The sequence below is a fragment of the Pelobates fuscus genome, chromosome 4, assembly GCF_036172605.1.
Source record: "Pelobates fuscus isolate aPelFus1 chromosome 4, aPelFus1.pri, whole genome shotgun sequence".
Classification (NCBI taxonomy): domain Eukaryota; kingdom Metazoa; phylum Chordata; class Amphibia; order Anura; family Pelobatidae; genus Pelobates; species Pelobates fuscus.
This window is the reverse complement of record NC_086320.1, coordinates 326,027,500-326,171,678: the sequence shown is the minus strand read 5'-3', so window position 1 is coordinate 326,171,678 and position 144,179 is coordinate 326,027,500. Positions and strand designations below refer to the sequence as shown.

Genomic DNA, 144,179 nt, shown 5'->3' with positions numbered 1-144,179 from the left:
TGTGTGTGTTTGTATGTGTGCATGTGTGTGTAGTGTGTGTATCTTATATGTGTAGTGTGTGTATCTGTATGTTTGTAGTGTGTGTAATATGTGTATCTTATGTGTATGTGTGTTAGTGTGTATGTCTATATCTGCAGGTGTATCAGTGTGTGTACATCTGTATGTATGTCAATATCTGCGTGTGTGTCAGTGTTTGATACATATACTGACACACATGCAGATGCACAGACACACATGCAGATGCATAGCACACATACAGTTGCACAGACACACTGGTACATGTGCAGATATACAGACACATACAGTTGCACAGATACATAGACAAACAGATACAATCACTGACAGATACAGACACACAGATACAAACATCCATTTAGACAGACACAGTGTATAGGCAAGTGTATTGACTGCAGTGCACACACAGACACACGCTACATCCCCAGCACACACACTGTCATGGAGTAACACTTCCGGGTTCGGCACTCAGCTGTGAGGAGCCGGACCCCGCCCCCCTCTGACACAGCTCTGATGGTATTTAGGGAGACTGGGCCAGAAGGAGGGTGCTTGGTGATTGATTGTGTGAGCTAACGTGTGAGCTGCCTCCGCGAGACCACAGGCTCAGCTACTGGGATCTACTTCCACCGGACTTGCATCTCCACAAGCTCAGACAAGCCGTTCCAGCCTTTGAGCAAATGCAAGGATTGCTGCATGCCATAAAGGATTACTAGAGAACGGATACTTTGCTACTTTACAAGTGGACCATATCTCTGAACTATTGGAGGACTACCCATATTAACCTTAAGTATATCTTTCAGCTACTTGTCTACAAAATCATTTATTAATGAACTAATACTTGCTTACTCAAACCTTCATTGATACAAGTTACTAATCTCATGAAGGACAACTCCCATCATGCTTAATCACTATGAACTGTTTCTTGCTTTGCAAATACATTCAGTGCTTCAAGTTACTAATCTCATGAAGGACAACTCCCATCATACTTATTCACTATGAACTGTTCTTGCTTTGCAAATATTCTTAGCTACTTGATTATTGTTCCTATTGAAGATTATTCTCATGAACTTAAAGAATGTTACTTAATGGATCTCTGAAGAAATACTTAATAATGAACTTTGTGTTCTTGATTACTTGCACTTCTTCTTATTGGATTATTGTCTAAATGCAATTCATTTAAGTTATCACTTATTAAAACTTCGGTTGAATCAAGTTACCAGAGATTCTCTCTTTTCTTAAAGCTACATTATTGATACTTAAGGATTCTCCATTTCTTCACTATTGTAATTAGAGAGTTTACAAGCTGCAGTTGAGTTCCAATCCAAATCACCCCTAGTAGCGTAACACACACAGACACACACTACATCACCAGCACATACAGACACATACTACATCCCCAGCACACACACAGACACATACTACATCCCCAGCACTCATACAGACACACACTTCATCCCCAGTAGTGATGTACCAAACTGTCCGCCGGCGAACAGTTCCCGGCGAACTTAGCGTGTTCGCGTTCGCCGCAGCGGGCGGACACATGCGCAGTTCGATCCGCCCCCTATTCGTCATCATTGGGCAAACTTTGACCCTGTGCCTCTCGGTCAGCAGACACATTCCAGCCAATCAGCAGCACTCCCTCCCTTCCACACCCTCCAACCTTCCTCCCAGCATCCATTTTCGATTCATTCTGAAGCTGCATGCTTAGTGAGAGGAGGGAAAGTTTAGCTGCTGCTGATTAGATAGGGAAATTGATAGCTAGGCTAGGGTATTCAGTGTCCACTACAATCCTGAAGGACTCATCTGATCTCTGCTGTAAGGACAGCACCCCAAAAAGCCCTTTTTAGGGCTAGAACATCAGGCTGCTTTTTTTTTTCTGTGTAATGTAATTGCAGGTGCCTGCCTGCCAGCTTCTGTGTGAGGTTCACATTGGATACTGTGCCCACTTGCCCAGTGCCACCACTCATATCTGAGGTCACAATAGGTTAAGCTTTAGATTTAAAAGAATTTTTTTTTTTTTTACTGTAATAGAAGAGCAGTTGCCTGCCTGCCAGCTTCTGTGTCAGGTTGGATGCCTTGCCCATTTGCACAGTCAGTGCCACCACTCATATCTGTTTTTACAATAGGTTAAGCTTTAGATTTAAAATAAATAATTTTTTTTCACTGTAATAGAAGAGCAGTTGCCTGCCTGCCAGCTTCTGTGTCAGGTTGGATGCCTTGCCCATTTGCACAGTCAGTGCCACCACTCATATCTGTTTTTACAATAGGTTAAGCTTTAGATTTAAAAGAAATATTTTTTTTTCACTGTAATAGAAGAGCAGTTGCCTGCCTGCCAGCTTCTGTGTCAGGTTGGATGCCTTGCCCATTTGCACAGTCAGTGCCACCACTCATATCTGTTTTTACAATAGGTTAAGCTTTAGATTTAAAAGAAATAATTTTTTTTCACTGTAATAGAAGAGCAGTTGCCTGCCTGCCAGCTTCTGTGTGAGGTTCACAGTGGATACTGTGCCCTCTTGCCCAGTGCCACCACTCATATCTGTTTTTACAATAGCTTAAGCTTTAGATTTAAAATAAATAATTTTTTTTCACTGTAATAGAAGAGCAGTTAGTTGTCTGCAAGCGTCTGGGTGTCAGGCCTACTTCAGCGTGTGCTCTGCAGACCTGTGCCAGCGTGCTTTGACAGTTGCCAATCATATCTGGTGTCTCTTTAGCGTGCTTTTACAAAGAAAAAAGGTTTCCAGTGTAAGCTAATAGCAGCCAGTCAGTGTCCTTCAAGCGGCTCTGTCAGGCCTTCCTTCAGCGTGTGCCCTGCACAACCCTGCCAGCGTACTTTGACAGTTGCCACTCATATCTGGTGTCTCTATAGCGTGCTTTTACAAAGAATAAAGGTTTCCAGTGTAAGCTAATAGCAGCCAGTCAGTGTCCTTCAAGCGGCTCTGTCAGGCCTTCCTTCAGCGTGTGCCCTGCACAACCCTGCCAGCGTACTTTGACAGTTGCCAATCATATCTGGTGTCTCTATAGCGTGCTTTTAAAACCAAAATTTTGTTTCCACTGTAATAGAAGAGCAGTTTCCTGCCTGCCAGCTTCTGTGTGAGGTTCACAGTGGATACTGTGCCCTCTTGCCCAGTGCCACCACTCATATCTGTTTTTACAATAGCTTAAGCTTTAGATTTAAAATAAATAATTTTTTTTCACTGTAATAGAAGAGCAGTTAGTTGTCTGCAAGAGTCTGGGTGTCAGGCCTACTTCAGCGTGTGCTCTGCAGACCTGTGCCAGTGTGCTTTGATAGTTGCCAATCATATCTGGTGTCTCTTTAGCGTGCTTTTACAAAGAAAAAAGGTTTCCAGTGTAAGCTAATAGCAGCCAGTCAGTGTCCTTCAAGCGGCTCTGTCAGGCCTTCCTTCAGCGTGTGCCCTGCACAACACTGCCAGCGTGCTTTGACAGTTGCCAATCATATCTGGTGTCTCTTTAGCGTGCTTTTACAAAGAAAAAATGTTTCCAGTGTAAGCTAATAGCAGCCAGTCAGTGTCCTTCAAGCGACTCTGTCAGGCCTTCCTTCAGCGTGTGCCCTGCACAACCCTGCCAGCGTACTTTGACAGTTGCCAATCATATCTGGTGTCTCTATAGCGTGCTTTTAAAACCAAAATTTGTTTTTCACTGTTATAGATTGAATAGCAGTTACTTGTCTTCAAGCGGGTGTGTCAGGCCTACAGTGTGTGCTCTGCAGAACTGTTCAAGTGCACATCGCCAATCATATCTGGTGTCTCTATAGCGTGCTTTTACAAAGAAAAAAGGTTTCCAGTGTAAGCTAATAGCAGCCAGTCAGTGTCCTTCAAGCGGCTCTGTCAGTCCTTCCTTCAGCGTGTGCTCTCCAGAACTGTTCCAGTGCACATTGCCAATCATATCTGGTGTCTCTATAGCGTGCTTTTAAAACCAAAATTAGTTTTTCACTGTTATAGATTGAATAGCAGTTACTTGTCTTCAAGCGGGTGTGTCAGGCCTACAGTGTGTGCTCTGCAGGACTGTTCAAGTGCACATTGCCAATCATATCTGGTGTCTCTATAGCGTGCTTTTACAAAGAAAAAAGGTTTCCAGTGTAAGCTAATAGCAGCCAGTCAGTGTCCTTCAAGCGGCTCTGTCAGTCCTTCCTTCAGCGTGTGCTCTCCAGAACTGTTCCAGTGCACATTGCCAATCATATCTGGTGTCTCTATAGCGTGCTTTTAAAACCAAAATTTGTTTTTCACTGTTATAGATTGAATAGCAGTTACTTGTCTTCAAGCGGGTGTGTCAGGCCTACAGTGTGTGCTCTGCAGAACTGTTACAGTTCACATTGCCAATCATATCTGGTCTCACAGTAGCTTGCACGCATAGTACCACTAATCCCCCAAAAAATGACAGGCAGAGGCAGGCCACCCCGCAGGGGCCATCGTGGTCGTGGTGCTGTGATTCCCTTTTGCCCTAGAATAATGCCCAGTTTTCAGAAGCCACGTACCCTAAACTTGAAAAGTTCTGCGGACATAGTTGACTGGCTAACACAGGACACCCAATCTTGTACAGCCTCCGCTCGGAACCTTGACGCACCATCCTCCTCCAGCTTAGCTTCAGGCACCTCTGAAGATACCACTCACCCGCCTGCCGCCACCACCAAAACTAGCACCACAGCCGCTTTACTTGGTATGTCAGAGGAGTTATTCACACACCCGTTTGAAGAAATGAGTGATGCGCAACCATTATTGCTAGAGGATGTAGATAACAGGGATATGTCTCAGGCAGGCAGCATTAAACACATGGAGGTACGGTGTGATGATGATGATGTTGTACCCGCCGCTGCTTCCTTTTCTGAGTTGTCAGATACAAGCGAAGCGGTTGATGATGACTATGCGTCCATGGATGTCACGTGGGTGCCCGCTCGGCAAGAAGAAGAACAGGGCGAAAGTTCAGATGGGGAGACAGAGAGGAGGAGGAGACGAGTTGGAAGCAGGGGGGTGTCGTCGCAAGGAGCTAGTGGCACAGTCAGACAGCATGCATCGGCACCCGGGGTCAGCTCGACACCACGCCAATCAACGCATGCTGTGTCCACCACCAGAATGCCGTCATTGCAGAGCTCAGCAGTGTGGCATTTTTTTTGTGTGTCTGCCTCTGACAACAGCAATGCCATTTGCAACCTGTGCCAAAGGAAACTGAGTCGTGGGAGGTCCAACACCCACCTAGGTACAACTGCTTTGCGTAGGCACATGATCTCACACCACAAACGCCTATGGGATCAACACATGAGTACAAGCAGCACGCCTACTCTAAGCCGCCATCCTCCTCCTGGTCTAGCATCTTCAGCCACGTCAACCACTGCTGTCCTTCTTGCCCCCTCTCAACCATCCGCCACTCCGTCTCCCGCCTTGAGCAGTTCCCGCTCATCTGCCCACAGTCATGTGTCTGTCAAGGACATGTTTGAGCGTAAGAAGCCAATGTCACCAAGTCACCCCCTTGCCCAGAGTCTGACAGCTGGCTTGTCCGAACTATTAGCCCGCCAGCTTTTACCATACAATCTGGTTGAGTCTGAGGCGTTCAAAAAATTTGTAGCTATTGGGACACCGCAGTGGAAGGTACCCGGCCGGAATTTCTTTTCACAAAAGGCAATCCCCAACTTGTACTCGATTGTGCAAAAGGAAGTCATGGCATGTCTGGCACACAGTGTTGGGGCAAGGGTCCATCTGACCACTGATACCTGGTCTGCAAAGCATGGTCAGGGCAGGTATATCACCTACACTGCGCATTGGGTAAACCTGCTGACGGCTGACAAGCAAGGAATGCGTGGCATTGCAGAGGAGTTGGTGACACCGCCACGACTTGCAGGCAGTCCTGCTGCCACCTCCTCTACTCCTCCTACTCCATCCTCTTCCATAACCTCCTCCGCTGAGTCCTCTTGTGCTGCTGCGTCTTGCTCCACATCAACGGCACCCCCCCCAGCTCCCCAGGTACTATTCCACATCCCGGATATGGCAGTGTCACGCCGTCTTGGGTTTGACTTGCTTGAAAGCAGAGAGTCACACCGGACAAGCACTCCTGTCCGCCCTGAACGCACAGGTGGAAAAGTGGCTGACTCCGCAGCAACTGGATATCGGCAAAGTGGTGTGTGACAACGGAAAAAATTTGATAGCGGCATTGAAGTTGGGCAAGTTGACACATGTGCCGTGCATGGCACATGTGTGTAATCTGATCGTACAACGCTTTGTGCATAAGTACACAGGCTTACAGGACGTCCTGAAGCAGGCCAGGAAGGTGTGTGGCCATTTCAGGCGTTCCTACACGGCCATGGCTCACTTTGCCGATATCCAGCGGCGAAACAACATGCCAGTGAGGCGCTTGATTTGCGACAGCCCTACACGTTGGAATTCAACACTCCTAATGTTCGACCGCCTGCTCCAACAAGAAAAAGCTGTTAATGAATATTTGTATTACCGGGGTGCTAGGACAGCCTCTGGGGAGCTGGGAATTGTTGTGCCACGTTACTGGACGCTCATGCGCAATGCCTGTAGGCTCATGCGTCCTTTTGAGGAGGTGACAAACCTAGTCAGTCGCAACGAAGGCACCATCAGCGACATCATACCATTTGTTTTCTTCCTGGAGCGTGCCCTGCGAAGAGTGCTGGATCAGACTGTAGATGAGCGTGAAGAGGAAGAGGAAGAGTTGTGGTCACCATCACCACCAGAAACAGCCTTATCAGCATCGCTTGCTGGACCTGCGGCAACGCTGGAAGAGGATTGTGAGGAAGAGGAGTCAGAGGAGGATTGTAGCTTTGAGGAGGAGGAGGAGGAGCAAGACCAAACACAACAGGCATCCCAGGGTGCTCGTTGTCACCTATCTGGTACCCGTGGTGTTGTACGTGGCTGGGGAGAAGAACATACCTTCAATGACATCAGTGAGGAGGAGGAACGGGAAATGAGTAGCTCGGCATCCAACCTTGTGCAAATGGGGTCTTTCATGCTGTCCTGCCTGTTGAGGGACCCTCGTATAAAAAGGCTGAAGGAGAACGACCTGTACTGGGTGTCCACGCTACTAGACCCCCGGTATAAGCAGAAAGTGGCGGAAATGTTACCGAATTACAAAAAGTCGGAAAGGATGCAGCATTTTCAAAATAAATTAAAAAGTATGCTTTACACAGCGTATAAGGGTGATGTCACAGCACAACGGGAATCTAACAGGGGTGAGGTGGAAGTCATCCTCCTCCCACGACCACGCCGGCAAGGACAGGATGCTTTAAAGACGTGTTGTTGATGGAGGACATGCGGACCTTTTTAAGTCCTACACATCGCCACAGCCCTTCGGGATCCACCCTCAGAGAGTGACTCGACTGACAGGTAGCAGACTACCTCGCCTTAACTGCAGATATCGACACTCTGAGGAGCGATGAACCCCTTGACTACTGGGTGGGCAGGCTTGACCTGTGACCTGAGCTATCCCAATTTGCGATAGAACTTCTGGCCTGCCCCGCTTCAAGTGTCCTGTCAGGAAGGACCTTCAGTGCAGCAGGAGGTATTGTCACTGAGAAGAGAAGTCGCATAGGTCAAAAAAGTCTAGATTACCTCACCTTTATTAAGATGAATGAGGGATGGATCCCGAAGGGACTGACACTGGGCGATACATTCGATTAAAAAAGGCCTCATGAGATGAGCTGCCTTGGGCTAAAAATGGTCCACACGCTGCTGTATTTTAGCTCTGAATGACGTTTGACTTGCGTGACTTATCCGCCACCAACTAGGGTTCAAGCCGCCATGTTTTAGGGCACTTTCTGCCAGTGAAACAAACATCAATTTTTCTGGCCGCTGCTACAGCAGCGGCTGCAACAATACCACATTTTTCAGGCATGTGTACATGCCTAATTTTTAGGCCCACTGGTGCAGCACTGTGGCTTCAAAACCCAAACCAAAAAAAAAATCCTCCAAGATGGCACCAATATTCCGGTGGTCTAAGCATCTTCCCACCTTGGCCTAAAAAGGGGAGGTGATTCAACAATTAAAAATCTCTGCCATTTACACGTCCACTGATAGGAGACGCGGAAGGTATTAAACTGATATGAACAATACTAAACTCACCACTCCTATCTGGTGGCACCTTAGCTTGCCCGCGCAGTGCCCCAAATTTCAAGTAAGAGGACCGACCAAGCATCTTCTTCCATCTCCCTGTTACATAAATCAATGCCATATCCATAGAAATTGTAGAGAATATCCAGGATAGTTTTACAGGGCCAAATCATGTCGCCTATTGAAAGAGGTGACCTTGCTCGGGTCCCAGGTGTGCGGTTCCTAAAATGGCTGCCATATACATGTCCACTGATAGGAGACGCGGAAGGTATTAAACTGATATGAACATTTACTAAACTCACCACTCCGAGTGCTGTTATTTATTTAATTTTTTTGTGGTGAGGCTTTACAGGACAGAGTGCTTCTCCACGGGACATGTTAACTCACGGGCAGGGCCGGCCTTAGGCATTTAGACGCCCTGTGCGAAAAATCTTCACAGCGCCCCCCCCCCCCCCCGTCATCCATGTATGCTGTAATGTTTGTGTTGTCTGTGTATGTGATGACTGTGTGTGATATGTGTGCTATGTGTGATATTTGTAATGGGTGTATTAACAGTGTGTGATATGCGTGTATTGGTTGTATGTGACACACACACACACACACACACAGAGTCAGACGGCCACACACACACACACAGGAAGACATCCACACACACACACACACAGGCAGACAGTCATACACATACACACAGACACACAAAGGCAGACAGTCTCACACACACACTCACAGACAGACAGTCAGTCATACACACAGACACAGACAGTAATACACACAGACACACACAGAGGCAGACAGTAATACACACAGACACACACAGTCATACACACAGACACACACAGAGGCAGACAGTAATACACACAGACACACACAGTCATACACACAGACACACACAGAGGCAGACAGTCATACACACAGACACACACGCAGACAGTCATACACACAGACACACACGCAGACAGTCATACACACAGACACACACAGGCAGTCATACACACAGAAGCAGTCATACACACAATCACACACACAGAGGCAGACAGTAATACACACAGACACACACACAGAGGCAGACAGTAATACACACAGACACACAGTGGCAGACAGTCATACACACACACACACACACAGACACACACATGCAGATAGTCATACACACAGACACACAGAGGCAGACAGTCATACACACAGAGGCAGACAGTCATACACACAGACACACACACAGAGGCAGACAGTAATACACACAGTGGCAGACAGTCATATGGACACACACAGAGGCAGACAGTCTCACACACACACACAGACACACACATGCAGACAGTCATACACACAGACACATACAGTAATACACACAGACACACACAGAGGCAGACAGTAATACACACAGACACACACAGTCATACACACAGACACACAGAGGCAGACAGTCATACACACACAGACAGTAATACACACAGGCAGAGAGTCACACTCACCTGACAATCCCTGTGGAGTTCATTGTGGAGGCAGTGCAGCTCCTGGTGACTGTTTGGTGGGGAAGCAGGGACTCCTTCCTGCTTCCCCTGCAGCAGTTTTCCGGCGCTTTTAGCTCCGCCCCCGCCGCACGGTAAGCTCCGCCCCCGCTGCAAATTTAAAAAAAAAAAAAAATTTTTATTTTTTTTTTTAAATCCCGGACGGCGCCCCCTGATACATGGCGCTCGCACACCCCTAAGGCCGGCCCTGCTCACGGGCAGCTGGCTCATCAAGGAACCAGAGCAGCTTGAACGAGGTGACCTTGCTCGGGTCCCAGGTGTGCGGTTCCTAAAATGGCTGCCATATACACGTCCACTGATAGGAGACGCGGAAGGTATTAAACTGATATGAACAATACTCCACTCCTATCAGTAGGTCCGTCCCATTGTGATTTATGCCCCCCACCCACTGCGCAGGGATGGGGGCCGGGGGGGAGGAAAGTAGGCCCCCCCATTGTGATTTATGACCCCCACCCACCGCGCAGGGGTGGGGGCCGAGGGGGGGAGGACAGTAGGTCCCCCCATTGTGATTTATGGCCCCCACCCACCGCGCAGGGGTTGGGGAGGACAGTAGCTCCCCCCAGTGTGTATCATGGGCTTTGAGGACAGGTGTCAATCCATACCTGCCAAGTGACCCTATGTAGGGGGAACAGTCCCTATTCTGCTCTGTGTCAGTGTGTATCATGGTCTCTGTGGACGGGGAACAGTCTCTATTCTGCTCTGTGTGAGTGTGTATCATGGTCTCTGTGGACGGTGAACAGTCTCTATTCTGCTCTGTGTCAGTATGTATCATGGTCTCTGTGGACAGGGAACAGTCTCTATTCTGCTCTGTGTCAGTGTGTATCAGGGGCTTTGAGGACAGGTGTCAATCCATATCTGCCAAGTGACCCTATGTAGGGGGAACAGTCCCTATTCTGCTCTGTGTCAGTGTGTATCAGGGATTTGACTATCTTTATTCAGATTGAAAAATTACAATTCCAGGAAAAATTTAACAAACATTTACAAGAACATGTTATGCACATCATAGAAACAACGTGAACCTCTTTAAAGCCACAAACTTAAGACAAAAAATACGTACACACAATGTGTAAGGGTTTGAAAGAATATTCTGAATCCTTACATGTTTACTTTATCGTTTGTTTGATTTTTGTGAACCATATATAAACTACAAGCAGCGTGAAAACTATAAAAACTCAAGTGGCCATGCTGATCAAATTAAATAGTATGCTTTACACAGAGTATAAGGGTGATGTCACAGCCCAACGGGAATCTAACAGGTGAAGAGGTGAAAGTCATCCTCCCCCTCCCAAGACCCCGCCATATCTGCCAAGTGACCCTATGTAGGGGTAACAGTCTCTATTCTGCTCTGTGTCAGTGTGTATCATGATCTCTGAGGACGGGGAACAGTCTCTATTCTGCTCTGTGTCAGTGTGTATCAGGGGCTTTGAGGACAGGTGTCAATGTTAGGTGATTTCTGCTCTTTATGGATTAAAAGCAGACTCTGCATCAACTGTGTAATTTTCCATGGGAGTTTTGCCATGGATCCCCCTCCGGCATGCCACAGTCCAGGTGTTAGTCCCCTTGAAACAACTTTTCCATCACTTTTGTGGCCAGAAAGAGTCCCTGTTGGTTTTAAAATTCGCCTGCCCATTGAAGTCAATGGCGGTTCGCGCGGTTCGCCGGTTCGCGAACATTTGCGGAAGTTCGCGTTCGCCGTTCGCGAACCAAAAATTTCGGGTTCGTGACAACAGTAATCCCCAGCACTCATACAGACATACACTTCATCCCCAGTACACACACAAACACAATCTTCATCCACAGCAAACACACAGACATATATTATCTCCAGCACACACACACTTCATTCCCAGTACGCACACAGACACACGTTTTATCCCCAGCACACACACATAGAGACACTACCATTGCAGGCTCTCCCAGATTATTCTCAATGCAATGTCTTAAGTCTTATTTTTTTTATTTGTTATAATTTTGTTTTTCCTATGTCTGTTCATAATTCATAATGTCAAGAGGCAACTATCTTTGGACTGGGCATGACCATGTCCTGTAATCTGTGAACTAGAAGATTTATAGTATATTTGTAACCCCACAGACCAACCATAGTCACATAGAATGTGACGGCAGATAAGAACCATTCGGCCCATCTAGTCTGCCCAATTTTCTAAATACTTCCATTAGTCCCTGGCCTTATCTTACAGTTAGGATAGCCTTATGCCTATCCCACGAATGCTTAAACTCCTTTACTGTGTTAACCTCTACCACTTCAGCTGGAAGGCTATTCCATGCATCTACTACCCTCTCAGTAAAGTAATACTTCCTGATATTATTTTTAAACCTTTGTCCCTCTAATTTAAGACTATGTCCTCTTGTTGTGGTAGTTTTTCTTCTTTTAAATATAGTCTCCCCCTTTTTTTATTTTATTTTTTTTGGACACATTTTTCCCATTGTGATCTATTGAATTGAAGTGAACATTTTTTGCAACATCATTTAAACTTTGTTTTTACAAACCGAGGCATTGTTATAAAAGTGATTTAGAATCATGGGTCCCAACCCCGGTGTTAAAGGACCACTATAGGCACCCAGACCACTTCATCTTAATTAAGTGGTCTGGGTGCCAGGTCCAGTTAGGCTTAACCCTTTTTTCTATAAACATAGCAGTTTCAGAGAAACTGCTATGTTTATCAAAGGGTTAATCCAGCCTCTAGTGACTGTCTCATTGACAGCCGCTAGAGGCGCTTCAGCGCTTCTCACTGTGATTTTCAAAGTGAGAAGACGCCAGCATCCATAGAAAAGCATTGAGAATGCTTTCCTCTGAGACTGGCATTCAGTTGATGACATCAGAAGAGGGAGGAGAGTCCCAGCGCCGAGGGAGCCCGGCGCTGGAAAAAAGGTAAGGGATTAACCCCTTCCTCACCCTAGAGCCCGGCGGGAGTGGGACCCTGAGGGTGGGACACCTTCAGGGCACTATAGTGCCAGGAAAACGAGTATGTTTTCCTGGCACTATAGTGGTCCTTTAAGAGTCATTGATATACAAAATACAATTTTTAGATTTTGTTCCCCTTGTTATTGGCACTACCTGACAAACAAAATGACAATGTGCAAGAAGGTGAGCACTGTGTCCTTAATTGAACTATTGGATACATTTTAATAGTTACTTTGTTTTGTATCTTAATGATGGGATTTTACTTCCAGCAATCTATTGGCAGTCTTGTGCAACAACTTAACAACTACATTAATATAATGAGTAACCGTGTGTTTTGGTATGTATCAATTTAATGCATCAATTTGTATTCATTTTTAGTACTTGATTTCTATTTATTTCTTCTGCATATGCAGAGGGCATTGCATTGGAGATGTTCACTTAAAGAAACAAATCACATATAAAAGGAAAACATGTTATAGATGATGTTTCATGTTTTATTTAATTATGTAAATTCCCTAAATGTGACAGTTCTGTTTAAACACTGAGGACTGTGCCACGGCCATCATCTTTACCTAGTAGTCAGCAACATAAAAAAATTGATGTACCCTGTCTGTACATCTTCTAACTTAAAGGGAAACTGTAGTCACAAAAAAACATTTCATCTCTTTTAATTAATTATAATGCCTGGAGTCCCCTGACACTCTCCCTCCATTCAGTGTTAAACCACTTTAGATCAGTTTAATACTAAATGAGGATTTCTGTACACCCACAGTCCGGCCCTTTCTGGAGGTGTTGCTAAGGCAGAGATTACACACTTCTTTGTTGTCGTACCCATTGATACCGTCAGTTGGAGCTCTGATAGGCTAGAAGTAGTCAGCTGAGACCCTCAGCCAATCACCGCTGCCTATTGCTGCTCAAGCTAATACTTTCTCATTTGCCAAAGCAGCACAGAGGGATGGGATGCTGGGGACTCTTATTCAGCATAAAACCATACAATTATTAAAAACTGTTTAATGCTGAATGAAAAGACGGTACCAGGGGCTCCAGACGCTATAACCAGTTTAATGAGCTAAAGCAGACACAGTGTCCCATTAATTATGCAAATTTGTTAGTAATTGCTGGAATCCTTGTAGGCACTTTTCACAGGTGGAAAGTCATTTCCTATGACCACAATCAGGAAAACAGCAATCTGCTTACTAAAGGTTTACAGGAACTTACTTTGGAAAAAATTGAGCACTTGCAGATGATGAAATTCCCCCCCTCTCCTTAACATAAATAAAGAGGAAATGTATGCGATTTGGCTCTATAATTAACTGTAACTTATTGGAAGCAAATGAAGTACAAAGCTTAGTTTATACCGCATCATCATTGTTTAGTTTTAGTTTTGAATATGGTGGAATGAATCTATCTATTGTGTAATGTTTGAAGGTTAGTAGATCATTACGTTTTTATTAGACATACTTAGCTTACAGATGTGCATAACTATATGAGGTACCTAATGAGCAGCGCACACACAAGTTGAAACCAAGTTTAGCCCTAGCGAATTTGTGACCTATGTCAAAAGGCAAAATTGTGCCTCACTTAGCCCACATTTCCTAAAACAATGTCTACACAAAGCTACTAATATATATGGCTGGAACAAGTTGACCATTGCCATATAATCCCATTCGGTTTCCCAATTTTTTATTTTAATACATTTTTTATTTTTTACCATTCTCCCCATGCCTCCACCTTATTCACAGGGCAATATGTCAGGCACAGAAGGTTAAACCCCCCCCCCCCCCTTCCCTGGTTTTACATCCAGCCCACCCCAAATTAAAGGCAGAAAGAGTCTGCTAAATCTATTTGAAAGGACATTGCAGGCTTAAAACTAAAATAATGTATTTCAATTTGACAACTGCAAATGTTTATTATGTATGGATTTCCATATTCCTACTTGTAATGTATTGTGCTTGAAAATGTGAGTAAAGTGAGTGTACTGAGTTGTGTAAATGCATGCAGTGTTAAAAATAATATTAGTAGTGGCCAGATTAATGAGGGAGAGGTAAGACTATATAGGGGTTAATGTCAGAGTTAGATTTAATAGGGTGTTTAGTGTTAAAAGGATAGAAAGTTTTCAAAGGTTTACAGTAGGGCTAGATTTTGTACTGGAGTACATGGTATATTTAATTTTTTAAGAGAAGTTAAACCTATTATTGAGGTTAAGGTCTTTTTCTTCCGTTTCAGTCTTTCAAATTTAAATTTTGGATTTAGGAATGAGTTTATTTAGGTTGTGGAAAAGGTTACAGGCAAGTGCAGTTTAAAGCGTTATTTGCAAAGTACAATGGTTGATAGTAGAACTGCAGGAGCCATATATACAGTGTGCATCACTCCATGCTCTCCCTCCTCTATCCTGAAAAGTATTTCCTGTGTGAGAGGCTGTTAATGAGCAAATGGGAAGTGATCTATTCCACATCCTATATAAATTTGAACTATGCATATCAGCATCCTCTAATGTCTATGATTATACAGCACCAGTCCAGTGATGGCCAAGTGTTGTGGGTTGCCCAAAGACTGCAGTACTACCTTTGTACTAATGGCTAGTTTTGTCACTCCTGCTATCCTTACTTACTCACTTATGCCCTCCACCCCTCCCAGGGTATGGGCCGCCAAAGGTAGATCTCCAAAGACTTTTGTCCTGGGCCATTCTTTCTAGTTGACTTCCGGTGTAGCCCATCCTTGTGATGTCTGCCTCAAGGTCGCATCACCAGGTGTTTCTTGGACAGCCTCTCTTCCTCTTTCCCTGGGGATTCTACCTGAGAGCCTGCCTGGTGATGTTGGTTGGCGGTTTGCGTAGGGTATGCCCTATCCAGCCCCATCTTCTCTTCCAAATTTCTGCCTCCGGTGAAAGTTGGCAGGTCCTGTTCCATATGTTGGTGTTACTGATGGTGTTTGGCCAGCGAATGTGGAGGATCCTTCTGAGACAGCTGTTGATGAATGCCTGGATTCTTCTGTTGGTGATTTTGGTTGTCTTTCAGGTTTGAGCCCCGTACAGCAGTACTGACTTCACATTGGAGTTGAACAGTCGGATCTTGGTGGTCAAAGTTAGCTCTCTGGAAGCCCAGGTGTTCTTGAGCTGGATGAAGACAACTCTTGTTTTGCCAATCCTTGCCTTGACATCTGCATCTGTTCCACCTTGCTGGTCGATGATGCTGCCAAGGCAGGTAAAGAACTGTACTTCCTCCAGGGAACTTCCATTTAGGGTGATTAGGTTGATGTTGCTGAAGTTAGTCTTAAGGATCTTAAGGATCTTGCTCTTCTTCACTGCTCTGTGAGTTTATGCATATTCCCCTTAGGCCTTGTTTTTTTCTGCCCTAGTCCTGCTGTTTATTGCCATCTTCTTCTGTTTTCTCTCTTCTATCTTGCCCAAGGTCTCAGCTGCGATCCACTCTTTGTGGGGATGTTTCTTTGCTCCAACAACTTCTTGGCAGGCTGTTCTAAGTGTCTCTTTTATTGTCTGCCAGCTGGCCTGTACACCGCTTCTTTCCTCTTTCTCGTGCAGCTCATGTAGCACCTGAAACTTGTTCTTCAACTGAAGTCCAAACTCGTCCCTGATGCTGGTGATCCTTAGGCGACATCATACTTCACTCTACACTGCGTTGTTTCCCTCCAGTTATTCTTTTTTACTTCAGCTTAATGCTGGCTTCTAGTATGTGGTGGTCGGACTCTACATCTGCTCCTCTTCTAACTCTACCGTCCTGCGGTGATCTTCTAAACTTCTTGCTAAGGCAGATGTGATCAATCTGGTTCTCTGTCACACTATCCGGTGATACCCAGGTGTTTTTGTGGATCCGCTTGTGAGGAAATATGGTACCTCCAATTACTAGGTTGTTGAGCGCACACAATTCCGCAAATCTCTCCCCATTATCGTTCATCACTCCCAGCCCAAATATCATCATGACTTGTTCATATCCTGTGTTGTCGGGTCCAATCTTGGGGTCGAAGTCTCCCATAAGGATGACAATGTCTCTGGCTTGGAATGTCTTAATGATTTTCTGCAGTCTATTGTAAAACTCGCCCTTGTCTTCCTCATCGGAATCATTGGTTGGAGCGTAACTCTGGATGGCATTGAGCTTAACCTTCTTCTGTTTGGTTCTGAAGGATGCTGTGATTATTCTGGTGCTGTGCGTCTCCCATCCAATAAGTGCACTTTGTGCTTTCTTGGACAACATAAAGTCTACTCTCTGCGTGTGAGGTGCATCACTCTCTTCCTGCCTGGAGTACAGCAACAGCTGTCCTGTCATCAGTCTCCTTTTGGCTTTCGACAACTATCGTCATGCATCTCCAAATTGTCAGAGGTCCTCCATCTTCCAGGAAATTAGTCTGTTTCTCTTTTTGGTGTTTCTGTAGTGGTTGAGGTTTTTCCAGGGTGAGGTTGCTAGCCCCACACCCAACCCTCCTCCTTTTTCATCCGGGCTTGGGACAGGCAATGGCAGAGTTACTCCAGCTATCCACCTGAGCTAAAAGAAAACATGAATCATGAGACAGGGCAACCTTCTTCCATTGCTCCATGGTAATGATGCTCACGTCCCCACTGAAGGCACTTTTGGCAGTGGACAGGGGTCATCCTGCTTCCAACACATGAAATTCAAAAACTGACTGCTCACTTGCTGCCTAATAGAGCAGACACATTGACAGATGTCATTGTAATTATTTCATTAATGTTATTCGTTTCAATGTCAGTGGTTTTAATGTTGTGTCTAATCAGTGTGTTTGTGTGGGAGGGGAGATTGGGGGGGGGGGAGGCAGTATGTGTGTGACAGTGTAGGTGTATATGTGCATACATCCATGCATTCAAACACCAATAGAACATACAAGTACAAGACATGTATTATGTCACTTTCCGTGATGTTACGTCTGATGCGAATTAGCATGTCTGGTATTTTTTTTTACAAGAAAGGTGGCAATCTTACTTGTCTCCCGTCACCAGCCCACCTCAGCTCCAAAAAAAAAGTCTATTATAATTGCTGAAAACAGGTGATCCCTAGATGACAGGTTCTTGTAGGCATGTGCCTACTCTTCCTAATGGGATATACAGTCTTGCCTATTCACCACCTAACACCTCATCACCCTGTTTCTGTATTCCAGATTAGAGCAATTTCTCTCCCCAAAGGAAAGGACTTTTATCACAATTTCTATCACAATTTTAGTTCTTTCTTTACTTCATTCTTTCACATAAATTATTTCTGATCCTATTACCTCACCTCTCATTCTTGTCTCTCCATATACTCGACTCTTTATATCACGTCTACTGTGTCTCCCCATTCCCTTCTTTTCTCCCATAATTGTTTCTATTTCTTACATCTCCCTTTACATCCCTATGGTTCTTCTCACCCCTGCACCCCTGTCATATACATTGCTCTCTACCTATGGCTCTCCCTATGTCATTTCATGCTCCTATACCCTTTAACAAATGTAATACTTCCTATGTGCCTCCCATTCAAATAGTTTGTAATGCCCAAGAAGAGAAATATTGTCAAATTCTGCACTTGACAATCCATTCATTTTTTTATTTTTTTTATTTTTTTTTAAAACACACAAAAACAAACACATAGTGCTTCTTAAAATGTCCCTATTCATTTTATAACTAGGGCTAGTTTTAGAAAATGAAAACAAATTAAAACCAGCAGTATAAGTATATACGTGTATTCACCTTGACCTTTTGGCTTAGTTTGACAATCATTTCACTGTGATTTTATGGGACTGTGAGTCATACAGACTTCTTGTAATTCTCCTGCAGTCACTTTCAGATAAAAAAAATGCAGATAGTTCATCTGGAAGTAAACTCATGATTCTCAATACAGGAAATTAACTGAATGAAGTCAAAGTATTAACTAAAATGATTAGATTTACAAAGAACGTGTTTCTTCATCCATTATAATTGTTGTATTGTTTAGCATTCACTCATCCCACAGACCACATTTTTCCTTTCCGAAGAAACAAAAACACACACAGTATATTTTGCCTTCTCTTACAGTATGTTCCAGGAAAATAAAAGTGAATTTATTTTCATTTCTATTAAATCAGCAACATTTCTTTTATTTCATTTTCTTTGAAGCTTTATTTTTGTAAGAGTAAAGCAAGGGTTATTTTGATTTGATCAGATTCCACACACGAACAGTAAGAATAACATAGACAAATACCAAAAACTGTCAGATATTTTACTATATAACAACTGAGACCATTTGCTGAGTAAGCATTAGCAGTAACCCTTTAAGGAAATCCTTTTTAGAAACTGTAATGTTTACATTGCACGGTCTACCTCTACTGGCTGTCAATATGGTCTTGACCAAGTAAAACTGATTCATGTGACATGGAAGCCCAAAAGGAAAGCATTGAATCAATCCTTTCCTATGGGAAAGTTGGAATTGCGTGTGGTACTTTATGTGCATTCACATTAGGTCCCAAATGCTCCTCTATGAGGAGCATTGGTTTGGACGCCAGTATCACAGGAGGCGGAGAGGTGAATAGTGCAGACAGAGCATTGGCTCTAGAAAAAGGTAAGTAAAGAAATGGGGACCTGAAAAAGAGTAGAGATAAGGGATATTATAGTGTTAGGAATACAGATTTGTGTTCCTAAGGCTATAGTGTTCCTGTAAATATCTTGAGACCAGTTTCATAGAAAACTCAAAGTAATAGATATAAGGATGGTATACAAAATGGTAGATATAAACATTTTGATAACAGAAAAGAAAGGCAAAGTACAAAAATGGAATTAATCAGTGAGAACAATCCATCAGTGTCCGTGGTGATTGCTCCGCTCGTTAACAAGAATATACACTCTATAGCTCCACTCCACTCTATTAACAACATTTATTTAAAGAATACTATAGGGTCAAGAACACAAACATATATTCCTAACCCTATAGTGTTAAAACCACCATTTAGTTGGCAGAGCGTGGAGATGCTGAACAGCAGTGCTGCCTACTGTGCAGCTCTGCCCCAGGAAGCACTTCTAGTGCCCACAGGAAGTATCACTAGGGAGTAATGTAAACACTTTCTTTTCTCTAAAAAGGCAGTGTTTGCATGAAAATGCCTGAAGGGAATGATTATAATTATCAGAACAAATACATTAAGCTGTAGATGTTCTGGTGACTATAGTGTCCCTTTAATCTCGCTTTTACAGGGTTATTCACTAAATTGACAATTCAGAGTATTCAAAGGGAATTTAAAATTCAAGGTAAAACTAGCTGAATTGAAAAAAATCTGTCAGCTATGCTGGTCTGGCCTTAAATTAGGGTTTCACTTCAAATTCACTTTGAATTCTTACTTTATTTTTTTTTTAAAGTGTCTAGCTTTTGTATGCCACATAACTAGTCAATGGTGATCACGAACAAAGTAAAGAGCTATATACCTGCTCACCTATCACACCACTGAACACCTATAAATAGTGGTAAGATTTCAAAGAAAATAAATATAAATGGCGGCAAATAAAGCATATTTGTTGGACAAATATCTATAATTGGAAAAATCATCACTTTACACAGTAAATGTTCCACTTTTAGAACAATGCTTTTTATACATAACCAACAAAGACTTACAAATAGACTTCTTACTGGTGAATATTTAGTTAAATATGTGTGCTGTGAAACAATGTCTTGACTGGTGATGAAGATTATCACTGTGGTTCAACCACCAGCCTCATTTTACATTCTCTGTAATTCTTTGCTGCTGAGCTGACAGGAATATGAAATGCAGTAATATTCTGGCCATCTTAGTTTGTTTACCATCTCCTTATCTTTTAAAATCTGCAGAATTCTGGGAGTGCTGATCTCCTAAAAAAACACAAACATCCAAAGAAAATATGAACCTTCATACCTTCATATTTCCATTACAGGAAAAATTAAATAACATAAATGCTACATATTATGCATGATTTATTTTCTGTCTTGACATTTGTTCACCTAGGCCTGGCATGAGCAATTGTTGGCAAAGTATGTGCATCATTGTTATTACGGCATATTCCTATACTACCCCATAACCCCTCATAAAAACACAGGTACAGATTATTTTTGGTTTAAAATTATCACAGCTTCTATTCATTTTTTAAAATATATTAAAGCCAGAAATTAAATAAAGGTCATTGTCACACAAACACTTAACATAACATATTAAAACCCATCAATTACATTTATACAACTATACCCACAGACAATGACCAAATCACAAATAATATCAATGCAGCGATAAAACCATATAAGGTATAACATTAATATAAATAACATACAAACACTTTACACAACCATGAAGTGCACCGCTTTTACCGAGATTCCCCTACACCTCCAGGTTCAGTGTCACTGACGAGCTCAAACCTCCCAATACCAACTCCAAGCATACCTATTCCTCCTGAATTCAAACTATCTGACATCTCAATCCGACCCATCACCAATTTTTCTATCCCTCCCACACCACAGCACAGAGCTTGACGTCCTCAAGCTACCTGACCGCCCCCAACCCCGCAGAAACAAATCCTGCCGTAAAGCCTTCCTGAAAACCCAAATTTAGGAAATCTAATCCTACACTGGAGAGATGTACCCCATCACATCTGAAATACACTGGAAGCACAGCATCCAGCAACCTGTGTTGGACCACTACTCCCCCCAACTGCCTAATATAGACCACCAACAACTTTTTATTTTTACTTCTACATTTAGATACCGCATTAGGGTTCCTAGCACACCGACCAAATACCTTATGAACCAACCCCCTCAACCTGTCTAAATCTTTTTTCAAATAAAACTAAATATTTGTGTTCACAAACCAAAGTGCAATTAGTGCAAATAAAATATTAGCAGACAGAAACTTCCCTGTGTGAGGTATAGCTTCCAAGGGTACCCCAAAGACTTCATACTGTCTTCCACTAAATATATATACAGAAAATAGGGGAGTGTCTGCTAAACCAATAGAAAACAAGAAGACATAACATATAGCTATGTGGATAATGTGCCACAAATGTTGTAATCCCAAATGGTCACTCACACTTTTTTAATGAGGTAATAAAGCCTTGTGCATAAATCTCCTCCAAGTGTTCAGTTTTCACAATATGTTCAGATCACCATGTGTTGGCTGGAGCTCATATACTCAAAATCTCTTTTCATACATCTCACCAAATCCGTTTAGGGCACATACCCAGATTGTTCCCCCCCTACATGGAACCTGTCCTAAACCTATCCTAAACCTCTGAGCAAACATCCCTCCAACCAAACTCCTGAAAACCAAACCATAACAAGCTAACCAAGTTGCAAAGAAAGCCCAGCTGTATTTCTTGCTGCCGAACTACGGCTCTTCGTTCTGCCCAGTAGATGTATGAGTGGCCCACTACCAATGCAACGCATCCTAAGGAAAGAAAAGAAAAACAGCTTAGAACCAACATACATAACAACACCCCATCAGTACCTGAACTACACCAAGTGATTGGGGAGCACGTATGTTCGAAACCTTACTAATTTCTACCTTCCTATTTTATCAAATCATCACCCAAACTTAACTGTGCCGACTCCATCGCTGCCCCGATATTAAACGAATGAATGTGTACCAGACTGAGAAGGATCCAGCTCTAAACGCACCAAACCCAACTGAAAAAATCAAGTGAATTGGTAAAGAGCCAAAAGAACCTGTGTCTCCCGATCGAGCCCACGGGACAGATTGTCAACCCTGATAAAGCAAACAATTTAACCAAACATCCGTTACCAAAGATGTCTGTTTTTTAATGGCAAAGACTAATAGCCACACGGTCTCACCACAGCTCCACATCTAATGCCTGAAGACCCCCACCCCCAGATCAACTCCTACTGACTTATTTACGAACACAAAAAGCCCTATGCGAAGGCAACCGAAAACAGCAGTACTTTACCGCACCCACCGCGCAGGGGTATTTTTATTCCCCTATATAACAAGACGTCAAATGGTAAGTTGAATTTTTCTTTACAGGTTAGTTATTTTATTCCCCCCTCACTATTGTTTAGGGTGGGTGGGTAGGTAGGGGGCAACTTTTTGGGGGGTGGGTGGGTGGGTGACTAGGGGCTTGGGGACCCCAAGTCACCTTTGATTGGGGGGGATTTTTATTTAGGGCCCCCACCCACCACTCAGGGGTGGGGGCAGAGGGGGGACAGTAGGTCCCCCCTTATTGTTTTTCTTAGGGCCCCCACCCACCGCTCAGGGGTAGGGTCCAGGGGGAGGACAGTAGGTCCCCCCCTCATTATTTTTATAGCCCCCACACACCGCGCAGGGGTGGGGGGGAGGACAGTAGGTCCCCCCTCATTATGTTTATGGCCTCCACCCAACGCTCATGGGTGGGGGCTGGGGTAGGACAGTAGGTCCCCCCCATTGTGATTTATGGCCCCCACCCACCGTGCAGCAGGGGTGGGGGCATTTACACAGCGCAAAACTATTTTGTGGTGCTATCACATCAACATGATAAATTATATTTTTTCAGAAACGTGTCCAACGCATTCCACCAAGCATTAGGTTATACATATAGACATACAGCTGAGTTAAAGGGACAGTCTAAGAAGTAACTTCAGTGAGCCCTGGATGACCCAATGGAATCTGGGCATTGGAGATGAAGATGAAAATGATTAAAATAGTGAGCTAGCACTGAAATGTAGGGCTTAACTCAGGAGACCTAATGAAAGTTCTTAAGCAGGAGTTTCCAGCTCTCCTTCCAGCAAAAAAAAAGTGATATGGAACGGCGCCCAGCATACACCAGGTAAGATGACAAATAGTTAGTAAAGGGTTTGACTATTTACACTGGGGGAACGCCAAGGCCCTCCTGGTACCATAAATACTACAGCACACTTTGGCGCTTTGTTCCTTTAATTGGAACAATCCTTGCTCCAGGATGTAATAATGTTAGGAGTGCAGTTTTCTTTCTCTTAGTATATGTGCAAAATAAACAAAAGTGGTAATAGTGCAAAATGCATATAAAGCAAAGAAAAAAATAAAAGCATATTGGTTACTTACACGTGCTCGAACATAGATGGTATCCTCCTCACCAAACAACCAGGGAGCATATTTCCAGGATAAAACCAAATTGAATTATTGCAATAGATAACAATACACAGTTTGTGGCTGTCCACTATGGCCACTCCTTATCTCAGGCAGAACCAGGACATACATGTCCCTCTCTAGCTGAGGTTGGTAGAAGTTGCACTCCTGAGGGGCACCCACCACCTGCTTTCTTCAATATCACCTGACTTTAATAGACAGTAATATGGTAACTGGTTCACTAAAAGTCACAACTTTGATGAAAGACCACCAAATGATGTTAAAGTAGAAATGGAGTTGAAATTATTTGCATGAATATGCATACTCAACATGAAGAAAGGTGTGGAAGCATGCATTGTTGGATTGGAAATATTATGGAGTATGTTAAACCAACCGAAATATAGATACATTTACAATTTAGATATTGATTGGAGAACATTTAAAAACAATACAAAAGTTTCCCGTTTTGTTTCTACCAGAAAATAATTAGATCCATTGCAATCATCACATTTTCACAATAGTTGATCAGATCTGGGAGCATGTAAAATAACAATTTATAATAATAGGTCAGGGCTTGAGAAATTAACAAAAGGAGCCTGAATATGTGTATATTTATGGAAATAGTAATATGCTCACATGTTTAGAAAGTGGATGAGCTTTGGCAGCAGAAGACTGTACCAGGTTACAGTGGGCACAGTTACACCAAAACTGGACAGTAGGAGCTAAGTAAAGGCACTGTATACTCTACACAAACACACTGCATTCACTACAAACACACACACACACAGCATACTCTACACACAAACTGCATCAACTACAAATACACACTATATACACTATACACACTGCATACACGATACACACACACACACAGCATACACTATACACACACATGCACATTGCATATACTACACACTCTGCATGCACTATATACACACACATTGCATATACTACACACACTGCATACACTATACACACACTAAATCCCCTACACACACTGGGTTCCCTACTTACATACACTACATTTCCTAAACACACACATTACATCCCTTACAAACACACACTACACACCTACCATCGACAATCACAGCTCTAAGTACCTGCAAGACGGTGGCAGAATGGGTGGCAGACCCTGTAGGTGGACTCGTGACTAACTTGGGGTGTTGACCTGTGGTCTGACTTGGGGCAGGCTCCAGGGGCCCAGAACCTGAGCCGTTTAAGGTGCCCCAAAATTTCTGATGGCAGTCCTGGTGACGTGCAGATGTGCAGAATATTTTCTAGGTACAATTTAGGCCCCTTAAAATCAGCTGAGTGAGTAAGTTTAAATGCTGTAGCCTACTTGAGAAATATTGCTGACCATGTGCATCACATTGCCACAGATGCAACTCTATGGTTAATTTTTCTATGACTATTATTCCCTGGTTTGGGAAATTATTTCCTGGTTTGCTATTATTTCCTGGTTAGCTTCCTGTTCATATCTGATCTTATCTTATCATGACTTCTGTTCACTTATAGCTTGTCATTTACACAGCGTAAAACTATTTTGTGGTGCTATCACATCAACATGATAAATTATATTTTTTCAGATACGTGTCCAACGCATTCCACCAAGCATTAGGTTATACATATAGACATACAGCTGAGTTAAAGGGACACTCGAAGAAGTAACTTCAGTGAGTCCTGGATGACCCAATGGAATCTGGGCATTGGAGATGAAGATGAAAATGATTAAAATAGTGAGGAGTTAAAAGGTATATAAAATATATTTAAAATATATCTTCCTAGCATCATAATCAATACAAAAAGCCATTTTACCTATTTTTTTTGTGTCCCTACCATATTTGCATGTTATTCAACGCTAGACTATTATTTCCTAAGTTATTTATTTATTGTCAAGATAATGTTACCCTACAGTTTCGATTAATTGAAATAAGCACAGTGTGATGACAACCTCATGTATGTAACTGTCATTTTATCTACGTCGTTATTAATACAAAACAGGGGCGCTTTGTTCCCGTACAAACCTGACGTGATACAGATTGACTCATAGTCGTGTTTGCAGAATCTTACAAACACAACACAAAGCCAGCTTGATGATTTGTGCTAATACTAGCGAAAATCTACTCACCATGTGTTATCACTTACAGACAATACAAAGTCAGCAGCCTTGCAAAAAAGGGGCTTTCTTTTCAAATCAGTCATTTGACTCATTATTTGCCTGTGCGAACCAGTTGTTGTTACTGCCTGTCATACCATTGACAGTAACTGTCTGCTTTTTCATATATTGTGAACAGTGAACATACGACAGGAAGAGGCACAGTGAGATGAATAGAAAACAAGAAGAAAGTGGTCAAGCATGAATAAAATGAGTTAATAAAACGGAGAAATCCATAGAATCATCACTTACTGTATTTCTTTAATAGGGTGTAAAGAATCTATAGAGAAACCACCATTCAGCATATTAGATTAACCCCTTAAGGACACATGACATGTGTGACATGTCATGATTCCCTTTTATTCCAGAAGTTTGGTCCTTAAGGGGTTAAATAAAAAAAATTATAGTTAAAATAGCCATAAATCAACATAGTCAAGGAATATATTGTCATTACTGGAACAACATTTGATGTATTACATAAAAAAAAAAAAAAAAACAGCAGAGCAGGTAGTCCATGTTTACAGAATAGGTTTACCCGGCTTCTTTTTATTCTGTGAAATTATAAGCATAAATTGTTGATAGACTGGAGGTTGTGCAACATGTGGAGAGCGCAGTACCTAAACTAGGGAGCAATCAGTTCAGGCTCCTCCTCTGCTCCTCCTCTGCTCCTCCTCTGCTCCTCCTCCGCCTACATCAGCCGGCGGAGGTGGCCGCACTTGCATTAGGACTTCCCCCATAGCAATGCATTGTATACTACTTTCTAATGGGGTTTTGGGTGACACTGGATGTCCTCATACATAGTGTTACCAAAATTCATTCATAGTGTTACCAATGGGCTGAAGTGGCTTGGGTGCCTATAGTGTCCCTTTAATAACCAAATATAAGAGGAAAGTGCCTTGGACAGGTTACAATAAATACAATTTACATATGACAGGGGAGTACTTTTAAATGTTTTCAATAATTAAGTATAAGTGTTATTTGTCCAAAAATCATAATGGACCTGGCAATGATATCCGTATACAACCTGAAACCACCATGTACATAAGAGGAAAGCCTATGATCACAGTAAATAACGGCAAAGAAACATACACTTAGAGTCAAGAATTTGGTTTCTCTGTCTGTGTTCTAGCTTGCTGTTTAGACTTTCCATAATCAGTACTAATGATTCATGTACGTGAATGCCAAATGTACAGTGACAAGGCTCACCATGACCCCAATGGAATTAGAGGAAAATTAATTTTCCCCTCAAGAAAGGAAACTACATGATTTACATAACAAATGAAAACAATGACCTCCATAAACATTTTTTCCGACATGAAGTTGATTTCTTTTTCTACATACAAATTTATGTTCTTAATATTTTTTCATCAGACACAAGCCAAAGACATAAACTGCTGTGTTTTATTTGGATTTACAATATATTTAGCATTAGGGTTTTGCATAAACCTGATGTTTGACAACAATCCTACAATTCCGAAGACAGTTCTAACACACTGCTCTCCTCTAGCAGTGCAGGTCCATTTACATGCTTGTTGTTAAAAAGCAGCCAAAGGGTTTCTCAAACTCTATGACCACTTGTGCTTTTAGATGTGGTCATGGTGCAATCAATTGGTATGTGCATAATTTCAGCTTCAATAATTTGTATGTGCATGTCTATACAGAGAAATTTACACTTTTGTGCCAGGGTCTAGTTGTACCCCTGGCTCATTCAGGCAACCATGAACTCAGTTCGGGACTGGCTAATGTGAGTCCTGTGCAAAAATTACATTTGTCATAAGCATGCAATATGCATAATCAGCTTTTTGCTTTGTATGTAGCACTGTGAGCATGACTGTAAGTAGAAGCCTTGCCTTGTGCCTTTGCAGAGCTCTCTGTACATGTGCCCGAGGTCTAACAATGCTTCTCTATGAGAAGCATTTGATTGGACTTAGGTTATGGGAACAGTGATGCAGAGTGACGACGGACGGCGAGTGAAAAGGACCGGGAGGAACTTGGGCTGGAGCTGGATTCAAAGTAAGACTATACAGAGAGAGAACCCACTTGCACCCACTACACAGCACCAGACTGTCTAAAGATGCACTTGCACCATTCTGCCTGAAGACAGTTTCATAATGTACTTGGATGTGGTGCACCAAAAAAATCGGAATAGACCCTAAAATAGGGATTGTTTCGTTGACTGTCGGACAGTTGGGATGTTTGAATATATGCTTTGTTGCTTATCTCCTTAGATCTGAACAGTGGCGGATCCAGGGGGGGGGGGCAACGGGGCAATTGCCCCCCCCGAAATTCTCCCCTGCCGGCTAATGCAGGGCTGACATTGCCCAAGTGCCAGCCCTGCATTGTGCCTGCAGACCGGGGAGGGAGATCAGTGATCTCCCTCCCCGGTCTGCAGGCACATTACTGACAACCGACCGTCAGGGGAGGGAGAGAGGACCCGGGAGCTGTTACCAGCAGCTCCTCCGGGTCCTCCTCTCGCGAGATTTGGAGCGTTGCCGCGGTTACCACGGCAACACTCCAAATCTCGCGAGAGTGAACTCTAGCCCTGGAGCGCGGGCTAGAGTTCAGTTCTACCACTGGGACCACCAATGAACCCCACTGGGACCACCAGGGAAAGAAAGATGTCCCCCCTCCTCCCAGTAAAGGTAAGAAGGGGGACATAACATTTATTTAATTAAATAAATAAATAAAAAAAACCACACACACATGAAAAAAAATCCTTCTTATCACACACACATCCACATTGCCCCTGCCCCCCATACACACACATTGCCCCCCATACACACACACATTGCCCCTGCCCCCCATACACACTCATTGCCCCTGCCCCCCATATAAACACACATTGCCCCTGCCCCCCGTACACACACACATTGCCCCTGCCCCCCATACACACACATTGCCCCCCATACACACACACATTGCCCCTGCCCCCCATACACACACACATTGCCCCTGCCCCCCATACACACACACACATTGCCCCTGCCCCCATACACACACACACATTGCCCCTGCCCCCCATACACACATTGCCCCTGCCCCCCATACACACACACACTGCCCCTGCCCCCCATACACACACACATTGCCCCGGCCCCCCATACGCACACACATTGCCCCTGCCCCCCATACGCACACACATTGCCCCTGCCCCCCATACGCACACACATTGCCCCTGCCCCCCATACGCACACACATTGCCCCTGCCCCCCATACGCACACACATTGCCCCTGCCCCCCATACGCACACACATTGCCCCTGCCCCCCATATGCACACACATTGTCCCTGCCCCCATACACACACACACATTGCCCCTGCCCCCCATACACACACACATTGCCCCTGCCCTCCATACACACACACACATTGCCCCTGCCCCCCATACACACACACACACATTGCCCCTGCCCCCCATATCCACACACATTGCCCCTGCCCCCATATACACACATTGCCCCTGCCCCCCATAAACACATTGCCCCCATATACACATACACTGCCCCCCATAAACACACATTGCCCCTACAAACACACACTGCCCCCATAAACACATTGCCCCCACACACATACATTGCCCCACAAATACACTGCAATACACACACACACTGTAACTGTCACACACACATACTGCACCCCTGACATATACTGCCGCCCTCACGTACACACTGCAACCTTCACACACACACTGCTAATACACTGTCCCCCTCACACACACACACACTGCACCCCTCACACATTGCACCACTCACACATACCACTGCTCCTCTGCCCTACAACAGCCCCATTTCCCAGAGGACCTAAGGTAAGTTGTCAAACAGTTCTTAAACAGTTTGACTACTTACTCTGGGAGGGGGTCTTGGCATTATTGGCACTATAACCACTACACTGAGCTGTAGTGGTTATTGTGTCTGGATTATTTATTTAAATAATCTACAAGTGCCCCTCCCGAGATCAGGCTCTGGATCCGCCACTGGATCTGAATATATGAGTTTCCTTTAATGCAGATTGTACAGGTTCCATAACAAATAGGTTAGATTTCTTATGGCATGAAAACTAGAGTATGCCATCCAATTATGCGGAAAGGAGAAATTAACAAACGGTAAAAGAACTCCTTGGCCATGAAAAAATAAGATCTGTAGAATCAAGTAAAAGTTATTACAGTCAAGAGCACCTGGAGACAAAAGTACAGACATCTGCGTTGAGACATATGCTTGTTTTAGAAAGTCCATATTCAGAAGGCTCTTTAAAATTGCAATAGAATGTGCTTGATAAATATTGCACAAGGGAAATTCAGTGAGACATAGGTTAATATGGTTTAAGAAGATTCCAGAGGTTAATTGTGAAGACACTGAATGAGCATCTTGAGATCGGTAAAGGAACAAAGAAATAAGAAATGGTCCGAAAATATTCCATTCCAAAAGGCTCTGTCTTTAATAATACTGTTATGAGCAAACTAGACTGGCATCACAACCTTGACAATCTTAAATGTTAATGAAAGTCTAAGAACAATTACTCTGCAGTTCTCTTTGTATGATTCTCAGGATCTCTGCTCCAGGCCCACAAAACATGCCTAAAACAATAATAAAGATGCAACACCAACGTTTTTTTGTGTAATTAAGTGCTCCTAGCATGAAACACAACAAGAGACTTTGTGGCATTTTGTCTTTTTAATTTTTGCCTTTTTGTATTGGTATTGGCTCGCACAATAAAATAAACACTGTATTTGGACATTACACTTTGTTACACTTTAAGTGGCCGGTTTGGCCACAGATAGGAATAGCAATGCAGTAATAGCAAGATATATACAAGTACATTCTGTAAGTGGCGAGGTTTGCCACAATGATAAATGCCAAGATCCGTACGTTGATGAATAGTGTGAACAATGTCTTGATTTTGATGTCCAAATGTCCCGAGATAGGACATTTTTTGATCATTTTGACCGGGGTCTTTTAGAGTTTAGAAAATAACACTAAGTGTCTTCCAAGCCTGAGAGCTTTACTGTGTTAATTGAAATGTTTCCATCCTTCTGTTCACATCGGCACACTAAATAAAGACAGTGCTGAACCATCATTTTCTTACCCGTATCTGATGTCTGATTTCATTATTCAGTGAATATAGGCAGTGTAGAGTCCGGAGGTTACATAATTACAGAGTTGAGTAAATTCCTCTGTGAACAAATAATGGTTAATGTTTGCAGCAAGATTGTGAGGTCATGGAGTTTGAAGGTTGACTTAGGGTTTTTATACATTACATCTAGCCTTCAGTTGCTACAATTACACCTAGCTACCGTATCCCTGATCATTTTTGTATAATGCTTACATAAACAAAATACAGTAATATAAATATAGAGCACAAACAGTGGATTTGGAGTTTAATTCTAACAAGTATGTTAATGTGTATTTCTACAGCTTTTCAAACAAACCAAATTGAAATTTAATTAAATGTTGAAGGATATTACACAAACAAGTGATGGACTGAGTCAAGAGAAGAAATATTAGTTTTACCCCTTGAATAACAAAATTGTGTATAGATGCTTTTTACTTTTGTTTCCTTTGCAAAAAATCATTAAGTGCATAAAGCTTCACTTACCGCCATTTATACTCAAGGAATGATTAGAGATTTTTCTACGACATGGTAGCCATTTAACCAACTTAATGTTTGAAAATGTACCGGAAATAACAGCCTCCTCCCCTTTCTTCCAAACAGTAAAGAAAACCTCACAGATCATATCATTCCTACAGTCAGGAAGGGGGACGGAATGGTAGCTCTCATATGCCTCTTAGCTTTATATTAGCATAGTAGAGATTGCTATAGAACTTTTTAAAATACCTTTATTTCAGAAATATTTGATTGTACCGTACTTGCTGTACTTGGGCATTATGCTCAAGTGCAAATTCTGGTGCCATTTTTAGTAAGTCATATTGCTAGTAATCATTTGGTTCCTTTCAAATATCTACTAGCAGGGTATTTGACCAGTTTTTTTAAAATCTATTTTTTTACAACTACTCTAAGTGTGGACAATTGTACTTTAACTATATAATATTTTATACCCTGTACGAAATATATCAGGATACTGTACACTATCTAAAATGTTTGATTCCTCTAATATCTCTATAAAGGTTCAATGAGTAAATGAAAAGAAAATGTGTGTAAATGTGCCTAATTACATTTTTATGTTTGAACTGAATTCTATTTAAAAATGTGTTTTCTGCATTCTTTGATATGCTAATATGCATCATATGTTTTAAATAAATGTTATGCTACTATTTCTTCAAGTAGAAAGTGCATGATAATGAGTGGTTTAAAGTTAAGCTTTTTCTAAGCTTGCTCTAGCCATTCTTGGCAGAGTGGTGGCAGTGTTAGGCTGATAACCAAAAGCACAGTTACAGTTTTGGATCTTCAAGTTATTGTGAATGTTTCTGATTTAAAAGCTGCATGGCAAGAAACCATTGTGACATGAGGGAAATAACCAAGTCAAATACACACAGATTATTATAGGGATGTTTTTTTTTAAAGGGACAGTATAGTCTCCAAAACAACTACAGCTTAATGTATATAGCCTGTCCCTGCAGGCATTTTTATGTAAACACTGTCTTTTCAGAGAACATTGCTTCATAGGAATACCTGTTGTGGCAGTCACTAAGAGGTCAACTAGAGGTTCTTCCTGGGTCAGTGCTGCACAGTATGCAGCACTGACGTTCAGAGTCTCTATGATCTGCATGGAGACACTGAACTTTTCCTATAGAGATGCATTGATTCAATGTATCTCTATGAGGAGATGGTGATTGGGCTAGAGAGGCATTTTTCCACCCATGCACGATAGATTCCCAATACATTCCTTGGGAAAAGCATTGGATTGGTGGAGATCATCAAGTTTGATGATCTCAGCCAAGGGAGCGAACCTGCGTTGTACTGGAAAATGTGAGTTAATCATCGTTTTAACCGGAGATAAGAGTGGGGAGGGGGGCTAAACATATATTTAGACTTATAGTGTCAGGAATACTTGTTTGTGTAGTCTTCCTTTAAGTACCTATTAGTCTTGTTTCTGAATAATTGTGTACCAGATTTCACTTTCATTAAATGACAATGGGAAACAAAATATGAAGTAATTAATTATTAATGCAGTTAGCAATTAATTACTTTGACAAATGAGTCAATATCAAATATAGTAACATTAGTTCTATTGGTACAAAAAGGTGGACTTAAATATAACACGCCAAGTATATTATAACTATGATTAATTATTTGTTGACTGTAATTCCTATCACTATATCCATAATAAACCTAAACCGGCTTAACCTGACCTATCCCAAATGCTAACCCCCCCACCCTTAGATTGGACATGGGTTAGAAGTTAGCAAGAGTCTGTGGGCTGTATCTCTTATCAGTATATACAGTATCTCACAAAAGTTAGTACACCACTCACATTTTTGTAAATATTTTATTATATCTTTTCATGTGACAACACTGAAGAAATGACACTATGCTACAATGTAAAGTAGTAAGTGTGAAGCCTGTATAACAGTGTGAGTTTACTGTCCCCTCAAAAAAAACAACTCACAGCCATTAATGTCTAAACCATGGGTCGTCAACCTGGTCCCTACCGCCCACTAGTGGGCGTTTCAGGATTCCAGGTGGGCGGTAGGGATTTTCAATTTTTTTATAAATTGGGCAGGCGGGCGGGCGCGAGCCGGCGGTACCACTGTGACTGGGTACCGCCATCACCACTTGCGGCCCCGGCGGCAAACCGCCGGGGCCGCATATGGAGGGGTCCATCGGGTGGCCCATGCTGTCAGGGCCACCCGATGGATGTGGACTGTGAGGGGGCCCGGTCAGCGCTGGGCGCTTTAACAGCGCGACCGGGCCCCCTGTGATGACATCAAATCTGCTGGGAGGAAGTGATTCCCCGGTCACTCCTCCCAGCATACAGAGAGCCGCGCGGGAGGAAGGAGGAGGAGGGAGTCAGAGTGGGAACTCTGACTCCCATGCACCTGAGCCACCACTGGACCCCAGGGAAAGTCACCCTCCTGCACCTTAAAGGTAGGAAACAGGAGGGTGACTTAAATATAATGTGTGTTTGTTTGTGTATGTGTCTTTGTATGTATGTCTTGTGTGTGTCTGTATGTATGTCTTGTGTGTGTCTTATGTAAGTGTCTTGTGTGTGTATGTCTGTATACATGTGTCTTGTCTTTGTATGTATGTCTTGTGTGTGTATTATGTGTGTGTGTGTGTGTGTGTATGTCTGTATATATGTGTGTCTTGTCTTTGTATGTATGTCTTGTGTGTGTCTTATGTATGTGTCTTGTGTGTATGTCTGTATACATGTGTCTTGTGTTTGTATGTATGTCTTGTATGTGTCTTGTGTGTATGTCTGTATACATGTGTCTTGTGTTTGTATGTATGTCTTGTGTGTGTGTCTGTATGTGTGTCTTATGTATGTGTCTTGTGTGTGTGTGTATGTCTGTATATATGTGTGTCTTGTCTTTGTATGTATGTCCTGTGTGTGTCTTATGTATGTGTCTTGTGTGTGTGTATGTCTGTATACATGTGTCTTGTCTTTGTATGTATGTCTTGTTTGTGTCTGTGTGTATGTCTGTATATATGTGTGTCTTGTCTTTGTATGTATGTTGTGTGTGTGTCTTTGTATGCATGTCTTGTGTGTGTGTTTGTATGTATGTTTTGTGTGTGTGTGTGTCTTTGTATGTATGTCTGTGTCTTTGTATGTATGTCTTGTGTGTGTGTGTCTTTGTATGTATGTCTTGTGTGTGTGTGTCTTTGTATGTATATCTTGTGTGTGTATGTCTTTGTATGTGTCGTGTGTGTGTGTCTGTCTGTATATATGTGTGTATGTATGTGTCGTGTGTGTGTGTCTGTCTGTATATATGTGTGTATGTATGTGTCGTGTGTGTGTCTGTCTGTATATATGTGTGTATGTATGTGTCGTGTGTGTGTCTGTCTGTATATATGTGTGTATGTATGTGTGTCTGTTTCTTGTGTCTGTCTGTATGTGTCTTTGTATGTATGTCTTGTGTGTGTGTGTCTTTGTATGTATGTCTTGTGTGTGTGTGTCTTTGTATGTATGTATGTCTTGTGTGTGTGTGTGTGTCTTTGTATGTATGTCTTGTGTGTGTGTGTGTTTGTATGTATGTCTTGTGTGTGTGTGTCTTTGTATGTATGTATTGTGTGTGTGTGTCTTTGTATGTATGTCTTTGTATGTGTCGTGTGTGTGTGTCTGTCTGTATATATGTGTGTATGTATGTGTCGTGTGTGTGTCTGTCTGTATATATGTGTGTATGTATGTGTGTCTGTTTCTTGTGTCTGTCTGTATGTGTCTTTGTATGTATGTCTTTGTGTGTGTGTGTCTGTCTGTCTGTGTGTCTGTATGTATGTGTGCCAGTCTGTTATAGTGGGATACCTAGCTCAGCCTTCCTACTGGGCATTGCTATAAGGAAGGTAAAAAAAGGGGGAAAAAAGGTGGGGAGGGGAATTGAGGAGGGAGAAGAGGGGAGCTGACGCACAGATGAGAAATCATATTATGCGCAAACAGAGAAGTCGTCTGAATATCACCGAAAGAGGAGACCTTCGTTTGTTCCTTACAACCTCAAGGATCTCATTAATCACTAGTAAAGGTAATTTCAATTTACTTTATTGTTTTCTCATTAAACTTTTTATAAAGTTAAAAACATTATAAACATGCATTAATTGCAAATAAAAAGATAAATGTACGTACATTTATTTTTTTTAAAACACCCTCCTTTCGAAAAAAATATTCCGCACTTGCGCGAAAACTGGTGGGCGGTAAGGAAATTTTTTCAACCAAAAAGATGCATTAGTGGGCGGTAGTTAGAAAAAGGTTGACTACCACTGGTCTAAACCATTGGCAACAAAAGTGAGTACACCCCTAATTAGAAATGCCCAAATTGGGCCCAATTAGCAATTTTCCCTTTCCGGTGTCATGTGACTTAGTGTTACAAATACTGAATATTTATTACAATGCTACAACTAAGCCCCCCGGAACCTACTACAGATTCCCATTATCCTAATTCCCACCCTAACTTTGCTCTAACTCCCTTAGCAGAATAGATACTAAGGTTCTTCTGAGTTGTTAAGAACACATCAATATTTTTGCTATACATGATATGGACATTTAAAAATTGGTGTGCGGGCAAAATACATAAGTGCCCCAGTCACACATTCTAAGTCAAAACTCTAATTTCCCCATAAAAAAAAATATTATTGAATAAATAACCTTGATAAACTTACTGCCTTACATTTAGTAATTCATTAGAAATTATCATACATAACATTTAGAAAACAAATTATAGACCCTGCAAAAAAAAAAAGGAGAAAATACTTTCTCTGCTACAGAATTGTCAAATCTATCTACCTACTTTGAAAATAAAAATACAAATTCGGCTTATTGTTTTTTGTTTTTTTTATAGTTTTTTTTTTTTTTTTTTAAATGCTTTTGCGTTACTATCAGAGCATTATCTACATTGGGAAGTGAAACATTTGGAATCACCCACATCCAGAAGTGTCCATTTAATCTTGAATGTTTAAAGTATAGTATAAAGATAATAAAATTTGCTTTGCATTTTAATGCTATAAAAGTAAAGGTTTTGTGATGAGAATCAAGGTCCTCTGAGATTCTTTTGAAAATTATTTTAAAAGCAGGAAAATATCCACAAAGAATGTTAAAAATACGTTTTGCAAACCACAAATGTCTCTTGTGTACAGTTGTCTGGCATGCTTACAAAATTGCAATTGCTGTTATAGACTCTGTAATCCTACTTCAAATCTAACTATTTTAATGTACATATATTTACATATTTTAAAGTACATTATATTCACTTCCTGATGTGCAATGAATGCTACAAATAATTAGAGCTTCAAATAATTATAATTGTCTAATTAAGATTTTGCTTTTCACTACCTCAAAAATGACTACCAGATTAACATTAGAATCTAAGAACAAGCCACGTCAAGAGGACTGACGTGCTGCTATCAACTGAGGGCATCTATAAGTGACTGACATTATTGCCACCTTTGATAAATCCAAAAAATGAATTGTGTGATTATTATGTTGTTCCTATTTAAAGGAACATACCAAATAAGCTGGCACCATCAAATGGTAAGATGTCAAACTGTTTTAGCTGTTTTAAAGGGACACTATAGTTGCCAGAACAACTACAGCTTATTGCATTTGTTCTGGAGAGTATAATCATCATTACCTTCAGGCTTTTTGCTGTAAACACTGTCTTTTCAGAGAAAATGCAGTGTTTACGTTACAGCCTAGGGATAACTCCACTGGCCACTCTTCAGATGGCTGTTAGAGGTGCTTCCTAGGGCAGTGCTACACACTGTGCAGTACTGCCATTCAGTGTCTCCACTAGGGATGTGCATGGGCAAAAAATTTGGTTCGGTTCGGCACTTCTAAAATTTGGGACTTCGGCAATTTGGGATTTCGGCACTTCGGCACTTTGGCTTGGCACTTTTGAAATTCGGGCTTTGGCAATTCGGCACTTCGGTTCGGTTCGGCACTTCCAAAATTCGGGACTTCGGCAATTCGGTACTTTGGCGGTTCCCTAACCCTACCCCTAACTAGGGGTAGGGTTAAGGGTAGGGGTTGGGTTAGGATTAGGGGTAGGGTTAGGATAAGGGAAAGGTTAAGGGTAGGGTTAGGGTTAGGGTTAGAGGAAGGTTGGGGTAAGGGTTAGGGTAAGGGGTACGGTAAGGGGTATGGTTAGGGGTAGGGTTAGAAGAAGGTTGGGGTAAGGTTTAGGGTTATGGGGTAGGGGTATGGGTAAGGTTAGGGTTAGGAGTAGGATTAGGGGAGGGTTAGAAGAAGGTTGGGGTAAGGTTTAGGGTTATGGGGTAGGGTTATGGGTACGGTTAGGGTTAGGAGTAGGATTAGGGGTAGGGTTAGGGTTAGATTCTTGTCATCATTCCCTTAATTTTCTCTCCCTCTCCTGTTTTGCCACTTTCCACTTCCGAAATTCGGAAATTTGGATTTGTTCGGCACTTCCGAAATTGGCACTTCGGCAATTCGGGATTTTGGCAATTCAGCACTTCGGTTTTGTTCTGCACTTCAGAAATTCGGCACTTTGGCACTTCAGAAATTCGGTAATTCGGGACTTCGGACGAATTTAAATTCAGACCGAAACGAATTGCAAATGTCTAGTCTCCACCCTCTGCATGCAGACACTGAATTTTCTTCATAGAGATGCATTGATTCAATTAATCTCGCTGATTGGCCAGGGCTGTGTTTGACTTTAGCTGGCTCTGCCCTGATCTGCCTCATTAATAGTCTCAATCAATGCTATGTGAAAGCATTGTGATTGGCTCACAGAATCACTTCTGAAGAGAAAAAAAAAGGAGGGGGTGGAGAGAGTGTGGGGGAGTAATGGCCTTACATGCAAACTGTAATAGGTATGGAGTTGGTCGGACAGTGGACAGGAAATTAGTGCTAGTAAGTGTCAAGTTAGCATATCTCCTTCCTTAGGCTATACCCACTGCTTAAGTTGAATCTATCGCAGATACGGCAACCTCCAAAGTCTACATGAATATCGTGCCAGTGCATCTGTAAGAATATGGGATTAAGGGATTAAAGAGTGAAATATTAAATCAACATGAGGTGGAATATAACATTATATGACATAAGATAAAATATAAAATATGATTATTGAATAAAAGATGGTGCATGAGACAGCAATTAAATGCACAGTAATATTGATTGTTAAATCTTCCAGTGTTCCTTCCAAATTTAGGTTTCATTCATTCTAAGGGAGGGTGCATAGTTCTAATGTCTAAAATCAGGAAATTGTATAGTGGTTTGCTATAGTTGAGGATTTGATGATTTTTGGTGTCATGTCTTGAGATAAAGTAGCACTATCATATCCTTATAATGTTATATGCTGACATGGTTACATACAAAACATGGAAGTGGTCTAGTGGTCTAGAAATGACCAGTAAATATATGATGTTTTGTGTTCAATAGATGTATTATATGGAATATATCTCATACTTTTTTACCTGTTGAGGAGCTGATGGGTAAAAGATGGGTGTGACAAACTCCCCTTTCCAAGTAAGTTTGCCACGAGCTCCTGGAGGAGCCTGTTTGCCAGCCTTCTGCCCACAGACTATGGACCCTGTAAAATGTAATGTAAAAGTCTCAGTTCGTATATTTGGACTATATGGTTCGGGAACGAACAGGCGCATGAACCGGAGACCACCCTGGAGCTTGTTAAGCCTAATGGATATGTTCGTCTGGCTGGCCGCATTTCCTATGGACGACCATAAGGTGGTGGCAATCTTGTTCGCATGAACACAGGCAGCGGTGTTTGGTCATTGTGTTCATGGAACTATTTTCGGACACAAACTCCTGAACACCGCTGGACTGGATTTCCTGTGTTCGGTTCTACAACACTTAGAAAGAAACTGTTCAGTGAAACAAGTGAAACAAGCTCCAGGGTAAAAACATTGACTATGTTTAGTAGTTTGTTCGGTTTTTAAACTACTGAACTAGACTGACCGCAAGTCCTGATTCTCTGGAACTGTTTTGGGCATGGGACCATGTGTGCGGTCGGTCAAATTATGACTTCCAGGAAATTCCTGAACTCCTAAACTGATCTAGTTGATTTTTGGATATGTTGGTCACCCAGATCAGGGCTATCAGGGGATGTAACTTTAAGGGGGGTTATGTATTTTTAAAGTACTTTTGGAGTGTTTGAGAAATGTGTGTTTTTTTGTGCCTGGAGATAATTGAGTTTTGTACAGTCCTTGACTCAATTATCTCCCAGGGCACAGGGGAGGGATTATCTTGTTTTGAGTGTCCTAGACCTGAGAGCCAATGTAATCGTGTGTATGTTTTTACTGTAGTCTACTCTCAGGTCCAGGGGGGAGTGCCCCCTGCATATAAGGCCAGTTGTGGCTGCCAATAAGGGTTTCCAGCTTCTACTCCTAGAACTATGTGCCGTCTGGTTCCTGGGGGGGAAAGGGCTATTCTTTAATCACTGTTTCAGTGTGGAGGATTCAACGGGGAAAGTCCTTGTAAGGACTAGAGCTCCCAGGACTGAGTGACGTCCAGTGCCTGGGGGTGTCTAGAGTGAATTCCCCATTCGACTCCAGGAGTAAACGGTTCCAGGACTCCAGTCAAGCCACAGCGACTGTGGGCAGAAGTGCTGCGATTTGTCCCCTGTTCCAGCTAGGAAGCGGTCCTTGGCGGAGGTACCCAGCCAGGGATACAGGGAGCTCTGTTACAATGGGATTAAAGCGTTTACCCAATGCCGTATAAACCTCTGAAATAGACAAGATACTAGTCTATTTCAGAGGTTTATGCGAAGAGCAAATGTTGAGATAGCTCAATCACACGAGGCCAGAAAAACATAAAATAGATGCATTTTCTTCATGCAATTCTGCCATTTGTAGATTCAGAATGCTGGAAGATCAAAATTAAGAAAAGCTCATTTCTGAATTGAATCGTTTAGCTGTTTAGTAGACAGCTGCCTAATTTGGCACTCTTATGGGGAATAGCCATATTTAAAAAAACAAAAAAACAATTTAGAAAGCTTTTTAGTAGATAGCACTTTTATTTCGTATCCTTATATATGGAAATCCCACATAAGGGTAACAACTTAGGGAGCTATCTATTAAACAGCTGAATGATCAAAATTAAGAAAAACCTGTTGCTCTTCCTGGATTTGAATGCCTCATGACATCATTACAAACAGTTCTATGACAGGGGTTGCCAAAATGTCTGCAATGATTGGGTGTAATACAGTTCAGTTGTATTGCATTAAATGTTTATCTTTGTTTCCTAAAAATTGTTTAATCTTCAATATCTTTTTAATTATTTTTTTATTTTTCTATCTGTCTTCTCAAGTAGAACTATTTCTTACAGATACATCATATAACTCAACAACAGGGTATATCACAAAGAAAGCTTTATTCCATCAATGCAGTCAAGCTGGATCAATAAATCTGTGTTTAATTGCTGGAGGTAACTTAGGGTACACTGTGTTACCACATTGAGAGTTTCATATTGCTCCCTCTCTTGTTATGACAGTTTCTCCCCAATTTCAGCTTTGATTGGTATTGAATAGCGCAGTGGAGGTAAGCAAAAAACCCTGCTACACTTAATATTGCGGCATCATCCCATTTATAATGCCAAAAAAAAATATTTAAAAACTTTTAGCACAGTCAACAGCATATTGTTATTTGTTAAGGCAATGTCATGGGGCACTTTAATAACATCTAATATTATTACAAATTTTGCTTCATTATATATTTATTCTGGTTTACATGCAAAATTACAATGATTTTGAAGCAGACAAGTAAGGAATTAGAAAGTGGACTAGTCAGAAGAAATCTGCCGAACATTATTTTTGTCTTGCAAAAACTATTCAAAATTGAACATGCAAAAACACAGCTTTTTACTTAAGCCAGGGCTTCCCAAACTTTTATGGGCCGAAACCCACTTTTGAAAACGCACATTTTTCGAGACCCACTTGCTTTTAATGTATATTTTAAAAATGAACACCATAGCAATCCGCTTTAGAAGCATATCATTGACACACCATGGCAATCAGCTTTAGATGCATATAATTGCCACACCATGGCAATGAGCTTTACAGGCAGACAATTGGAACATCATGGCAGCTTTAGATACAGAAACTTGGCACATCATGGCAATCCGTTTTAGATGCATAAACTTGGCACATCATGGCAACTTTAGATGCATAAAATGGGCACACCATGGAAATTAGTTTTAGAGGCATACAATTGGCACACCATGGCAATAAGCTTTAGAGGCATAACATGCATAACATGGCAGTCAAGAAAGGGTTACAGTGTGGGGAGGGGGTAGGGAGAGAAAGGGTTACAGTGTAGGAAGGGGGTTACAGTGTGGGAGGGGGTAGGGGGAGGACTGTGTCCTACCTTTACTTTTAATATAGTAAATTCCCTGGTGGTCCGATGGATTACCTCTCCGGTCTGCAGCTCCGCCAGGTGCAGAGCTGCAGACCATGTGATTTTATCCTCAGCAGCACCTGTGATTTTTCCTTCAAATTTAATTCTGTGAAATGAAATAAATGACACTGACAAAAGTTCTAATTTCTGTCAAAAACACAGTATATTTTGCATTTCTAAATCTAAAACACTATAATAAATTAAATATGCTACAAAAGATTGAACAGAGAGAAATTTGTCTACGCAGATTCTGCAAGGAATTAGACAATAGACACCTTCAAAATGGAAATAATTTCATTACAAAACTATATGTTAACAAATAATTATTGGATGTGGAGATTTATTTAATGAAGAACTGCAATTTGTCCGAATTTGGGCCGATCGGGTGGTTGTAGGAATTCCCAAACTCCAAAAGGTAGCATGTTCATTTTGATTTGTGAGTCAGAATTCTGCCCATGGGATGCTCTCAGCCAATTCATGATGATGGCCCGACTTCTGTTGCTCTGCAGAAGCTGGGTCATTGGACAACCAGGGAGCACTGGAGTCAAACAGTGACCCAGCTAAGTGGGCAAACAATTACTAAATGGTTTGCCCCCATTACCAGTAAACCAGCCAGGGTACTCCTGGTATCATAACCACTACAGTGGGCATTGTGCTTCAGATTTCACCCTGCATTTCTGCAGGTACCCTTGCCAAAGAATGCTGTATTTTCAAACCGTAGCATTTGCTATGATCGAAAAGCGCCAGTGACCAGAAACTAGGCATGATCTGTTCAGTTATAACCTTGTGAGTCTCATCAGCATGGCACAGGTCCTAATCTGGATAAGGCTCAAGCATTTCAGGTCCTATGCTACTACACAGGTCTTAAAGATGCAAGCCACTGCCAGCCTGGAGGATCCAGTGCACACTGATTATGGGTGTATTTCTACTTAACCCCTTAAGGACCAAACTTTTGGAATAAAAGGGAATCATGACATGTCAGACATGTCATGTGTCCTTAAGGGGTTAAAAGGGCAGAATTTTTGAATCCTGCATGTAGAAAAGACAAGCTGCACTCATCTGAACATGTATGCATGAGAAAGGGTGCAGCTGGGACCAATTAATTCAACATACACAATCCGGGGTGCACAACTTCCAAAAAAGCTTCAAAGCCCACGAGGTTCTTTAAAATTTTTAAAGTATCAATCAATTTACGCAAGTCAAACACGTTTACAGAAACTGTACATTTGGATAAGTGACATGCTTACTAATGTATTACTATAGAAATGTATTATACGTGGTCATTCTATATTCAATAGCTCCATGAACCTATCAGCCTGTCTAGTAAAAAAAAAAAAAAACCTCACCCACTTTGTTGGATGTTATTTTTTGGAGCCTATTCCCTTGGTCAAAAGATGAATACTTTGGTGCATTGTCGATAACCCTGCATAATACAAACATCAAATACTGCTTTATTTTATTTAAAAGTTAATGAAGATCTTTCCTTCTACTATAAAGAAAATTAACTGGCACACAGCAGTACGTGTAATACATGCCAAATGTATTAAAGTCCTCAGAGCAAAGAGAACAATGTTTTGACCTAGTGATATGTCTTTCTCTAGCCCTATCAGCAATCATTAATACTAACTAGCCACAGTATTTAGGTTACAGGCCTAGGGGCAGAAGGACAGTCTTAGTAAAGCTGAAAGACGTGATTAAAAAGCAGTCTTGGCGAACATGTCTGCCCAGCATGGATTGACTGGGAAAAGATAAACAGGGGGAAATTATGTTTATTTTAATATCTTATCATTTTTTTATTAAGACTTATATGTGTCACATACATTTTTCAATCAAGCTATTGATCTCCAATTCCGATACACATTTAAAACTACTTCACTCAAAAAACTACTTATGTAGATTTGTATAACAATGTGGTAGAAGCATGTGTGCAGATATGAATTGCCAAATGATTTTGCTTAAACGGACACTCCACTGCCCAAATACAAAGTAAATACAAATCACTGTTTGTTAGATATAGCCTAAATGAAAAGATGCATGAATTTAATTATGCATTTTGCATAAAAAACAGTTTGCAAAACCTGCAGATCTTTTGTCTGTAGCCTTTGCAAGCCCTCCCCTTCAAACCACCCAGACAGTCTGTGGCTGACCAATCACAGACTTCCCAATGTAGCTCAATGAGAAGTTTTTCTAAGGCAGGTGCTCCGGTAATTGCTGCCTCTTGATTTTAGCTAGACTAAGCTAAACAACCAGGAAGTAACAGGACCTGTAGTCTGCTGTATCTATAGAAATCTGCACTTTTTGCAAACTAAAAAACACATGTCACACTCTTCACATATAAAGCTTTTCAGCAAGCTAAAGTGCTTTAGGGGTGTGGGGTGTCCATTTAAATGGCAAGAACAGTGGTACCTCGGTTTACAAACGCCTCGGTTAACATAATTTTTGGTTTACAAATGAAAATCCATTGAAAATATTGCCTCTGTTTACAAATTTCTTTCGCAGTACAAAGCAAGTTTTCCCAGGTTTATAGTGCCACCCCGTGCATGCTGGAGTCTATGGGTAGAACGTGATGTCGAGTGTGGAGGTGTATGAGCAGCTTTTGCATCGAGTTTTGGAGACATTCTGAAAATTATTTGCAGAGGATTTGGAACTTTTTGGGTGCATTTCTCAAGCCGTGGAAAGGTAGGGAGCTGAGCTTTGTCGTTTGCATGCCTTTTACTGTGTGTTCTGCATTCTGGGTTGGTTTCCATGCTAGCTAATTTTTACTTTTTATGACCTCCAGAACGGATTCATTGGTTTTTAATGAATTCCTATGGGAAACCGTGTTTCGGTTTACAAATTTTTCACAATAAGAAACGTCCCGGAGAACGCATTAAATTCGTAAACCCAGGTACCACTGTAGGTGTAAACTGCCATTATGTCTAATAGTGACTTGGCTATAATAGAAGTGTCAGAAAAGGATCATGCATAGTACCAGATGTTGGTTTTAAGGAGGGGACTTTAAAGATATGTTTTCAATGTGATACGTGAGGCATTTCCAATGTGTATTGAATAAACAAAGATTCACTATATAACACATAACTGATATTTAAAACGCAGTTTTATTGTATTTCCATAAATTGCAATCTCTTCTAAATATTGCTTTAACAAAATGATGCATCAATCAGAGCAAGAAATATAAGTGATCTATAACATCATTTTATTTTACAAAATGTACAATATCCCATTCACAAATTGTAGATATATACAGTATTGTGTCATTATTAACTTATTTACCTCTCAAAGTATCCGTAATACATAACGTCTTTAGAATGAAAGACATAACCATTGTAATGTTCCAATTATAGCACATTAGTATTCATATAAAATATGAAACTCTCTTTGATCTGCTTCACTTGTTTTTCAAATAACATTTTGTGCAGTATTCTAAGTTCTTTACCTGATACGAGAAGAATTAATGATTTTTTTGTATATTTATTTTTATATATTTAATATAGTATTTTATTTCTAAATTGCAACTATGCCTGCCTGAAATCTCAATTACATAAATGCCAAGAATAAAAAAAAAAGAGAAATATTGGGATTTTACAGAATTATTTAATGATAAATATCAGAGCTGCTTAAACGGCTGTGCATAAAATATTAACATTTTAATTAATAATATTTTAGAAATGTCTAAACTCTTCCATTAAAAACCAATTGCGCTCCTCCATTTTCTGCTGTTTCCTGTTAAGACAATTTGGAAGAAAAAAAAAAGATAAGTAATGTAAATCATGTGACTGATAATGATTAATACAGAGAAAAACATAATAGAAAGGCAAATATTTAAAGCAAACTGTTCTCCTGGAGTTACAATGTATCTTACTGATGACTTAATTTATGACAAATGGGACTCCCTTTAACTCCATTCACTACCAAAACTGTTATACACATTTTCTTTATGGATTGCATTACAGGCCTATTCAAACCCAAACATAGTTTAGTTTAGTTTCTGAAGCACTATTTACCATTTTTTATACTGCAAGCAATAATTTTCACACTTAAGTACAATTTGTTTCTCTGCTACTGTTCCATTTTGTTCCTCTGGGTTTATGTAAATGTGTTGAAAATTACAGCATCCTTTGTCCCACATGATGAAGAAAGTTTCAAAGAACAAAAAACACATTATAATACCAGAAGGGGGATGGAAGGAGGCCTCTGATTTAACTCAGAGCAACACAGAGATCAAATTAAACACTCCAAGCACCATAACTACTTCTGCATGAGGTGTGTTAAAGGGGGGCCCTCTGCTGGTGGTGCAGCCAGGGCCTGCAAGCTTGGGGTGCCAATTGGTTGGCCCTTATGGCCGCCCAATAGGTATGTCTTATCAGGGGCCCGGCACTGCAGCCCTTTAACAGTAAGACTGGGACCATGTGAGATCACCAATTCAGCTGGAGTTGCTGGGAGGAAAAGAGTAATGATTGCTTTATTCTAAGTTTCAAAGTGCCATGACATGTGAGAAGAGAAAAAGAAGAGGAAACAGAGGAGGGAGAAGAGAGCCAGCCACAAGCTTCCATCAGCCTCAGCCAGGACACCTGCAGCAAGATCCCTCGAGACTCAAAGGAAAATGGAGGGTGGCTAAAAAGTTATGACTTGCGTGTTTATCTGTGTTTATATCAATGCATGTTTGTGTGTGTATCCATCTGTGTCTCAGTGTGTATCTGTTTCAGTATGTATGTGTGTGTGTCAGTATGTGTGTATAACAGTGTATGTGTATATGTGCATACATCCAAAAATTCAGATGCTAGCACTATACAAATACACCCCTTCATTCAAACACCAACCCTAAATACAAAGCTACCCATGTGCTGAAATTCCAACTGCATGCAAACAAACCCCTGCATTCAAACACCAACAATGAATACAAACACATCCTGCGTTCAAACACAAACACTGCAATCAAAATACACCACTGCAATCAAATGGCAAAAGTTTGTATAAACACACAACTGCAGTCACTACAAATGGGCAAATGGTAGATCCTCATCTGGCAAAGAATCATCGGGAGATGTACGAAAGTTAAGGATCAACCTTTTGGTCATGTTTGCACTGGAGGGGTTCCTAAAACCTTTTTTGCTTAACCCCTTAAGGACCAAACTTCTGGAATAAAAGGGAATCATGACATGTCACACATGTCATGTGTCCTTAAGGGGTTAAGGGCCTTCTCTACATTAGTTTTGCCACGGACCCAGGTAAGAAGTAGATTGTTCAATAAGGTTTGACTTCTCACAAGGGGGGAGAGTTCTGGCAATTCTTGCAACATAACCACTATAGCGTACTGTAGTAGTTATGGTGCTTGGAGTGTTGATTTAATGCTTGTCCATGTGTTTTAGAAAGAGATGGTTTAATTTCACTTACAAGATGTGGGTATATACCCACTTTTACATTCTATTGTCAGTTTTAGGAAGCTATACTGATGAAAACCTATGAAGATCCTTCCAAATATATATAAGCAAATACCTGTTTTTTATTTCTACATATTTATACTACTGTATTTCTCAAAATTGTATTGCTTCTATACTTATATTTCAGACTTTGTGTGATAACTGATATGGTATGGTATCTAATACATTTCAGACCCTGAGGAGTCAGGCAAGGCCTAGACAGAACAGGGACATGTGAGTGTGAGGGGGAGTGTATAGATAGAATGGTAGGAGGTCATTAGGGTATCAAGGGTGGGAGGAGGATTAGGGGCAAAGGGTGTGACAGTAAGCATAGGTGGGCATTTTACAGGCTAAGCAGCAATCTTAATTATCAGTTGGTAACAGCTTGGTGGTTGCGTTGGTATTTGCTTCCCTCGTGTACCTGCTTGCCAAGTTCTGTTTTCAGGCCAGGGTCTGAGTATGGATGTCGAGGCTGTCCTTTCTGCCCTCAGGGCTGAGGCCTTACAAGATGGGGGGTCTGCATCTGGTGCTCCTTGGTTCGCCTCCCCCGCAGGCTCCCGTTGCTGCCCGGGTGGCGGGGCGGTCCACTGCAGCCCGTGCTCATTTCCAGTCATCTCCAACCCCTCACAGCAGGAGCCACATTCACACCTGCTGGGCCGGCTGGTATGTGGCTATGCGGGCAAATGCCGCTCCTGCACAGGCTGGATCTCCTTCCAGTGCCGCCGAGGGTTTTCTGGTGGTCCAATCATCTCATGTGGACCTGCCACGTGTGCCCAAGGCGGACAGAGTGGTGGACTCCAGGCAGGTGATTAGGCCACAGGGTACTTTCCGGGGGGCAGACGTTTCCCCTCCCGATGTGTGGGGCCTTTCCATAGTGGCTCTGCTAGTCCACTTCCTTCCCTGGGTGTTTTGTTTAGGCCTACTGGGCATCCCCTGCCTTCCCCATTCCCCTGGGGTGGGACTCCCATTCTGGGTCTGGGGGTGGGAGGGATATGGATTTACCTGTTCCAAGTAAATCCAGGTGGCTCTGGACCGGGCTATGTTTCAAGCATCATTGGGTTATACTCTGGTTTTCTTTCTGCTGGTTGCTGCAACTCCGGCCCAGCCTCCTAGTGGCATGACTCTGTTGCTCCAGTCAACTCTTGCACCATCTTGTGAGTCTGGATTTGTGGTGGGGGGCGGTCGGGCCGGGCTTGGGGATGGCGCTGGTGGGACGTTTCAGCCTGATTGGGGTTCTCTGGTGGGTTCTCTATGGGGATTTTTAGATCAGTGGGAGTGTAGCTCGGTGGCGTGGTCTCTGCGCCCCCCTTCTCTGGATGCGCAGGTTCATGCGGGCTGGGATGCTTCCTTTTGTTTTTTTGGGGGGGGAATGTGGTGTCCGTGCCGGGGGGGACGTCTATGGCCCCAGCCCCTGTGGTGTCCACATCTACCTCCTCCAGTAGCAGGCGTTGCCTGCGGCTGCGTCAAATGCGGCAGTTGTGCCGGCTGCCTATGGAGCGGCCTACATGTTTTAGTCGAGCCCTCTCGGGTTACATTTGCATTAGGAAGTATGGGAAAAGATTTGTAGGCTATGGCGGATGTCAAAGCAGCCTTTTGGCTGCTTTCGGTGTACCCGGAATGCCACCATTTGCTTGGCTGTTTTTCCGGGACGGTTATTATGTGGACCTGTGCCTGCCCATAGATTGCTCAATCTCCTGTTTCTATTTTGAATGTTACGGGAGGAAGCGGCTTGTGATTCTCTTTTACACTACTTGGATGATTTTTGGGGGTTCCTCTGGCCCCTATTAAGACAGTGGGTGCTCCAACTTGCTTGAGTTTTTTGGAGATTGAGATTGATTCAGTTGTTAGGGAGCATTGCTTGCCTGGGGATAAAGTTTTGGATTTTTGCAGCCTGGTTTTGGCCAGCTGGGTTGCTCAAGAAGATTCAATTGTGGCAGCTGTTGTCGCTCTTGGGCAAGCTGCAATTCACATGCCGGGTTATTCCCATGGGTAGGCTGTTTTACTCGTCGCTTGGCAGCGGCAACCTCCTCATCATTATGTGCGGATCACTCGTCCCCTGCACGAGGACTTGGCAGTTTGGTCCGTCTTCTTGGAAGGTTTTAATGGGCGTTCCTATTGGCAAGCTACTGAGGTGTCCAATGCCTAGCTCCATCTCTTTACTGACGTGGCCGGGCAGTGGGTTTTTAGGGTCATCCTTGGGGCCCATTGGTGTGCAGACTCCTGGCCGGAGTCTTGGCATGCCGCGGGCTTAACAAGGAATTTGGCCTTCTTGGAATTTTTCCCTATAGTGGTTGAGATGGAGCTCTGGGGGGATGTTCTACACGATCGGAGGGTGGTCTTCCACAGTGATAATATGCTGGCCATTAACAATTTGTCGGCTGCTGCAGCACCTGGTTCTTTGCTGCTTGATGTTGAATGTGTACTGTCGGGCTGTGCATGACCCGGGGGTTAATATTACAACGGATGCTCTCTCGAGTTCAGGGCAGCAGCACCGGGGGCGGATGAGGTGGTCTTTCTGAGCCTGATGGATCTCTGGGGACTTGGGCTGACCGATTAATGTCCTGGATCCAGGGTTCGGTCTTGGAGTCCACATGGCAGAGTTTCCGGTCTGATTGAGAACAATTGCACGCTCTGTTATGATTAATCTGGTTATGGGAGGCATCAGGCTGTGCTTACTCTTGTGTTTCAGGTAAAATGTCAGGCCTCAGTTTTTAGTTCAAACTCACCAGGACCCTGTATGTCATGAAGGATGTTTTAGTCTCATTGGTGATGAGGGATAGGTGTAGGGGGCCCAGGGTTTCGGATTTACAGAGGCCGGTTTCGGGTGCTCTGATGGTGGGCCTCTTTAGAGTTCTGCCACAGGTCTGTTCTTCTCCGTTTGAAGTGGCGCTGTTTCGTTTGGCATTCATGTTCGCCTTTTTCTGGGCCACATGGGTGGGGAAGCTCGTTAACCCATCCAAGGCGGTCACTGAGGGAATGTTGTTTGGCAAAGTTTAGAGTGAGATGGGGCGGTGCATTTTTTGCTGCATAAGTCCAAGACGGATGTTCTTGGCTGGGGTACTTTGGTCACATTACAGCAGATCCTTGGTTTGTCCTGTGGCCTGTTTTTGTGCATTCTGCGAGGTTCGCCCAGTGTGCGCGGGCCCCTTTTCGTTCACGGGAACACCAGTTTCTCATCTCAATTCCAATTTATTAGGGTTTTCCGCATGGTGTTGGTGGCTTTGGGGTTACCTAGTGCAGAGTTTAGGGGGCACTCCTTTCAGATAGGGACTGCCACTGGGGTTTTCTTAGGATATCCAATGGATTGGGAGGTGTGAATCTAGGAGGTTCCGTTCTTACGTTCATCCAGCTGGACTGATTCCGTTTCCCCTTTTGTCTCCGTAGGTGCTGGAAGGCGAGTGTGGGTCATCGGCTATTCCTACGTTTATTGGGCACAACAGCGAAGTTTGTTCGGGGGAATGCAGCTTGGTCTGTCTCCAGCGGTGACGGATGTCTGTTAGTTCGGTTCCCGGGGCATGCGCTGGGCGTACCTGTTGCCTGAAATGGTCCGGTTGGCTCGCTTACTCAGCGTTCTTGATGTGCTCATAATTCATATGGGGGGGGAACAATCTTGGCACTATTCCAGTGTGGGATCTGGGTGAAATGATCCAGAAGGATTTGGCCAAGTTACGGCTCAAGTACCCGAAATTCTGTATTGTCTGGTCTGAGGTCCCGGAATTATTGGACGGGTGCAAGGGACCCCAGGGCGCTTGAGAGGAGCAGGATTAAGCTGAACAAGCGGGTGTCTAAATTTAGGAAGGGAATGAGGGGGCTCACGGTGCATCACTGCATCTTCAAGCAAAATGCAGCTATGTATTTTAGGGGTGATGGGGTCCACCTTACAGAGTTGGGACTTGACTTGTTCAATTTGGCGTTACAGGATGCTTTGGAGGAGGCCATAGCTTTGGTGCTGGGGTGGCCCCGCTGATTTAGGGGGTAAACCAGTGGGGCTTATGGCCCTTGTCAACCTGGGGGTTTGACCAGTGGTCCGTGGAAAGTGACCCTAACTTCAGGTACAGTTATGAATAACAGACCTTCCAACTGAACCAATGATCAGCTAGTGGTTAGCATTAGCATAGAATGGAAGGCCCAGAAAGGCCTTGTGCTGGTTGGGATGAGAGGGGAGGGCAGTTGCCCAAGTGATTGTTTTTGGTTGGCAAGGTGGTACTCAGTGATGTATATATTTATATTTACTGAGTAAGTTATGTATATAGGATTTTTTATGTTTTAAAGTTGAAGTTTAAAGATTTATACGTATTTTAGATTTAATAAAGCTGTGGCCTATTTTCACCAAGTAAGTCTGTGGTTTGATTATTTCGGGCAAGCAAAGTGGTTGGTTCACCGGTATATGCCCATACACAATACCCTCTACCTACACACATGCTACCTAAAATATTTTCATGTAAAGCTAATAGCAACTTAATTTAGAGTCGTACAAGCAATCAGAATCCATGAGAACCTTGCAGCAGACTGAATCAAGGAGAGAAAGAAATATAATGCTAGATGGTATTACTGTCTGGAGTTTAATGTGCCTCCGAAGGCAGGACAACTTATATTCATATATGACCACAATAGCTCACTACAATGCAGAATTCTCCAAACTCACCAAACTATTACATTCAGTTCTCCTTATAGATAGAGCCCACCATACTGATACAGTTTTCTTCCAACAGGTTTTTCTCCTTTTTGTTTTTTTACCAACAGCCCTCCATTTTTCACATGGTTTTGAACATATATTCCTGACCCTATAGTTTTAAAAACACTATTTGTGGCATCCCCCCTTTCCCACCTGAAATAGTGTTAAAACTCACCTTATTTCCAGTGCTGACCGGGTCAGCTGGCGCTGGCCCTGCCCTGACTCCTTGGCTGAGATCATCAGAAATGACAATCTCAGCCAATGCAATGCTTTCTGAGTGACTGCCACTGGAGGTGTCCAAAGACTGCAATGTAAACACTGCCTTTTTCTATGTTAAGCTGTAGTTGTTCTGGTGGCTTTAGTGTCCCTTTAAGGGAAAAGTAGCTAAAACTGAAAAATTGTCTAAGTCAGCTATTCTTTCAGTTTAGCTACTCTGGCCTTAAATTCACTTTGAGTTCTCACTTTAGTAAATAGCCTGTGAATTTCATTTGTTTTATAATTGCGACAATTCATTCATAGTTTTTGGACAATTAAATCACATGCCTCCCAACGGTCCTGATTTTGGCAGGTCAGTCATGATGTTTTGGTCCTCTCCTGCTTTCCCTCCTCAGTCCCCAGGTGTCCTATTTTAGGGACACCAGGGATTTTCCCAACAAGCATTGCACACGCGCATAATTAGAAGTGCTCATTCCATGTTTAGGGCACTAGAACCATGTAAAGAGCATTGAAACACTGCTCCCTGCAGAGTCTAAAACGACTGGTGTGTATTCACTGCCCCTACCCCTCTGTAGTACCCTCCCACCAGATTCCCGATTCAGGTACTACAGTTGTTGGGAGGTATGATATCACAGACTACTGTCTTCACTGTTTCAACTTGTGATGCTTATACTTTTTCATTTTAATTTATGCATATTTTTTTGTCACGACTCTTATCTTTCTATAAAAACCTATTGACTACAAATGATATGTTAATAATTTTAAACAAAACAAATTTGGTAGTGAAAATGTGAAAGCATATAACTTTTAATTATTCTCCAATAAGTTTAAATATTCTCAAATTATTTTTTTTTTTTTTCTTCACTAGAATTCTCCAGTGAAATTCTCCAGTGTCATAATGAGGTAGTTTCAAATACATAGCTCATCATGGGATATATTGGATAATTTATTTATTTATCACTGGTTTTAATTAGTATTCTGGCCGGGCAGTAACCGGCTTATATCATTGCTTCAGGCAATAGTCATGAAATAATGGGATAGATCAAGAAAATCTCTTTCTTTTTCATACATCACTTCCTTTTTCTCATCTGTAGAGCTACAATGTTTTAGAGGATGTAACCTTGCTAAAGTCATTAAGGACATTATATTGCAAATTACCAATAAGGCTTTTTACTTAAATAAGAATTTAAAATTAATTTGAAACTTAAGGCAAAAGTAGCAGAAATGGACAAATTCTGTAACTCAGATAAGCTTCTTTGGTCTCAAATGTGAAGTTCAATTTGAATTAACTTTGAATTCACATTTACTGAGTAATTCTGTATGTGTTAACAAATGTCAGACTGATGACATATTTCTGTCTCTTTCAGCCTAAAATAACATACTAGTGGTGGGATGATTTTTGACAAGGAACATTTTCTCATGAATGGTTTGTTTCAAAGTTTTAAATTCAAAAAGCTAAGATACATCCATATATTAGCATTTACCTAAGTTGTTGCCATGGCAACCACAATGGACATTAGAAAAATGCACATCCTGCGCACTTTCATTTGGCCTATGATCAACCTTAAGCATAAATAGGCATTATTTGTTTTATTTTATTTCTATTTTATTGGTGATGTACTTACTCAAAATATCCAAAAACATTTTATTAGGTTATTAAACTGTGATTTTGACATATGACATGTATATACATATCTGTGTGATAGCCCTCTGGGTGCTAGTTGTTACATTTACATTTTTAGATTAAGGGAAGACTTTCATCACATGTTCACTTCTCATTTTTTTAGTTTGTTACATTTAATGAAACTTACTGATTATTTTAATGATCACCCAACTTGATGATCTCAGCAAATCCAATCCTTCTTATATGAAAGCATTTGCCTTAAAATACCATGCTACGCCAATCAGCATCTCCACATAGAGATGCATTAAATACATACACACAGATGCACACCCTGACACATACATACACACATACACACACACTGACACGCACCCTGACACACACACACTGACATGTAAATACATATACAGATGCACACCCTGACACACAGATACACGCACCCTGACACACACACTGACATGTATATACATACACAGATGCACACCCTGACACACAGATATGTGCACCCTGGCACACTGACATGTATAGACATACACAGATGCACACCCTGACACACAGATATGTGCACCCTGGCACACTGAGATGTATAGACATACACAGATGCACACCCTGACACAGACATACACACTGACTTACATACTTACACAGACATACATACACATTAACACAGATACACACACACACACACATATATATATATATATATATATATACACACACACTAGGCATGTGCATGGGGAACATTTTCGGTTCGGTTCGGCATTCCGAAATTCGGGATTTTCGCAATTCGTGACTTCGGCAATTCGGCACTTCAAGACTTCGTAACTTCGGCACTTCCGAACTTCGGCAACTTCCGAACTTCGGCAACTTCCGAACTTCGGCAACTTCCGAACTTCGGCAACTTCCGAACTTCGGCACTTCAGCTCTTCGGAACTTTGGCACTTCGACACTTCGGAACTTCGGAATTTCGGGACTTTGGCACCTTGGGACTTCTCTTGCAGCCACTTGGTAGATAACTCCCTAATTCCCACGGTATTAGGGAGTTATCTACCAAAAGGCTGAAAGACCTAAATTGGTCTTTCAGACAAATTTACTAATACTTAGTAAAAATTACTTGGTATTAGTAAATTTTGCCCCTACTCACTATACCGCGAGTAGGGGCATGTCTATTAAACAGTGAGCAGCCTGTGCCCCCCCCCCGGCCCACACCCCTGAGCGCTGGGTGGGGGCCCTAAAGTAAAATTATGGGGGGGGCCTAGGTCCTCCCCCCTGGCCCCCACCCCTGAGCGGCGGGTGGGGGCCCTAAATACTAATAAGGGGGGGACCTAATGTCCTCCCCCCTGGCCCCCACCCCTGAGCGGTGGGTGGGGCCCTAAACAAGAATAAGGGGGGGGACCTAGTGTCCTCCCCCTGGCCCCCATCCCTGAGCGGTGGGTGGGGGCCCTAAACAAGAATAAGGAGGGGACCTAGTGTCCTCCCCCTGGCCCCCACCCCTGAGTGGTGGGTGGGGGCCCTAAACAAGAATAAGGGGGAGACCTAGAGTCCTCCCCCCTGGCTCCCACCCCTCAGTGGCGGGTGGGGGCCCTAAATACTAATAAAGGGGGACCTAAGGTCCTCCCCCTGGCCCCCACCCCTCAGCCGTGGGTGGGGGCCCTAAATACTAATAGGGGGGACCTAATGTCCTCCCCCCGGCCCCCACCCCTGAGCGGCGGGTGGGGGCCCTAAATTGTAATTTGGGGGGGACCTAGCGTCCTCCCCCTGGCCCCCACCCCTCAGCGGCGGGTGGGGGCCCTAAATACTAATAAGGGGGGGGACCTAAGGTCCTCCCCCCTGGCCCCCACCCCTGAGCGGCGGGTGGGGGCCCTAAAGAAAAATGTCCCCCCCAGGGGTCCCCAAACCCTTAGTCACCCCCTCCCCCTCAATAAAAATTATCCCCCTACCTACCCCCCTCACCCTAAAAACTAATGAGGGGGGACCTTTAACTAAGTACGATGTTTTCTTTCTCCTAAAATATTCTTTTTTCAGCCCCAAAAAAGGCCAAATAAAAAAACCATAATAACCGACGCAATTATAAAAAAAAATTAAAAAATGAGCGCAAAAAAAAATAATTCTTCTTCACCCATGGAGGGCTCTGTGCAGACTGAGCTCTGCAGGGCAGGGGAAGGCTTATAAAGTCTTGCAATTAGGCTCAGAGCACTCTGATTGGTGGGTTTAAGCCATCCAATCAGAGTGCTCTGACAGGTAAATGAAGAGACTGACAGGTAAGTCTCTACATTTACCTGTCACAGCACTCTGATTGGTTGGTTTGAAATCCACCAATCAGAGTGCTCTGTGCATTTTACACAGCGCGGGAAAGTTCTTTGGAATTTTCCCACGCTGTGTAATTTGACTCATAACTCTCTGATTGGTGGATTAAGTAACCAACTTTCCCACGCTGTGTAAAATGACACACAGCACTCTGATTGGTGGATTTCAAACCAACCAATCAGAGTGCTGTGACAGGTAAATGTAGAGACTTACCTGTCAGTCTCTTCATTTACCTGTCAGAGCACTCTGATTGGATGACTTAAACCCACCAATCAGAGTGCTCTGAGCCTAATTGCAGGGTGGGGCAAGGCTTTATAAGCCTTCCCCCACCCTGCAGAGCTCAGTCTGCGCGGAGCCCTGCATGGGTGAAGAAGGATTTTTTTTTTTGCGCTCATTTTTTTTTTTTAATATAATTGCGTCGGTTATTATGGATTTTTATTTGGCCTTTTTTGGGGCTGAAAAAAGAATATTTTAGAAGAAAGAAAACATTGAATGGTAAGTTGTTTTTTTTTACAGGTACATAGTTAAAGGTCCCCCCTCATTATTTTTAGGGTGAAGGGGGTAAGTAGGGGGGTAATTTTTATTGGGGGGGAGAGGTGACTAGGGGTTTGGGGAACCCTAGTCACCTGGGGGGACATTGTTTTTAGGGCCCCCACATGCCGCTCAGGGGTGGGGGCCCGGGGGGAGGACCTTAGGTTCCCCCCTTATTAGTATTTAGGGCCCTCACCCACCGCTGAGGGGTGGAGGCCAGGGGGAGGACATTAGGTCCCCCCCATTATTTTACATTAAGGCCCCCACCCGCCGCTCAGGGGTGGGGGCCGGGGGGGGCAGTAGGTCCCCCATTTAGTTTGACTGTTGTTTAGTTTGACCCCCTGCTCACTGTTTAATAGACATGCCCCTACTCGCGGTATAGCGAGTAGGGGCATAATTTACTTATACTAAGTAATCTTTACTTAATGTTAGTAAATTTGGCTGAAAGACCAATTTAGGTCTTTCAGCCTTTTAGTAGATAGCTCCCTAATACCGTGGGAATTAGGGAGTTATCTACTTATTCATTCCTGTCATTACACTGACTGGCCAAGTAGCTTACATTTTATATGAATGTGTGTTACTTGATTGTTGTAAGTGTTGCAAATGCTTACAGCGAATCCTGGCTATGTTTGTATACTTTTTATTTTAGATTGTTTAAAATGTAACATTCTTCTTTCACTGGGTAAGTATATTAGTACTTAGGCAATACTGTGCTTCGGAACTTTAGCACTTCAGCACTTCGGAACTTCGGCACTTCGGATATTCGGTAATTTCTGAACTTCTGGACCTCGGCAATTCGGCACTTCGGACATTCGGAAGTAGCCGAATGTCCAAATTGTCCGAAATTCGTCCGAATTCATATTCGGACCGAAACAAATTGCACATGTCTAATATACACTGACACATACAAACACAGACACAAAGATACACACACTGACACATGCACACCTTGACACACACACAGACAAACACATACACTGACACAATCTTACATAAACACATAAAAGTAAATGTTTATACTTGCAGTCACCCTCCTGTTAACATACCTTTCATTTACAGGAGGATGGCTGCTTGGAGTTCTGCTTCTGCTGGCTGCAAGGAGCAGCTGAAGCTCCTTTTTCCTGAAAGCTGCCTGTGTACCGCCTTTGCCGCCTCCTGCCTCCCACCCCACAATGCTCAGTAAGGTGCAGTGAGGAAGTGGCAGGCTGTCAATTCCTCCCAGCTGGCAGATATCACAGGAGCCCGGTCAGGCTCTTAAAGGGCCCTGGCACCCGACCAGGCCACTGTTAAGCAAAAAAGCAAAATTACCCATCGGGTCACCCTTAGTGTATGGGCCACCCAAATGGCCAAATGAGCCGGCAGGCCCGGCTGTAATGGAGGTAGTTCTGCCACTGGCTCTTTTACTCATTTAAAGTATTTTCATGTCCTGTAAATTAATTATTGTAAACTTAGAATTACTGTCATGACTTACCTTTTCTGTCATTTCATGAGAATGATGAAGTGAATGTTCTCTTTCTAGAAACATTCTCCTTTGCTCGTAGCTAGCTAGTCGACAGGTTAGCCACGTAGATATCGTGCAGCCACTGATTCCTATACATGCAAGCGATATGGACGCAAGGTGCAAAGAATAAAGTGATGATGATCTCTTGGTCAGGGCACGCAGGAACTGAATGTTTAATATTCCTCCAATTAATCCACAAATACAGCAGGCTGAGAATAGAATCATCTATACAATAAAGAAAAGGTGCAATGGTTCAGTATTCAATATTATTCCATCATCATCTATCAAAATGTATTCTACAAGACTTAACGTATCTGGCTGCAAATACTGATTAGAATTACGTTGAAAAACTCACTTTTTATGCTGGATCTGTTTTCTGTATCATTAACAGAAAATTCTAATACATTTTTTTTTTTAAACTCATGTAGAAAGATTAGTCTATAAATAAAAAAAAAAAATGAATGCTATAACCATCATTTTGGAATTTAATAAATTGTGAGTCACGGTGTGTTGATAAGTGAGTTACAAAAATGACCAATTTGGATAATAAAAACTACAGTTCACTAATTTTTCAAACTTTGCAAATGTTACCAAATTTTAAAACTTTGTTATCAGTGTACCAAACAAATTGTTTAGTTAACTAACCTCAAAAGCATATGATTATAAAGGATTCTTTATTAGTATCTGAATGTGCCTCCTAATTTCAAAATTCAGTAATAAAATCCACATTTGACCTAAAATTGTGATTTGGATAGAAGATTTTGTCAATGCCAAGGCCAATATTTTACATTTTAACCTTAGAGTGTTCTTTTAATTAAAATAAAACAATACTTGGAATAATATATTGGAGTCAATAGAAGAACTAAGGAAAAAAAGTATTTTGAATATTAAATGTAATTTTTTCACTACTTTATTGTGATTGGCTAGCTGTGGGAGTGCCTTAATTAGGGAGCTATCTACTAAACAACAGACAGTGCAACAATAAGAACAGATAACTTTGTATTCATGGATGTTAAAAACACCAACTAGCCCTTCTACCGCCTACCTTACTGCCCTAAATATAATAAACATCTTACCTTTATTCCAGTCTGCTGGTGCTGGCTCTGCCCCTGATTTGCCTCTTTGGCTGACATCATCAGAACTAAGGATCTTAGCCAATCCCAATTATTTCCCATAGGAAAGCATTGGATTGGCTAAGACTGTCAAGGCGGCAGATCAGGGCAGAGCCAACACAAGCCAAACACAGCCCGGTCAATCAGCATCTCCTCTATGAAGAAAGTCCAGTGTCTCCATGTAGAGGGTGGAGACACTGAATGGCAGTTCTGCACAGTGTACAGCTCTACCACAGGAAGCATCTCTAGTATCCCTAAGCTGTAATGTAAACACTGGCATTTCTCTGAAAATACAGTTTTACTGCAAAAAGCCTGAAGGTGCTGATTATACTCATCAGAAAAAATACAATAAGCTGTATGTCTTCTGGTGCCTATAGTGTACCTTTAAATTTGTACCTATTGCTATATTTAAGGATATCAAATTAGGCCATTGTTTAGGAGATATCTCCCTTATTTGGTAATTGGTATCCTTATGGCAATCCCACGTAAGTAATCTGCTAAATAGTTTAAAGATCAAAATTAAGAAAAGGGCTTCTCTTAATGTTGACCTTTCAGCAGTTTAGGAAATAACTCCCTACATTGGTACATGTTAACTTTGTGACTGATGCCTTCATTCATTCCCGAAAGCGAATTCAATTCATCCAACTCAGTATTTATTCTAATTTAGGACAACCCAAAATTCAAAAATTAATTAATGGAAATGAAATTAATTAATTTGTTTCTCCTCATGCACATTATTACTATTATTATATTTATTATTATTATTATTATTATTGATATTTATATACCATTTACAACTTAAGTCATTCCAGACAGAATGCTACAAGTTGCAGATATATAGGAGCCTCATTTTTATTGCCTTGCAGGTTTATTTATTAAACACCAAATTATCACATTTTGTCCAGAGGGACACCATTTAGTGAAAATGAATGCATCCTAACCAGATTGGTAACTCTCATGTGGCGGAACCAACCTCGACACTGGCCACTGGAGGAGCCTTGTCGCCCGCCTCCTGCCACTGGACTATGGCCCCATGTTTAACACTGTTCTTTTTCCCTGCAGAAAGGCTGGTTCATGCCTTTCTGCGGACTGTTAAAGCCATGCTACCCCAGATAGCTATGCCATGGAGCCCAGCCGTATACTGAAAGACTGTATGAAAGACTTTGGCTTTGGATTGAACTGTATGTATATGATCTGAGCACCATCCGGTAATAATGTGCGCTCAGATCTAAGCTATCTGGGGATATGTTGAATGTATATGTTTTATGCGATAAATGTAACAGTATGTATTTTTATGTCTTTATTGTCCTTTGTCTGCCATGTGGTTAATGGAGTTTTGCCTCTGTCCTTGGAGATAATTGGATTACTTCTCAATTATCTCCAGGACAGAGAGAAGGGATTGTGATGCATTGTGGGATTGTAAGCTTGTGATTGGTCAATGTCCAATATGTTTCCCAGTCTTCCATCTGGTCCCCTAGGGGAGTGTCCACCAGGTGGGAGACCTGCATAAAAGCCGGGCAGATAGCCCCAGTAAATCAGTTCCTGCTTGACCCTCAAACAAAGTGTCGTCTCGTTCTTGGGGGGAATTGGATTGAATGCTGTTACAGTGCGACTGCCAGGAGTGTAAACTGTTCATATGGTTTTTCCTGTTCGGCTGTTTACAGCATTCGTGTGTTCCTGTTCGGGAGTTTGGAGCATTCCCCTGGTTCCAGTTTGGGAGATTGGTGAATTCATGTGTTTGCAGTTCGGGAGTTTGAGTAGTCATGTGTTTGCAATTCGGGAGATTTGTGATTGCAGTAGCTGACTGTGCAACTGGAAAGGGGAATATCGCCTAAACGGTTTTTAACCTCTTGTGTGCAAAACGGTCCGTTACATCTCATAGTTACTAAAATCAAATTAGTGCTTTTTGCATCTACATCCTATATAAAATATAGGATCCATGCATTCACAAAGCACTGATTTTAACGAAAATGATAACTTGCACTTGTGAAGCTATAGTGTAGCTTCTGTTTATGTGCTAGATCGGCATAATCCACGCTTGTGGATTTGGAGTGTATCTCTTTCCATTTGATATGCAACAAGGAGGAAGGCCAAGGGTCCAGTATATTTAGAATAGGACACAGAATAAGTAATAAATGAATATGCACTCATATTTTTTGGAGCCCTGAAGTGGTGCATAAATAGGAGCTATGCTATATCTCCACAAAGTGTACGTGCATCTCTTTTTCCCTGTGATAACAACATACTACATTAGCAGATGTAATTTTCTGCCCAAGCAGGGCAAAACTCCTGTGTGACAACAACCTGGTCACTTTGTTGCCGGCATCTGAATGGAGTGGCATCAGTCACCATGTTCCTATACTCCCTAGCCAGTGCTGGAAGCACTAGGTGCTAATGAATTGCCACAACAACCACAGAACATGGACTGTGGTTGCTATGTGTGGAGAACAGAAGGATGACCTGTGGGAGGTCTTTTCTACTCTCCTTTGTCAGTCAATCTTATGCCTAAGATTTGATTGACAGGTGGTCCAAAGACCTATTTTTAATAGTCCTTTTTCCAAAACTATACATTTGCTAGCACAATGTATAGAAAATGGCATTGTTTTATGATATCTATAAGGCTAACTATTAAAATGTGAATTTTAATAATATGTCAAATTTGGGCCAAAACTGCTGAGCTGCAAACATAGTTAACATTAATGTTTTTATTTTTTTTCAGTTTGGCTATTATGGCCTAAAAGCTAAAACATTTAGTTTTCAAGTAAATTTCCAACAAGTCATATTTTAGAAAATAATCTAATAAGAAATACGAATACTGCAGAATAATAATGCTACTAATAACAGAATAATCTGAGCAACCTGTACCCTAATATTCTGGGCTAACTAGTATACCCCAAAAATCAAAAGATAAAGATCAAAATAAAAAAAATCAAATAAAGCTAGAATTATAAAGTGAAAAGAGATTTGCTAATTTTAGGCCATAGCCAAAATGGAAAATGAACCGACAGATAATATACCAAATCTGTTATTTTGGTCTTTGAAATTTGAATAAAGACAATAAAATGTATTCTATGTGATTAACTTTGAGGATAATCAACAAATTGATGCCAATCTATGCAACTTTGAAGGAACACTCCAACATTAAAACCAATATTCATTGGATATTAATTTCATAAGTGCCAGATGCACCCCCTTTAACTTTAAAGGGACTCTCCAGTGCCAGGAAAACAAACCCATTTTTCTGACAGTACAGGATCCTGCAGTGCCCCCCTCCCTCCCATCCCATGTTGCTGAAGAGGTTAAAACCTGAATCCAGCGCTGATGTACCTAGGTGATGGGTCAGGCTGCGCTCATGCTCCTCCCCCACGATGTCAGCTAGTGGGGGAGACCTAATGGGCATGAGCGGAAATGGCCATGCACATTAGACCTCCCCATAGGAAAGCATTATTCAATGCTTTCCTATGGGGATTCTGGCGACGCTGGAGGTCCTCATGCATAGACAGCCACTAGAGCAGGACTTAACCCTGCAAGGTAATTATTGCAGTTCATGAAAACGGCAATAATTACACTTGCAGGGTTAAAGGTGATGGGAGTTGGCAGCCAGACCACTTCAATGGGTTGAAGTGGTCTGGGTGCCTGGAGTGTCCCTTTTAATAAGAATAACTCATCTTTTTTTCATCCTGCAGCAATTCCTCTGTCACGGCTGCTGCGCTCAACCCCAGAGTGACTGTCACTGATGTCTCCCCTTCTTATCGGGAGAATATTAACTCTTGATGGGCAATTGTACCGATCAAATGCAGCAAGTGTGGTGATCGCTCAATAGATTGCTTCTAATAGGGAATGATTGATTAATGTTTCCATAAGGCAGCTTTCACGTCTGCTTGAACAATTGTTAAAGCAGAATGAATCAGGCTGTCAACACGACATCCAGGAGGGAGTTCTCAAATGATTCCAAATCAATTTTAAAAAGGGCCACATTCTCTTGAAATCAACCGCAATTAAGCAATCTTGAAGTGCTTTCAGGGTGTAGAGTGCTTTTTAAGACCTGAGAATGCTTCTTTTGCATTTTTTTTCTCAAATATACATTTCCTCTGATGTGTATTGGTTTAGCAAAGCCAAAAAACATTGAGTAAATCTGAGGTTTGTTTTTTGTTCCCAGAAAATTAGACCAGCAATATTTATTTATTGCCTGTTTATTTTGTTTGATATTGTATCCTTTTGATTCACTGGACTTCTTAAACTCACATCAAATATTAGGTTGAGAAAAAAACAGCTAACTTTGGGGAAATCAGATTTCCATGTGACAGAATGAGGACTGTGAGTCACTGCACTATTTATATAGCAGTTTTACCTCCTTCACCTTGGAGGCCAAAACAGAACTTAACCCACACATATTTTGTTTAGCAAGTCAAGGAGAGATGCATGGGGATCCTCCACTGTGACATGGAAGCTAATTCAAGCAGCCAGGGCAGGACAAACCCCATACTCCAACCTTTTTTATGGCTTCATAAAATTATTAAAATGCTAACACGCATTCTTCTGATAAACCATAAAAAGAAACCTTGGGTTACCCAAGACAATCACACTCAGAAATGTGATTGTGTTTGTAGTTACTTTTCTGATGAAATGGATATTCTAGCACTGCAACCACTACAGCATACTGTTGTGGTTATGGCATGTCTCTCAAGTATCCCTATTTAGGAGAAGCTGTCCCTATTTTGAGCCCAAATCCTTCTGTTCCTCTTTTCTATTCTAATTTCCCACTTTTCCCTCTTTTCTAGGAGCTCCATATTGTGGGTGTGTATAACTGAACTGACATTAATGTGTCTTTATGCTACAATACATTTGTTTAGAAATCAGTCTGTTTAAATAAGATACATTGTTCTTGTTCTAAATTGCATTAATTGTTATTAGTAAGTCACCTAAACGTTCTCTAAACAGCCCCACCCTGGCCACACCCAACTCACATCTTAATTACAGGGACACTGTAGGCACCCAGACCACTTCAGCTAATTAAAGTAGTCTGGGTTCTGTCACCCTTTTGCACCTAGTGCTGCAATGTAAAACATTGCAGCTCTAAGTCTGCCCTCTGCCTACTACAGGGCTTCCAGAATCCAAATCGACTTTTGGTCCGTTATCTGACGCTGGACGTCCTCACCATTGAATAATGCTTTCCTATGGGGAGGTCTAATGCGCATGGCCATTGAAGTGCATGTGCATTAGGTCTCCCCGCCGGTTTTAACCCCTTCAACCACGTGGAAGAGGGGCCCTGGGGGAGGGGGGCACTCCAGAAGCCTATTGTGCCAGGAAAACTGGGTTGTTTTCCTGGTTCTATAGGATCCCTTTAAAGTGTTCCTCTTTCTCCATTTGGAATGTTAGGAGGTAGGGTTATGGTGTCAGTTATGATGTCAGACGTGCCCTGCCAATCCACAGTAAACTATCAAACTTCATACAAACGGTTTGACACTTATCTAGCTCTGTAAGGGTAGACAGCTCTGTGCAGGTCTACATTTACTAAATCAGCAGATCATTCTGTTTCAGAATGGAATCCTTAAAGAAACACAGTACACTCCAAACCTCTAAAGCACTTTAGCTTGCTGAAGTGGTTAAGTGTGACAAGCATGTCCTCTTTTTCAGTTTAGTAAATGTGCAGATTTCAGTTGGAAATTGGCACATTCATAAATAAACCTGGTTGCACCCCTGGCTTGTCAGACAACAGGTCCTGTTACTTCCTGGTTTGGTTAGCTCCCTGGAGATTAACCCAAGAGGCAGACAATTACCCAGAGCACCTGCCTTGCACTGAACTGCATTAGGAAGTCTGTGATTGGACAGCCACAGAAAGTCTGGGTTGGTGAGGTAGGGGAAGGTTGCAAATGTAACAGACAAGAGATATATAGCATTTGCAAGCTGTTTTTAGATATATCCTCAATGAAACAATGAAATACATGCATGCATTGGGGTGTAAATCTACAAAATAGTAATGTTTTATTTACTTTGTATTTGGGCAGTGAAGTGTCCCTTTAAAGACAAGAAGGTTATATTAAACCAGATCAGCACTGGATAAACATTTTTCTCAAGAAATACTGTTGGTGTGTCTACAGGTGAAATGGATGTGTTAGAAAACAGAAATACTTACTATAAGTCCTGATTTCTTTTTTGCACAGAAAATTCCGCACACTCCGCAAATCAGAAACTGCAAGAAAGATAAACAAACGATGCACAGTTAGTGATCTTACTTATTAGTCATCAATCTGATATTTTAACTTATGTATGTAACACTTTCACTTAGCAGACATAAGGCTTAGAAATGTTTGTTTCAGCTTAATCAACTTTGCATAAAATATAATAAAAATTCGGGACTGACAAATTTCGGCCATATGGCCACCTGGCCAAATTTTCTTTAACAAAGAAATATTCAGATGAACCAAAAGGCACAAAAATGGGCCAAATGCAAAATATATACATAAAATAAATATTATCTATATATTTTTTAGTATACTGCTAGGCGCAATTACCTGCCTTTTGCTTCACAGATCAAATGAATAAAAGTAACCAATAGAGGGAAAAATACAATTAGCAGTAAAAAACAAACTAGATTTACTCCGTAACAAAACAAACCTCAAGTCTAAATAGATCGATTGATTTTTGTGAATGTAATGATTATCACCCAAGGCCTGAGTTGGCTGATGGCACATATATTAAAACAGAATTAAGGGTTAAACTTAACTTTGAAAAACTGAGAAATACTTGAAAATGCATAGTTAACAGTGAACTTAATAAACACTCCTTTGCAGTGCTTTCTGAATTGCCCCCCCTAGTTATTGCTAACCTTGGCATTGCAGACCAGTGTGCTCTGCTTCCCTAAGGGCTGGCTGAGCATCATGGGAAATTAATTTGCGAACATCTGCTTTGCCAAGGTCAGTGATTATTGCTCTAAATGTAATGCTTTAAAACATACAACAAGCATAGGCCTAGATTTGATATTTTTTTAAATGATTTATTATTTTTAAAAATATTTTAATTATTTAAAAATATATATATTTCTAGATATATTGCTTTCAAATGATATAGGTTTTGATATTTTTTTTTATTACTTTGACAAATTTATACTTTACTTACGGTAAATTATACAAAAATATGAAATCATTTGTAAACCTTATCCAAAAATATTAAATCAAGGCCTCTATGTGCAAAATAATATAAATTATATGCCTTCCAATATGTTGACCACATTTTCTGACTGGTTCTTTTATTGTAGAAACTAAGAGTAGAATGCCATTTTCTGTAATAACCAGTTTTATTTCCATTGTAATAGACACCATCCTTTTAATAGTATTGCATTTTTCAATGGACACAATGTGAGCGAACTCCTACAATAGCTATCTAGACAAAATACCATGCAGCAGTTCTTTTAACATCTAATTTAGCTTTTTATAATGTCCTTAAAACACTAATGGATTCTAGTTTATGAATATTTTATACTTTCAGTATTATTTCCATTTTACTGGTTCATTGTTTCAGATTTATAATAAATGACTAAACAAACACTGCACTGTGGTAGTTTGGTAGCAAATACTGATATGGGAAGTAGATATGTTAGATGTGACAGCGGTTAAGAATGTCATTGTATGGAACAGAAGATCGTTATGTAAATTACATTTTTGCCAATAACCATGCTTGGAGACTTGTCGGGTCTAAACTAGAGTATACAGGTTTGGCTGATAAGTTCACCCTCTGGGTGAAATCCCATTTTTACTGCATGCCTCCCAACTGTCCCACTTCAGTGAGATAGGTAGAAGAGGACACTAGGTGTCCCATATTTGGTGACACCAAGGAACTGTCCCCAGGCACCACAGCATGAGAGCATTATTAGACATTCTTGTGCTGTGCTGCAAGCACTAGGACAATGCAGAAAGCGCTTTAGCAGTCCTCTCCACATATTCCTTTCTGCATGGGCTTGCTAGGAGGCTGCTTGTGAGTCTGGTGTGCTTTACACCAGGCTCACACGTCCCTACTGTGGGCAATTCTGCATTCTTTCAGGATGGGCTCACTCAGTTATGGCCATCACCAGGTAATCAAGCTGTGTCACTGGCAATGATCTTAGGTCTTTCACCTTTCTAGAAGCAATAGCATTAAGCTTGACCACTCTAACGATTCTGGGCTATCCTGTGTTATTTTTCTCACTCTTGTGTTCTGACCTATTCTCTGAAAATTGGGGTTAGTGTTACCCTGTCATTATGACAGGACCACTAAATTGGTACAACAAGACTCTCCCTTCCAGTTACTTGACATTCTGAGAATATTTTTTAGTTCTGGCCTCAATAGATTCTAAAGACGCTGAAAGTGTTATTGATTGTACAAAATGCGAACGTATTTTTTATTTTCCCTCTGACCGAAAGAAACTTCAGCATAGGCAACTGAGAGTTACTTGCCATTATCTTTGCTTTAGAAGAATGGAGGCATCTCCTTCAAAGGTAATCTATACTCAATGGTCACAAAAATGTATCATATATCAGTGATGCAAAACCATCTTCATAACAAATGAAATAATCACTGTGTCTTCTAGATTCAATTATATACTTATTGCCTAACTTATCCAAGGCAGGATTTTTTTATTTTGGAGAGGGTAGGGGTGGTTGAGGGATAGCAGAATTTAATCCAAAGAAAAGAAGAATAAAGGTGCCGTGCTGACATGCAGAAACGGCTACAGTATTGACTGGCTTTATGGCTATACAATATCAGGTATTTTAGCTATGCCAATTCCCAGTGGTCAAAATGTATTAGTATATTTCTGGAATAAATAAAAATAGAAAAAAAGTGAATTCGGGGCACAACCAGAACATGCATTTCTTAGCGGTGGTGCCACCGTAGAGACCGAAATGTATACAAAATACAGATTAAGGAACAGCTCACACACAAAAATACAGTTTTATATGGCTACATAAAATCAGCTATGCCAGCAAACACATATGGGGATATCGATGTGTCCTACACTAATTTTAACATGGGAGATGAATTAAATAGTGTTCATGCTAAATCGACTACAGTGTATTTAATTAACCTGTTGGAAGTTGGAAGTGCCTACGGGCTCTATATGTCTCACACAAAACACCAGGGCTGCCACCCCCGCCTGTGTGTCAGTGTAATGAATGCAGAATATGTGCCAGTGTAATGAATGCAGAGTGTGTGTTAGTGTAATGAACGCAGAGTGTGTGTTAGTGTAGTGAATCCAGAGTGTGTGTTAGTGTAGTGAATGCAGAGTGTGTGTTTACTAGTGTATGCATGTTGTGTAAATGGAGCATTTTCCCCTCCCCCCACATTAAATGTAATAAAAGGCTATTCCCCCCTCCCTGCTTCTTACCTGGTTTAGGGAGGGGGGAGATTCCATCCCTGATGGTCCGGTGGCATTGTGGGGCCCCCCGGCTCCCTATACTTGCAGAGGGGGCCCAGCAGACTGCATCTGAATGTTACAGCTCTTCCCTCTCTCTAACTCCCGGTGCGTGCCGTGCGTGCCGCACGGAGCGTTGCCAAGGTAACCCGTGGCACCGCTCTGACGGCCGCACGTCTCGCGGGAGTTAGAGAGAGGGAAGAGCTGTAACATTCAGATGCAGTCTGCTGGGCCCCCTCTGCAAGTATAGGGAGCCAGGGGGCCCGCGGCTGCACATATATATAGCGATCATCGCTATATATATGTGCAGAGAGGGAATGTGGGGCCCACGACTGCCCACAACATGCACTCCTCACAATATTAACTTTTTCTATCCTGTCTTTTCTTAGTTAGATTCACAGGGAGAGAGTGTTGGTATGTATGCTGTCAGTATTGTATCACTGACAGCTAAGATGTATTTTCCTTCTCTCTTTTTATACTCCTTATCCCCTAGGATCTTCTTTACGTGCTTTTAGGACACATATTCCCATTGAGTGTTCATTTATCACGTGGTCTGTAGGAACTACGACACAAAATGTTCAAGAGTATGCTGGTTGGTCACTTGCCGGGGATGATGAGAAGTCCAACTATCCCTAACCAACCTGCCTATGTGGATGACTGTCACTCTCCTCGATATCCCAACGGCTCAGTCTAAAGGTGATAATAGTGGATAAAGTACTGCTGCTGCTGTTCCCCCCATTTTCTAAAATGTCTGTCATTGTAGTGGTTCCACCCTGCCTTATGTGTGTGCTGAAAATTTTTTTACTGCTTAGTGGATTTACTACTACTTCAATGTAACTGTGCGTTTGTCTTCACTGCACACAGCAAACAGTGCACTGCAGTATACGGCGCTTAGACATTTGCATAACATGCAGTTAAGGAAAAAAAAAAAGATTTGAAAACTGATTATTCATCTTCAATAATGCTGTATCCTGCCTGCAACACTACTACACTCTGTGTACATGACGGAAGAAGCTTGCAGTTAACAGAGCCCAAGCCGTGGCACAGAAACCCATTTTAGTATCTTTTCGCATATTATTTTGTTGGGAGTCTATTATCATTGATGTGAAGGGCTTTGTCCAATCTTGTTCAGTTTGAGTGCTATATGAGGTGCAACACCAAGCTTCTTGTTGCCTCCTTTGATCATTACCCATACCTAACAGACTTTGGATCCACCTCTCCATTGATTTTATTTTATTATCTCCCATCTAAATGGAAAATATTTTGCGCAGATTTAAGCACCCATTTCTCTTAAATGGTACAACCAATCAGAACGATGTGTTATACATCAGCTCCACGCTGTAGTTAAGAAAACCGGGTTTAACCAGCCACTAGCACATTGCCTTCAGATGACATAGCCCAAAAGCGGCCCTGCTACAGACTACCTCACTAAAGGCTATACAAAAGCAGCACCAGGTTATTGCGCTCTGTATGGATACTCTGGAGGACAATGCTAGGTGCAGAATTTTCAATATCAGGTATTTTGGAGGAGGTTAAAAATGGGGAATTATCTCACTACATATGGTGTCTAATACTCACCTTAATGCCCCACAAGAACAAAAAAGCTCTGAACATAAACATTGCATACCACATCGCTAAATCAACTGCAGCTTCATGCAATGTTCCAAGTTACAACATTGTCACTCTTTTGCTCCATCACAGATCCGTCACCTGGAACCAGCCTCTCACCTGAGTGCTTTGAACGAGGCCTTAAGTTAGGCAATCCAGAGACTTACCTCCATCTCAATTCTTTACCTCTGGGTTTTCTGGACCCTGGATTTGCTCCACACAGTTGGAAATTGGGCTTTTAGTTTGGGACTTAAGCCTTTCTTTACCATCCCAGTCTCTCTGCTAATAGAGGGACATGTCCCAAATTGAGCTCTTTTTGCTGTGAGGCGTATTGGGCCACCATCAGAGTAGTCCCTACCTTTTCATTCTTAAGACCCTTGCCTACCTTTACTACTTAATTGTCCTGAATGAGAATCAGCAGATCTGGTCTATTGTAGCTTAGTTCTGTTAGGTTTAGATTATAACACGTGAATCCTCTTATTAGGATTGTGTTTATTCTTATATATGTTGTGACATGTGATTCACAGAAAATAAAAAATAAAAAAGAATGTTAAGAAAAAAGTTACAACCAATCTCTGGAGCAATACCTATGTTGTTTTGTGTCTGATCACAATGATAATCAAGTGGACCTGTTTTCCTGTTCCGAATATTCTAGTAATAAAAATATGATTCTTCTCAGAATGGTCCATTCTTTCCACCCATCAGTCATTCCAGCAACATTTTTGGAAAAATACACTCTTGCCTCATTTGACTAAGCTAAGGTTGTGGACACAGGTCAGAGACACACTGGAAAGGTCCTCTATGATCCAAAAGGGACAGACCAACCACTGTCTTCAAGCAGGTCCATCTGTCCAAAATGTTAGGTTAAGTATGATGGTCTACCTAAAATATTTATTTACTGGTGCCATACCCAGAACTGACTCCTTGATACAGTGGGAGCTACATGATCATTTGCTGGATTAATTCTGTAACCTATAAAATAGACCTACCTTTCTAATAGACCTACCTTCCTTGCTTTGAAACAAAGATACTTGACCAACCCTGGCTCCATTCATCATCCCTATAAGAATAGTGAAGAGGGAGCGCAAACTGGTAACCTGCCATTGGCTCTTAGCATATGGTCAGATAGATACCCCCTTTTCTGACATATTAAATAGTGATCTACTCAATAAACACTCAAGGTTAATACTGACTAGTATTAATTTAATGTTTAAATCAGAGATTTACAGATCACTGAACATATACTGTACTATTATTTAATTGTTTAACACTTTGAGTGCCAGACTACTAACAAAAGAGAGCTTTGAGCAGTAAAGATTCTGAATAGGTTACGTTATTTTTGCTTTACTTCATTGACTGCTGAATTCTCATGAAGGGCAGCCTTGCTTAACTTTAATTTATTTTTGAGCTCCAACGGCTATGTTATTTCCTCACCAGTTACAGTAAACTCAGTCAACGCTTTAGGTAGGAAATCATTTCGACATTAAGGATCCATGAATATTTGCTGAATGTACATCAGCATGAATCAATGAATGGTTTCCATATTGATGAATCACTGGGAAATGCACTTTTACATTGATCTGTTTTTCGTTAGATGCTTACAAATTGTTTTATTGCATTTGATTGCAACAAGTATAACCATACTTGAGAAATAATTCTGGACATTGAAAATATTTCTGTTAGCTTAGCGTTTATGTATGTATGTATGTATAGATTTTATTAGTAAGCAATGGTGCTCATTTATCAACTGTAGAAATAGGAATGTCTCATCAAGAGGTGTTAGTGAGGGTAAACTATAGGCATTCTATGCAGGCTGCAATAACAACGCTATGCAATGCATATATCATATGCTTGGTGTGCAATCCCACCATGAGTGGACAAACCGATATTATATATTCAGGGTTATTCACTAAAGTAAAAAATTGTGGGGAATTCAAAGTTAATTCAATGCGAATTTTTAATTAAAAAAAATATCCAAGTCAGCTATGATCACAGTTCAACTATGTTTGTCTAAAAATATTCCAGTAAATAACTGTGTTAAAGTCAAAAATAGAACACAACTTTAGCAACATCAATAAAATCGTTTTATACTGGAAAGAAATGGAAAGGTGGAAAATAACAAAATAAGAACTCCAGCATTTAAATTTACTATCATGTAGTCAGCTAATTTATTCATTATAAAAAAAAAAGTCAGGTAAGGGTTTGTACTTTTTTCTAAAAGAAATTCTGAACCATTTTATTTTATAATTTTCATATTATGCCTGGCTGTCCTCACACAGCCAAAGCATGCCATGCAAATTAAATTGGCCTCCATGAAGCCATGCGTGCAAATAGCCCCATGGAATAAATGTACAAGTACACATGAGCTTGCACAGCTATTCTCTGACACACACAGACACACACACACACACACTCTCTCTCTTTATGGTAACAAAATGACAAATGATCTAACTTACATAGACTATATTTCACTGTTCTTACTTCTACTTATTATAAAACATTAGGTATGATCCCTTAAACACACTGGGGTTTATTTACTAAACTGACATGTAATAAGGTATCCTTGCAACTGTGGACAAAATAGCTGAGCTAGAAAATTATTTGATTAAGTTATTTTCCAATCTGACTATTTTGTCTTTAACTTGTCAATTCTTGTTTACGTTCTCCATAAATACAATTATATTTTTAATCCACACACTAAAATACAAATGCTCCTAACCCACCTTGTATCTTCTCCTGCAACCGTGTGCGCTAAAAAAAACCTATGCTTTTATTATAAACTGCTCCAACAACCTACTTTTCCATTATATGAAATACATCACACCTCTTGTGTCATGTTACCCCAATTTCCCTTGAATTAGGTTCTCAGCACTTTATTTTCCTGTATGTTCAACTTATGTTGTTGCAACTACTTGTTCGTTAATCCACCTATTATGCTGCACTGCACAATTTATTGTCACCTTATAAATAATAATAATAATAATAATAATATTCAAATGATTATGATTACTAAAGTGAGAATTTAAAGGAATTCAAAGCAAATTTCAAGTGAATTTCAGAATACAGGCCAAAATATCTGAATTGAAACATTCTCCAATTCAATTCTGTTTTCAATTTGACTATCTTTGGTCGTAAATTTGAAAATCACTTTCAAATCTCACTGTTGTGAATAACCCTGTTAAAAGAGTGAGGTTCGACCCATTCTTCCACAGAATACATGCATAAAATTCCATGAACTATTTGCAAGTTATACTGTTAATATGACTGAAAATTGATAATAACAATAAATGTTGTTATTGCCAACAATAAATTTGCACCAGTGAAAAAGCATAAACACTTAAATATTTTTTTAAAAAGCTAAAAAGTTCCATAATAAACATAGCTCAGAATGCTTTTTGAGATTGATATCTTGTGTGTAATGCCCTTTTTGCTCTCAAAGACCTGTCATGATATTATTAAATAAATACTGTGATTCTTATTAATCTTTCTGCTTTACAGCTCAACAGTAGCTGACTCAGGCGATCATTATTACAGTCAGTCACGGTTAGCCATCACTCAATACGACACTCGTTTGGCAACAGTAAGGAAACATTATATTAATATAGTGGAGGTCTCCATCTATAACCATTAGCTTACATTTTTGCTAGCCCTGTCCACTGAGATGCAACAAGGGTTATTAATAATATATGTGTATACATCTTTCCTTACAGTGACCTGTGAGTATATTAATTGGACACATTGTCACTGTGCGTACTGATAATATCATCTTATTTGTCGGAACAGCATTTGATGAAAAATAATGCAATTGAGCGTTAGCATGCTTTTTTATATTTCTTAAAAATGGTTTAACCCCTTAAGGACCAAACTTCTGGAATAAAAGGGAATCATGACATGTTACACATGTCATGTGTCCTTAAGGGGTTAAAGGGATACTATAGGCACCAAAATAACTAAAGATTCATGAAATGGTTTTGGTGTCTGGATCATTCCTCTGCAGTCTCACTGCTCAACTCTCTGCTGTTTACGAGTTAAATCACTTTGTTTAAACAGCCCTAGTCATACCTCCTTGCATGTGACTCACACAGCTGTCCTAAACACTTCCTGAAAAGAGAGATCTAATGTTTGAACTTCCTTTATTGCACAGTCTGTTTAATCTAGAATGTATCTCCTGCTCTGTTAAAAGTCATCTAGAGTTTGCAGGAGCCTCTGTGTAAATAAAAATCAATTTACAGCGCAGGTGATACAAACATCTAAAGCAAGTTAACATCTGATTGAAAATTAAACATTTTTTTCATGCAAGCTGTGTGAGTCACAGCCAAGGGAGGTGTGGCTAGCGCTGCATGAAAAGAAGCAAAAGTGACTTAAGTACTCATTTGCAGAGAATTGAGCAGTGGGACTATGTGGGGCATGATCTATACACAAAAATCTACTTCATTAAGATAAAGTTATTTGTATGCCTATAGTATCCCTTTAAGTTGGCAATTCCCTTATGCATTGACACATCCGAATATAAACACAGAAACATCACGAAACACACTCACTGACTGGTTCTGTGGGCAGCCTCACAGCAATTCCCTGTAAGGCATTGAAAGAATTGCTAATCCTGGAAGTCCCAGGATAACATATTGTGTGTGAATCACATGAAATAATGAACGATGTATCGTGAAAAAGTAAAGGCATTCAGGGATTCAAGTGATATTGTAAACCACAAGATTGAAAGCCAAGTGTTTCATAGATAACTCTGTCTATATAAGAGTGAGATACTGGTCTCTATTTTTTTTTATAACTTAAAAAAAATATATATATTAAAATTACCATCATCTCAATTAGGACTGAAAAGTAGCTTACGCCAGCATAAAACGCACTGCTTATTAAGCATTAGCAGCTCCATTGACTGTTTTTAATTTAGTGAGACATTTCATTTTAAAATAATTTTAGAATAATTTTTGATTGATGATCACAGCCAGGAGAAGTGGGGTAACCTGGCACACTGGGGGAATAACGATAAGTACAATTATTTTTAATGGATACAGGGGAAGGAGGCAAATAATCAAATAGCACTCTCACGGCAGAGAATTGAACAGTGAGAGGGGCACGATCTATACACCAAAACTACTTTATTAAGCTAAGGTCGTTCTAATGTTTAGAGTGTCACTTTAATGATATGCTCAGGAGGTTTTAAAAACCAAAAGTGCATGTTTACCTTGAAGTTCAAGTTCAGTACTATATTACTTTGTGAGTTATATAAAATAGCAGTTGTTTTAAGTCTTTATAAAGCATAATGTTTCAGCTGAAAATTGCAAGAACAAACTATTCCAACGTATATGAGCAACATGGGAGGGAGGAAACAAAACATCAAGACGTTTGCTGAATGCGATTCACGCAGTTGCTGAAGAAGAATCTGGTGCGGTGAGAAACACGTTCGGCAAACTCTTTTTGTTGTTTTGTGTCTGTATGTCCCCATGTTGCTTGTATACGGTGGATTTATTTTTTTTGTTTTTGCAATGTTCTGCCGATGTATTATGTTTTCACTATGACTTGAATAAAGCTGAGATCTTATTTAACCCACAAGGAGCCATATTCTCCTGAGATTCAGTGTGAATGTATATCTAACACATTTGATTGGATTTTTCTCGAGATCCCACCTACCGCCTGGCACAAGAAGCAGTTATCCCCTAAAAATATATTATAATTGTGATTTCTGGCTAAACACTGGAGTAGCAGCATATTATGCAAATCATTTATATTAGTTGTGGTTTCAGAAATCAATCTCGATCCGTCTATGTTAAGGAAACTTTCCAGAGGAGAAGAATACAAGAATTAAAATATGAAAGATTAATAATAGGGTGAAATTTAGACAAAATGTTTGGATTGCGTTGTCTTTTTCAATGTTTTGTATATTTATTCAGTACATGATGGTTTAAAATATTATGACACTGTCTGATATTGATAGGAGTTACAAGCCCTGGTAGCCACTTCTGTTGCCAATTCAGTTCCTCTTCCTTGAATGAAATACCTGGAGAATTACTGGATAGAGAGAGGACTATACAGTGTCTGTCTCCTCATCCCTCTCCCAGGCCTTCTAACTTCCCCAATTTCAGTGAGTGAACCATCTAAACTTTGTTTCCTCGTTACCAGCTTTCAGCTACACCCAAAAACTGTCCCACAGTCATTAGATGTGGTCTTGCTAGTCTTAGGGCACCCAGACTATGGAGACAAGGCTAAAACACAGCTCTTGGCATGTTCCGCCACTAGTGGGTCAACTGGTTAGAACTGGCAGTCAGCTTGTTGTGAATCATGCCAGGCTGACTTGCCCATTGTTTAGGAAAGGGAGAAGGTCTGCCCCTTTAGGCAGAGCAAATCGCAGAATTTGCATTACTATTAGAGACGTACTGGATACCACACTCACTACATACCCAGGTGCTCTGAAGCCAGGGCTGGTTAGGCTTCCCTTCCAAGATATGTAGAATAAATAAAGGTTCAGGCACTCCGGGATAACAATGCTTTAACCCTACTGGGTCTTTATCAAGCTTGATAAAGACCCGGTAAGGTCGAAACATTGCTATTTTTGCCCCCAACAAACTGCTATTTTTGTTATCCCAGAGTGCCCGAGCCGTATTTATTCTGCATATATTAGAATTTGTATCATTGGGTCAATCCTTTTGCCCCATCCACAGTCATCCCCCTTTACGGAATGCCAATATTGGAGGGTTTGCTCTCCCTGCATATTGGTAATGGAGGAACATTTTGCCTCTCTATAAATCACTGGTAAGACCACATATTGAATATGCTGTGCAATTTTGGGCACCTGTTCTAAAGAAGGATATCATGGCACTAGAAAAAGTGCAGAGGCGGGCTACAAAATTAATAAAAGGAATGGAACATATCAGCTATGAAGAAAGGTTAACAAATTTAAACCTATTTAGTTTAGAAAAACGTCGCCTGAGAGGGGATATGATAACATTATACAAATATATTCGGGGCCAATACAAACCATTGTGTGGAAATCTATTCACAAACCGGACTTTACATAGGACACGAGGCCATGCGTTTAGACTGGAAGAAAGAAGATTTCGTCTAAGGCAAAGGAAAGGTTTTTTTACTGTAAGAACAATCAGGATGTGGAATTCTCTGCCTGAAGAAGTGGTTTTATCAGAGTCCATACAGATGTTCAAACAGCTACTAGATGCATACTTGCAAAGACAGAATATTCAAGGATATAATCTTTCAATGTAGGGTAATAACTGCTTGATTCAAGGATAAATCTGACTGCCATTCTGGGGTCAAGAAGGAATTTTTTGTCCTAGCTTGTTGCAAAATTGTGCTTCAAACTGGGTTTTTTTCTTTTCTTTTGGATCAACAGCAAAAAACAGGTGTGAGGAAGGCTGAACTTGATGGACGCAAGTCTCTTTTCAGCTATCTAACTATGTAACTATGTAACTATGTATAATGGCTGCACTGCAAATAGTTGCTGTCTAGGAGTACACGTCAAATGAATCTTAGACAGACTGGAAGCCAAATACTCTGGCTCTGGTAGTTTAGAGGTACTCAGACCAGGATTAGCCTTCAGGTGATCCTCACCAGCTGCTTAGGGTTGCATGCCCCCACTAACCATTTCTATGTTTAGAATAAAGGGGGTCCCAAACAGGTAACCTACCTTGGTCCCTGTGGGATCTTAGTTCTTCTCTGGACATAGTGAGTGAATTATGAAAACAGACAAAATTGCATAGAACTATAATCAAACCAGATCATAGATTTTAGGTTTTTGTAGTAATACATTGCTTAAAGAGAAAGATGCAGAATTAATCACTAACAATACACAATTTAGCTAATAACCCTGATGGTGAAGTATAGCTAATTATTTGAAAAAGGTACTCAATATCTATGGGAGGATTACGGTTCTCAAAAACTGCTGTAGCTGGATATTATGATTGTTCGAATGTACATTCCCTCTCCTTGACCTGAAAATTTAATCTCACACTCGGTCACCCCCTTATAGGATATTGCCTTTAACTACCTTAACTCACATGCAATAAAAGCTCATTCAAAGTACTGTAATACTTAAACATAAATTGATCTTATATAACAGAGAGTATTACAGTATCTCCTTTACTAGAATAAATAAAACACAGCATTTTATATAGTACATTTACATAAAATAAATTATACATTACCAACAATCTTACGAATGACCATTACAAGCATAGGTTGAGGCTTATTGCAAGGGTCACGTGATTAATTAGCAAATCAGGAGATTAGTCTATGGACTTCTTTTGTATTTAAATATTTTTTTTTTTTTTTTTTTTTGTAAATATCTTTTTATTGAAAAGATTCTCAGAATAGTTAACAAGAAAGGTTGAAATGCTAAGAAACGCGCAGGTTTCAGATGAGCAAATGAACTAAAAGAAAAACAATTAGTAATTATTCAATCGAGATACGCAGATCTCATGTGTAACCATGGTAAGGGGGACACACAGGTCTCAAGGTAAACTGAGTGTTCATCAGACAACATGCATATATCTTGCATTGATGCACGGTAACAATTTCGATGCCCTTCCAGCATGACCCGGCAGTGTTCTGCTGGTGTGTAAAACGATTTTCGTGTGTGGGGAAGCATGTCTACTGTAATAGATTGTGTGAGCGTAAGGCCACGCAGGTCTCGGGTTTGTGCTCATACAACCCTGCCTATTGTGTGACTACCTGTTTCAACTTCTTAGGCTCCCTTGGTAATGGGTTCCCTTTCGGGTCCCTTGCCTCTTCTGGGCTCCTCTCTGGGTAAGTATCCTAATCGGTCCCGCTGGCTCATTATGAATGACCGTGACTCTCTGGCTGCGAGTCGTCTAGCTAGGGTAGTACGTGTCGTCGGTTGGTGTGCTAATACCCTCTATGAGGACCTCCGTAGGGAATTTGTGGTTGTAATGTTGTTCCCATGTAAGATATATGGCTCCTATGCTGGGTCCCGGGTTCGTATCATAAAGTGAGTCGTTGTCGGCTCTTCAGGGAGGCGTCACATCTAAGGCCTGTCCAATGTGTCCGGTGTGCATTTGGTAGTTGTGCAGCGTTATTCGAGTGTTTTGTGGTCAGTCCTCCCTAGTCTTTTTTTTTTTTTTTTTAAATATTTTTATTTATATTTATTTATTTTTTCCCCCTTTTTTTTTTTTTTTTTTTCCCCCGTCTCTCCTTCACCAGGGTGCTCTTCCCTTGCGTATCTGCCTGCCAGTAGGTCATGCTGTATGGCATCGTCTTCTAGGTTGCCCTATAATTGCTGGTCTCCCTTCGGGAACAGCCCATTGTTGTCGTGTGCGGTCAATGTTTGTCTGTATGTTCAGTAGGGTTCCGAGTGTGTCCATGAGGTCGGTAGGCTAAGTGTGGGTATTCTCTGGATCCCTTGGGTGTATTGTCGGTCTTCTAGCGGTCCGTCTTTGTGTTGGTTGATGTGTATCTGTGGTTGTCCTCAGTCTCTGTAACGTGTTTGGTGATGGTATGTTCTGTGAATCTTAGTTGTACTTTGTAGCCTAGGCTCCATATGGCGTGTTGTGGCGTCATGTCCCTATATGTCAGTGGTGAGTCGGTCTTAGCCATGAGGTGTACTCCTCTCATGTCTCGTGTCTCAAGTCTCATCACCAGTCGCACTCCGGGCGACATCGGTGTCGAATGTTTTGTGTCTTGTTGTGTCGTGAGTGCAGGTGTTCGTGTGTGGGTCCTATGTGGGTAGGGGTAAAGGGGACAATTAGAGGTTGAGGGGAGGGTAAGGGGGGGGGGGGGAGACCATGAGGTCTCGGGTTTGCTTCCGCATCCTCGGCGCGCCCAGGTCCGTTCCCCGCACCGCTCAGTGGGGTCCAATTCGTCATCCGCTTTGTGTGAACTCCTACGTTATGTATAATAGCCATGGCCTCCAGGATTCCGTATGTCGCTCTCCCCGTCCCTGAAGATCTGCTATCCGTGCTTCGGACGTTCTTATTTCCTCCACTGTGCGTTTCCAGTGTTCCATCGTGGGTGTGTCCTCCTTCTTCCAGTGAAGTGGGATTAAGGATTTGGCTGCATTTAGCAGGTGCCTCAATATCGATTTTTTGTAAACCTGCAAGGGTTTTTCTGTGTAATGTAGGAGGGCCCCTTCCATTGTCAGGTCCTGAGGTTCATCTAGTATGATGTTTATTTCCTGTCCAATGTTCCTCCAGTATGTTTTAATTTTCCGGCAATCCCACCAGATATGGCGTAGCGTGCCTTCACCGTCATGGCACCTCCAGCAGATGTTGGGGATAGTCGGGACGTATCGGTTGAGTTGGGCTGGCGTGCGGTACCAGTGTGTTAGCAACTTGTAGTTGACCTCCTGGAAGTGTGTGCTAGAGGAACTCTTGTGCAGCAGGGTTAAGATTTTTTCCCATTGATCGTCCGAAAAGGTCTTGGCTGTCAATTCCTCCCATGGCCGTTTGAACAGGTTGTTTTTCGGGCGGGTTATCAGGGTCTGATATAGAACTGAGACTCTCCCGTCTGAGTCCGGTGTTTGCGAGCATAGTGTCTCGAACCATGTTAGTTCTCTATGAATTTTGGTTCTGTGCGGAAGGTTAAAGTAATAGTGTCGCAATTGGGCGTAGTGAAACTGGTGCAGGAGCGTGGGTGGTCTATCTTCCGATAGTTCTCTTAGTGATTTCACTCCTGCATTTGTGAGCACAGCATGTATCGGTATGTATCCGTCTTGATGAGCTAGTGGCCATGCGGACTGGGCGAGACCGTCCCCCAGGTTTGGGTTGCGGGTTATGGGTATCAGTGGGCTCGGTTTGGGCGAAATCCTTTGGTCGGTTCGCAGCTTATCCCAGTGTTTGAGCGTGTGTGCCACTGGTGAGTCAGCCCCTAGGGTGTCCTGTGCCGTATCATCCCTGTGCCACAGCAGTGTGTGTATTCGGTGATCTGTGGAGTCTCTCCACAGTCGCACCCATCGCTTGTCCGGAGGGGCCACATGAAGCTCTCTTATTCTCTGGAGGATGGTGGCTTGGTGGTACTTTCGAATGTCCGGCATAGCTAGCCCTCCCCATCTCCTTGGGAGGCAGAGTCTTTCGTAGCTAATTCGTGCTCTGTCCCCCTTCCAGACATATTGTATAAGCGCCGTTTTCAGTGTCTTAAAAAACGCGGGAGGTACCGGGTAGGGCGCCGCGTGGAAGAGGTATAAAATCCTGGGCAGGATGTTCATCTTAATTACCGCTATCCTTCCCAGCCATGATATGTGTGCGTAGCTCCATCTCTTCAGGTCCCCCAGTATGGTGGTCAGTAGGGGTTGATAGTTGCACATATAGAAGTCTTTTGCTTCGTGTGTTATCCACAGTCCCAGGTACCTCATCCGATCTTGGCACCAGTGAAAAGGGAATTGTCTTCTCAGTTGTGTGCATTCAGTTTCGGGTACCGTGATGTTAAGGATGTCGCACTTTGTGAAGTTGAGTTTCAGTCCTGAGATGCTTCCATACTCATCGAATTCCTCGAGTAGTCGCGGGATGGAGTTAGTAGGGTCCCGGAGGAAAAACAGCATGTCATCCGCGTATGCGGCGACTTTATGTTCGTGCGATCTGAAGTTGAGGCCCGTGATCCCTTGGTTTTTCCGGACGCGATCTAGAAGCGGCTCCAGGGTGAGGGCGAATATGAGTGGGGAGAGCGGGCAGCCCTGTCTTGTGCCGTTATGAATGTCGAAGCTGTTCGTGAGGGCCCCATTCACTCTGACTCTAGCGTTCGGTCCACTGTATAATGCGGTAATCCATGTGAGCATACCCAGTCCTATGCCCATCTTGCGTAGCGCCTCCGTCATAAAGTGCCAGTCCACTCTGTCGAAAGCCTTCTCGGCGTCTGTGGAGAGTAGGAGTAGTTTCGTCTTTGTTAATCTGGCCAAGTGTTGTACTGCGAAGAGACGGAGGGTGCAGTCCCTAGCCTCTCTGCCCGGTATGAAGCCTGTCTGGTCGGGGTGTATGAGTCTCTTCAGGTGCGTTTGAAGTCTCATCGCCAGCACCTTGGAGAAGAGTTTTATATCGGTGTTAAGGAGTGATATTGGGCGGTAGTTGCCTACTTGTTCCGGGCATTTGCCTGGTTTGGGGATAACCGTGACTATGGCGGCCAGTGATTCCCTGCCGAACTTTGTACCTTCCCGCAAGCTGTTGAGGGCCTTAGTTAGGTGTGGTATGAGGATGGATCCAAATTTTTTGAGGTATTCCATCGGGAAGCCATCTGGTCCTGGGGCCTTTCCGGTTTTTGCTGCTTTCAGTGCCAGTTTAATTTCTTCCTCGGTGATGGGTGCCTCCAATGCTTCCGCTTCCTCCTGGGTGAGGGCGTCCGGTTGAAAGCTCTCTAGGTAACGTGTTGTATCCTCTTTCCTCGCATTCCGAACCGGGTCATCCTCGTCTCCTCGTATGTTGTATAACTGGGAGTAAAACCTGTGAAATTCGTTCGCGATGTCTTCCGGGAACTGGGTGGTTGTGCCCCGAGTTGTGCGTATGGTGCGGACTTGCGCTCGTCCCTGTTCACCCCGTAGCATCCGTGCCAGTAGTCTTCCGCTCTTGTTGGCATGCATGTAGAAAAATGCACGCGACCGTCGGGTGTTACTGGCGTGTTTGTGCTCAAGTAGATCGGAAAGTTGTCGTCTATGTGCTATCAGGTCCCTGTAGGTTTGGTCCTGCTGGTCTCGTTTGTGGGCCATTTCCAGTTCAGAGATCTTCCGTGTCAGTTCGGCTACTTGGTGCCCGACGTCCTGTTTCCTCCTGGTGGCCATTTGGATCAGGTGTCCCCTGATGACGCTTTTGTGTGCCTCCCATATCGTCATATCCGAGACCCCCTCTATTGCGTTTTCAGCGAAGTAGTGGTTGAGGTGTTCCGCGATTTGGGTCTTGAGGAGCGTGTCCGTCAGGAGTGCATCATTGAGTCTCCATGAGATCCTGGTGGGTCGGTACAGGGGCGATAGTAGCGTTATCTGTGCTGCCCCATGGTCTGACCATGGTGTGGTGAGGATGTCCGCTTTTTGCAAGTATGAGAGCCCCTCTTGCTGGATAAAGAGGTAGTCTATACGGGAGTACCTGTCGTGGATTGTGGAGTAGTACGTGTAATCCCGATCGTCGGGGTGTAGCGCTCTCCATGTGTCCACCAGTCTCAAATCTCTGAGGGCTTTGTGTACCGTTCTGATAGCCGAGTGAGGTATGCTGCTGCTTCCCGTGGTGGTATCTATGAGTGGATCCAATGGGATGTTGAGGTCCCCGCCAAGTATGAGTATACCTTCTGTGAATCTTGATAACTTTGACAGTGTTCGTCTGAGGAAGCTAGCTTGCCCGGTGTTGGGCGTATAGACCGTGGCTATGGTATATGTTTTCCGCGCTATTTCACCTTTGATAAAGAGATATCGTCCTCCGTCGTCAATCATCGTGTCCGTGGACGTGAATTGTAAGTGGGCAGCAAGGAGTATCGCGGTTCCTCCCTTGCGTGACGTTGGATGATTGCTAAAGTAGTTGACTGGGTAATTCTTGTCTTTCAGTAGGGCGTTCGAGACCTCTCTGAGATGTGTCTCCTGTAGGAGGGCGATGGAGACCTGCTGTCTCTTGAGGCTCCGCAATAGGTGTGTTCTTTTTTCTGGGGTGTTCAGGCCCCTGCAGTTTTGAGATCTGATCACTAGGGGAGCCGGTGTGTACGCCATGTGTGGTATGTCTTTGTCCGTCAACGGTGCTGGTGTGCTCGCTCCGATCCCGATTCTGCTGGTTCTATCTTATTGAGCTTGAACCGGGTGGGCCCGGGCGCGTCGCGGTGGGATCCTTCTTAGTTGGGTAAGTCGGGGGTTGGTGCGTGGGTGGGTTAGGTCAGAGGGGGGGGGGTTGGGGTAGTGATGTCGTGTGGCGTTAGTTCTCGATGAGGTGGTTCCTCAGAGGGAACGCTAGTGTGGTGTAGGTGTGGTGTCGTCTCCTCTTGAGGTGTGGGTGATTGTGTGTGTTATCCCGAAATGGGGAAACCCCGTGTAACTGGGCGGTCAACCAGTGCCGTACCCCCGTTCTATAGAACCGGCTGGGCGTCGGCAGTGGTACCCCCAGTGGGTTCGTCTACACGGGTGTCGGTTCCGATGGAGGCCTAGGGCCCAATGGTGTGTCCTGCTACTGCAGTATTTGGACAAGTGGGATGTGGGTTAATCCAAACATGTCAGGAGTGTCGTCAGTCCCACTGTTATGGTCTTAACTGTGTGGCACTGTGTGCTGGTATATGTTGTGCTAGCGTGAGTCCATGGTAACGGGTTCGTGAGTTGGGTCACCCAGTACTCCCAGCGGTTCTCCCGTCTAGCAGTCAGCCCCTCGGAGGGACGACAATCGTAAAGGTCGGGCGGTATGTTGGGCTCGAGGTGCATTACATCCGTGAGTTGTAGTCTGCGTGTGTGCGTCACCTTCCGGTCTCCTATACTGGTTTGCGGGGTTGCAGGGTGTGGGTAATGTTGCCATGGGAGCAGCTTGGGGAGTCACATGTCCTTCAGGTGGGTTACCCCTGGGTTGCGTCACTATCCGTCTCTCGTGGGTGTTCCTGTGGCTGTCTAGCGAGGGATTTACGGGTGAGCCATTATGCCCCCGAACGGGATCTCAGGCTTGGGCCCCCTCGTTATGCGCTGGTGTGTAGCGTGCCGGGGAGCTCCCTGCCCAGGCCTTCTCCCCCGGCAATGTCGGGCACAAGGGGCGGAGGGGGGAGGGGGAGAGGGGAGACAAGTCACACAATTTGAGATATAACACTTTGTCACGGTACAAGCAGTTATCATCAACAATTCTATTATTCTATATCCCTAGAGATATCCCCCATTACCCTAGTGTGTGTAAGTGTCCCTTCCCCCTACCTTGAAACCCGTGTCCTCAAGTTATACTGCTACTTCTGGGTTCGTGTCATTGTCTAAGGCCGTGGCTGCTGTTGTATGGCCCTTCATATCTCACCTGAAATTTTTTTTTTTTTTTTTTTTTTTTTTTTCCCCCTTTCCCCCCCGCCCCCGCCCATGGGGTGCATGTTCCATCGCCCTCCCCCATCTCATCTCTCTCCCGTATTGTTGAGGGGTAGGTTCTGTGGTGTCAGCCCACCTGTCTCTGGCCTGGCCGTGTATAGGTGTGCACTTAGTTGCCTGACCACCCACCCTCCCCGTCCAACCCCCCGTCCCCTACTCCAATCTGTGCATTCGCTCCACACCCCCCTCCCCCATCCCGTGTCAGCCCTGTGTGTGCGACCCCCTCCCCCCCGCCCATCCACCCGACGTTCGTTGTATGTGAGTTTATTGCCTATCGCTTGAAGCCAACAGTCCCATGAACACCGTCCGTGGCCAATGCACCGTTCCCTGCATCAGAAAAGTAATCGCTCCGAGTCTCATAGTATTGCAGGGGTCCCTTGGGGTCATGAACATCATGAACATAACTCTCCCCCTCCCACCGCTTCCCCCCACCCCAAATAACAGTGCTAAGTACTCTTAGACGTAGCTACTCGTATCAGTCCCCGTGTTGCATCTCCTGGACGAGATCACTTGCCCCCTCCAACCACTTTCTGCAAGGCCGTGCAAGTGATGTCCCAGTGTGCTGATTATTGTCAAGTAAAGTGGGGTATGTGTTAGCGGTCTAGGTAAAGTTCAGGTGTTGCGTAAGTGTACTTATCTGGATGTCTCGTGAATTCGATGCCCAATGTCGTGTGTCCGCTTGTCTCCTGTCATCCTCCTGGGGTCTCCTGCCGTCCTGACGGGATCACCGCTGCAAGGCGCGGAGGGTGTTATTCTCCTGCTTGTGCTGGGTGTTGTGCTGGATTCTGAGGTCTGCGTGCCGGTTCTCCGTGCGGTGAGTCTTCCCTGCGTCTCCGCGGTGCTCTCTGGGCCAAATGGTTAGGTCTTTGCTCTTGCTGGCCCAGAATCCAGTCGGGGACCTCCGTGCGTGGCAGGCCCAGGTGCTGGAGAAAGGCCGGGACCTCCTCAGGCCATCTTAGGGGTATCCACTCGTTGGCATGTCTGGCGAGCAGGCAGAAGGGGAAGCCCCATTTATACGGTATGTTGCACGTCCGAAGCAGTTGCGTTACTGGCCGGAGCGCTCTGCGGGCCTCAAGTGTGAGGGGAGAGAGGTCCTGAAATAAAGCTACCTCCGCTCCTCGGAACCGCCAAGTTGGTTGCGCTCTGGCCTTGTTCATAATCAGCTCTTTAACTCTGAACTCGTGGAGGCAGCATATAACATCTCTGGGTACATTATCTGAGTTGCGCGGTCGTAGCGCTCTGTGAGCGCGGTCAAAAGTTATGCGCTGTGGCAAGTCCTGACCCATGATGTCTCTGAACAGGGCTGTCAGGGTGTCAGTCAAAACCTCTCCCCCAGTTGATTCAGGCAGGTTGCGGATCCTGATGTTTGCCCTGCGGCCCCGGTTGTCTAGATCCTCAGTCTGCCTCCTTAATTGTAAGAGCATGTTGCCCTGTCTGGCTATTGCTGCGTCAGTTGCATTTAGTCTGCTTACCGAGGTGAGGTGCGTAGCTTCTAGGGCCTGTAGTCGGCCATCTTGCGCCGTTATATCCCTTTGAAGTGAGGCCACTTCCGACCTCATAGCTTCATGCAGTGTGGCTGACAGTGTCTGCAGGTCGGCTTTCGTCACCATGGCTTCCGTGAGAGCCCTGATGTCGGCTCGGATGTCTGCCAGTGAGGGTTCACGTGTGTCGGGAGGTGTCGGGGAGAGCTGGCTGTCGGCCATCTTGGGGCCGGGTGTCTCACGCGGCTGCCTGCTTGGAGTGCTGAGGTAGCCGTCCAGCGGTCCGGTCTGCAGCGTTCCCTGCTGTCCCTTCTGTGCGTGATGGGAGTCAGACCTCTTGGTGCGACCCATTAGGTAGGATTGAGGCTGTGGAAGTGCGCTGATTTTAGCTTAGTGGGACGGAGCTCCTCCGTTATGCTGCCATTTCCGTCGGCAGTCCACCGGAAGTCCCTTGTATTTAAATATTAACAATAAAGAAAATCAATAAATAAGGAACACAATTATTATTATTTTTTTTTTATATAAATACTGCTAGGGATAGCAATTACTTATAAAATTAAATCTATATGACATAATTTAGCAAAAATGAATTTTGCCAATTTTTGATCTCGGCCAGAATCTGTAAAAATGACTGTGTCCTTAGAAAAGAACACCATCCATAATCGTATACCGACCAAGTTCGGACGACCAAGTTCAAACATAATACATTACAGATTTCTTAATTCTCTTGTTGTTTGATACTGTTTGAAATCATATGTCTAACGTTATATACAGCAGGTGACCTAGAAACAAGGGAAATGGTAGGAAATTTATGTTCAATTCTTCTACCTCCTAAGGCAAGAGAACATTCTATTAATAAATGAAATTTAGCTTTGCCTTATTGGTAAAATATAAAAATTAGAAAAAACACTCAAAAACTGAAAAAAAAGGATTGAGTGAGTTAAATTGAATATGATTTTAAATTTGGTAGACAAATGATATTTTAAAAAATGGATAGCTTTAAAATATTGACACATGTTAAAATGTCCAATACGTAGTGCTGCAAAGCCACCAGCTTACTTCAATTAGAAGTGGGAGTAATTTTATGAGTAATTTCCTTGACTTTGCCAAGGTGTGTTCCTTATAAAATTATACAGCTTGAGATCTTTTCAAACTACACAGCAGTGAAAGGAATCCCACAGTCTGCTATTTGAGTCATTTCCATGTACCAAAAAGAAAAATAATTTTGCAAAACATAAAAAAAAAACACAACTGTCAAATGAAAAGAATGTATATTTTTGTATAGAAAATTAAATAAATACTTGACAAATGCTCCTTCCCACGTACGTTTGCCACAGACTCATGCCACCGACTATGGTCCAGGTCTGGGACACCGTTTGGAAGTTACCCTGCCCAGCCACCACTAGTAGCTTTCCCTGGGTGCCCCTCGTTCTGCACTTTCCCTTCATGCAAACAGAACCGAACACTGGCTCTGTGGCGGCCGTTCGCATAAACCAAACCCACGAATAGTCCCAGCAGAACTAAGCCGCAACCGCTATGAAACTAAATTCGTCATGAGGACTTTGTGGGTTCTCGGTCACCTCAGCGGGACTTAGTTGCGAATGTTATGGAACTGTTTTCGGCATGAGGAAATCATGCGGTTCCCGGACAACTTGGTTAGAGGTTTTGAACCACTCTACCAGGAGAGTGCTTTTTGGAGTGAAGGAGCCTGAGACTAGGGGGAACAAACGCTACCTAAGAGCCAGGGGGAGCACCCTGTATTGCGGCCGCAGCAGCAGGAGGAGGAGAAGGAGGAGGTCAGAACTTTAACACGGTGGCGTTTCCCCTACACTGCATGGATCTGAGCGCTATTTGGAGAACTTGGGCGCTCAGCTCAGGGCTATTTAAAAATGTATTATTTGTGGGGTTATTTTCTGTTTTTATTATGTTTTTTTTTTTTATGTTTTATATTTTTATGTTTGCCTCTATTTTCCTGGGAGATAATTAGCTTACCGGTCTTTAACACAATTATCTCTTAGGCGCAGAGATTCCTGGGAGGGGCTCGTGGTGTAGACATTGGAGACCCCCTGCTGGGGTCTGTGTATTAAAAGGCTGTGTTTGGATGCATTGAAACAGTTGCACTCCCAGATTTATGTGTCATCTAGTTCAGGGCCGGATTAACATAGGGGCTGATGGAGCTGCAGCTCCAGGCCCAGGCCCATGGAATAGGCCCATTGATTTAAAAAAAAATAAAAAAATTTTTTTTTACATTTTTTTTTTTTACACACACACACTACTCATAGGGATTCCACCTTTCTTTTATTTTATTGGCACAGCCAGTATTTGAGGCTGCCTGGCTGGTGCCAATATTGCAGTGATACTGGCAATACAAATGCTGGTATTTTTCTCAGTATAAACAAGAGATTACTCTGCAATACCAGCACTGGCCAGTAGGGGTTGCTGTATGTGGAGACAGGCAGGGATAGGAAGTTCCAGCATATCCCTCCCTGCCTATCTCTACTCACTGATCTGCAGGGGTGCAGCTACAGAGAGTCCAGACAGCAACACCCACCCTGCAGAGACAGCCTACAGCTCAGCGAAGTAAGGAATGGGGGGAAAGGCTGCAAGGAGACATACACTGAGGCACTAAGGGACACTGGGAGACATTATGGCAGACACTGAGACACTAAGGGACATTGGGAGACATTATGACACAGACACATGGGGACACAGTGTCCCTAGTCTCACAGTGACCCCTAGTCTCCCAGTGCCCCCAGTCTGCCAGTGTCTCACTGTCTCCATGTCTCCTAGTGCCTCCATGTCTCCCAGTGCCTCAAGTGTCCCAATGTCTCCAAGCTAGTGTCCCTAGTGTCTGTGGCCATGGTGTCTCAGTGTCCCCATGTCTCAATGTCCCCATGTCCCCCAGCCAATGTCTCTAGTGTCTGTGTCCCTGGTGTCTGCATCCCCATGTCTTCAAGTGTCCCCTATTTTCCCAGTGTCCCCATGTGTCCCAGCCAGAGTCCCCTAGTCTCCCAGTGTCACTGGTGTCTCCGTGTCTCTAGGTCTCCCCGTGTCCCCAAGTCTCGCCATCTTCCTAGTGTCCTAGTGACATGGGGACCCTCGGATACATGGGGACACATGGAGACATAGGGCATTAAGACACTGTGATACATAGGATCACTGGGAGACCTGGGGACACGACACTAGGGGACACTGGGAGACATGGGGCAATGAGACACTGATACATAGGAACACTGAGACCTGGAGTGATCGACACATGGGGGCACTGAGTCATGAGGGCAATGGGAGACATGGGGGGCACTGGGAGGAATCCATCTATACAGCAGAATCAAACTAAGTAGTTTTTTGGTCATTTTACAGCATTTTCTCTTATGTCACTCCTTGTGATTTACATCATGCGATGTCACCCATACATATTTAATTATGCAAATTAGTAAGCCCGGTATGTTTTTCCAAGAAAGGTGGCAACCCTAACTACTTTTCACATACTCTTACTTAAGTATGGAAACTTAAGAGGGATGTATGGAAATAAAACTTGTGTGGACTGGCTGACAGTGAATATAGTTAAAGGGACACTATAGTCACCAGAACAACTGCAGCTTATTGAATTTGTTCTGGTGAGTAGAATCATTACTGTCAGGCTTTTTGCTGCAAACACTGTCTTTTCAGAGAAAATGCAGTCTTTACATTACAGCCTAGTGATAACTTCACTGGCCACTCCTCAGATGGCTGTTAGAGATCCTTCCTGGGTCATGGCTGCCTAAAATGCATCCAAACATTCAGTGTCTCCTCCCTCTGCATGCAGACACTGAACTTTCCTCATAGAGATTCATTAATTAATTTCATCTCTCTAAGGAGATGCTGATTGGCAAGGGCTGTGTTTGAATCATGCTGGCTCTGACCTGACTCTTTGTCAGTCTCAGCCAATCCTATGGGGAAGCACTGTGATTGGATCAGGCCACCACTTCTAATGATGTCAGCAGACTGCTTTTTTTCTGAGGCAAACAGCATGCAGAGTTACAGCTTCAGGCTTGAATATAGTAAGATTTTGCTATATTTATGCCGGCATGATGGGCCCAGGGGGGCTAGATGGTGGTGTTAACACTAGGGTCATGAATTCATGTTTGTGTTCCTGACCCTATAGTGATCCTTTAACGTAATGCTGACTTTGCTCTCTCTAACACTATGGCATGTTCCCTTTCTTCTACACTCGCTACATACAGCTTTTCTCTGTCCCAGACTATATACCAGGAGCTTCTGCCTGCTAGTAAGAAGGTAAGGAGACAAGTGGACCAGCGAGTGCTAGGGGACAGTCCTTAGAAAGCGTTGAGCGAGCGCATCATTAGATGCATTAATGCCAAGCTCAGGGTGCTGTCTGCATAGTATGGCCTTAGTTGGCCAGCTGCATGATTGGCAGGCAGCCTGACATGCATTCATGCCAGGCTGGCCTTCTAATTCTTTGTGCAGACATGTCCTCTTTCTGGGCATGTTCGCCCCTTTTGGCAGGTTACGTGATTTGTGTCAGTGGCACAGCCTTTTACCATGCCCATTGACTTCCTGCTTGACTGGACACTGTTGTTAGGGGGTATGGATTTACTTGAAAGATGAAAACATAAATTAGAGAGAGATTAGCCTAGGGTATGTGTTTTCTTATAGCTGCTTTTTTCTTTCTCTCCAGCACCATCTCCATCAGATACACGACGCTTGGGAGTGTTTTACTGTTTTTGGTCGATATGATTCTGTAATTAGGCCCGTCATAATTGTCAGCACCAGGCCCACTGGGCTCTTAATCTGGCCCTGATCTAGTTACTGGGAGGGGAAGGACTATAATCATTGCTTAGCACTTTGTTCCAGCTCGTGGAGGATTCGGTGTGGAAAGTCCTGGTAAGGACTGTGTGTCATCCAGTCCCTGGGAGGGAATAGAGCTAGTTCCCTATCCTGCTCCAGGATGGAGAGGCTCCAGGTGGACCCCAGCCAAGCCACGGCAACTGGGACAGAAGCGCTGAGGTTTTCCCCTGTTCCAGCTATGAAGCGGCCCTTGGCGGAGGTACCCAGCCGGGGTACAGGGAGCTCTGCTAAAATAGTCAATTAACATAACAATATATTATTTAACCTAAAAATCATCAGTAATATTGTTCAACAGATTTATGCATATGAATTATGTTCACATGTATATTTTCAGCAAGACATTTCTCTAATCATGAACATATGGATAGTAAAATAATCCACACAAGTGAAAAAAATATTCTCAGAGGATATAATTGTTCTTGCAAACTTTGGCCTTTCAAACTAAAATAGCTTTTTTCTTTTTTTTTCTTATTTGATTATTAATTCAACAAAGCTATCACGGAATTACATTTAAAAAAAAATACAATACTGGGCACAATTCAGAGAGCATCACTAAATTTAGCATTGTTGGACACATTACATAAGAAGAAATAAAGACCTAATTTGGCAGACAGACAAACCAATTCAGCATTTATTGCTGGCCTGCCTGCAATCTTAAAAATAAGAAACAACGGGGAAGAGAGGATTTGAACATAAGATGCAGAAGAGCAGTAGAAAAAGGAACTTTTCAGTGGTTCCAACTGTTCCACTGCTGTTTGTGTTGGATATGGACCTTTGGCAGCTTCTGTAGGCACTACCCATACCGTAGGGCTTTTTGCGATGATGTTATATTGGCTTTATCAGGTCATGCAACCTTTCTTTCTCCCCTTCAAAATCAATTGTCGCGTTTTGGCTCTATCTGATAATATCAGCTGAATGTGCAAAATATTCAACCTATTCATCGCAATTTAGAATTGATTGAATCATTGAAAAGATACATTTCCTTTGACTGGATAACCAACGTTATTTCATTTTTAGGCATATCACTTACTAAGAACCCAACTGCCCTTTTTACAAACTATTTTGAAAAACAGAAAGGCCTGAGCAGATAAATGAGATACAATGTTGCAGTAAATTTGAACTGTTTTGGTTAAGCAGGTTGGCAGCTCTTAAAATGTCCATGCTTCCAAAATTACTAAACAGTAACAGTTTATATCCCAGGTTCATATTTTACCTTGGCTCAGAAGGAAATTAATAGATATATTTGGGGATGCAGAAGGCACAGAGGAATTAAGGCATTAAGAGATCATCGGGGGTTTGGGTGTTCCCAACGTAAAGTCATACGATGTAGACATTACGTTGACCATAAGGAGTCATAGGCGTGCGCAGCCTATTGCATTAGGGTGTGCACCCCAAAGCACAAACACACGCCGCGTGTATGTGTATATATATATATATATATATTTTTTTTGTTATATATATATATATATATATAAATGCACACACATACACTGCTGTGTGTGTGTGTGCTCTTAGTGCGCTGTGTGAGGGTGCTGTGTGTGTAAGGGTGCTGTGTGTGTGTGTGTGAGGGTGCTGGTAGTGTGCTATGTGGGTGAGGGTGTTATTAGTGTGTTGTGTGTGAGGGTGCGGTTTGTGTGTGAGGGTGCTGGTAGTGTGCTGTGTGTTAGGGTCCTGTTAGTGTGCTGTGTGAGGGTGCTGTTTGTGTGATATGTGTGTGTGTGAGGGTGCTGTTTGTGTCATGTATTTGTGAGTGTGCTGTTTGTGTGAAGGTGCTGTGTGTTTGTGAGGGTGCTGTTAGTGTACTGTGTGTGAGAGTGTTGTGTGATTGTAAGGGTGCTGTGTGTGTGTGACGGTGCTGTATGTGTGCTCTGTGTGTGAGGGTGCTGTATGTGTGCTGTGTGTGTGAGGGTGCTGTATGTGTGCTATGTGTGTGGGTGCTGTGTGTGTGAGGGTGCTGTATGTGTGTGTGTGCTGTCTGTTTGGAGGGATTGTGAAGGTGGGGGCAGATTAGTAAATATCCCCCCTCCCTTCTTACCTTATGTAGGGAGGGGAGATCCTTGCTGCCATGTGCCATCCCTGGTGGTCCAGTGTAGAGTATACTCTAGCCTGCGGGGCTAGAGTTCACTTTCGTGAGAGGAACCTGGCGGAGCTTCTGTCTAGAGCTCCCTGGGTCCTCTCCTGCCTCCCTCCATGCTACTGTGGGCCGGTGAGGTAGGTCTTTGATCTCCCCGCCGGCCCATGGAGGCTTAGAGCAGAGCCGGCACTCAAATAGTGCCGGCTCTGCATGAGCCGAGAGGGGAGATCCGGAGATCTCTCCTGCCGGCAGGGGTCAAGTCCTGGGAATAAAGTGTAAGAACTCTCCCAAGATTCCCACCCCCCCAAAAAAATAATATACACTTGTGTGTGTATATATAAGTGCACACACACACTGACACACACACATATATATACGCGTACACACACATACACTCACAGACACACACATACTCTGACACACACACACACACACATACATTCACATACACTCACAGACACACACACACACTCACAAATACACATACACTCACAGACACACACATACTCTGACACACACATACATTCACAGGCACACATACACCCACACACACATACACTCACAGACACACACACATACTCAGACACACACACATACACTCACTCACAGACACACACTCACATACTCAGACACACACACACAGACATACTTAGACACACACACACTCACAGACACACAGACATACTCAGACACACACACACACACACTCACAGACACACACACATACTTAGACACACACACACACACACACAGACATACTTAGACACACACACACACAGAGACATAATTAGACACACACACACTCACAGACACACACAGACATACTTAGACACACACACACTCACATACGCACACACAGACATACTTAGACACACACACACTCACATACACACACACAGACCCACACACACAGACATACTTAGACACACACACACACTCACAGACATACTTAGACACACACACACACAGACATACTTAGACACACACACACACACACTCACACACACACAGACATACTTAGACACACACACAGACACTCATAATTTTTTTTTTATTAAAAATTGTCCACCCAGCCTCCCTACCTGGAGTGCTGGCGTGGACTTGTCCCTGGGGTCCAGTGGGTCAGGTGCCGGTCTCCATCTCAACCGCAGCGAGAGAGCTGTGTGCTCTCTGCTTCCTCTCGCCGCGCGGGCTGTCTGCTGTAGCTGGGAGCCGGAATATGACATCATATTCCGGCTCCCGTCATAAGCAAACAGCGCGCGGCGAGAGGGAGCAGAGAGCACACAGCTCTCTCGCCGCGGTTGAGATGGAGACCGGCAGGGGGAGGTCCATTACCTCTTGCCTCCCCCCTTCCCTCCCCCCCCTCAAGACAGGGGGAACTCGGAGGGCATTTGGGGGTGGCAGAGTGCCTGCAGGAACAGTGGGAACATTGTTCCCACGCGTTCCTGCAGTACTCACAGGCGTGCCGCGGGGATTAGGGTGTGCCTAGGCACACCCGGCACACCCCGTGCGCACGCCTATGTAAGGAGTGAACAGCCACATTGGTTGACTCTGTATAAACCTACAGCCTTAATGAAATTAAATGGTTACCCAAAGAACTTTGACAAACTAGTGATAACGTTCTACCTACTACAAGAGTTTCCTCCTAAATGTGGGGCACTGTATATTAGTTAATAAACTCTACCAATAATTGCTTTGATGGTATGCCAACTTCAGTCATGAGAGATTATATACAGGACTTTTCTGCCTGTCAACAGCATTCTATATGCAATATATTAGACCTATTTTCTACGAAATATATTTTGTCCTTTGATGAGATTAAACATAAATACAATCTAGAAGAAACCCACCGATATCAACAATAACATATCATGCACTGCCTACAAGAAAATCGGCACAAGACAGCTGCTAATGTTAATGTTTCCACCATATCAAAAGAATGTGCTATAATAATTAATTGAGTAAACATGCTATATGTTTGTGCTATTACTATCTATCATCGGTGTGTGCCCCTACATTTAATCGTATGCTTCAACTGGAAAAATAATTATTGACAAATTTTGAGCCAATATTTGAGTGGGATTTACAGGTGTACAAATCTTATAGAGAATCATGTCAAGATTTTGCATTTCTGATATTAAATCTAATCCTGTTTAGATAACATATTCCCATTTTCTCTGATAAATATTGGAAGAGCTGTGGCTTGCCTGATACAATTATATACAAATAGAAATAAAAAAAAAAACACCAGGAGGGAATATAATATTCCTTTAATGTGGGAAAAAAAACAGAAAACAAGAATTTCTATTCTCAGGATGAGAATGACTACATGCAGTTAAGGTGTTCCATCTTTTATAAGTTGCCTCAGTAGCTTAAGAGTCTGTTGAAAAGCTTGATGAAAAATGATTCAACATGTAAGTAATATAAGTAAGCTGTGTGATCTAGTACAGATACACATTTTCAAAATGTAAATACATATAGAGAGAGGGTATAGAAGTAAATTAGAAGGTCCCATAGATTAAGTGTTACTAGCTAGTAATATTTAGCCATATGAAAATATTAGAGGGTTTAGAGGCTTAAAACTGAAATTTATTGTAAATAAGTAGTTAGCATCCACTCTAAAATGCCCAAATGAACTCTTTAAAGGATCACTATAGGGTCAGGAACACAAACATGTATTCCTGACCCTATAGTGTTCAAACCACCATCTAGCCCCCTGAGCCCCTCATGCCTCCATAGATTTAGTACAAATCTTACTGTATTCAAGCCTGAAGCTGTAAATCTGCATGCTATTAGACTCAGAAAAACAAGCAGTCTGCTGACATGTGGTAGCCTGATCCAATCACAGTGCTTCCCAATAGGATTGGCTGAGACTGACAAAGAGGCAGATCAGGGGCAGAGCCAGCATGATTCAAACACAGCCCTTGCCAATCAGCATCTCCTCATAGAGATGAATTAAATCAATGAATCTCTATGAGGAAAGTTCAGTGTCTGCATGCCAAGGGAGGAGATACTGAATCACAGGATGCTGTGCACAGTGTTGCCCTGTGCTCTGCTGACAGCAGATCTGAGTGGTTGGAGGCATATTATGCGTCCACCAACTCCGAAGTCCCTCTGGCTCACTCTGAGTGACTGCAACTGGAGGTGTTCCTAGCTTTCAATGTAAACATTGTATTTTCTCAAAAAATACAGTGTTTACATTAGAAAGGCTGCAGGGAGCTATAGTTCTCACCTGAACAACCTCATTAAGTTGAATCTGTTCAGGTGACTATAGTGTCCCTTTAAGTAAATGTAACTTTTGTGTCCGCAACAGTAAAAAAAACAAAAACAAATATGAGTCGCCATATGCTGAGACGTTTGCAATATGTCAAAAATAGTCTATCAGTTCTAAAGCTCAAAACGATGTCCATAGTAGAAAGTACAGGACCTAAAGTTACTGGGGAGTATAGTAATATTATTATCAATGAATACTTAGCTGTTAGAGCCTCACCAATGCCTAGTACGTAACCCTTCTAACCAAAGTCCAAACAAAGTCCTTGTCAGGATCGGGACAGGGATCCAACACGCAGAGTACAAAGAGTGGAAAGGTACGTATACCGGGCCTTAGAATGGCCGGACTAACGTACCGAGAGTAATAGAGAATAGTCAGAGACAAGCCGAGGTCGAGGGAACGGGAAGACAGATAAGCGAGAGACAAGCCGGGTCAAGGGAGAACAGAGAAGCAGGGAAGTACAACAAGCCGAGTCAAAACCAAATAGAGCAAACTAGAATACCAGAGCACTGAGTGACTAGACAAGCTAGAACCACGACAGGGCAATGAGCTGAAGAGAGAAGTAAGCTTAAATACCCTGGCTCCGGATGGTAAGCACGCCTCTGACAAGTGCCGATTGGATATCGGACACTTGAGTGACAGGTCGCTCGTGATAGCGTCATGACGTCACGTATTGAGCGTCCTGCTAGAAAAGGACGTGGATTCCTCGCGGCCGGTGTTTAAGTGGCTGGATGAACCGCGAGGAACGGAGGAAACAGCTCGCCTGGACGGATAAACCACCAAGTCTCTACCTCCCTTAGAGGTAGAGGCCTCAGGTACCCTGACAGTACCCCCCCTCTCAGATACGCCCACCGGGCGGAAGGAACCGGGGCGAGATGGGAAGCGGAGGTGAAATGCTCTGCGAAGGCGAGAAGCATGAACGTCCTCCTGAGGTACCCAACTCCTCTCCTCAGGACCATATCCCCTCCAGTTGACCAGATATTGCAATTTTCCCCTTGAAATTCTGGAATCAACGATGGAGCTGACCTCGTACTCCTCCCGACCCTCCACCTGAACAGGACGAGGCGAGGAGACCTTAGAGGAGAATTTGTTGCAAATAAGAGGTTTCAACAAGGAGACATGAAAAGAGTTAGGAATGCGTAAGGCAGGTGGCAGAGCAAGGCGATACGCAACCGGATTGATACGAGTGAGAACCCTGTAAGGGCCTATGTAGCGAGGAGCAAATTTCATAGATGGAACTTTTAGTCGAATATTCTTAGTACTTAACCATACCCTATCCCCAGGAACAAAAACAGGAGCCGCTCTTCTATGCTTGTCAGCGTGTTTCTTGAACAACGAGGAACTATGTAACAGAATTTGCCGAGTCTGATCCCATAATTTCTTCAGGTTGGCGACATGATCATCAACCGACGGTATCCCCTGAGAAGAGGAAACCGAAGGAAAAATCGAAGGATGAAAGCCATAGTTCATGAAGAAAGGGCTAGAGCGAGTTGAATCGCAAACAAGGTTATTGTGTGCGAACTCCGCCCAAGGAATCAGACCGACCCAATCGTCCTGGTGTTCGGAAACAAAGCAACGCAGATACTGTTCGATCTTTTGATTGGTACGTTCAGCAGCTCCGTTAGACTGAGGGTGATAGGCCGAGGAGAAGTTCAATTTGATGCCCATTTGAGAACAAAAGGATCTCCAGAAACGTGAGACAAATTGAGAGCCTCTATCAGAAACAATCTCCGAAGGAATCCCATGTAGGCGAAAAACCTCTCTTGCAAAAATCTCCGCCAATTCAGGAGAAGTCGGAAGTTTAGGTAATGGCACGAAATGGGCCATCTTAGTAAATCTATCCACCACCGTGAGAATAACAGTTTGTCTCTTGGAAGCAGGTAAATCAACGATAAAGTCTATGGACAAACAGGACCAAGGTTTCTCAGGAATGTCCAAGGGGTGTAACAGGCCACATGGAGATGCATGAGGTAGTTTAGTCTTGGCACAAGTTTCACAAGCTGCGACGAACTCCTCAATATCTTTTCGAAGTGAAGACCACCAGAAATCCTTGGATATCAAAGAGTATGTCTTGCGAATACCAGGATGGCCAGCTATTTTACTTTCGTGAAAACATTGTAAGAGCTCCAGTTGAAGTTCAGGAGGAACAAAGTTTCTTCCCTCAGGAGTGTCTCCGGGAGCTAGATGTTGTGACTTCAAGATCTGGTCAAGTAGCGGAGAATGAATTTTGAGACTGGTATTAGCAATAATATTGCATTTGGGTACAATGGAGGACATAAGTGGTTCAACTGAAGCAGAGGGCTCATATTGGCGAGATAGCGCATCGGCTTTAGAATTCTTTGACCCAGGTCTGTAAGTCAGAACGTAATTGAAATGGGTAAGAAACAACGACCAACGAGCCTGCCTGGAGGACAACCGCTTAGCCTCTCCGATATAAGACAAATTTTTGTGGTCAGTTAGAATGGTAACAGGATGTAATGTACCTTCCAATAAATGTCTCCACTCTTTCAAAGCCTTGATAACCGCTAGTAATTCTCTGTCACCAATGTCATATCTGCTTTCAGTACCGGTCAATTTTTTAGAGAAAAATCCACATGGATGTAATGGTTTATCAACCCCCAACCTTTGAGATAGGACAGCACCTAAACCAGTCTCTGATGCGTCTACCTCAAGTAGAAAAGGCAGAGAAGTGTCGGGGTGAACTAAAATTGGAGCGGAAGCGAAAAGCTCCTTGAGAGTTTTGAACGCAAGGAGAGCTTCAGTAGTCCAATTCTTAGTATCAGCCCCCTGTTTGGTCATATTAGTGATAGGTGCGATAATGGAAGAATAGCCCTTAATAAAGCGCCTATAATAATTAGAAAAACCAATAAATCTCTGTACGGCTTTAAGACCTTTGGGTAAAGGCCACTCTAGAATGGATTGGAGCTTATCCGGATCCATCTTAAATCCCTCCCCAGAGATCACATAGCCGAGAAAGGTTACCTGGGTTTGATCAAAGCTACATTTCTCCAACTTGCAGTACAAGCCATGCTGGAGAAGCTTGTGCAAAACCCTCCTGACTTGCTTGTGATGAGTCTCAATCTCACTAGAATGAATGAGTATATCATCTAGGTATACAATGACGCAATCTTGCTGAAATTCCCTAAGAACCTCATTTATCAGATCCTGGAATACAGCTGGCGCATTGCATAACCCAAAAGGCATAACAGTATATTCATAGTGACCATATCGAGTATTGAATGCCGTCATCCACTCATGTCCCTGCTGGATTCTCACCAAGTTATATGCCCCTCTGAGGTCTAACTTGGTGAAAATTGTAGAGCCCTTCAAACGATCGAAGAGTTCGGTGATCAAGGGAATCGGATAGGCATTTTTAATGGTTATCTTATTCAAGCCTCGATAATCAATACAAGGTCTCAAAGAACCATCTTTCTTTTTAACAAAAAAAAATCCAGCCCCGGCAGGGGAGGAGGACCTCCTGATGAATCCCTTGTCTAAATTCTCGTGAATATACTCCTCTAGAACTGAGTTCTCTTTTGTAGATAATGGGTATACATGACCTCTGGGAGGCATGGTACCAGGGAGTAGGTTAATTTTGCAATCAAAGGACCTGTGTGGGGGTAAGGTATCGGCTTTCTTTTTGTCAAATACTGCCTTTAAATCTAGATACTGAGGCGGAATTTGTGTCTCTGTAGGATTGTCAGAGGTAGTCGATGTGTTAGTTAATCCGAGAGGTAAGACCTTCCGCAAGCATTTTTCTTGACAATTCTTTCCCCACGAAACTATCTCCCCTGACTCCCAATTAATAATAGGGTTGTGTCTCCTCAACCAGGAGTACCCCAGGACTATGGGAATAGACGGAGAAGAAATGAGCATTAAGGATATATCCTCTTTATGTAGGATGCCAACAGTTAAGTTAATCGGTATGGTCTCATGGAAAATAACAGGCTCAAGTAACGGTCTACCATCGATGGCCTCAACAGCCAGTGGTGTCTCTTTTAACTGGGATGGGATAGCATGCTTGGCAACAAAACCCTGATCTATAAAGCTCTCAGCAGCTCCAGAATCGATTAGTGCCATAGTCTTTACTACTCCCTTCTCCCACCTCAAAGAAACGGGTAACAGAAGCCTGAACTCTTTGTAGTTGTGAATAGAGGACAAAGTAGAAACACCCAAGGCCTGTCCTCTAGAGAAACTTAGGTGCGAGCGTTTCCCGAACGATTAGGACAATTTAGGCGTAAATGTCCTCTGACTCCACAATACATACATAAACCCTCCCTTCTTCTGTACTGTCTCTCTCTCTCTGTGAGATGAGTACTGCCTATCTGCATAGGTTCAGAAATACGTAAGTCCTCGAACTCAGAATTTTGAAAGGTAGGCGCTAGTTTAAAGGAGGGTCTACGGGTCCTATCTCGAGTGTTCTGCCTCTCTCTTATGCGTTCATCAATACGAGATATAAAAGAAATTAAATCCTCCAAATTCTCAGGGAGTTCTCTAGTAGCGACCTCGTCAAGAATTACATCTGATAACCCATTCAGAAACACATCTATATAAGCCTGTTCGTTCCACTTAACTTCTGCCGCCAAGGACCTGAACTCTAGTGCATAGTCCACAAGTGTTCGATTGTCCTGTCTAAGGCGCAACAGTAATCTAGCTGCATTGACCTTTCTACCAGGAGGGTCAAAAGTTCTTCTAAACGCAGCTACAAAGGCATTATAATTATAGACTAGTGGATTATCATTCTCCCATAAAGGATTGGCCCATCTCAGAGCTTTCTCAATGAGTAAAGTAATAACAAATCCAACCTTCGCTCTATCTGTAGGATAAGAGCGGGGTTGTAATTCGAAATGGATGCTAATCTGGTTCAGAAAACCACGGCACTTCTCCGGTGACCCGCCATAACGTACTGGTGGGGTAATACGGGAAGAAGCACCTACAGTGGCTACCTCTAGACCTGAGACTGCAGGAGAAATAGAAGGAGTACGTGTCTCCTCAGGTGGGTTACTAGCACGAGACAAAAGTGCCTGTAGTGCTAGAGCCATCTGATCCATCCTATGCTCCATGGCGTCAAACCTGGGATCAGAAGAACCAAGCTGACTGTTTGTACCTGCAGGATCCATTGGCCCTGTCGTAATGTCAGGATCGGGACAGGGATCCAACACGCAGAGTACAAAGAGTGGAAAGGTACGTATACCGGGCCTTAGAATGGCCGGACTAACGTACCGAGAGTAATAGAGAATAGTCAGAGACAAGCCGAGGTCGAGGGAACGGGAAGACAGATAAGCGAGAGACAAGCCGGGTCAAGGGAGAACAGAGAAGCAGGGAAGTACAACAAGCCGAGTCAAAACCAAATAGAGCAAACTAGAATACCAGAGCACTGAGTGACTAGACAAGCTAGAACCACGACAGGGCAATGAGCTGAAGAGAGAAGTAAGCTTAAATACCCTGGCTCCGGATGGTAAGCACGCCTCTGACAAGTGCCGATTGGATATCGGACACTTGAGTGACAGGTCGCTCGTGATAGCGTCATGACGTCACGTATTGAGCGTCCTGCTAGAAAAGGACGTGGATTCCTCGCGGCCGGTGTTTAAGTGGCTGGATGAACCGCGAGGAACGGAGGAAACAGCTCGCCTGGACGGATAAACCACCAAGTCTCTACCTCCCTTAGAGGTAGAGGCCTCAGGTACCCTGACAGTCCTATAGCTTCGCATCTAAATACCCGATATTGAAAAGAGAAGGAAAGAAAAACAAAATTTCTTGATTCTCCCACAATGGAGTCTGCTTAATCCTCCAATGATATAACCAGAACACTATAAAGATCCTTTGTTAAAGATGGTTCCTAATACCTCAACTCCCACATACTTAGCAAAGGCTATAAAACCTCCTAATTACACACATAGCTCACACAGGATAATCTTGCAGAGGCTGCTAAATACCCTGCCTCCTCCTGCCAAAGAAGTTGACAATACCTTCTGCCTGGTGTGTCTGCAGATCGAGGTGGCTAAAAAAACATTTAAAGGGTTCCTGATGAAAGTACTAAAACACACATTGGGCTAGTTGTCAGTGTGTTTGCCATTTAGGGGAAAACTTAATTTGATTTGTTTAGTACAACTTTCCATTTTGTTTGAGTCTCTTGAAGAGTGGTAGGTAAAAGGTTATGTAGGCTTCCCCTGTTGCTGGGGTAGTTGAGTTAGTAGCAGTCTTTTAGTCACTGATCTGTAAAACTATTTTTTTTTTTTATAGAAAAAGGAACTTGTGTGATATTGATCAGTTAAACCTTTAAGAACCAATGACTGTCTATGTTGTCATAAAACACATTACTTTTAAGACTCTTTTACACAAAGTGCTTAGTTAACACACACACACTACTTATGCAAAATTCCAGGTACCAGCCTTTTTATTCTCAGTGACTGTGTTTTTATACAGCTGTAGCTATTCTACAAATTGATGTTATTCATTAAGCAGTATATTTTATTTTACCAGTTTACTGTACTGTGATTGTGCCATTCGTGTTGTGTATTTGTACCCCACCTCATCTAGACTGTAAGCTTGTTTGAGCAGGGTCCTCATCTACCTATTGTTCCTGTGTCACTGTGCATTTGCCTTATTTATTGTAATTCCCCCCCCCCCCCGCCCCCTTTAATAATATTGTAGCAACCTGCGAAATTAGTTGGCACTATATAAATACCAATTATAATAATTTGTAATACTGTACCAAATCACTACACTGGCAAGCTTTGACTAACAGACCTGTGCAAATTACTAGAAAAACAGTATAATAGAATGTAAAAACAGTATTGAAGAATTGTGGATCATATTTAGCTAAACTCAAGTGGAGCAATTCTGGGGCATATAGATAAATGTGGAACAATCACCATAGCAACTAATGCAATGCCCCCTCTGATTGTTGCAACTTTAGCACTGTCCTTCAATTTGCTATGCTATATATGAATATGCTAAATATTGATATACCCCTTTTCGTCTAGTAATTCCATTTCAAAATAATGTGAATTTAAAGTGAAATAGCAAACCTCATCTTAGCTCCCACATTAGTTATACAGTTGTCAACTTACTGACACAAGTAGAATTACAGAAATATAGGTATTCTGAGCTTCTGGAACTAATAGGTGGAACTAGCAAGACTCTCACACAGACCCTTGTGGTTTGGAGAGCGCCGGTGTATGGGTGGCACAAGCATTTCCCAAACACAGACATCCTCCATGGCAGCACACCATCTAGGCTCTATATGTGAAAGCCCCTCTTTAATGGCTCTTGCACCCTTGTGGTCCATTAAGCTTTACTCAGTTGTGTTACAGTAAGCGGGCGTCAGGATGAGGAAGTAATTGTTTTTACTGTATGTGCAATTAAGGTATACTTCAATTAAGACTGAAAATGCATGGTATTTTGTGCACTTGTAGCTAACTATCCTACAATATTTTTACATCTGTTGTGCCTACTTCTTACATTTGTATATGCGTTGATTTTTAGGGAGATGTTTTTACTTACCACCCACCCAATATCATACCCATCTCCAATCCCACCCACTGCTCCTTCCCACCCCTTCACAGAAAAGTCTGTGCTTCTTCTAAAAATTCCTTTTATTTCCTTATACCCTGAGTTACTCTGCTACGAAGACCACATTTTTTTACAATCACTACTTGGCTACTTCTATGAAGTATCCTGTGAATACTCTCAGCCCTAGAAGTGGGTATTTATTTATAGTTAATAACTGCAGTGATTTTTAGAAATCACTCAGCTATAAGACAGCCCACCAGAACTGTCAATCTCTCACACAAGATAGTCTATACCATGTTGCTTGTGTTATTCTGTTCACATTATGCATGTTCCAAGTCCCAGCTGCACATAATCCAGTTCACAAACCTCTAACAAACAAGGAATTATATGATAAGATCAGATCCCAGAATCTTATCAGACCAGAATGAGAGGCTCCTCATTGGCAAAGACTCTTCATAGTGAGAGAGGATTCTGCTTGATATTGCAACAAGCTTAACCTAAGCCATGCAGTTGGGGGATCTGGGAACCTAAGAATTTTTTTTTTCATTTAAAAAGTATTTTTATTTAGTTTTTGGCATGCTTTTCAATGCAGTGTCTCAATGACACATTAAAAAGCAGTGGGTCATTTTACCCCTTTTACGAACAGGTGTATTTAACCAAGTGTGTATTTTTTTTTTCATTTGCAATGATAAAAATTAAGTGATAAAAAAAAAAAAGGACAGAAATCTCCCTATGCCAGGCACCAGGTCAAAACGGAGGATGCCACCTGCCTCTATTATTTTTTCCACTGGCAGCTGGACCAAAGACTAACACTGGATTGCAATATTCTGCCCCAACATCTCCTGCATTAGACTGAGCAATAGCTGACATTGAATACATTACAACACTCTACACACACACACAACTCCTTTGAGTCTGGTATGTAATTGTTAGAATGCATGTGTGTTTATGTCAGTCTGCAGGCTAACAATCTGTGAATGTCTCAAGCTGTTAGTATGAGTTTGTATATTAGTATGTTTGGCAGTCTGACAGGATGTGTTTTATGTGTCAGACTATGTGTTTGGCAGTCTTTGAGCCATGCTGTGCAATGTAAGGACTTTCTAAAGTTGGGGGTAGGGTGATGCTGCAGGTCTGCTCCTACATAAGCAGTGAGCCTGATGTTGGTTGCATGGACTTGATGCACACAGAAGGAGCAGACGACAGGTCTACTCCTTGTTCTCTGCCCCTCTCATCAGATGTCCACACTACCATGAGCTGAGGGCCTGGTGATAGCTGTTAGGAAGATGAAAGCAGTTAATCAGGTCAGAGTGCTCAGCACAAGTTAATGCTCCCTTGTTCCCTTACATTAAAGCTTTCTTAACCATAACAGTTGACATCAGTCTAGCAGATGATCTCAGCAGGAACTTTAATAATGAGGGGTAGAGGGAATAAGCATGGAATCTGCCGGTCAGATATGTGCCTTTAGAATCTAAACTGTGGTGCGTATACATATATGTGTAAATTGAGTGTGACCTGTTGTGTGTGTCTCTCTTGCCTATAGTTTGGGGTTTGTGTGTTTTATATATGTGCCATTATTGTGAGTTGTGCTGTGTGTCTGTGTTTCAAGATGTGCCAGTGAAGTTCCACCTTGAGCTTTGTATATTTGATTGAAAGATAAAACAATTAAAATAATTTTAAATAGAGCAAAAAAACAAACAAACAAAACATATTAGTGTAAATCAATTCCTTTTAAAACTGCAGCGACAACCATAAACCAGATCTTTCTTGTGGTCTGGTTTATGGTTGTCGCCATCCTTCACTTGCAAAAACAAAAACAAAGAAAAAAAAAACTTTAATGATATTATTTTCTCATATTATAGGTTTAGACTCAACTCTAAAATTTTTGTCTGTCATTGGTTTGCTCTTATGCGATATATTCCTACTGTAGAACTAAAATTCTGAGGGATATCTTGGCTCTGTAGAACTGCTAATAATTCTTATTATTTTCAGGTGAATCCTATGAAAACTGTTCTAGAGCACTCATGAGTTTGTTTTTAGTGAAACCTTTTTCAAAGCTAATTTTGTGGACATACTGGCATGTTTTAACCACTAGATGTAAGGTTTTGTTACATACAGCACATGACATATTAAAGATACAATTTAGAATCCTCATATTAGCTTTACAGATAAGCACATGTTAGTGATGTCAGAAATATCTGCTTAAGAACAGCATACTAGTCTCAAATTTACTATTTTCTGATCAATTATCAGCACTTTCTTTGCTTGGCACAGACATCAAAAGTAGCCTGATTGTTAGGTAGATAAATGCTTAGACTTATTCTCAAGTCCCCAGTAAGGTCCATTCCTATCTACGCAATCTCCAGTACATGACTAGACTTATATTACACAACCACATCTAAATGCAAAATATAAGGTCTATGTCTTAGGATGTCCATATTTTGCAAGCCATATTAACTGTTCATCTGCTATTGAAACAACAACAAATCAATCTAGTGCTTAGTAATAAAACTCTAATATTTTAAATAAAATACATTTATGAGCATATTCCAAATGGCATTAAGTACAATGTATTCATTTTCACATAGCCCTCAATGTTCTTACCCCATGTGAGAAGGCAAGTCATCTGAGAACGGAAAACATTATGCACTGATCATACCAAATTAGAAATGCTGATTTTATTGTCTAATGAACTTGCATTTAATAGTGAAATAGAATTGGCCAATTCAGTCTGTCATATAATCAGGATGATTTACTATGACCATGTCCTCTCCTGAAATGCAGTGTTTGTGTTTGGAGTATCACAACATATAATTAATATATGCATTCCCCAGCTATGTCCCTTATAATACAGTATGTGACAGAGAGCATTACTGACATTAGCAGAAAGGGGGGGAATGGCTGTCCCATTTAGACTGGCAGCACACCAACTGTAAAATACAATGTTCAATGTAATTGTACCTTTAGACCATTTAATTTTCTTGGAGTCTAATGAATGCTTTCACCTTGAACAGTGTGGTACCTACACACACCTGGGGTGAAATTTCAATAGACAGTGCACCCAGGACTTTAAAATGGGGAAAACGAAAGTGGACTAAACATAAGCAACATATTTATGTACATTGTAACAAGGATATATAACACTTCACATACCTGTGAGATGCTATGTAGGTAGGCAGACAGGTAGAACAGATAGGATAGAGGATTATATAGAAATATTGAATAGATGATGATAGATTAGAGGTAGATAGACAGGGATAGATAGATAGATAGTTAGATAAAACAAGTATGTGCAATAATAATGGTCTATGAAAATAAAGAGAGGGGTGTGTGTGTGTGTGTGTGTGTATATTTATACACACGTGGACACACACACACACACACACACACACACACACACACACACACACACACACACACACACACACACACACACCACCTTCCTAATATATGCATTAGCTGATGAAGATAATGATTTTGGACTCAGTGCTCCTTCCATTCACAGGTTAACATGACATACAGTGTGCATGGCTATCCTAGCACTGCTTGCCGAACCGTAAAGAAGGAAGTGAAATGTCTAACGTACACACGCCCCGCTCCATACCGGAGAAGAGTCTCCCAGCTGCGGTTTGGCCACCATCCTAACCCGGACGAAGCTGACAGTCCCCACGGCCACACTGGACAGGCCCAGCCCTATCTCCAGCAGAGAGAGCACCAGGAGGCTGCCGATGATCTGACCGCTGGTGCACATCCTGCTCCGGTCATCGTTCCTTCCAGATCAGCCGAGGAAGACCAGCATTCGGCAGCTCAGTCTGGTCCCCAGTCTCCCCCTTTCCCCCTTCACCGCTATTGCCTCCGCTGCTGTCCCTGTACTCCTCCAAACTTTTTGCTCGTCAGCAGTGTATTGGAATCCAAGCAGAAGCTCGCGTTTAGGCTAAACCGTCAGCACTTTACAATGTCAGAAATAAAACTCCCGAGCGCCTGGAAGCTGGAGAGAGTTTGAAGACAGGAATAAATTAACCAGAGCAGAGCTAAATGGCTCGGCATCCCCAGCTGATTGGCACTGAGAGTTGTGTAGGCGCTGCCCAGGGTGCTGAAGGCTTCCAATTCACTGCTTAGCTTTTTCCTTTCACGCAGGGAGCTAGTGTTAAATTGCATTCATTACTTTCCATCCCCTGCTAGATTTATTGTGTACAGCCTGGCTGGGTCCCTGCGATTGGGAAGCACAGATGGCCTTAAAACGAATCTGCAATCTCTCTCTTTCTCCTTGTCACTGCTGTAGGCTGAGGGTTCTGTGAGCAGGTAGAAGAAGAATTGTGTCCTCTAGCTTGTACCCAGTTTGACCTTGTCTCCTTCTGTACCTTCTCCCTTTAAAACGATCTCTGCTGATGATCTCATTACCTGTTTCACACATCATCTGACAGGGGGACACAACCACCAAGTTTGTTTTGGGAAGACAGAGCCAAACAAGGGAGGGTCCCATCTCAGGTCCGCCCTGTACACACATTGCATGACGCTCTGTTATATGACCTTGTAAATCCATCCTGTCACTACAGCTGCAGAAGGGTGTCTGGATAATAGACCCGGGAGGCTCTGGAAGCCAAAGAGTTACATTAACCCTCCAGCGTTCGAAATGGAAGCCAATAGAATCATCATCTGAGACTGGGGTAGACCCCAAGATGTTGTATAACTACAACTCAATTGATGCTTTGCTTTCCTTTAACATGATAAAGCATAATGGAAGCTGTAGCTTTAAAACATTTGGGGAGCTATCTTTTGGGCACCCCTAATCTAAGATATGCAGCAATTAGCATGCAGTTTAATACACATACTGTTTGTACATATGTATTTTAGCACAATACAAACTGTGCATTCTTAATTCAACATTTATTATTTAATTAATCAAGTACTAAGGGGTGTACTACGAGTGTTAATATTTAAAATATACAGGTTCATTCATTAAATCATTAATTATCTGTAATTCAAAGTTAATTTAAAATTAAATGTCAACAGCAGCCAACTGGAAACCATGACTGATTTGTGTAGTGGTTCACTAAACTCCCATAGTGAATTCAAATCCAAATGGCAGCATTTAGGCTAAACAGACTGTATCCAAGTAGGAGAATTTCTCAATATCAGCTATTTACCTAGATGTTGCCATTTAGATGTTAGTTTCTTGGAATTCTCAGTTCAGTGAATTATTTTTATTTTTTTTCAGTCCAGATAATTTAGCTTAAATGTTTGAGATTTACTTTGAATAAAGTTTGGATTCATCATGACAGTCGATTCATAATTTAATGAATAACCCTGGTTAGAAAAATTATTTATTTCACCTTGATTTAATTGGGTGAATAGTTTTAGGTAACCACAGTTTGCAATATTGCACTAAAGGGTTTATTCTCGAAAAAGTGAATGGTAGTGAATACAAAACCAATTTATTAAATCTAGGCAAACATAGGCGATTTGGAACATTTCTTCACCTCAGCTAGGCTTGGCTGCTTTAGCCTTGACTTTGCCGGCTTGTTTCCAATTCACTACAATTTGGTGTTTTGGTGAGTTGGTAAATTAAAAAACAAATTGTGGCTAAAATATTACCGTTGGAAAATTCCTAGTTTGGCTTACATTTTATTACAGACATTTCACTTTGACTGGGCAGTCAAATATTCTAATTTTATTGATGTCGGAACTCTCAGTTCAGATCTGCCATTTATTCCCAAACTGTTCAGTTCTGATAATGATTGGATTATTATTTAGATCAGGTGTGCCCATAAAGGTAGCTCCCCAGATGTTTTAAAACTTCAACTCCCATGATGCTTTGTCCTTCTAAAGGCATGCAAATTATCATGGGAGTTGTAGTTCTACAACATCTATAAATCTACCCTTTGGGCACCCCTAATTTAAATTGTATTCCTCAAATGTTATTTATTATCCATATTTAAATAATGGCAACAGAAGCCATGTGGGTGAAAGAAATCAGAATATTTTATAGCTATTGATCACCTATGTGACCTTAGTTAGGAGAGAAGCAATGATTTACATTTTGTACTCTTCACTTACCTAGTCAATAGGACAGAATTATCACCAAATAAAGGTCATCTGTGTAGTTGAGTTTTTTTTTTACTGAAGAAGAAGCTGTTTAGTTTTGAAAAGGGGATTGTAGATTTTAGACGAAAACTGATCATTTGGAAAAAATCACCAACTCACAGATTTTTTTTCAGCTCTGCTGCTTTGACCAAAACTTGATATGCTCAGTTCCTGACAATTCCTGGTTTACTCAAAAGTATTTGCGGTATTAGAAGTAAAAGTGGAATTTAAAGAGTTACTCCAACCAAAAAACAAAATGTTAAGGAAATATTGGTTTTAGTTCCTATCCTGGTCCAAGCTCAGAAGCCAAATTCTCTCTGTAGTCCAATCTTGCACCTCTCACTTCAGGTGGAGGCATGTCAGGGAGGAAAGACTGAGTAGAGGATATGGACAGCATTAGGGGGAGGGGACCAGCTGCCACCTAACACCTCTTGCCAGCATGCTATGCATGCTTATGACAGATATCTAATATGCACAGAATTGACATTAGCCAGCCAATATCTCTTGTTCCTGGCTGGTTAATAATCTCACAAAGGACACTGCCAGAGATGGTGGGGCACCTCCAGCACCAAAGGGGTTAAACACTGTGCGGCATGTCATAGAAAAATGTTGCAAATACAGACTGCAAGCACCATGACCACTTCAAATCACTGAAGTAGTCATGGTACATGAAGTAACCCTTTAAATGTGAGACAGGATTTCTCAGTGGTCTTATCAGGGCCACCTTGCATTTAACATAGCTTGTGCCCTTGAAGTATGGATTTAAGTTCATGCTGATGAAAACTGAGCTTCAGAAATTTTATTTCTGCAATTTATTAGCATGCAACCAAACTGAGCACAAACTCTCTGACAAATCCATATATAGGTATAAGAAGTTGCACTCTGCGACATTTGACAAATTAAATCTGAAGTTAACAATATGAAATTATTTGATCAGGATGGACAGTTTCTGATTTGATAAATCCAGTAAATAATTTAGATACACTTTAATTTCCACTTGCTCTCCATGGAGGTTTGTCACTTTCCCCCTGACCGTAGAGCAATACCTTTGTTGTAAGTAGCCCTTTAACAAATCCTCTAGTAGAATCAATGCAATGAAATAAAAAACTATTCTGTGCTAGTTATTTCTAAAAGATCAAAATACACTACCTAAACGAGCATTATTTGGCATACGAATTTCCAACCTGTGTTCAGTTATTGCAAAATGCAAAATACGGTAGACTCTTTTAAGCCAGCTTAATGAGCCTTAGGCACCCATGACTCTGAGTTCAGTTCACCAGTTGTCCTTCCTTGCAGCACTTTTGGTAGATGTTAGCCACAGTATACCAGGAAAACCGCACAAGACGTTTTTGGAGATGCTATGATCCAGTCGGAGATGCTCTAAGCCAGTCGTCAAGCTATCAGTATTTGGCTCTTGTTAAAGTGACTCAGATCTGTTTGCTGGCACATTTTCTGTTCTGTTCACTTGTTGCCCAATATATTCCACCCCTTAACAGGTACCATTGTAACAATATAATTATTGTAACAATTATTATTATTCATCGGTCAGTGGTTTTAATGTTGTGGCTTATCAGTGCAACTTAAACAGTGTTGCACTCACATAAATTAAATAATAGGTGTAACTAGAACATATGCCCCCCCCCCCAAAAAAAAATATGATCGAAGTTTCAACCCCGATCAGTAAATACACTCTGAATAACCAATTCATACTTTTTTAAATAACCCTAAACCTAAACACATCAATAACTACACTAGACATTACAGCTTGTATTTTAGAATGAATAATATATTATTTTAAATGAAGGTGTTGGTGTAATGCACAGGATATCGGTAATTATCAGCAATTACCGTATGTGTTTCCTACTACAGTTTAAATAATTAAACGTTTCTCTTTACAATGCATCAGTGTTTACATGAAATGGCATTATAAAACATATGTATTAGTGCAACTTACTCAGGATGTCGTCATTTTTAATTTCCACAAAAGTCAACTGAACGGAAAAAGTGGCCCTAAAGTGGGTTCTTTTGCAGAACTGGGGGAAGGGGGCAGAGTGAAAAATTAGTAAAGATACAAAGCTACACAAAAAATATTAGTTCCCAACAGTCCTTAGAAAAAAAAATAATCTCAACATTTGTGTTATATTTACTCTCAAAACCCTTTTATTATATTCTGTAGGAAACACAACTTTACTGTAAATGTATTTTCAAACTTATTCATAGCATAATAAAAAAAAATAGGTACTAACTGGTCACTTCCTAAAACAAGGCACTGCTCAGTATAGCTGTGATATATGAAAGTAATATCTGGCTTCATAAAGTTCCTATGAAATAGTGATTCAATGTACTTTACTACTTCTAGATGCATAGCGAACACGTGTAGACTGTTGTTCAGGGTACCTAAAAAGTTAAACTATGTGTGTGTATGCAATTTATTTTTTTCATTTTTTCATCATTTGCAGAAATATTGGAGGATAATTTGTTTTAGACAGTATATGGTATCCCTTATTTTAGAATACGTTAGACAAGGTTGAAAAGCAAATACAGTTTTGTCACATACAATAGATGTGACAGTATTAGATATACAATGAAGTATCCTAAGAAACTTGTTGGAACTTTTGTGAATTCAGATTCCCTGAAAATTAGGGATGTGCATGGGCAAAAAATTTGCTTCGGTTCGGAAATTAGGTAAGAAAAAAAAGTTAGTCTGTTTCGGCAATTCGGACCAATGGCATTCGGTTCAGTTCGGCACTTCCGAAATTTGGGAATAGGCACTTCGGCAATTCGGAACTAAGCTAATTCGGACCCTAACCCTAACCCTAACCCTTACTCCTAACTTTACCCCTAAACCCTAACCATAAACCCTACCCCTAACCCTAACGCACTTCAGAACTTTTGGCAATTTGGGATTTCGGCGGTTCGGTTCGGCACTTTGGAAATTCGTAAGCATCCGAATGTCCAAATTTCACGAAATTCGTCCGAATGTACATTCGGAATGAAACAAATTGCACGTGTCTATTGAAAATGCCACTGGAATGTAAACATAATGCCTATGTACAGGCATAATACCCATTCAAGAATAGGACCGACCTTTAGTGTTAAGGTGGTCTGTGCAAAATGTAAGAATGTAGTCATATGCTCATCTGTCATTTAAAGTTAACAGATTAAAGGAACCACACCAAACACATACCCATCTCATGTTACTCTTCCCCTAAATCCTCCTTCAATACTGCCCTCTGGAATGCACGCTCTGTTTGCAATATTACAAAATCCACTGACCTCTTTATCTCTTGTTTCGTAGACTTACTAGCCTAAACATAAACATGGCTCTCCCCCTCTGACTACCCCCACTCTGCCACCCCTGCATTTTTATCTTTTGGTGGCCTTCAACTTACTCACAACCCAAAACACACTGAATGTAAAGGTGGTGGTGTAGGGTTTCTACTCTCACCTCACTGCTCCTTAAAACCTCTACCCACCCCTTCCCTCTTTTTCTCATCATTTGAAATCCATGTGATTTGCCTATTAAAATCATTCTCTGCTAACATTGCCCTTTGTAAGGAAACCAAGTTTAACCAAACCGAGTTCGGTAGTTTCCTCCCGGACGGTCAGAGCCTAAGGTAGCGAGAGTCCGGTTCGGTAGTTACAGGAACGAAATCCATACGGAATATAACAGCTGCATAAGATAATTCCCTTGTTACAGCATACGAATTCCAAATAACAGTCAGAGTCCAGGTTCAGGATACAAGCAGAACTAACGTTTATTCACACACATGGCTTTTTATGCAGGTCCCCATGCAAGGGGACATCCCACAGGGAGGAGTAACATTTATCCAATCCCGAACAGTAAAAATATAAAACACACCCAATACAAACAGGCAGTTCCCTCCCCTAGTCCTGGAGATAATCAGGTCTGATATAGTAACAACCTAATTATCTCCAGGCCGAAAATTCACTATTTTCCCCAATTTCTGGAACACCCCTTTATACCTGGGGTATCCCCACAAATACTATATCCCCTGATAGCCCCGATCCGGGTGACCAACATATCCAAATTTCACCCGGATCGGTTCAGGGGTTCGCAAAAAGTATGGAAGTCCTTTGGGACCGGTCCACTGGGGGCGGACTGCCCAAAATAGTTCCAGAGGTTCGTGTGGTTTTGCCGGTCACTTCAGAAAAAGGGAAAAAAATGCATAAAAGTACCGAATGAATTCCCCTGGCTCCTAGCAGCGATTGTTCCCCTCATTTGTGTGCATATTTGTACCGAATAGCGCTCTCCTAGCTAATCGGTATCACTAGTTCCAGCGTTCGCATGATGGAGACCGGTGTTTGGGAAGTCGAGTGTCCGATTTTAGTTCCAGACACTCAACGACCAAGTCCCGCTGCCTTTGTTTGGCGAAAAAAAGATGGCCGCGGTTTTCTCTGCCACGTGGCGTTCGACAGTACGAACGCTGACCGCACACATAGAGGGTGAAAGTGATGCCGGCTTTGAAGTTAAGTGAGCCAGGGGTGGTCTCTGTTCGGCAGTCCCATCTGCCGAATGGAAAGTACACAAAAAAAAGCAAGAACTATGCAACAAAATATCGAATAATATAGTCATTTCTTCACACTGCTCCCCTATAAGTCCATAGGTCGGCATACCCGCCTAGACCCTGTCGGGTTGGCTTGGGGATGTCCGAGAAAAGTAGCGGTTTAGGAGTCCAGTTCGGTCTGGCGTGACAGGCCATCCGCATTACCATTTTGTTTTCCGGGCCGGTACTGCATAGTAAAATTATAAGGTTGAAGGGCTAGGCTCCACCGTAATAGCCTGGGATTGTCTCCAGCTACCCGGTTAAGCCATACCAGGGGGTTGTGGTCCGTCATAAGGGTAAATGCCCGCCCATACAAATAGGGCTGTAGCTTCTTGAGTGCCCACACGAGGGCCAAGCATTCTTTTTCTACGGTGGCATAGCTGACTTCTCGGGGTAACAGTTTACGGCTGAGGTATGCCACCGGGTGTTCCATGCCGCCTGTGCCCACTTGGCTTAGCACGGCTCCCAGTCCGAACATGGAGGCATCTGTGTGTACAAGAAATTGTTTAGTGTAGTCGGGTGCTGCCAACACAGGAGCCTCACTCAATGCCGCTTTAAGCTTCTGGAAAGCGTCCGTGCACTCTGGGGTCCAGGAAACCTGTTTGGGGAGGGCCTTTTTGGTAAGGTCGGTGAGGGGTTTGGCCAGGGCGCTGTACTCTGGGACAAACTTTCTATAATAACCGGCCGTCCCTAAGAAAGCTAGTACCTGGGTTTTGGTCCTAGGTTGGGGCCAGTTCGCTATGGCCTCTACCTTCGCTGGCTCTGGACGCTGTCTACCGGAGCCCACCCTGTGGCCGAGATACTGTACCTCGGCCAGACCTACGTGACATTTGTCGGGTTTTAACGTGAGCCCTGCGAGGTGGATCCGTTGGAGTACCCTGGACACATGGCCCAGATGGTCTCCCCATGTGCGGCTGTAGACGGCAATATCGTCTAGATACGCGCATGCGAAGTCCTGAAACCCCTCCAGGAGCCTATCGGCCATCCTCTGAAAGGTAGCCGGGACATTCTTCATCCCAAAGGGCATAACCTTGAATTGGTATAGCCCGAAAGGGGTGACGAATGCCGACTTGGGGATGGCCGCAGGCTCCAAGGGGATCTGCCAATAACCTTTGCACAGGTCCAGGGTAGTCAAGTAGTTCCCCCCCGCCATACGGTCTAAGAGCTCATCTATTCTGGGCATGGGGTAGGCGTCTGTTATGGTACGATCGTTAAGCCTCCGATAGTCTACACAGAAGCGCGTGGTACCGTCGCGCTTCGGTACTAGTACTACCGGGGAGGCCCAAGGACTTTGCGAGGGTTCTATTACCCCTAACTGTAACATATCCCTTAACTCGGTGAGCATACTCTCACGCACTGCTTCCGGGATCCGATATGGTTGTTGCCGCAGTGGCGTCTCTCCCTGGGTTTCCACGCGGTGTACCGCAGCGGAGGTATAGCCTGGGGTGGCTGAAAACATCTCTTGGTATCTCTGCAGCAGTTGCGTGGCCTCACCTTTCTCCAGGGGGTTTAAATTTTGACCCAAGCTTACTTGGTCAATAGTACAGGGAGCGGTGTCTAGTAAATCGGGGAGGGGTAGTCCCTCACTATCTTCTGTGGCGGGCGCACACACGGTGCCCACATCCTCTGTTCTCTCAAAGTATGGTTTGAGCATATTCACATGGAAGGCTTTGGTCAGCCTTTCATCTGAGCATTTGCTCACGATGTAGGTGGTCTCGCTAACCCGTTCTACTACCTTAAATGGTCCCTGCCATGCGGCTTGTAGCTTATCCTTTTTAACTGGCCTCAAAGCTAACACCTTCTGCCCTAATTCTAGTACTCTATCTTGGGCTCCCCTATCGTACCATTTCCTCTGGTCCTCCTGGGCCGTCTGCAGGTTCTCCCGAACCGATGCGGTGAGCGCCCGCAGACGGTCCCGGAATTCCAGGACATACTGGACGATAGGGACTCCCCCCTCGTCTGTATTGCCTTCCCAGTGCTCCCGTACGAGCTCCAGTGGGCCCCGAACTTTTCTCCCATACAGGAGTTCGAAGGGGGAAAACCCAGTGGAGGCCTGGGGCACCTCACGGTAGGCAAACAGAAGGTGGGGGAGGAATTTTTCCCAGTTCTTGTGGGACTCCGTAAAGGTTTTTAGCATCTGTTTTAGAGTGCCATTGAAACGTTCACAGAGCCCGTTAGTCTGGGGATGGTACGGGGTGCTGAACAGGGGTTTCACTCCACAGCTCTGCCACAATTGTTGTGTCAGGGTAGCCGTGAACTGAGTTCCCCGATCGGATAGGATCTCTTGTGGGAAACCTACTCGGGTGAAAATCTGAATAAGGGCTTCGGCCACGGTCTCGGCCTCTATATTGGTGAGGGCGACTGCCTCCGGGTACCTAGTGGCGTAGTCGACCACGGTTAGTATGAACTTTTTGCCCGACTGGCTGGGTCGGCTGAGGGGTCCTATTAAGTCTACCGCTACTCGGTGAAAGGGCTGTTCTATAATGGGCAATGGGTGAAGTTTGGCCTTCCGAAGGTCTCCCCTTTTTCCCACCCTTTGGCAGACGTCGCACGTCCTGCAGTAATACTTGAGGTCCTGGGTGACCCTGGGCCAGAAGAAGGTTTGGGTTAACCTGTCTCTTGTATTTTTAACCCCTAAATGTCCTGCTAGGGGAATGTCATGACTGAGTTTTAACAACTCAGCCCGGAATTTGCGGGGTACAATTAATTGTCTTTTGATGACCTGGGTGGCCCCCTGTCCCACCCCCTCGGTCACTCTATACAGTAACCCCTTATACCACTCAAACTTTTCGTGCGGGTTGTTCCCTGGGGTAACGGCCGCTGCCTTCCTATAACCCTCTAATGTGGGGTCGGTACACTGCTCTTGTTCAAACCCCTGGGGGGTATCCCAGAAAGGAAAGGTAGGATCGGGTAAGGGGGGTATTTCGACTCTTACCTGGTTTTCCTCAGAGTGCAGCGGAGCTTCCAGTCTGGCTTGAGCTCGGGTGGTAACTGGGTATGCCTCGGCAGGGGGGTCTCGGGCCAGTTGGGAGGTCAAGCATCCTACATCATTCCCCAACAAAACCTCGGCGGGTAGTTCTTGCATAATCCCCACCTCCAGCTGTTTGGACCCGGAACCCCAATCAACAAGGATATTAGCGGTGGGCAGTTTGTGAATAGCGCCCCCAGCCACCCTCACAGCGACTGTGCGTCCGGTGCGAGCTTGCGCTCTGATCGTGTGAGGTTGCACCACAGTCAAAGTAGCCCCAGAGTCTCTCAGAGCCCGGGCCCCCACGCCATCTACGGTAATCCATTGGCGGTGGTGGTCCCGGTTGTCACCCCCAGCTTGAACTGGGTTGACCTCGTGTAATACACTCCACTGTTCTTCTTGGTTAGGAACACCGGTTGTGCCTTCCTGTTGCACACAATGAGCAGCTGCCCTGGGTTGTTGTGGGGGTTGCCTTTCCCAGCTTCCCCGGTTTAAGCGAGGGCACTGATTCTTGTAATGCCCTGGTTGCTTGCAATAATGGCACACTGCAGGAGGACGTGGTGTGTTTGCTGGGTTCGGTGAAGGGTTACTCATGGAGGGTCTAGGAGGGGTAGGGGTTGTTGGAGCCTGGTAGTTAGGCTTAAAAGGTGGTCTGCTCACCCCTTGCTCCTTCCTCCTATTATCTTGATACTCATCCGCTAGCCTGGCGGCTTCCTCCACAGTTTTTGGTTTTCTATCTTTAACCCAGTCTTTTATGTCCTCTGCAGAGTGATTAAAAAATTGCTCCAGTAACATAAGTTGCAAAGCATCCTCCAGAGTGGTTGCTTGGCAGCCCTTCATCCAATTGCGGGCCGCCCGTTGTAGCCTAAAAGCCCATTCCGTATGGGAATCTCTCCCAGTCTTCCTCAGCTCTCTAAATTTTTTTCGGTATGCCTCCGGAGTTACAGCATATCTGGCCAACAAAATGTCTTTTACTTTTTCATAATTGTGTATGTCCCCCTCAGGTACTGCTCGCAGCGCCTCGGCTGCTCTACCGGACAATTTACTGCTAATGACTGCAGCCCATTTCGTGGAGTCTAATCCCTCCAGCGCACATTGACGTTCAAAGTCTTGCAAGTAACTGTCAATTTCCATCTCATTGTCATTAAACGATTTAAAGGCTGCATAATTTACCTTCTTTGGTATCTCCCCAGTACTTCCCGGGGAGTGCAGTAAATCTCCTTGTGCCGGCCTATCCCGGTCCTCTCGTTCTTTTTGCGCTTGTCTGGCTTGTGCCATGACCTGCAAAAGCGCCTCTGTAGTTGGGTTGGGTCCCAATAGACTGACCATCCATCGGATGTCCTTTTGCATCACGGTTTCTTCCTCTTGATCCATCTCTGTATTACTGGTATTATCGCTCTGTATTAATTCCGCAATTAACGTGGCTTTTGTCTTGTTACTTGCCACTCTGCCTCGAGCTTCCAGTAAATCTTTTAGTGTGGTTCTTTTAAGTAGCTGGTACTGCTGAGCCATTCATTCCCTTGCTTGGTTTGTAACGTCCATTCGGGATTCGAATCCCTCCGCTTGCCACCAGTTGTAAGGAAACCAAGTTTAACCAAACCGAGTTCGGTAGTTTCCTCCCGGACGGTCAGAGCCTAAGGTAGCGAGAGTCCGGTTCGGTAGTTACAGGAACGAAATCCATACGGAATATAACAGCTGCATAAGATAATTCCCTTGTTACAGCATACGAATTCCAAATAACAGTCAGAGTCCAGGTTCAGGATACAAGCAGAACTAACGTTTATTCACACACATGGCTTTTTATGCAGGTCCCCATGCAAGGGGACATCCCACAGGGAGGAGTAACATTTATCCAATCCCGAACAGTAAAAATATAAAACACACCCAATACAAACAGGCAGTTCCCTCCCCTAGTCCTGGAGATAATCAGGTCTGATATAGTAACAACCTAATTATCTCCAGGCCGAAAATTCACTATTTTCCCCAATTTCTGGAACACCCCTTTATACCTGGGGTATCCCCACAAATACTATATCCCCTGATAGCCCCGATCCGGGTGACCAACATATCCAAATTTCACCCGGATCGGTTCAGGGGTTCGCAAAAAGTATGGAAGTCCTTTGGGACCGGTCCACTGGGGGCGGACTGCCCAAAATAGTTCCAGAGGTTCGTGTGGTTTTGCCGGTCACTTCAGAAAAAGGGAAAAAAATGCATAAAAGTACCGAATGAATTCCCCTGGCTCCTAGCAGCGATTGTTCCCCTCATTTGTGTGCATATTTGTACCGAATAGCGCTCTCCTAGCTAATCGGTATCACTAGTTCCAGCGTTCGCATGATGGAGACCGGTGTTTGGGAAGTCGAGTGTCCGATTTTAGTTCCAGACACTCGACGACCAAGTCCCGCTGCCTTTGTTTGGCGAAAAAAAGATGGCCGCGGTTTTCTCTGCCACGTGGCGTTCGACAGTACGAACGCTGACCGCACACATAGAGGGTGAAAGTGATGCCGGCTTTGAAGTTAAGTGAGCCAGGGGTGGTCTCTGTTCGGCAGTCCCATCTGCCGAATGGAAAGTACACAAAAAAAAGCAAGAACTATGCAACAAAATATCGAATAATATAGTCATTTCTTCACACCCTTATTTATTGCCCCCTGGTTCCCCTCTCCTCTTCCTTGACCACTTTGCTTCCTGGCTACCCTACTTCCTCTCCTTTAATATGCCATCCCTAATTCTCGGGGACTTCAATATTCCCATTAACCCACCCCTGACCTCAGCAGCCTCTGAACTACTTTTAATTACTTCCTCCCTGTAGCGGTACTTACCTTATCCGGGGGCCGGACGCGGTCCTCTCTTCAAGCCGCGCGCGGTCCTGCGGCTGCACGAGCCGCGCGCGGCTCGTCCGACTGTTCAGACAGGAAGGCGGGCAGTGACCGCGAGAAGCGGTCACGTGTCCCGCCTGCAGCTAAGAGCGCGCCGCAAATCTCGGGCGCGCTCTTAAAGAGACAGTGGGAGCCTAAATTGCAAAAAGGCTCCCATTGGCTCCTGTCATGCCAATCACCCCATACACTTACCTGTTGGGGGAGTGGAAGTGACAGGAGCCAATCACATTAGTTTGAAGGCTACTTATACTTACCCTTTTCCCTTAGTTCGTTGCCCTATCGTGGTTTCTGCTACAGTTCCCTTTAGTGCTTGTTGTGTTCAGTTGTGTTTCTCCGTATTTGACCTTGGCTTTGTATTCTGACTTCGTTTTCGCTTTATCCTATTCTGTACTGTTTGCCGGCTTGCTGATTCCTGTGTACCAGTCCCCGGCTAGTTTTCGTTTACGCTGTCTCTTTGTGCCCTTGACCTCGGATCGTTCCTGACTCTGTCTTATCCTATTACGTCGAGTCCGGCCACTCTAAGGTCCGGTAGACGTATCTCTCCTCTGTACTGTCTTCTGTTAGGCTGGATCCTGCGTGTAGGGGTATATACTCGTTACATTACGATAGGGCCATGGACCCCGCAGATTTAGCTCAACAGATGGCGACCCATGAGGCTAGATTTGTAGAGCAGGATCACCGTATGGATCAAATAGCTCAGGCTCTCCAGACGCTCTTAGCTAGAACCATTCCAGCAACCGCACCTAACCCTCCTGCACCCCTGCTTCCTGAAGTATCGACTATGCCTAACGCTACAGCACATTTAACGCTTCCTCCTAGGTATGGAGGGGATTCTAAGACATGCAGAGGGTTCATTAACCAAATAGAGTTTCATTTTGAAATGTATCCACGTTCATTTCCCACAGAGAGGTCTAAAGTTGGGTTCTTTATGCACCAACTTACCGACAAAGCACTTGAATGGGCAAACCCTATTTGGGAGGCTAATGGACCTATGGTGCATAACTTTCACAGTTTCCTAACAGCTTTTCGCAGAACTTTTGATACTATGAAAAGGTCTAAGAATGCCGCTAGAGCATTAATGAGGGTTAAACAGGGTTCTAGGTCTGTGGCTGATTACGCTATACAGTTTCGTACCCTTGCCTCACAGGTCGATTGGACCAATAATGGGTTAACTACGGCCTTCATGGAAGGTTTATCAGACTCTATATTGGATGAGGTAGCAGCTAAGGAGCTTCCTATTGCCTTAGAGGACCTTATTGACTACCTCATCGATATAGATAATAGGATTCGTGACAGGCTCTATACTAAGAACAGGAATAGACGTTTTGTTACACCTATTCAACCCAGAGTTAATATACCGGAGAGTGTTAAAGTATCTGAAGAGGAACCTATGCAATTAGGGGTTGCCAAACTCTCAGATACTGAGAAATTACATAGGAGAATGGAGGGACTCTGCCTATATTGTGGTAAGAGAGACCATATGGTAAAGGAGTGTCCTCTGCTCCCGGAAAACTCTCGCACCTAAGACCTTATAGGGGACTGGCCTTGGGTGTGATTTCTAAGTCTCCTACATTGCCTCCTAACCGACTGCTTCTCCCTGTTTCTTTACATATGGGAGAGAGTTGTATAGTTGAAAACATAGACGCCCTGGTTGATTCTGGGGCAGCCGAGAACTTTATAGACTCTGGTTTTGTAAAGAGAAACAATATTCCCATCAGAGAGAAGGAGATACCCTTGGCCGTTGAGGCCATAGATGGTAGACCATTGATATCTCCTGTTGTCACTCACGAGACTGCACCGCTACACATGTACACAGGGGTTCTACACTATGAAACCATTCGGTTCCAGGTCATCACCTCTCCCTCTTCACAGTTGGTGTTAGGGTATCCATGGTTACGTGCCCACAATCCCATTTTTGACTGGGAGACAGGGCAGATAAAATCATGGAGTGAAGCCTGCCATGAGTCATGTACTATTGAAGTCACGCCTGTGAATTCTATTAACGTTCCTACTGTTCCTCCTTTATCTACGACAATACCCTCTCAGTATTTAACTTTAAAGACTGTCTTTGATAAAAGAGAGGCTGACAAATTACCGCCTCACAGACCCTACGATTGTGCTATTGATTTGTTGCCTGGTACTATACCTCCTAAGGGCAGGGTGTACCCCCTATCGGTTCAAGAAAACCGTGTCATGGAGGAGTACATTAAAGAGTCATTAGACAAGGGATTTATTAGAAGATCCTCTTCTCCGGCTGGAGCGGGGTTCTTCTTTGTATCAAAGAAAGAAGGTGATTTAAGACCTTGCATTGATTATAGAGGTCTTAACAAGATCACCATCAAAAATGCTTACCCTATACCTCTAATAACAGAATTGTTTGACAGGCTCAAACATGCTACGGTATTCACCAAATTAGATCTTAGAGGAGCATACAATTTGATACGTATTAAAAAGGACCACGAATGGAAGACAGCCTTTAACACTCGGTCAGGTCATTATGAGTATACCGTCATGCCATTTGGGCTTTGCAATGCCCCAGCAGTGTTCCAAGAATTTATTAATGATGTCTTAAGGGACTTTATTCACTCATTTGTTATTGTGTACTTGGATGACATTTTAATATATTCTACTGACATTCACGCTCATCACAGACATGTTACAACAGTTCTGAAGACCCTTCTTGCTAATGGTCTTTATTGCAAATTAGAAAAATGTCTATTCGACCAGTCCGAGGTCCAGTTTTTAGGGTATTTGATTTCCGCCGAGGGTTTTCGGATGGATCCCCAGAAGCTCGCTGCAGTCATAGAATGGCCTCTGCCGCAAGGTCTGAAAGCCATCCAGCGTTTTCTGGGTTTCTCTAATTATTATAGACGTTTTATCAAAGGTTTTTCGTCTATAGTAGCGCCTATTACTCGTATGACTAAAAAGGATGGCAATACACGTGTCTGGTCTACTGAGGCACTTCAGGCTTTTGACTTTCTTAAAACTACGTTCGCCTCTGCCCCTATTTTACAGCATCCTGTCCCCTCATTGCCATATATACTTGAGGTTGATGCTTCCGATATAGGGGTAGGTGCTGTCTTATCCCAAAGAGAGTCTCCTGACAAGCCATTGCATCCTTGTGGCTTCTTTTCTAAACAAATGTCCAAGGCAGAGAGGAATTATGATGTGGGTAATCGCGAACTCCTTGCTATCATTTTAGCACTCAAAGAATGGAGACATTTGCTAGAAGGAACTAAGGATCCTATTCTCATATTTACAGATCATAAGAACCTATCCTACCTTAGCGAAGCTAAAAGATTGTCTTCAAGGCAGGCTAGGTGGTCACTGTTCTTGTCTCATTTTAATTATATAATCACCTATAGGCCAGGTGACCGGAACACCAAAGCGGACGCTCTGTCCAGACAATTCGAGACTATTGACAAACAGGAGATTGATGTCACTCCTGTCATTCCCCCAGACAGGATAATAGCAACTACTATATTGTCTATTTCCTCGTCCCTCTTGCAGGCCATACAAGCGAAACAAGGCATGGCACCCAGCGAGAGGCCTAATGATAAATTGTTCGTTGACATTCCCGAGAGACGGGATATTCTGTCACTTTATCACGATACTAAGACTGCTGGACATCCTGGTATTTCCAAAACAGTGTCAGCCGTTTCTCGGTATTTCTGGTGGGATACCTTACGTAAGGATGTTACTGACTATATAAGTGCTTGTACTACTTGTGCATGTATGAAAACCTCTCGTAGAGTTCCTTGTGGGCTGTTGCATCCGTTGCCCGTTCCCGAGAGACCTTGGTCTAATCTATCAATGGATTTTATTGTTGAATTACCCCCTTCGAATGGTAACACAGTCATCCTAATGATAGTAGATCGGTTTTCCAAAATGGCTCACTTTGTGTCTCTTCGCAAGTTGCCCACTTCCAAGGAATTGGCTCTTATCTTCGCTAGAGAAGTGTTTCGATTACATGGTATTCCCTTATCTATTGTATCCGATAGGGGTAGCCAATTTATTTCCAGGTTCTGGAAAGCCTTTTGTTCGGAGATGGGTATTTCCCTCTCATTTTCTTCCGCTTACCATCCCCAGTCTAATGGAGCTGCTGAACGTGCCAACCAGTCTCTTGAGCAGTACCTCCGTTGTTTTGTGTCTCACCATCAGGACAATTGGTCTGACCTGCTTCCTTGGGCTGAATTTGCTCGGAATAATGCCACTCATGATTCTTCTGGCAAGAGCCCTTTTTACGTTGTCTATGGCCAGCATCCCGTTGTTCTTCCGGCTGCATTCTCCTCTCAGGGCATGCCAGTTCTGGATGAGCATTTGGCTGGTTTGCGTAATACTTGGGAGCAGGTTCAGCGTTCTTTGGTGGACTCTGCTGCCCGCCAGAAGGCTCAGGCTGACAAGCATCGCAGAGCGGCTCCTTCCTATGTTGTGGGGGACAGGGTTTTGCTTTCCACACGGAATATTCGCCTCCGGGTGCCTTCTATGAAATTGGCTCCCCGCTTCATTGGTCCTTATCGCATTATACATAAGGTTAATCCCGTTTCTTATGCCTTGGGTCTGCCTAAGAATCTGCGTATACCCAATGTATTTCACACCTCTTTGTTGAAGCCTTACGTACGCAACCGCTATACCCGGCATACTCCCCCTCCCCCTCCTGTCTCTGTGGAGGGTCATGAGGAGTTCGAAGTATCTGCTGTTATTGACTCTCGTTTTCTTAGGGGTCGGCTTCAGTACTTGGTACATTGGAAGGGTTATGGGCCTGAGGAGCGCAGTTGGATTTCTGCGGATGCTGTTCATGCTCCCCGCCTTGTACGTTCTTTCCATTCGCGTTTTCCTGCCAGGCCTGGTCCTGCCCGCCCGGAGGGCGTGTCCTCAGGGGGGGGTACTGTAGCGGTACTTACCTTATCCGGGGGCCGGACGCGGTCCTCTCTTCAAGCCGCGCGCGGTCCTGCGGCTGCACGAGCCGCGCGCGGCTCGTCCGACTGTTCAGACAGGAAGGCGGGCAGTGACCGCGAGAAGCGGTCACGTGTCCCGCCTGCAGCTAAGAGCGCGCCGCGAATCTCGGGCGCGCTCTTAAAGAGACAGTGGGAGCCTAAATTGCAAAAAGGCTCCCATTGGCTCCTGTCATGCCAATCACCCCATACACTTACCTGTTGGGGGAGTGGAAGTGACAGGAGCCAATCACATTAGTTTGAAGGCTACTTATACTTACCCTTTTCCCTTAGTTCGTTGCCCTATCGTGGTTTCTGCTACAGTTCCCTTTAGTGCTTGTTGTGTTCAGTTGTGTTTCTCCGTATTTGACCTTGGCTTTGTATTCTGACTTCGTTTTCGCTTTATCCTATTCTGTACTGTTTGCCGGCTTGCTGATTCCTGTGTACCAGTCCCCGGCTAGTTTTCGTTTACGCTGTCTCTTTGTGCCCTTGACCTCGGATCGTTCCTGACTCTGTCTTATCCTATTACGTCGAGTCCGGCCACTCTAAGGTCCGGTAGACGTATCTCTCCTCTGTACTGTCTTCTGTTAGGCTGGATCCTGCGTGTAGGGGTATATACTCGTTACACTCCCTTGGGCTATCGCAGTGGGCTAATTCTCCCACCCATGTAACTGGCAATACCATCTACCTCTTTTTCTTTTATACATGTACAGTGTCTAATATTTCCAACACTCCATTTCCTCTCTCTGACCACCACCAGAGATACGCCCCCAACCGTGGCACACTAAATCAACACGCTACCTGCAAAGATGCTCCCATTGAGCTGAACGCTCCTGGTGGAAGTCTCGCACCCAGTCAGACTTTCTCCATTATAGATTCATATTATGTTCATACAGTGCAGCCCTTGCCCACGCCAAACCGTCATACTTTTCCTCTCTCATTAGTTCATGCTCCCGCAATCCCAGGTGTTTCATTGACACCTTTAAATCTCTTCTTCACCCTGCTGTGGCCACCTCTCAAACCAACCTTGCAGCCGATAGCTTTGCATGCTACTTTACCGACAAGATTGAACAGCTAAGGAAATAATTCTCCCCACCCTGCCTTTCTCTTTCTTAACCACACATAACCACACATAGATCATGCCTTTCCTACCCTTCTCCTTTCCTCTCGCCCCACCACTAGCCCGCTTGATTCTGTCCCATCTCAACTTATCAGATCTCTCTCCCATTGTCTTGCGCCTTCCTTAGCACACATCTTCAACTGCTCTCTCCGGGCAGTCTGGGAGAAGAGCACAGGAAATCACACCCCATCTGCCTGACATCATCAAGAGAGGCCGGCCGACTCCACTGACTGCTGGCTGGCTGCTGGCTCCTGCCTCCTGCCTCCTGCCCACACCTCCCTGGCCTAAGGTAAGACTCAGGGAGTGGGGGGGGATACACTTTAGTTTTTTGGGGGGGGTTAATCCCCTTCCTCAGTCCCTGTCCCCCTTGCTGGGCGCCTTTCCCCCTTCCCCTGTCCCTTTCCTCAACCCCTGTCCTCCTTTCTCAGCACCTGTCTCCCTTCCCCTGGCCCTTTCCTCAGCCCTGTTCCCCTTACTCAGCTCCTGTCCCCCCTTTACTCAGGTCCGGGCCCGCTCTTACTCAGCTCCTGTCCCCCCTTTTTCAGCTCCTGTCCCCCCCTTATTCAGCTCCTGCCCCCCTCAGCTCCTGCCCCCCTCCTCTCAGCCCCTGTACCCCTTTCTCATCCCCATGCCCCCCACCACAGCCCCCCATAACATCCCCACTACAGATCCTCTCCCCCAATTGCAACCCATATTACCCACATCACAGCCCCTTTTCCAAATTGTAGCCATCAACCTACTTCAGCCCCTATCCCCCACTACATTTCCTAAACCCCCAATTACAGCTTATACCCCCCACTACAGCCCCTAGCCCCTTACTACAGCCCTGTCCCCTTACTCAGCCCCTGTATACTGGCTTTGAATGGAGAGAGAAAGAGAGAGAGAGAGAGTGGGAGTGTGTGTGTGTGTGTGTGTGTGTCAGTATGTCTGTGTGTGTGTGTCAGTATGTCTGTGTGTGTGTGTCAGTAAGTCTGTCTGTGTGTGTGCCAGTATGTCTGTCTGTGTGTATGCCAGTATGTCTATGTGTGTACAAGTATGTCTATGTGTGTTTGCCAGTTTGTCTGTGTGTGTGTGTCAGCCAGTATGCGTGTGTGTGTGTGTCTGTCAGTCAGGGCTGGATTAACATAGGGGCTGATGGAGCTGCGTGGAATAGGCCCAATTAAAAAATGTTTTAATATTATTATTTTTTTTTACACACTACTCTTAGGTTTGGCACCGGACTGGTATTTTAAGGCACAGCCAGTATTTGAGGCTGCGTGGCCGTGACGGTATTGCAGTAATACTGGCAATACAAATGCAAATACAGTGGGACCTCGGTTTACAAACACCTCGGTTAACATAATTTTCGGTTTACAAATGAAAATCCATTGAAAATTATGTCTTGGTTTACAAAAAATGTTCACAATACAAAGCAAGTTTCCCCAGGATGCATTTCACCTGGGAGGTTTATAACACCGCCCCCTGCATCCTGGAGCCTGTGGGTAGCACATGGCATTGAGTATGGAGATGTTGGAGGTGTTGGAGCAACTTTTGCATCGAGTTTTGGAGCCATTCTGGAAATTGTTTGCAGTTGTTTTGGGACTTTTGGGTGCATTTCTCAAGCTGTGGAAAGGGAGAGATGCAGGGATAGGAAGTTACAGCATTTCCCTGCCTCTCTCTACTCACTGATCAATGGGGGAGCAGCTACACAGCACAGAGAGTCCAGACAGCAGCCCCCAGCCTGCAGAGGCAGACTAAAGCTCAGGTATGTGAAGGATGGGGGGAAAGGCAGCAGGAAGACATGGGGACACAGACACTAGGGGACACATGGGAACACAGAGACACCAAGGGACACTGGGAGGTGTGGGGACACTGAGACACTTGGGGACACTGGGAAACATGGGGACACTGAGACACTAGGAGACACTGTGAGACATGGGGACCCTGAGACACATGGGGATGCTGAGACACATGGGGACGCTGTGAGACATATGAAGACACATTGGGACACAGAGACACTAGGGACACAGTGTCTCCATGTCCCCATGTCTCCCAGCCGGTGTCCCTAGTGTCTCAGTGTCCCCATGGCTCCCAGTGTCCCCTAGTCTCCCAGTGTCTGTGTCCCTATGTCTCTCAGTGTCCCCATGTCTCTCAGTGTCCACATGTCTCCCAGCCAGTGTCTCAGTGTCCCCATGTCTCCCAGTGTCCCTATGTCTCCCAGCCAGTGTCCCTAGTGTCTCAGTGTCCCCATGTCTTCCAGTGTCTGTGTCCCCATGTCTCTGTGTCCCTAGTGTCCCCATGTCTCCCAGTGTCCCCAAATGTCTCAGTTTCCCCATGTCTCCCAGTGTCCCCATCTCTATGTCCACAAGTGCCCCCATGTCTCCCAGTGTCCCCATGCCTCCCAGCCAGTGTCCCTAGTGTCTCAGTGTCCACATGTCTCCCAGTGTCCCCTAGTCTACCAGTGTCTTTGTCCCCATGTCTCCCAGTGTCCCCAAGTGTCTGTGTCCCCATGCCTCCCAGCCAGTGTCCCTAGTGTCTCAGTGTCCACATGTCTCCCAGTTTCCCCATGTCTCCCAGTGTCTGTGTCCCCATGTCTCTGTATCCCTAGTGTCTGTGACCCCATTTCTCCCAGTGTTCCCAAATGTCTCAGTGTCCACATGTCTCACAGTGTCTCCATGTCTGTATCCACAAGTGCCATCATGTCTCCCAGTGTCTCCATGTATCTCAGTGCCCCCATGTCTCCCAGTGTCCCCAAGTGTCTCAGTGATCCCAGGTCTCTCAGTGTCCCCATGTCTCACTGTGTCCCCTAGTATCCTGAGAAATGGGGACACAGACACTGGGAGACTAGGGGACTGGGCGACATGGGGACACTGGCACTGTGATACATAAGGACACTGTTAGGGTGTATGTATTTACTTGAAAGATGAAAGCATAAATTAGATAAAGAGATTAGCATAGAGTATGTGTTTTCTTATAGCTGCATCCTTTGAGTTTCCCTCCATCACCAACTCCATCAGATATATGACGCTTGAGGGGTATGACTGTTTTAGTGTGTTTGGTCGATAAGATTCTGTAATTAGGCCCCATCATAATTGTCATCAGCAGGCCCCCTGGGCTCTTAATCTGGCACATATGTCAGTGAGTGTGTGTTTGTTAGTGTATGTCAAATCAGCAAGTGTGTGTGTGCCTGTCAGTGAGTGTCTGCCCCCTTTCAATCACATGGGAAAGGTGTTTTTACTCTCTTCTTGGCGCAATGGGCCACTTGATTGGATTTGCCCCCCAGGCCTAATCCTGCCATCCCTCTCCTGATAATATGTGCAAATATCTATGAGAATTTGAATGTTTATAATAATGGGTGATGAGGACATTTAATTGCATAGTACTGTTAGAAACACACCCCAGCCTTCCCAAGCTTATAGGGAGGTATTGCAACAGCTGCTATTATCTCAGCCCATTTTCGATTACTAGTATGCTGGCAGAGGAGACGGGGTGACACTGTGTTACTCTCTTTACCTAGATCCTCACCCAGTAGGCTTCTAATGAGGGGGTTGATTTAAGAACATCAGCTATCGCTCTGCAGTGTTATTCCCACCAATCTTGGGCAGAGTGGGACACGTATCTGATATAACATATCATCATCATAATAATCAATATAAAATACATAATGCTGAAGTGAAAGCATGTCTTCATTATTGTAGTGTATAATGATGTCTCCAGGGTCCATAAATGGCATTATTTTACCCATAATACATCATGCCATTATAGAAGTAGGTAGTGATGGTGATTTCATATATACACCACTTATCCATCTTCCTTGGGAGAAAAAAAACATTACATTTTGATCACAATACTTCAGTAAATCATTGATTCACTAGGGTGAAGGCCCCCCCCCCCCTCTTCCCCCCCCCCTCTCCCCCCCCCCCCTCTTCCCCCCCCCCCCCTCTTCCCCCCCCCCCCCCCCCCTCCCCTCACAAACAAAAAAAGACACCATTGTGCCAATAGGCTAATTAGTATTTCGGTATGAGAGTGAACAAAATACAGGACAATATGTTAATGGTATATTTATCCTGAAATGATGTTACTATTTTTTAACTACATAGAATGAGTTTGGTCAAATTGCGTATGGATCAAGAATGCAACAGAGAAATCCATTTAAAACAATCTAGATTTGCATTTTTAAGGGCACATTACTCATGATAAATCAGTTAATTGAAAAAAAAATGTATCCTCCTACTAGGTCTTATTTTCATTCTAAAGACCATTGTTGTAATTGGTACAGTCTATGTACTGAAACAAATATATGCTTGTTAATATGTTTCCATTATTCAATATGTCAAATCATATATCAAGGTAGTTGCACACTGCCACAATGAAGCAGGATACCGTGAGGTCATCTTCAACCTTTTCAAATTAATTAGTTTCCTTAAATGTGCACTATATATATATATATATATATATATATATATATATATTGTGCATAGTCAAATGATGCAACCCTTTTGGTTTCATATATATTTGAGAGTCTAGGCCCTCCCCCCCCCCCCAAAAAAAAAAAAAAACGTAAAAAGAAAAGATAAATGTAAAATGAAAATATGTTTGTTTCTTTTAAAGCATTTGAAGTATGTTAAATAGAGAATTTATTATATTCAATTTAGCAGCAAAAATAACGTCTTCAAATATTTGATAGGAAAACTGTTATACTTTCTTTTCCGGATAATCATTGCTAAAATGTATTTATCTTTAGGACCTCTTAATGCAGCCCATCACTTTAAATCCACCCCAGAATTATAGCAAACTTTCAGACAAGGCTCTGATATCCTCTTGAAAATCCATTGCCCTATTTCTGTCTGTGAAACAAAGATATTTTATACTTTATATTTAATATATTTAGATTTGTTACCGTTTTAATAATATCTTCACCTGCTGTAGGAGTTGCATTGTCCTGGGTTAGAAGCGGTATTGATCAGCAGAAATCACTCACAGACATTTCGAAAGCGATCTCGTAAATGCAGTAATACATCATCAATGATCTCTAGATCAGCAGTTTGTACTGACCAATGTTATGTCAAGTTAATAGCTTGAAATCCTTGGGGATCTTGGGAAATGACATGCAACGGTCTTGACTATGTTCAGTTGCCATAAATAACTACCCCTTTCTCATATTCCCATATCTGTGTTGTGGGTCTCTGCTCACTAAATATAAGTATTATGTATCATCTTAAGGATGAGAATCAAATAATGTCAACAAAATAAAGGTGTCACCTCTGAATGACTATTTCATTTCACTTACACCATTATTAAAATCTGCAGGAAATCAAAATACAAATTCACCTCTAGTGAAAGTCAAGGTAGTTGAACTCAGTTTTCCGTGATGTTCCTTTCTGGACTGCTCAGGGATGGCAAGTGGTTACCTTCTAGTACTCCATACAGTTTCTAACCAACATGTCATTCAATAAGTGCTAAGTGCCAAGCATATTGTCTACATTATTCAATAATTATCACTTACATCCATTTCTACTATGCATTTTCATATTCCTCCATTACTGTATTTTGTCCATTACCTATTTTTGTTTAACTAAATGAATACTAACTTTAAAGAAACAATTATGCATCCCAAATTATTGTCGATTTATGTCTCACTCTTAGAGAATATACAGAATCTTTAATGGTTAGGTTTGAGCACTCATGGTATTTGGTGCAATCACCCTCTGAGATATATTACAAAGGAATAACTGCCCCCACGAGAATTTGTTTAATTAAATAAGATAATTTCTAGTAAAGACAAACTGACATGTACAAGTCATTAGCTGGAACTACTCAAGGTATTAATGAGGATCTTACTGTTCTTGAAATACTAAAACAGATTGTGAGAGCACTGTTTGGAATGAGCATTTCACTACCAAGTCATGTGTACACACCAGTTCACTGTAGGTTTAATTTTAAAACTCTTGTGGGTCTGTGAAATAAAAAGTCAGTGTTAAGTTGTGATTTTTTTTTCTAATATGGCAAGTCATATTTCTCACTGTTTTGTCTTTTTTTCAATAAACATTTTATTAAAGTGATGTGTCACGTTCTATGCTTTTAAATTCCTGTCAATATATTTTGCCACAAGAAAGAACTGATGAAGGGCTACAAGTACTAATGTTGAGAGATCTGGATTGCATTTTGATAAAATGCCATGGTGTCGTTATAAAAAAATCTTTCCAGTTTGCAATGCTTCAATTAAAGTGACTGTAGACTACACGCAATGTGTTTTTTTTACACCCCATTCAATGAAAATTTAAAACATTTTGTGTGCAAATTAAAGGGTGCAGGAACATGTTGTTATTAGGTGGGAGATGGGGGGGAGGGGTTAAGGAGTTAGGAGGGTGTAAAGGATGCACAGTGAGGTTAGGGGATGAGTAGGGTTTTTTTTGCATGAACAGAACAAACTGTAAGCCATAAAATGCAACCCCCACTATTTCTCCTTTGCTTGGCCTCCTAACAGTGAATACTTTTATGAGCAGGGCCTTCTTCACCTCTTGCCTCTGTTATAATCCATATGTAAATCACTTGTCAGCTATCCCCATTTTATAATTGTAACACGCTGCAGAACGTTGGCGCTATATAAATAATGATAATAATAATCTAACTGTGTCTAATCTCCATTACTGTTCTGAGACCTCGAATCCAAACAACAGAAAATAAAGAGAATCTTTAATTCTGTTTGAAAATATAGAAGTAATATAAATATGATGTAAATATTCCATAATACACTTAATAGGCGCATTTTTGTGTAGCAAGAATTAACGGTTAGAGGAAGTGTGTCAGATTGGGAATATATCATGGGGGTTAACCTTAACTTTAATTATTGACACAGCCAGATGTGCATAAAATAGTGACATAAGCTTTGCAGGGATTAGATAGACATCACAGGTATATATTGGGTGTCCAATAGGGATAAAAAAAATAGTTGGAAGTGAACTAATCAGGGATTTTTATGCAGCTTTACACTTCACAAAACTATAAATTAAATATTTCACCCTTTAAAACAAAATCCAAAGGGAACCTTTAGACATTATGACATTATTGGTATCTCCCTAAAGAATTTTGATATAAGAATAAAGATTCTTAAATGCATAGGACACCAATACAAAAAAATGAATATAAATGGTAAAAAAGTCACAATTCACTCAATTTGAGGAGCACTGTTAATACTAGGCAAACCCCTTCTGTCACTTATCTGCGTCCAGCACCAATGTACCTTGGCACTACCTTGGGAGCGCCTTCTCTCCTCCCCCACCGACGTCAATCAGCGTGGGAGACCTAATACACATACGTGGCAACGCCCCCACTCGTATTAGAATTTCCCCATAGGAAAGCATTATATAATGCCTTCCTATGGGGATTCCTGTGAGGCTGGATGTCATCAAGCATAGCTTGAGGACGTCCAGCGTCAGGTGACCAAATGTTGCCTAACAGCCCAGATGATCCCGCTAGTGGCTGCCTGGTAGATAGCCACAAGAGGAGGAGTTAATCCACACTCAGATATTCTTATCCAGACCCCAGCATTGGGTTGGTAACTGAAATAATAATCCCACCCAGGTAGCTCTGTTTTTGAGAGAGAACCAGATTAAACACCACTAATTGAATTAGCCTCCAAACTCATAGGCGTTAAACATGAAAAACCCTAAAAACACATGGAAAACTCTTTTTGGTATCCCCTCATGGAAAAACACATTTGGTATCCCGAGAGAGCTCATCCCGAGCACCTAATCTGGTAAAATTGTGCCCTGATACCATGCTCGTAGTGGCAACCCAATATACGATGTGACTGGACCCGAGTAACAGTTCCACAGACGGCCTGAGGTAGCGCTGTTTTCCTAGAGCCCTCTGCCGGTCAGGTGGCTCACTTAAAGGATGCTTATGATGGAAGTGTCTGCAATGGGGAGAAAGAAGCAATTGAAGTGTGACTTAAGCTATTGGTACTGTTCATGGTGTTTCTTCACACAGACTCAAAACAAGCCTGAATTGAGACAAAATTCTAGCTAGTCCAGACATTGCTGGATGGCTGAAATCCAGATCCGTATTTTTAAAAAAGGTGGGGAGAGGGTTAACCATGTGGTGGATAGCCTTTGACTGCAAGCCAGCTTCAAATTTATATAAGTGTAAAACATGAGAATGTCCACCAACCTGGCCAGTGGATGGGAGCTATTAAATAAAAAAATAAAAAAATAAAAAAAATGGAGGTCTTCCTAATGACCCCCGCTGCCCCCACTCATGCTCTGCAGGAGGGGGCTATATATTAGACAGGGTTGTACCTAGTGTTTACCACTAGTGATGTCCCGAACGGTTCGCTGGCGAATAGTTCCTGGCGAACATCGCGTGTTCGCGTTCGCCACGGATGGCGAACATATGCAATGTTCGGTCCGCCCCCTATTACAGTAAAAAAAAAAGGGTCCCCCCTCCCTGAGCGGCGGGTGGGGGCCCTAAATACCAATGGGGGGGACCTATTGTCCTCCCCCTGGCCCCCAGCCCTGAGCGGCGGGTGGGGGCTGTAAATACCAATAGGGGGGGACCTATTGTCCTCACCCTGGCCCCCACCCTTGAGCGGCGGGTGGGGGCCCTAAATACCAATAGGGGGGACCTATTGTCCTCCCCTCGGCCCCCACCCCTGAGCGGCGGGTGGGGGCCCTAAATACCAATAGGGGGGAACCTATTGTCCTCCGCCCGGCCCCCACCCCTGAGCGGCGGGTGGGGGCCCTAAATACCAATAGGGGGGGACCTATTGTCCTCCCCCCCGCCCCCACCCCTGAGCGGCGGGTGGGGGCAATAAATACCAATAGGGAGGGGCCTATTGTCCTCCCCCGGTCCCCACCTCTGAGCGGCTTGTGGGGGCCCTAAAAAAAATGTCCCCCCCAGGTGACTAGGGGTCCCCAAACCCCTAGTCACCCCCTCCCCCCCCAAAAAAATTATCCCCCCTACCTACCCCCCTCACCCTAAAAATAATGAGGGGGGGACATTTAACTAAGAACCTGTAAAAAAAAAAAAAAACTTACCATTCGATGTTTTCTTTCTTCTAAAATCTTATTTTTTCAGCCCCAAAAAAGGGCAAATAAATATCCATAATAACCGACGCAATAAAAAAAAACAAAAAAAAAAACGAGCGCAAAAAAAAATAATCCATCTTCACACGGCGAGGGCTCCGTGCAGACTGAGCTCTGCAGGGCGGGGGAAGGCTTATAAAGCCTTGCCCCGCCCTGCAATTAGGCTCAGAGCACTCTGATTGGTGGGTTTGAGCCATCCAATCAGAATGCTCTGACAGGTAAATGAAGAGACTGACAGGATTAAGTAACCAATCAGAGAGTTATGAGTCAAATTACACAGCGTGGGAAAATTCCAAAGAACTTTCCCACGCTGTCTAAAATGACACAGAGCACTCTGATTGGTGGATTTCAAACCAACCAATCAGAGTGCTGTGACAGGTAAATGTAGAGACTTACCTGTCAGTCTCTTCATTTACCTGTCAGAGCATTCTGATTGGATGGCTTAAACCTACCAATCAATGTGCTCTGAGCCTAATTGCAGGGTGGGGCAAGGCTTTATAAGCCTTCCCCCCGCCCTGCAGAGCTAAGTCTACGCGGAGCCCTCGCTGGGTGAAGATGGATTTTTTTTTTTTGCGCTCGGTTTTTTTTTGCGTCGGTTATTATGGATATTTATTTGGCCTTTTTTGGGGCTGAAAAAAGAAGATTTTAGAAGAAAGAAAACATCGAATGGTAAGTTATTATTTTTTTTTACAGGTTCTTAGTTAAATGTCCCCCCCCCCTCATTATTTTTAGGGTGAGGGGGGTAGGTAGGGGGATATTTTTTTTTTGGGGGGAGGGGGTGACTAGGGGTTTGGGGACCCCTAGTCATCTGGGGGGGGGGCATTTTTTTTGGGCCCCCACCCGCCGCTCAGGTGTAGGGGCCGGGGGGAGGACAATAGGTCCCCCCTATTGGTATTTAGGGCCCCCATCCGCCGCTCAGGGGTGGGGTCCAGGGGGGAGGACATTAGGTCCCCCCTATTGGTATTTAGGGCCCCCACCCGCCGCTCAGGGGTGGGGGCCGGGGGGAGGACAATAGATCCCCCCCTATTGGTATGTAGGGCCCCCACCCGCCGCTCAGGGGTCGGGGCCGGGGGGGGGAGGACAATAGGTTCCCCCCTATTGGTATTTAGGGCCCCGACCCGCCGCTCAGGGGTGGGGGCGGGGGAGGACAATTGGTCCCCCCTATTGGTATTTAGGGCCCCCACCCGCCGTTTAGGGGTGGGGGCCGGGGGGAAGACATTAGGTCCCCCCTAATGGTATTTAGGGCCCCCACCTGCCGCTCAGGGGTGGGGGCTGGGGGGAGGACATTAGGTCCCCCCCTATTGGTATTTAGGGCCCCCACCCACCGCTCAGGGTTGGGGGCCGGGGGGAGGACAATAGGTCCCCCTATTGGTATTTAGGGCCCCCACCCACTGCTCAGGGGTGGGGGCCGGGGGGAGGACAATAGGTCCCCCCTATTGGTATTTAGAGCCCCGACCCGCCCCTCAGGGGTGGGGGCTGGGGGGAGGACAATTGGTCCCCCCTATTGGTATTTAGGGGCCCCACCTGCTGCTCAGGGGTGGGGGCCGGGAGGGGGGACAATAGGTCCCCCCCATTGGTATTTAGGGCCCCCACCCGCCGTTTAGAGGTGGGGGCCGGGGAGGAAGATATGAGGTCCCCCTATTGGTATTTAGGGCCCCCACCCACCGCTCAGGGATGGGGGCCGGGGGGAGGACAATAGGTCCCCTCCCCTATTGGTATTTAGGGCCCCCACCCGCCGCTCAGGGGTGGGGGCCGGGGGGGAGGACAATAGGTCCCCCCGTATTCGTATTTAGGGCCCCCACCCGCCGCTCAGGGGTGGGGGCCGGGGGGAGGACAATAGGTCACCCCGTATTGGTATTTAGGGCCCCCACCCGCCGCTCAGGGGTGGGGGCTGGGGGGGAACAATAGGTCCCCCTCCAATTTGTGTTTAGGGCCCCCACCCACCGCTCAGGGGTGGGGGCCAGGGGGAAGGACATTAGGTCCCCCCCCTTACTCTTGTTTAGGGCCCCCACCCTCTCAGGTGGGTGGGGGCCCATCACTATTGTGGTTGAGCGGTTCGCCGGGTTCGCCCGTTCGCGAACATTTGCGGAAGTTCGCGTTCGCCATTCGCGAACGGAAAATTTCATGTTCGCGACATCACTATTTACCACAGACCCCACCCAGGTGAGGATAAGTAGGTCAGAGCAACATTGTGTAGAGATTTGTAAGCAAGTATCAGGATCTAACTGGACAAGAGCACTTATTGGATAAAGTTCTGCACAGCTAATAAAATTTATACTTTTCGAGAATAAATAATTATGAATACATTTATGCCCAAATTATACCTGAAGTACTTTCTAAAAAAACTAATTGGAAGAGAACTAAAGAAAAATGATATTTTAAATACACACATTGGATATATTAATCATCATTTCCTCCAACACATATCTGATTTTATTGTAATTATTAATGAAAATCTACAAATGTAATACAAAAGCACAATAGATATGAATTGATTTGAATCTCTGTGGAAAAAAAAGGCGTTAAGGCACTAAAGTAAGTAAAAACAGACACATTTATAGTAATATAAAACTGCCAAAAATGATGGAGATAGTTATGTTAACAGAGACAAATATAATTTAACGAGGAGGCCTAAAGGTTGTTGGGGGACTATAGATACATTTGCTACACACCAGGCAACCCCCATATAGAGAAAAATGTGTTAAACTGATCTGATAAACTATCAGGAGCCAGGAACCAAAATACAACTAAAAGTTAATAATGCCTTGAAAATTTAGTGGATTATATTTTTGGAGTATTTACATTTTGTTTGTAAATATTACACAAGGACTTCGAGGCATACTATCAATTCTGGACTGAGATCTAATACTTCTAATATATCTGAATATATTGACTTGCAATGAGAACCAGTCATTCAGAATGGACTATTTATATTGCACAAACGTTAGCCTCAGTACTTGCAGCGTATAATTAGTGTACTTGATTGAATGGTTGAACTGCTCTATGGGAGCCACACTTTTTGTGCAGGGGAGAGCAAGAAGTGAACTGACAGAAAATAGAAAACCCCAAAACACATAGCACCATAACCACTACAATGAGCAATAGTGGTTATGAGGTTTACAGTGCCCCATTGCAGTCTTGCTATATACCAGTTGAGAATCTCAATCTTCAGTACCGTGCCTCACACCTTTTTGTTCTGTCATTTTGTTCATTTGTTATGTTTGACCCATGTAGAGCCACGGCTTACCTTAGTTGGTAGTCCCGTAGGTAGAGATTTGTGCTCACCCTTGCAGATAAACACAGCCCACAGTAACCAGATCAGAAGCTACCTGGGCTTTGAATCTGTGCACGGGGGCTTAGGCAGGAACAGTTACTCGGTACAAGGAAACAGACAAGGGCAAATCCAGAAAAGTAGTCAGACATGGTTCCAAAAGTCAGGGTAGGCAGCGAACAGGAAATAACGAATAATCCAAACAGAAAGGGTCACAAGTCAGTCTTAGGAAACAGGATACAAGAAACAACAAACTGACAATGTTCTCAGTGAGGGGCAGTGTTTTATGCCCAGCTAATGAGTGAACTGCTTCGTGTAAACTTAGATGGACAGGTAGGAGCCACTGGTGATGTCAAGCCCCCTAGTGCTGCAGGCAATGTCAGGAAAACAAGGTTAGAACCAAAGTTCAGAAGTGGCTCAGAGGCAGGAACTCAGACTAAGAATGCAGAAGGCCCCAGGTTCAAATGTTGGGCACTTCTGGAGTGACCATGCCTGGCTGTCTGGATGTCACAGTGAGAACCGTGAAATGTAGTTATTCATTCCATTCAAGGGGACCTTTCATCTCTGGTAGTTCTACTTCTTATTGCTTTGTTTTATTATATGTGCACGTTGATAATTCCAAACCTGTTTCTAAATCTGTTGGCAATTGCAAATATGCAAAGTCCTTCTAAATCAATGGCATGCAGATTAGGAGGATTCCTACATGAGCATGCGTGCCAACAATATCACGGGCAACTGGTTTGGATTGCCATACATCTCAGGCATTCGGTTATTATTAATGGAACACTACATGCATAACAACAACACCATAATGCCTACAAATGAATATCCAGACAGTTATTGCAACATTCTAGCAACAGAGATTAGTAAACTATATTGAAAACAATAAGTGACAGAGGGAAAATTATTGAGAGAGTAGAGTGACAAGATGGCATTGGATGATGTGTGATAAAATAATATATTATCTATTAGTTTCTAAATAGAGACAATGCAGCGATTAGTCTTAAATCAAAATAATGTGCCATTCACAGCTTGTCCGCGTACATGTTTTCAGTTTTGGCACAAGCTCGATAATGGTTTCCGAACATTTCTAATGTCAATAAATGGGAAGAAGAAATATCTCACGGATTCCTAATCTTTACCTACTTACCAGCAAGGTAGTTCCCTAAATACTTGAATACATGAATAGGGCTACACAAAAACGTCAACATGAAAACAGTCCCTCAGATGTGCTTGTGCTATATACTAATCAATGTTTTCACCCATTTAAAGGGAACTGCCATTACATTTTTACTTATTGCGTTTTAAAAATGTATTATCTTTCAAGAAGCATAATGATTTTTTTTTTTTAAATCTTGTATATCGATTTTTCTTTTATAAAATTGTACTTTTTTTACTCGCAGAGAAGCCATTTTGGATCAGATTTGCCAGTCATCTCAGCAACTGAAGCTCACCATAACTTGCCTGCTGCTGCACATTTAGACAGCGCAATCACAGCAGCAGCAAGTTAGGTTGAACAGCAGCTGGTCAGATAACAGTAGAATTTGACCCAACATGACCACTTAGCAACATACAAAAGTTACATTTTCTTTAAAAAAGCAATAATTACCAGTTAAACAAAAAATATTATTTAATTAAATGTAGTAAACTTTTTTTTAAATGAAAAGTGAGAATTTGATGACAGTTGTCCTTTAAGTATGTGCATTTACTTTTGGTTCTGTCACGTACCAACATCCTTTGTATCTCTCCACTGCCAATTATGATTGTCAATCATATTGAAAGGTAAAGACATAATTAATCATATCAAAGGTAGAAACACATTCAATCATCTTTAGAGGTATAGATGTGATTTATACACTGTGCTGACAAAATAGCCAGCAAATGTATATATTAAAAGATTTACAAGTCATTAAACAGTCTGTTGAATTTCCTTCTCTCTATTCTATCTTCTTCCCCACTACAACCAACGATACTTGGGAAGGTCTGTGTATAAAGTAACATCAAAGGACAATTTATTAGAGACACCATGACATACCCAAAGTTTTCGGATAAAAAAACAAAAAACAATACATTTAAAAAAAAATAATAATTTCAACATATGGAATGCTATTATGCTTTAAATTTTGAATAATAAAGGATTTATAGAAACTAACATCGGAAAGCAAAAACATTACAAGTTGATTGTGTAATTGCTAAAAAAATAAATAAAATAAAAAACATTTGTATGTATGCCTGCTGCAAACTAAAAAAAATTAAAATGATTTTGTAGTTTTTGTAGCTATTTTTCATTGTTTCTCTCACATCGTAATAAATATTGTACAATATAACCAACATCATTGGAAAGTATTGTTCATGCCTTAAACAGTCACAGGGCATTAAAGGGAAGCACACAGAGTATAAATAATTGATTGTTTACAGGAGTTATTTGCTTTTAAGAATGATATGCTTGTGTATTGACTTTCAATTAGCTTCAAGGAACTGGAGACAGAAATCTGACAATGAATGGATAATGTCAGCGAAAAAACAAAAATGTTCTTAAAGTGATTTAAAATAAGTGCACAGACTGGTGAAGATGTGAGTTAATATAATATATACAGCTAACAATGACTCACAGTAAACACTGGCTTTACACGTTGATAATTTCATACCAGACATGTCCATTAAAAGAAACTATCCAATTAAACTGAACCAGAGACTCAAATATAAAACATATCATCTACAAAAAGGAAAGAAATAACATGAGGACCACAATAGTGCAATAAATAAATAAGCACCAGACAAAAAATTGGGGGTATATTGCACTCACAGACTTTAACTTGGAAATTAGCAGAAAAATAAGAAATGACAAAAAAAAGTCTCTCTTTTCTTTTCCAGGTTATAACATGTGGGAGAAAAGGAGAGACAGGGACATAGTGCAATGTCAAATAGTAAACAATTTTATTTAAGTTGCAATCAAAAGATTTAATAGAGTAAAAAGCACATAACATTGCACTTCACCCGATCTAGAAAAACTCTTGAAAGATCTCCATGAACAAATGAAACAAACAGTAAAATGACGATAAAAACAAACACCATACAAGTCTGTCTGCCCTACGCGTTTTGTCTGACTTAAGACTTTGTCAGGGACATCCAAGCATCCTTATAAAGATTGTATAAAGCAGTCACCAATAGTCATGACCAGGAGTTTTTTCCTAAATACTTGACCTTTGTTATTACATATTATTACAATGAAATTAGTCACCTGTCTTCATGCAAGTATTTTATGATATACTGAAAAAGAAAAGCCAACTGCAAGACCAAGGTATAATCAAAATAATATTGGCTAGGAAAGAGTTAAATTCACAATTTGCTACTGGACAATGGCTCCATCTCAAGAACACAAGTTTGGTGTAAAAACCCTGAAACTCGGAATGAAACCAATAGAACTCCTAGGCATGTTTATTCTGAAAAGTATAACCTATATTACACGGAATTTAGTTGTAAGTGATTACCCTAATTTCATTTTACTTCAGAGAGTTGTGGGGTTGTCTTTTACAGGTTTCATGACAAGACAGTGACTGTATGATACAAACAATGTTTACATAAGCAGGCTCCTTTTTAGAACATTTTCACTAGAGACATAATAAGCTGTCAGGGAGTAAGAGTAGTAATACTGCTGTAAAAGGGGTTTCCCAGCAGGAGATCACTTGATCTGACAGTTTTTAGAGAATGTAGAAGTGGGTTTTAGATTGTTAATACAACAAACAGAATCCCACTAGAACCTTTGTGTGTGCAGAATGTCAATGGGCCTATTCAGTAGTAATCTTTCTGAAATTACACAAATTCAGACATGATAGAAATCTGCCATTCGATAAGAATGCATTAGCAATTATATATGAGTCTAAGGCCAACTGTTTGGAACACATATGGGTGAGTTCTAGAATGACTAATTAGACACATGAACGTAAAGGGATCTATAAGAACCCTGACCATGTAATATTAATGATGTGATCAGGGTGCTCTGCCTCCCGCCTTTTAAATGCCTATAGTGGCCGTCACTCAGACAGCGACTGGTGTCACTACTTATTAAATAGCAGAGACTTATTCTTACCTGATGCTGTCCTCCTCATCTGCAATCTTCAGCTCCAGGTGAACATGTCTGAGAGTCCAATACAGATGAGAATCCTGCAAGACCACAGGTGCCTTCAGCTGTTGAAATAAGGCATTGATTTTCCCATTGGGAAAGTTAGTGTCGTATTCCCACCGATGTCACTAGGTTGTGGGAGGAACAGAACTTTATGTCAAGACAAAGATTTACCATGAGACAAAATAGTCCCTACTTTTCTTCTGATATCTTTTGACTGTATTGAATTTTCAATGAAAGTCCAACACAGTCTTTTCTGAGCATTTCATAACGATTTTAATCTTTTGTGGGGGTAGGGGTGACATAGCCACTTTAAATTATTACTTGTACTATAGTAGTATTCTAGAAGGCCTAAACTTACCAGAACCCTGGTATTGAGAGATTCAGTCAATATTTAAAATATTCTGTTACTATTGTAATAGTTAATACACAGACTGATATTATTATATTTGATGGAGCACAGATGAATCACAACAGGTCATTGAGGCATCCTAAAATAATATGTATTTCTAAGATACAATGTCATACTGTAAAGTTTGAGTGCACGTGTTGCATGTATTCTTACATTTTTGAGTTTTTAATAGAGTTTAATAGATCATTATTTTGTCATTATTATATTTCCAAAACTCTTGAAAGAACCATTTTTCTATACAACAGTTTCAAAAAGTATTATTATTCATGATATATATATATATATATATATATATATATATATATATATATATATATAATTCAGAAAGGAAGTAGGAGCAGTAGATGGTAATTTTTGAAAACCCGACCATAAATGGAACAAAAGAGTAAACAGAAAAATATAGATAATTGTATAATAAAACAAACCATGGTATAGTTTAATTAAAGGGTTGATACACATCCTTATGATGCAACAATACATATGACAGAGCTCACTTTTGAATAAATATTATGAC

At 42.9% G+C, this 144,179-nt stretch overlaps 1 protein-coding gene across 1 annotated transcript; it reads right to left on the bottom strand.

The window, feature by feature from the left end:
• Positions 1-45,319: 45,319 nt before the first annotated feature.
• Positions 45,320-108,596, bottom strand: TMEM196 (transmembrane protein 196). Its single transcript, XM_063450724.1, has 4 exons — positions 107,834-108,596; positions 65,213-65,269; positions 57,935-58,189; positions 45,320-45,413 (listed from the first exon to the last, which is right to left on the bottom strand). Exons 1-4 carry the CDS (start codon positions 107,996-107,998, stop codon positions 45,363-45,365), a joined length of 528 nt encoding a protein of 175 aa, XP_063306794.1. The 5' UTR covers positions 107,999-108,596; the 3' UTR covers positions 45,320-45,362.
• Between the last annotated feature and the right edge of the window lie 35,583 nt (positions 108,597-144,179).

What these genes read in the sequence shown, in the direction of transcription:
- TMEM196 (XM_063450724.1), bottom strand. Translation starts at nt 107,998, where the DNA reads ATGTGCACCAGCGGTCAGATCATCGGCAGCCTCCTGGTGCTCTCTCTG. An exon ending in CGGTATGGAGCGGGGCGTGT is followed by an intron (nt 65,270 to 107,833) that starts GTACGTTAGACA and finishes TCTTTCTTGCAG; the next exon opens with TTTCTGATTTGCGGAGTGTG. An exon ending in AAAAGAAATCAGGACTTATA is followed by an intron (nt 58,190 to 65,212) that starts GTAAGTATTTCT and finishes TTTATTGTATAG; the next exon opens with ATGATTCTATTCTCAGCCTG.